The sequence below is a fragment of the Anthonomus grandis genome, chromosome 12 (genome assembly GCF_022605725.1).
Source record: "Anthonomus grandis grandis chromosome 12, icAntGran1.3, whole genome shotgun sequence".
In the NCBI taxonomy this organism is placed as follows: Eukaryota; Metazoa; Arthropoda; class Insecta; order Coleoptera; family Curculionidae; genus Anthonomus; species Anthonomus grandis.
The window spans coordinates 4,625,707-4,734,559 of NC_065557.1; the positions used below are offsets into that span (position 1 = coordinate 4,625,707).

General features: G+C 34.1%; 7 protein-coding genes and 1 long non-coding RNA gene across 11 annotated transcripts in view; 4 read left to right on the forward strand and 4 right to left on the reverse strand.

The window, feature by feature from the left end:
* The window catches only part of LOC126743139 (ejaculatory bulb-specific protein 3-like), a 4,416-nt gene extending 2,241 nt beyond the window's left edge, over positions 1-2,175 (forward strand). The window contains exon 2 of the mRNA XM_050450112.1: positions 1,901-2,175. Coding sequence (XP_050306069.1) covers positions 1,901-2,100 — 200 coding nt within the window. The 3' untranslated portion in view covers positions 2,101-2,175. The remainder of the gene's footprint in view (positions 1-1,900) is intronic.
* A 312-nt stretch (positions 2,176-2,487) lies between these two features.
* On the reverse strand, positions 2,488-8,441 carry LOC126743215 (integrin alpha-4-like). The gene is made up of 20 exons (XM_050450202.1): positions 8,190-8,441; positions 7,900-8,131; positions 7,699-7,849; positions 7,552-7,643; positions 7,455-7,497; positions 6,364-6,465; positions 6,227-6,312; positions 5,979-6,170; positions 5,823-5,925; positions 5,585-5,770; positions 5,237-5,529; positions 4,524-4,699; positions 4,262-4,460; positions 4,049-4,206; positions 3,423-3,600; positions 3,143-3,368; positions 3,001-3,088; positions 2,819-2,945; positions 2,709-2,768; positions 2,488-2,641 (listed from the first exon to the last, which is right to left on the reverse strand). The coding sequence occupies exons 1-20, from the start codon at positions 8,345-8,347 to the stop codon at positions 2,555-2,557; spliced, it is 2,937 nt and encodes a 978-aa protein (XP_050306159.1). The 5' UTR covers positions 8,348-8,441; the 3' UTR covers positions 2,488-2,554.
* A 4,505-nt stretch (positions 8,442-12,946) lies between these two features.
* On the reverse strand, positions 12,947-25,361 carry LOC126742937 (ABC transporter F family member 4-like). 4 transcript variants are annotated; one of them, XM_050449821.1, is made up of 3 exons: positions 25,200-25,361; positions 15,613-15,724; positions 12,947-13,516 (listed from the first exon to the last, which is right to left on the reverse strand). In XM_050449821.1, exons 2-3 carry the CDS (start codon positions 15,691-15,693, stop codon positions 13,289-13,291), a joined length of 309 nt encoding a protein of 102 aa, XP_050305778.1. In that variant the 5' UTR covers positions 15,694-15,724; positions 25,200-25,361; the 3' UTR covers positions 12,947-13,288. The 4 variants fall into 4 exon arrangements, with proteins under 4 accessions (XP_050305778.1, XP_050305776.1, XP_050305780.1 ...); XM_050449819.1 differs by having other exon boundaries at positions 12,947-13,519; positions 25,200-25,360; XM_050449823.1 differs by lacking the exon at positions 25,200-25,361 and adding an exon at positions 24,438-24,456.
* A 1,908-nt stretch (positions 25,362-27,269) lies between these two features.
* On the forward strand, positions 27,270-39,463 carry LOC126742936 (uncharacterized). The gene is made up of 11 exons (XM_050449818.1): positions 27,270-27,477; positions 27,531-27,660; positions 27,712-27,853; positions 27,904-28,070; positions 28,126-28,576; positions 28,629-28,875; positions 35,140-35,272; positions 35,599-35,784; positions 35,846-36,069; positions 38,924-39,144; positions 39,197-39,463. Exons 1-11 carry the CDS (start codon positions 27,401-27,403, stop codon positions 39,427-39,429), a joined length of 2,211 nt encoding a protein of 736 aa, XP_050305775.1. The 5' UTR covers positions 27,270-27,400; the 3' UTR covers positions 39,430-39,463.
* Positions 39,464-44,757: 5,294 nt separating this feature from the next.
* On the reverse strand, positions 44,758-47,517 carry LOC126743239 (RNA polymerase II-associated protein 3). Its single transcript, XM_050450235.1, has 6 exons — positions 47,263-47,517; positions 47,003-47,212; positions 46,821-46,948; positions 45,802-46,009; positions 44,944-45,751; positions 44,758-44,890 (listed from the first exon to the last, which is right to left on the reverse strand). The coding sequence occupies exons 1-6, from the start codon at positions 47,398-47,400 to the stop codon at positions 44,802-44,804; spliced, it is 1,581 nt and encodes a 526-aa protein (XP_050306192.1). The 5' UTR covers positions 47,401-47,517; the 3' UTR covers positions 44,758-44,801.
* A 254-nt stretch (positions 47,518-47,771) lies between these two features.
* Positions 47,772-48,789, reverse strand: LOC126742720 (dolichol-phosphate mannosyltransferase subunit 1). The gene is made up of 4 exons (XM_050449505.1): positions 48,635-48,789; positions 48,343-48,553; positions 48,131-48,293; positions 47,772-48,074 (listed from the first exon to the last, which is right to left on the reverse strand). Exons 1-4 carry the CDS (start codon positions 48,730-48,732, stop codon positions 47,827-47,829), a joined length of 720 nt encoding a protein of 239 aa, XP_050305462.1. The 5' UTR covers positions 48,733-48,789; the 3' UTR covers positions 47,772-47,826.
* A 275-nt stretch (positions 48,790-49,064) lies between these two features.
* Positions 49,065-85,799, forward strand: LOC126742719 (5'-3' exoribonuclease 2 homolog). The gene is made up of 12 exons (XM_050449504.1): positions 49,065-49,280; positions 49,335-50,070; positions 58,881-59,188; positions 59,249-59,461; positions 59,520-59,655; positions 59,704-59,878; positions 59,943-60,111; positions 60,307-60,396; positions 60,453-60,784; positions 60,837-61,058; positions 61,895-62,028; positions 85,431-85,799. Exons 1-12 carry the CDS (start codon positions 49,206-49,208, stop codon positions 85,679-85,681), a joined length of 2,841 nt encoding a protein of 946 aa, XP_050305461.1. The 5' UTR covers positions 49,065-49,205; the 3' UTR covers positions 85,682-85,799.
* LOC126742721 (uncharacterized) lies at positions 81,428-84,312 on the forward strand. Its single transcript, XR_007662705.1, has 2 exons — positions 81,428-82,080; positions 82,213-84,312. It is a non-coding gene; the product is annotated as an uncharacterized LOC126742721 (long non-coding RNA).
* Positions 85,800-108,853: the final 23,054 nt, after the last annotated feature.

Sequence of the window (108,853 nt, forward strand, 5' to 3'; positions counted from 1 at the left end):
GAGAAACAAAATTAATTATTATAATATTTCATGCACAGTTGCTCATATGCGAAAAATTAAACAAAACAAAAAGTGCGCCACTGTATTCTCTTCAAAAAAAATATTCATATTTTACGCTAAAACTTACTTTAACGGCGATATTCGAGTAAGCACCATTCAATGAACAATTGTGTATTCTTATTTTGTCAAATATCTTCAAAAAGAAGCATTTTATGGAAAAAATTGTAGAGGTAAAAAAGATAGATTTTTTAATTCTCTATAAAAAAGCTTTTAATAACTTTTTACCTAAAACTAATAGCAAACGAGATATTTAAGAAACAAAAATAATTATTATAATATTTCATGAACAGTTGCTCATGTGCGAAAAATGAAATAAAACAAAAAGTGCGTCATTTTATTCTTTTTGAAAGAAAATATTTATATTTTACGCTAAAACTTATTTTAACGGCGATATTCGAGTAAGTACCATTCAATGAACAGTTGTGTATTTCTTTTCTGTCAAATATCTTAAAAAAGAAGCATTTTATGGAAAAAATTGTAGAGGTAAGAAGGATAGATTTTTTAATTCTCTATAAAAAAGCTTTTTATAAGTTTTTACCTAAAACTAATAGCAAACGAGATATTTAAGAAACAAAAATAATTATTATAATATTTCATGAACACTTGCTCATGTGCGAAAAGTTGAATGAAACAAATAGTGCGTCATTTTATTCTCTTTGAAAAAAAATATTCATATCTTACTCTAAAACTTACTTTAACGGCGATATTCGAGTAGGCACCATTCAATGAACAGTTGTGTATTCCTTTTTTGTCAGATATCTTAAAAACGAAGCATTTTATGGAAAAAATTGTAGAGGTAAAAAAGATAGATTTTTTAATTTTCTATAAAAAAGCTTTTAATAATTTTTTACCTAAAACGAATAGCAAACGAGATATTTAAGAAACAAAAATAATTATTATAATATTTCATGAACAGTTGCTCATGTGCGAAAAATGAAATGAAACAAAAAGTGCGCCACATTATTCTCTTCAAAAAAAAATATTCATATTTTACGCTAAAACATACTTTAACCGCGATATTCGAGTAAGCACCATTCAATGAACAATTGTGTATTCCTATTTTGTCAAATATCTTAAAAAAGAAGCATTTTATGGAAAAAATTGTAGAGGTAAAAAAGATAGATTTTTTAATTCTCTATAAAAAAGCCTTTAATAACTTTTTACCTAAAACTAATAGCAAATGAGATATTTGAGAAACAAAATTACCTAATTTGATATCTCATGAACAGTTGTTTGCATGAGAAAAGTTATATGAAACAAAAAATTTCTTACTTTACTTTCTATAAAAAAATATTCATATTTTCGGCATGAAGCATACCTAGATATTCGAGTAAGTAACATTTAGTGAACAGTTGTGTGTTACTTTTTAGTAAAATATCTCAAAAATGGAGCTTTTTACGAAAAAAATTATAAAGACAACAAAGATAGATTTCTTAATTTCCTATAAAAAAGATACTTACAAGTTTTTTCCTAACATCCATAGCTAACGAGATATTCGAGTAAACAACATTCAATGAACAGTTGTACATTCCTTTTCAGTTTAATATCTCAAAAAGGAGGCTTCTTATGAAAAAAATCATAGAGACAAAAAAGTTATATCTTTTAATTCCCTATAAAAAAGCTTCAAATATTTTTTTTGTAAAACTAATACCAAACGAGATATTTGACCGAACAACATTCACTAAACAGTTACCTAGTCTTCTTTACTAAATATCTCAAAAACTAACCCCTCCACGAAAAAAACCCTAAAGACCAAAAACGTAGACGTTTCAATTCTATACAAAAAAGCCCCCAAAGATTTTCGTCCCAAACCAGCAACAAAACATATATTTCATTTTAGGAGTTTTACCAGAAGCCCTGGAAACCGATTGCAAAAAATGCAGCGAGGCCCAAAAGACCGGCATTGGAAAAGTGGTCAAGTATTTAATCAGAAACAGGAGACCGTGGTGGGACGAACTGGAGGCCAAATATGATCCCAATCAAGTTTACTGGGACAAATACAAGGCCGATTGGGAAGCAGAAGGAATTACTTTACATTAATGCAAACTTCACGATATTGTCTTAAAACTTATATTTGTTGGTTTAAACAAACGATTAAAAAGTATCAAGAAAGCAGTAAGATTTTTATTGAGGTTTTTTTGTAAGAACCTTCACCATAATATCAGGAAAATATTGATATAGTTCACCATATTGTCAAGAGTAAGGATATCCAGGCTTTTGGGAGTAAATTTGTATATATTCCAGGCGTTTCATCTCTCCAGTTCATTTTATATAACTTATCACTTCATTCCATAATATCTATTTCTCTACTTGTTTAGAGATTATTCTGGTTTTTGTAAGAACTTGCACCATAAAATCAAGAAAATACCCTCACAGTTCACCATATTGTCAAAATGTCTAGGAAGGTACTTAATAAAAAGCCTTGCATTTAAAATAACATCATTTATATACTATTTATTTACAGATAAACGTCTTATTAACATAATCATAACATTCACATAACAAAATAAGCATTATTAACCCCGTCCTCAGTCTTTATTTGCCTTAAAACCACTTCGTCGCCAAACTCCTCTTCATTGTTCTAAAATTTCAACGTTTCGAATTATATATACATGATTTCATCATCGTCAGGACAATGCTATACTCACCGGATCTAAAACCTTCTCCTGTTCGAGCATATCCTTGTAGTTCCTATCGAAAAAGTGACACTAAAAAAATGAACCATTAAAAAAGTCATTTAATTTATAAATTAATTTACCCTATAAAGGCCGTAACCCAAAAGGATCAACAGTAAAACCCCCAATAAAACTGCCACCATACAAATCCATAGTGGGACCATTTGGGAGGCGTTTATGTAAATTAATAGACGACTTGAAGAGTGTATGCTAAAAAACATGCTTTGCATTAAAAAACTGCCTTTAAAAAACACATTTTAAGTACCTCAGGTGTGTTTTAGGGTCTTCCTGGTACGCCACAGGAACATAGGCGATTATGTCTTTAGTTTTCAGTACTTCATTAAACAATTTCACTGCAAGGGGGTTGAAATAAGAACAAACTCAGAGCTGAGAACAATTTAACTTACCCAGTAACTTGGGCTTGATCAGCACCTTTACTTTAAAAGTAGCCACTTGTCCAGACTTATACAAATACCCCCCTGTACACGAATACTTCAAACACTCGGTATGTCCATTGCAAGTTACCACCTCTGCCCTATTTATTAACTCTTCTTCGATATCGATTTCCCAGTTTGTTATTAGTGGGGGTTCAATTGTTCGGGAACAGTTTATTTCCATGTTTTCCAGACCTGACTGGGGGGGGACAATAACGTGAAAAATGAACAAAAACAATTTGCAATCTCTTACATCTACTTCGACCACAGTGAAAACCATCTCGCCATCTTGCTCCAGCACAGGCAGCAAGATGTTCAACTGTAAAGGTAGAGGTGACGGACCGTTTTTCCCTATAGAGAACTGATGTGTAGCGAGTTCGCTGGTTTGTAACACGTCCACGTTTAAAGGTAAGTTTTCCGGTAAAGTGGACCTTAAAAGTCGAAATAAGCTTTATTCTCGAAAGATCTTGTTGATAAAGCATATGATACTTATTTACGCTATAACAAGCCTTATAAGTTAAAAACCGCTTTATCTTGTGAGATCTGCATTTATTTTATTAAATTAATAAATTTACTTCCTATCTAGACTTTTTTCCAAATTCTTTGACAAACATACAATTTATTGTAACAAGAGATAAGTAATTTTAGAGTCAGTTATGATTATAAAAACACTGGTATAAATTGACTATTTTGGACATACGTTTTATACAATAAGATGGTCACATTATTAAAATAACGTTCCAAATACTAATTTTTTCAATATTAATTATACTCAAAAAAAAACTATAAAATACGTAAATATTTACGAAGCTGTTTCGACTACGTTAATCTTGATTACTTGAAATTAAATTCAGAAAAAATAAATCAACTAAAACTCACCCTACAATATAAGGAAGACTGTCCAAAACGACTGGAATGTTTATAAAATGATCCAGGGTTGTGCCAGGTAAGTTGTCACCTAAACTGGTGATTTCTGCGCTAATGGTCAAAGATTTTACATCAGGCGATAGGGATACGATGTCAAAAATGTAGTATTTCTATAAAATATAAAGCTTGCAAAAGGTGAATGCTAAAAAGTGAATTCGTGCTTACATTAACTGCCCCCACAAGCCGATTGTGCACTAAACAAGTGTAAAAATTGTCATTTATGACGCATTCTTTGGCACCCCTTAGCTCCAGCCCCTCGGGGATCATTAGTTTTAATTCGCACTTATAGGCGGGGTCTCCATCGTTGTTTACTCGGACTGTTAGGTTTAGTTGTTTGTTCAGGCCCAATGTGATGCCATTAATGCTGAAAGCAAACGAATCTTGCTTTACCATGGATCCTATACAATATAGCAAAATTTGTATTTACCTGGGACTAGTGAGGATTACACTCAAATCAGTATTGCAAACATTATCCTCTCCGCAACCATACACAAATGGTACAGTAACAGAGTGAAACTTTTGACCGTAGGCCACGACATTCTCGGTTTTGCTGTTTACATCCACGTTGATCTCTAACGGTGATATGTCATTAATAACGTTAGGCTAGAAAACAAAATTATTTCCTATTTCATGGTTTCTTGGAAATTGAGGAACTGGCTATAACTTGAAAACCAGCAGACTTACAGGTTTGAAAATATGTAGGCAGGTTCTTCAATTAAATTCATTGGACCCCTATTTCAGGGTTTTCTAAGAAATAAACAGGGTGCAGAGAAAAATGAGTTTTTTGGGAAAGTCAATTTTTTTCTAAGAAATTGAGAAAATGGTCACAACTCAAAAACCAGCAAACCTACAGACTTGAAAAATTGTACACAGATTCTTCAATTAATTTCATTAGACACCTATTTCAGGGTTTTTTAATAAATGTAAAGGGTACAGAATAAAAAAATATTTTTGAAAAAAAATAGCCATAACTCAAAAACCATAGGACCTACAAACTTGAAAATTTATATACAGGTTCTTCGAGTAAATTGATTAGACACCTATTTCAGTATTTTCCAAAAACTATACAGGACGCAATTTCTTATTTAAATAACTTCAACTTAAAGATTAAACAAAAAATATTAAAAGACTCTCTCTTACCCTTATGCCAAACCGATAATGTTTGCACCGAGTTTCCTTCACTGGCACACTAAAAACATCGTTGACATCCCCCATAGTTAGCCGATAATCCATATCCAACTTAACCTGAAAATCCACTGTTTCCACAACATTTTTCCTGCTCCTCCTGCCATACCGTAAACACACCCCGAGACTAAACTCTAAGGTGCTATTGTTCACAGTTTTTTCGGTATCATATGTCACATTAAAGTCCACAATAGTGTCAGTTTTAAATACAAATAAGGTGTCTGACTTGTAAGCCCCAATGGCAACATCTACAATAAAATACATTCAAAAAAAAATTGCTTAACACAGGTGAGAAGGTCCTACCGTTATGCCCATTTCCATCTACATCATTCCCCTTGGACATCCCCAGTCCAAACCCCATTATATGGAAGAAACCTAAGTCACCTGGTGAAAGTCTTTGACTATGGGTTTGTAGGCCTCCCTTGTCCCCCCTAAATATATACACCGCCCCCATGCCAAGGTCTTCATAAGGGGCTGATATGGCCACATCTAAAAACAGTTTAAATCTACCAAACTTCCCAAAACATACTATATATCTTACCATTATAACCATCTAAATCAATATCCCCTAAAGAGACTATAGATGTGCCAAACTTAGCTCCCTCTTTAGCCGAACCAGTTAATGTGATTCTAGGCAAAAAAGACTTTAAAATTTTAAAATAGAAGCACCAATTTCTTTATAAAATTATGTGTTTACCTGCTCGTTAATGCCTTTGTAAAAATACACACAGCCTTCGTTATAAGTTTTGCCCCCAGACGTGGGGGCCCCCACTAAGACATCAATGATTTTATCACCTGTGACGTCCAGGGCCAACACAGAAGCACCAAAGTACGAACCGAATTCGTGGTTTTTTAAAGTGGATTTTGGTTCATTAGAAAATATTTCTACCTAATTTGAGAGGGATTTAAATATCTTAATTAATTAAAAGGTGTTTTGCTTTGTACCTTTCCTTTAAGGTTGTTTCCCCTAGGGGCTCCTGCAACAAACCAGTGTTCTTTGGGGTTAAATTTCGCTGTGGCCACTGAGTAACCTGAAGTAACAAATTCAGGGGTAAAGTTTTTTTTTTCAATAAATTAATTACCAAAATATGTATTTTCTTCATCCTGATTTGAAGTGGGGGCTTGTCTCTTGGGGAGTATAGTAGGAAGGTCCTGTTTGTCCAGAGAGTAGCTGGCAGTGGCTCCTAGTTTATAGGTATGATGTTATAAGTTATATAAGGGTTATTTATTGTTCAAACGATGGTTATTAGTAATTGTATTGGGGTAAGACTGCTTATTTAGATTAGACTAAAGTTTTGTATTTTAGTCCTATAAGGGATAACCTACCATATGTAAACCTAACCTAAAAACACTAAAAAGATTTTGGCAGATCTTTTGTATGTTATTTGTTAAATATGAAGAATAATTGAATATTTATTGTATTGCATGCTTATTGGTGATTACATTTAGGCGATATTGTTTATTTTCATAAATTCAAAATAAAAATAACTTAACCTAAAAGACATTTTAACAATGTCAATTGTCAAAGTTAATGTCAACAAATAGTGCGGCGTTGCCACATGAATTTTTGTTATTTTATTTTAATTATTATTGCCAGAACTAAAAATCTTTATACGAGGCTCTACAAAAATGTAAATATTTTGAAAACGCGTGCACCGATTTTATTGACTTTAGTTTCATATTAAAGTTGATGAATTTCTCAAAAAATCAAAAAAGTGCTTATAGGTTTTCTTGTAAATACAGTTGTCTTGGAGTGGATTCCATGGATCGACAAAAATCTTAATGCGATCAAAGGCTTTACAAAGATCTAAATATTTCAAAAACTCATGCACTGATTTAATTGATTTTTGTTTCATATAAAAGCTAATGAGTTTCTTTACCAAAAAGATTCTTACAAATTTCCTTGCAAATACTAAAAATTGTATTTTAATTATTATTGCCAAATCTTAAATGCCTGTAATAAATATTTGTATTATACATCGACTAGACGCCATTTTTCAATAAGAAAAAACGGCAACAAGAAGTGACAACGTTGTCAAGAATAATTAATGCCCTGACGTACACGCGTATAGTGGGTTGCCTATGCGAATTTCTATATTAAATAGGGCCTATGATCCAAAGCGGTGTTGCACGCTCAACAACTCTTTACCGAAAAACAGGAAATATTACTTACCTTTAAAAGACCTTCTTCCTGGAGCACCCAGGAAAATTTCACCCTAAAAAAAACAGTTGTAAGAAAGAGTTATTTGAGGATAACCCTAAACAGTTACCTGTGAATAATAAGAAAGATCAAATCCGGCCATACCGAAGGCAAAGTCATAGTAAGATTCCCCAGAAAGGTACTTTGAGGAAGGTGGAAATACTGGTAAGAAATTTTAGTTTAAAAAATTAAATCTCCCAATATGTCTTAAGCTTACCAAGATTATCCTGGAAAGGTTTAATTTCCACTGGGGACCTCCCCAATTCCGAAGAGTTTCTAATATATACACAGTGACCTTTTAAAAATGGCGGTTCATAGAACTTCATGACGAGTCTCCCTCGTGTTGTGAGTTCTCTTGGTGCGCATGCCTAGACATATATATTATATAGAAATTAAATAAAAAACAAATAACACATACCACTACGGCTCCATTGACATAATCATCCCCTGCAAGGTTGATCCCTAAAAGGTTCCCATGGGGTGCGTTTTCTTTCGTTTCCCTTTTCAATGGGACATTTTTACCGCTGGTGGAATAACGTGTGCACTTGTCCGTCGAGTTTATTAAACCGTTTTCCCAAGACTGTAGGTCGCATTTGTACAAATCACCCCCGCGGTTTGTCAAGTCGTTTTTTGGGGCACCCACTATAACCCTATACAATTTTATACTTTCAATATGCTTATGAAAGTTTAATTTTAAATAAAACTTACGAGTAACTATCTCTTGATGCTCCTTTCTGCAACAGTAAACTATAAGAGAAAAACCTTTGTCCATCCGAACTTTTTAGCACCAACACGTTTTTTTTATTAAAAATGCCCTTGATAATTGACACACTAAGGAAAATCACCAATAATCTTATGGCGAACATTATTATGGTGAAACGCAACCATGCACGATCGCTTTCCAACTATAAGTACTATCGCATTAAAAACCCATCATAAGCGACTACAAGTGAAAGATGAATCAATGTCTCGTTATAATGTCATATGTAATTATTCTATATAATTATTGTCAATTGTTATGGTGTAAATTTGAACTTGAACGGGTGAATAATATGCAGATAGTGGCGGCGGAAATAAATGATACTCCGCGAATCAGTCATTGGCCCAACCTTAAAAACAAAAATTTATGCATAATTATCTTTGGTTTGTCATATGTGAGGAGAGTTATTGTAATTTATTTATTTCCCTTTCTGCATTATTGTTTGTTCGGAAATGCTTCATTTCCTTCCCGATATTTTACGCAGAATTTAGTTTTTTATTGTCATAACATCTAATAAACAAACAGATAAATTCAATGAGTAATTGCATGGATTTCCTAGACTGCGGGATTTTTTGTGTGATTATAAAAACATGTTCCAAGCACTTGAGAAACGTTTGCTCTAAAACGCATTTAAACATCCGTGTAAACGTTGTTCTTCATTATGATTCTTCACAATTTCTAGCGGGAAATTTAAAATGCTTTTCCACAAGAAAATTATTTTAAATTTCCCGCTAGAATGTCGCGATCCTGGTTGGTCGGATTTGAACGGCTGACCAATAGGATTCTGCTCGAGCAAGTAATTTTTTAATGGATCGGAAAAGTGTTGATACTGTCAAAGGCTTTACAAAAATTTAAAAAGTCCACAGTTCTTCTCTTTCTCCTTCATAACCTAAACGGCTTACAGTTCTTCTCTTTCTTTCTCATGATTCGAACTGCCTGGAATAAATTATTGAATTATTCATCTGTTACTCCTTCATAACCTCAACTGCCTTGAAAAAATTATTGATTTTTCTCTAATTAGCAATTGAGTTATTCATCTCTTTCTCCTTCATAATCTCAACTGCCTGGAAGAAACTATTGATTTGCTTGGTTTACAGACAGTTGCGCTATTCTTCTCTTTCTCCTTCATAACCTAAACGGCTCACAGTTCTTTTCTTTCTTTCTCATAATTCGAACTGCCTGGAATAAATTATTGAATTATTCATCTGTTTCTCCTTCATAACCTCAACTGCCTTGAAGAAATTATTGATTTTTCTTTAATTAGAAATTGAGTTATTCACCTCTTTCTCCTTCATAACCTCAACTGCCTGGAAGAAACTATTGATTTGCTTGATTTACAGACAGTTGCGCTATTCTTCTCTTTCTCTTTCATAACCTAAACAGCCCACAGTTCCTCTCTTTCTTTCTCATGATTCGAACTGCCTGGAATAAATTATTGAAATATTCATCTGTTGCTCCCTCATAACCTTAACTGCCTTGAAGAAATTATTGATTTTTATTTAACTAGCAATTGAGTTATTCACCTTTTTTTCCTTCATAACCTCAACTGCCTGGAAGAAACTATTGATTTGCTTGGCTTACAGACAGTTGCGCTATTCTTCTCTTTCTCTTTCATAACCTAAACAGCCCACAGTTCTTCTCTTTCTTTCTCATGATTCGAACTGCCTGGAATAAATTATTGAATTATTCATCTGTTGCTCCCTCATAACCTTAACTGCCTTGAAGAAATTACTGATTTTTATTTAACTAGCAATTGAGTTATTCACATCTTTCTCCTTCATAACCTCAACTGCCTGGAAGAAACTATTGATTTGCTTGGTTTACAGACAGTTGCGCTATTCTTCTCTCTCTCCTTCATAACCTAAACAGCCCACAGTTCTTCTCTTTCTTTTTCATAATTCGAACTGCCTGGAATAAATTATTGAATTATTCATCTGTTTCTCCTTCATAACCTTAACTGCCTTGAAGAAATTATTGATTTTTCTTTAATTAGCAATTGAGTTATTCACCTCTTTCTCCTTCATAACCTCAACTGCCTGGAAGAAACTATTGATTTGCTTGGTTTACAGACAGTTGCGCTATTCTTCTCTCTCTCCTTCATAACCTAAACAGCCCACAGTTTTTCTCTTTCTTTCTCATGATTCGAACTGCCTGGAATAAATTATTGAATTATTCATCTGTTTCTCCTTCATAACCTCAACTGCCTTGAAGAAATTATTGATTTTTCTTTAATTAGCAATTGAGTTATTCACCTCTTTCTCCTTCAAAACCTCAACTGCCCGGAAGAAACTATTGATTTGCGTGGCTTGCAGACAGTTGCGCTATTCTTCTCTTTCATAACCTAAACAGCTCACAGTTTTTTTCTTTCTTTCTCATGATTCGAACTGCCTGGAATAAATTATTGAATTATTCATCTGTTTCTCCTTCATAACCTCAACTGCCTGGAAGAAACTATTGATTTGCTTGGTTTACAGGCAGTTGCGCTATTCTTCTCTTTCTCTTTCATAACCTAAACAGCCCACAGTTTTTCTCTTTTCTTCTCATGACTCGAACTGCCTGGAAGAAATTATTGATTTTTTAAAGGCAGTTGAGTTATTCATCTGTTTCTACTTCATAACCTCAACTGCCTTGAAGAAATTATTGATTTTGTAAAGGCAGTTGAGTTATTCACCTGTTTCTTCTTCATAACCTCAACTGCCTGGAAGAAACTATTTATTTCCTAGGTTTCCAGACAGTTAAGCTATTCTTCTCTTCCTCTTTCATAACCTGACAAATTTCAGGTATGCCAATTGTAGGGCAATAAAACAATTAAAGTTTTTGGGAGGTTATGTTTAAAAAATAAAATAGAAAGTTACATTTAGTTAAGAATTCAAGACATCTTAGAAATCCTAATACCATGAAAATGATGATGTTCATTTAAATGTTTGCTTGTATGTACTTAACAAATTCAGTTAAAAAGACTTTTTTTTTTTTAATATTTTTATTTTTCTTCTATGTACAGTGGTACAACCATTAATAAGAATCAAAATATAGATGATCTTATGAGGGTTTGAAATTAGCAAGGGTTTATATAAAAATAAACAACTCTATATATTATTCTATCATGAACACAGACAGTCTATTCACAATAATTCGGTTTTGAGAAACAGTGAACCAAATACGTTTAAATAAGGATGGTGATACATTATCCACGTATTAAATAAGGGACACGTAGTAAATACCGATATTGTCATAACATCATATGAAAGGACAACTGTCGTCATAAACGTAGAATAATAAAAAAACTTATTAAGAAATCTATAATAAATATAAAATATTTAATTTCCTTAAAAATGCTTTTTATTAGATAAGTACCTTTACTCTAATCAAGTACGTTAAACAAACCTATACAGTGTTAAATATAATAGACAGTTTTCGCAACCATTAAAAAGTATCACCGGTAACCACTAATTGACGTGTATGACATTTGAAGTGTCATTTATCGTATATCCCTATTTTATCTATCCCTTGTTTAGACTATTGTCAAATAATAATAATTGGTTTATTTAGTCTCCTTTCGTCTAAAGCAGTAAAACTTAATTTGTGTTTTATTTTATTTTGCATAACAATGACCACGACCAACCCAAATCTAAATTCCAGTGTCTTGACAAATTTTAAGAGAAGTAAGGTCAGATTTAATGAGGAGGATGACCAAATACTTCTAATGGACATCCTAGCAAATAATCCTTATTATCCAGCAAAATAGAACATCATATAATTTTTGTCCGATTCTAGAGCCGCAAAATTCTCAATCATATTCTAACTTTAGGTGCTTTCCAATTTTTAAAAATAATGAGATATAATATTGTAGACCAAATGGGGTTAGAAAATTTTGGGAGTAATAATCACAAAGGAAACGAATAAGTTAAAAACGCACTTCCGCGTCATCCTTCACCCAGTCAACACGTGGTCGTTCTCGTCGTTTCCTATCCTACGGATTCCTTTCCTTGACCCCTTGCCGTTAATACAACGTGCATTTCAGAATTAAACTTTGTGAAAGTTCTTATTACACTTCCGCGTTATCCTTCATCCCATCAACACGTGGTTGTTTTTCCGTCTTATCCTTTAAATCCCTCTCCCAGACCCTTCCCTACGCCTTGCCGGTGGTAACTGATCCTATTCACGCCGGTAACCAGGCCGGATGCGACATCGTGCATTGAAAAGTTTCTATTGCGATTGATAATTTAATATAGTGAAAGTGTCGATTCGGGGAACAGAGTACATACCCGACGGTTTTCCCGAACCTCAAATCGTGCTGGCAAATTGCCTCGTAGCAGAGCCATCAATTGAATAAAACAACAAGATAAAAGCGGTTAAGATAACGTTTACATTTTTTGCATCTTCGAAAACTCTAATATTAACGGTAATTGTTTTGTTTATAATTTAAAGCATAATCCAAATATTTTGTGACGACGTCACTGGTAAAGATTACTCGTGTCAAAAACGCGATCGAGCGACGTTGCAATCTTGTCGCCTTTTTCTCATCTACATACTACAAGTTTCCAATTCTAGCTCTGTTGAATAACTTTTTTTTTTTGTTAGTCTATTGTGTTATAATTTATCGTTGCTAGTATTGTCCTATAATTGAGCTCTGGAAGATAAATAAATAAATAAATAGAAACAGGTAACAGAGGAATCAATTTAATAAAAAAAAAACACAAACAACTATTCCAAAATCGATTTATTCAAAGGCCATAAATTATATTTACAAAAATTTTGGAAATCCAAATGGGACAAAAGATCTTTTTTTTCGAACGTTCTTATTCAGGTAGAAATCTCATAGTAAGCCTTAAACACTTAAATGTAAGAGAGAAATCTGAAAGTTTATCAGTACTTAGATAAAAAAAAAACCTAACTTACAACCTAAAATTACACTCCGTCTGTTCCTAAATAATAATAATAATAATAAAAGAAATGAGAAAAATGACTCTCGTGACGAAACGATGTGGTTGTGAACACGGTTTCACATGAACATTTTTAGGAACAAATCGTACTAATCGGTAATAATCTAGTCGTCGTCCTCGTCCTCCTCGTTTTCGCTACTTTTGCCGTTCTCTTCCTCTTCGGCGGAGCTGTCCTCTTTCTTCTCTTCCTTTTTCTTTCTTCCGCGTTTGCCTTTAGCGGCTGTTGTTCCGTTGGTCTTTGCTGTCGCGGCCGGTTTCTTTCCGGTTCCTTTTGGTCTTCCACGACCACGTTTTACCGGAGGTTCATCTTCGATCTCATTTTTAGCAGCTACCTGCTGATTAAAATTATAAATTAATATTTCTTTCGTTCAAATCGAAATCATAGTCACGGAAATATTTATTGTGTACATGGTTAATTATTTATTTATTTACCAAACTTTGTCTAACAGGAAATTCCTAATAAAAATAACGTTTATTAATTCCCAATACAATGAACAATTTAATATTTACATTGCTGTAAAAGAAATAATAATAATATAATTCATCCTAACGATTAAGTAGGGGCTGTTGAAGCCACAAAGTAAACTGTTTATTTATTTTTTTTATAATTATATATACATATTTACAAAATAAAGAGGGAGAAAGAAAAAAAGGCGTAAAGAAGAGATGACACTATAAATGCAGTGTTAAGTCACATATTGTATGATTAAATAGGTTACATATTAAACAAACATTTTTTTCCAAATTGAATTTCTAAATGAGCGGACCGACAACGTTAAATCACAAATTTTATACTTATTTATCAGGTTGGCAGCATTGTGGGAAAAAGATGATTTAAAAATTTCCCTCGATGTCTTGGAATGTCAACAAGATATCTTTGTCTTAGGTTTACGTGATGTGCTAAAGTTAAATTTTATTAAAGAGGTAGTAAGGGGTGCGATTTTTTAAAATTTTATAATAAAAAGAAACTGAATGTAGCTTTCTACATGTTGCCATATCTAACCATTTTACATCTTTAAGTTTATAAGTAATGCTGTTGCATCTTCGTATACCAAAAATGAATCTTAGACAGGAGTTTTGAACAACTTGAATTCGACGTTTTGTTTCATTATCAAGGCATGGGCCATAAATTGAGTCACAAAAGTTAAAGTCAGATAAGACTAAGGATTCGCATAATCTTTTTCTTGTTTGAGTAATGTCTGTGTGGATAAAGCATTTTTTAGGGTTGAATAGGGTATTTTAAGTTTTGTAGTGATGTGTTCTTTAAATCATAATTTATGATCTATTGCATTTGTATTACATTGTATACTACAGTTTCATCAACTGTTATTCATAAATTTTTTTATTGTGCACAATCTAAACCCTTAATCTCTTTTGTAATTTGCCAGATACATCAAGATTTATTTCCTCAATTATTTATTCTACAGGTATACTGACTGCCATGTCTCTGAAATTAATAGAAAGTAGTACTTTCCCTTAGTATAAAAAAAACAAATATACATAATTTGTTTCTCTATCAATTTCGTTGATACCAAAGCATAAAAAGAGAAGATTTTAAGGAAATAAAAACCATAGAATACTTCAAATTGGCAAGAACACATATAGTTTGTAACAAAAAAAGTTAGAGCTCTTATACATACACTACAAGAATTTCTAAATAGAAAACTACTGCTGATAATTTATAAATCACTGGTTGAGTCCTTCGTAACTTATGGTATCTTTATCTGGGCTGGTCAACAATGTGTTGTAGCAACTTAATGTTATCCAGAAAACAATTTAAAAAATTATATTTAGGAAAGACTAATATTCGAAAATAATTTTTTTGCATTCTTTTACTGCAAAAAGCGGTGAATTAAAAATTAATTTAAATAAGAATCCCTCATCACGAAGAACTCACTTATATACCTCAGCAAAAAAATTTACAATCATGTTCCTCTATGTATCAGACAAATTTTGGAAGTTAAGAGATTCAAAAAGGAATTAAAATCACTTTTATTATCCAGGGCATATTATAGCCTTGACGATTTTTTTAATGATACCTTTTAACTTGTGCTCTGACATTTTAGTGTTTTAGTTTTGTTTCCTGTTAAATAATGTAATTTACTTCTTCTAAATTCTGTTTTATTGACAGCTTTACTTATTTTTTAATGAAATTTATCAAAAAGATGCTTTTTTTTCTCAATCTGTTTTGTTATGATTAATTTTGGTAATGTGTGTAAATTTTATGGTAAAGTGTTTTAGAAGTTATGTTTGTTTGAAATTTAACGTGAATTTGGAATTTTTTAGTTTTTAGGATGCTTGTACACAAGATTTTGTTGTCTTACGTAATATAGCACATTTTCTTTCTTTCTTTCTTTCTCTTAACTAAAGATTTAATTTGTCCCAACTTTAATGGTAAAAAAATTGTCTCTCAAAGGGAATTTCTTACCTTCTTAGCAGCGGCCTTTTCTGGGTTCGGTTTACGGCCCCTCTTTGATGGTGCCTTAGTTTGGACTTCCTCGTCAGACATATTTAACTAAAGTGGGACACACACCACACGTCTGAAACGAAAAAATATGACTAAATCAAATCCAATGTGTACAAATATACGAGTACATAAGTGAGTCTTTAGATCAATTAGTCCATTTGTCAATGTATGTATATAAGATTTCAAGAACATATTACTAATAATCAGTAATCTAAACAGTGGGGATAGGGTACTATTCAAAATAGTTTTCCTAGCTAATTAAGAATAACTCATGAAGATTTATTCTATTTAAATAATTGTAATATGTCTCCAATAAATATTAGGTTATGTATTTGTATTAATGGATTTGAATTACAGGCCAATCGTGGACAGAGGTTTGTTTAATTTTTACAATGCTGTCGAATCAATTAACTTTAACTCCATTCTCAATACCAACCAAGATATAAACAGCAGATGTGAAACCTTCACTGGTTTAATAGGATAACACTGCTATGGAGGAAAGTTTCCTTATTAAATCTAAAATCTTTAAATCAGGCCCTAAAGAAAACAAACCTTCATGGTTTAATGAACATCTTAGGAACATGAGGGAAAGGTTACGAGCACTATATGGTATTCATTTGCAGCACTCTACTATGGTTTCTAAGCAAGAGTTAACTCAGTATAAAAAGTCCTATCAGGGAGAGCTGTGCAAAGCCAAAAAAGCTGCAAATGACAACTTTATTAGGAGCTTGGAAAACAAGCAGGCAGCAATGTGGAGTTTAATTAGTTCAAAAAATGCTACATCTATTTCTTCAAAAAATCAAACTGCTCAAACTTTTAATACCTTTTTTGTTAACATTGCAGAAAGTATAGTCTCAGAATTACCTACAACCACAAACAATTTTTCTGAATTTTTAACTCCTGGTAGATTTACCACTGACTCTTTTAAATTTCATAAGGTGACTTTCAATGTGGTTAGAGATAAAATAAACTCACTTAAAAATAAAAAGAGCAAAGACTGTTTTGATTTTAACATTAAACTCATTAAAACGATTAAAAATATTATCATTTATCCATTGACAAATCTCTTAAATGCCTGCATAAAAGAAAACATTTTTCCTAAATCCTATAAGGTGACTAAAGTGATACCAATATACAAAAACAAAGGTTCAGATGATGATGTGTCATACTACCGACCAATATCACTGTTGCCAATTTTCTCAAAGATTCTGGAGTCACTCATAAAGGATCAATTAATGTACCAACATTTTGAAAATAACAATCTCCTTGTGCAGGGTCAGTTTGGTTTCAGGAGTAGCAGGTCAACTGCATTGGCTATTGAGAGTTTGGTGGATTTTTTATCAAGGGGTCTGGAAAAGGGTTTCGACACCTATGCTTCATTCTTTGACCTGACAAAAGCCTTTGACTGTGTATCTTATGAAATTTTATTAAGCAAGCTCTGTTACTACAACTTTCATTCAGAGAGCATTGCCTTTGTCAGGTCATACCTGTGTGGCCGACTCCAATATGTGTCATACAATGCTAGTGTATCTGATAAACAGCCATTACATCATGGAGTACCACAGGGATCCGTTCTAGGCCCACTCTTATTCCTTATTTATGTAAATGACTTGCCTTATTTTACACATGAGCATAAGTTGATTCTGTTTGCTGATGACACTACTCTGCTCCAGCATCATCACCCGGCAAAACAGAAAATCGCCAGTACAGAGGAAATAGAGAGTAAAATGAGGGAATGGTTTGTAGCAAACAAACTAAACCTTAATGCTTCAAAAACACAGCATCTAAATTTTTCACTTCGAAACTCTCAAATAGATCTGCCACAGGATAAATCTGTAAAGTTCTTGACTCTGGTCTCATTTGGGAAAACCACATTATTCAGCTGGCATCTAAGTTATCAAAAATAACCTTTCTAATAAGAAATCTATCCACCTCTATATCAAGGGAAGTTTTGTTGTTGGCTTATCATGGTTGCTTTAGCTCCGTTATGTCATATGCTGTGCTGAACTGGGGTCACTCCACTCATGGGGAAAAGATATTTGGTTTACAGCGCAGGTGCATAAGGGCTATGACTTGTTTGGGGCACCGTGACTGTTGTCGACACTATTATTCTAAACTTGGCATCCTCACTTTTCCATGTGTATTCATCTTGCAATGTTTGACTTTTATAAAAAATAATCTACCATCATATTTAACACACAGTAATATACATCGGTATTCAACTCGAAACAGTCTGAATATTTTGCCAGAATTTCGCAGGCTTGGGAGAACCCGCAGAGGAACTGTTTATCATGGGATTTGTTTCTATAATGTGTTACCATTGCAGGTTAGGGAACTTAATGAACAAGCTTTTATTAAAAAAATTAAAAACTATTTATTAAAAAAGTCTTTTTATTCATTTGAAGAGTACATAAATAACAATTTTAATGACCTAATTTAACTGTTTTATAAATGTTGTGTGTCTATTATAAGTATTTTTAAATTGAGTCTCTGTAGATTTTAATTATATATAAATTTTAGAATGTTACTGTATATGTGCGTATATAATTTTTATTCATTACTTAAGTTTTAAATCATGAAACTGCATTTTATATATTACTGTTTATATTGACTTGTAAAAGCACTATGTGTAATATTACGAATAATGAAATAAATAAATAAATAATGTCTTGGAAGATATTGACATATTTAATATTAAGGCAAAAGGATTTGGTGGTTTGGTGTGCAATGTGTGCATGGTTTAGAATGCAATACAAAAAAAAAGAAAGTTTTATTTTATATAGTGAATATTGTAGTCTCTATTTAAGTTATAAAAAAGCTTTTTACAAAAAAATGTTTTAATTTAATAGGGATCGAACCAGAGACCACTGGATCCGAAGTCTGAAGCATATACCTTGTCGCCAAATCGAGGTAATTTATTTACTTAATAGACGGGATCAACCCCATTACAAAAAAAACAATATTACAAAGTTCAATAGTTACATCTAACCATAACTTAAAATAGCTAAAATACAAATATGTTTTTACAAGCAAACCAACATAAAATCAACAGAAGAGTTTACACAATATCTCTAATTTGATTCCTAAAACTAGACAAGCCAATGCCCACAACTTCAATATCCTCACGGTTGATAATATTTAAGGTTCTTTCGATAGGGGAGTGAGTGGCATAGTTGAGTGTGAAAAGGCAAAGCAAATAGTCGGTTTCGTCTCAAGAGTCTTGAAGGGACACCGAAGCTAATTCTACCGAGAAGGTCGGGGCATACAATCAGACTATTAAGAAGCTTAAATACAAAGGTTAAATCACCACGAATACATCTTTCTCTCAATGTTGTCATAGCCAGCACTTCCTGTGCATCATCATAAACATGATTGTTCGGTATTTCCAAATTTAATTTAAATAGACAAAATCTTAAAAACTTATTCTGAATCCTCTCAAGGGCCAGGCAGCTGTTCATGTAATAGGGGGACCATATCATTGAGCCATACTCCAATAAAGAAACCACCAAAGACATGTACACTCTCTTAAATGCCAAGATCCTTGATTGTATTAGAATACTGAACAGGGCTTCCCTCTATATTGTATGATGCTACAACTTTTTTACTTCTTTTGTGAAAACTAATATAATTACATTTCTTTATGTTTAAGAATAAGATATTGTTGACACACCAATCATTTAGCCTATTCAGGTCATTCTGTAACAAAATTTGGTCTTTGGGAGTCTGGATTACTCTATAAAATTTCAGGTCATCTGCAAACAATAAAAAGACACTATTTTCAAAACATGTAGCTATATCATTAATGAAAATGTTAAAGAGTCATGGTGAGCAGTGTCCACCCTGAGGTATGCCAGAACATACATTGATATTGCTGGATCTAGCATTACCCATCTAACCTGCTGAGTCCGGCCTGACAAGATCTTGTGAACCAGGCAACTATGATTGGAGAAACCAAACACACTAAGTTTCTCCTGCAAGATTCTGTGATTGACTCTATCAAAAGCCTTGGAGAAGTCTGTATAAATCACATCCATCTGACATCCCCTCTCCAAGGCATCCAACAGATCCTGCTGATAGATCAACAAGTTAGTGATCATAGATCTGCCCGAACTAAACCCATGCTGCTGATTGAGCAACAGCTCCTTACAATAGAAATAAATTTGGTCATAGATAAGGCTGTCCAACAATTTGATGTAGTATGCGAATAATTACATTATATGAGACAAGATTAAAATCTTATTGGAGATTATTGAAAATGAGATTAGGTTCGAAATTAAAGATATCATTGACACAATTTAATACTGGGCTTCTCTTAGCTCTTGTAATCTCCAGCTTTTTAAAGAGTTCTAGTTTTTTACCTTTTCCACACTCATGTAATATAGTTACTTCATCTGACACCAAAAAGTTATGACCAGTCGATAAAAGATTATTTGCAAAGGCTGACTTTGTTTCTTTAATATCGATGTCTTTATAATTGTTGAAAAGAAGAAAGTTCTTTCACCCTAGTGGAAATTCTTCTACCAAACTGACCAACATACACAGCGGAACATTCACCACAATTCAAAGAATACACCCCAGATTTTAGTTCTGCTAGTCATATAAATGACTTTTTTATTGGAATTACTGATAAAATCCATAAAGATTTGGGTTTCCCAACAACAGATCCACTTACTTATTTATCAAGCACCAGTATTCAAGGATCATTTTTCTTTATACCTATAGACTTGGTTGAGCTTAAGGAGGTATAAACTTCTATAAAAAACAAAAACTCAGCCAGGGAGGATGGCCTATCTGCCAAAATACTCCTGAACATGCCGGACATCTCTCGAGTGTCCTTGTTGAAGCTATAAATGCATCATGGGTTATAGGCACCTTTCCCGCTTGCCTAAAATCTGCTAAGGTTATCCCAATTCATAAGACGGGCAGCCTCGCTGAACCTTCAAACTTTAGACCAATATCCCTTCTGTCCACACTTTCAAAGATTATTGAAAAATTGGTTAAAAAACGTGTGATGTCTTATTTAAAATCAAAGATTATTCTTAGTGGTTCTCAGTTTGGCTTTCAAGAAAATAAAAACACAAATGACGCAATGTTTAACTTTATGAGTGATGTCTACTGTCAGATTAACGGTGGTGGAGTTTCCGCTGCTGTGTTTTGTGACTTGTCGAAAGCCTTCGACTGCGTCAGTCACGAGGTTCTGCTGCGGAAGCTCTTCCACTATGGTTTTAGGGGCTTGGCGGCGAGTTGGTTTTGTTCATATTTAAAGGGTCGTCGTCAGAGAGTGTGTGTGGGGTCGGAGTATTCTGAATAACAATCTGTTGCCTGGGGAGTACCTCAAGGGTCGGTACTGGGACCAATACTTTTTCTCCTATATATTAATGACCTCGTCCGACTTAATATCCAGGGAAAGTTCACGCTTTTTGCTGACGACACCACCGTTCTCTGGCATGGGTATGATAACGACTCTTTGAGAATAGCCATGTTGGCTGATCTTCAACTTATATATGAGTGGTTCAGGGCAAATTTACTATCATTAAATCCAGAGAAGACCAAACTAATTTGTTTTACAAATAATCGTAGTCTTGATAATATTCTTATTGCTAACTGCCCTGTCCCGCCTTATTCTAACAATAAGTTTTTGGGTCTGGTGATTGACAAGGAACTTAAGTTTGAGGACCATATACGGAGTCTCAGCAATAGGGTTTCTGCGGGTTGTTTTGCTGTTAGGGTGACCTGTCGGGAGCTTGGCATGGGGATTGGGAGAGCCGTGTACTTTTCCCTGATTGAGTCCCATCTCAGGTATGGTGTCTGCTTTTGGGGTAGTGCAAGCAACTATCTTCTACAGATGTTGTTTGTTCTACAGAAACGTGCTGTGCGTTATATATGCGGGATATCACCTAGGGAATCATGCCGACCATATTTTATCAGGGAGGGCATTCTTACAATCTACTGCCTATACATACATTATTTTCTCCCATCAATACAGGTTTGTCCTACAGAATCCACGATATGTCACTCGTCAGCGGAATAATTTGCGGCTTCCCATTCCAACATCTGCCTTGCTAAAGAGATCAATTTTTTATGAAGGTATAAAAATCTTTAACCACCTACCAGAGGACATTAGAGGGGCAAAATCTCTCATCAAATTTAAGTTTCTCTTGAGGAGATTTCTGAGTGGTCGAGCTGATTACTCTGTGGCTGAATATTTCAACGACAATCAGATTTTAATTAATTAAGGGCGACCTAGCTCTTTTCCTAACCTGTTTGTTTCAAATGTTTTTCTTTTTTTAACCCTAGATGTTGAACTGTACTTAGTTAAGAAAAGTTAGATATAGTTGATTTTATTAATTAAAAAAAAAAAAAAATGTAAATTTTAACTGTTTAACTTTGATCCGTCATTGTAACTTGTATTTTTAAATATAATTTTAACCTTGTAACTCTGTCTCTTTAGGATTAGGTGAAGCTTTGTTTACAACAATTTTTTGTTCAAACAATAAAGCATATTTGAATTTGAATTAGATATATGCTTTGGACTTCGGATCCAGTGGTCTCTGGTTTGATCCCTATTCTATTTAAGTTAGTTTTGTTTTATATCCTGTTTACATGTAATTACTCTGATATGTTTGCAAAGTTTTTCTAATAAATAAATGCAAAGAAACATCATATGACATGCCTCGTACATAACATTGACTGACACATAAATTATTATTGGCAAACCATGTTTGGAAATCATCAGTTGTTAAAGCCGCAGCCACTTGAAGTTCTGGAAGTCTTTATCATAGCTAAGAAGGGTGGTATCATCAACATACTGGATGACTTTAAACATTGACATGTGAGTCGGAACTTTATTGATATACAACAGAAACAGATGGAGATTCATTATAGACCCCAGTGACACAACTGTACCAATTGGTAATGCTGATGAGATCCAATATTCAACTATTTTAATTCTGCCCAACAAGGAGTCAGTAAAAAAGGTTCGGTCAGAAAATTGTACTAAAATTTATTTATGTGTAGACAGGGACTTATGCATCAATAATGAATAACTAAGAAATGTATGGTTGCATATGTTTAGGCATAGGACTGGAGTTATGTATTCAGATACTTTAAAGTGGTTGAATGGCATTTCTCTCTCAAGACCAGACAAAGTTAAGGATCTCCATATAACTATTGATTCTAAACTTTCTTTTACACCACATTTCCACAATATGGTCGTCAAAGCTATGCCAGCCATTGGGCCTTGTTCAGCGCCTTACAGTGGGTCTTTCAGTAAATACTATAAACATTTTATATTGCTCTTTGGTTCGTACTATAAACATATATAATTTCTTTATTGCTTTCAAGATCTAATTAAAATAGACAATAGCAACGTCACCATACAAACAAAATTAAAATTTGATAACATCTACACAGTACATACTGCTAATAAAAATAGTAAGAGCAAAAAGATAATGTTGGACATAATAATTGGGTGCATTACCTTACCACTTGTATCTCAAGTATGATACATTATGAAGATAAATAAATTAGTAAATAAACCCTTAATATTTATCATAATACACACATTTAAAATTGTAAATCGAAACTATAGATACACTTGCCCAACAGATACCTTGCAGTGTCTTTCCTAAACATGATGATATTTTTCTCTTGCCTTAGGGCGAGAGGTAATCTATTATATGTTTTAATAGCAGCAAAGGCAGGAGATCTTGTTGAGACACTCAATTCAGCTCTCCCCCTTGTCACAATAGACATACCCTCAGCATAATAATCTTCATTACTTTGAAAAAGATGCAGGTGTTTCTTTGCAAAAACAGCTAACATAAGAATGTACAGAGCTGGAACAGTGAGTAGACAAAGCTTAGTAAAATAAGTCCTACAAGACTGACACGGCGTCAGTTGAAGATCCCCAAAACATCACACTATAAGTGATTAGAAATTGGACCGATGCATAGTAAAGTTGCTTTAGACAATTTAGGGAAAGCTCTTCTCGTAGACGCCTTATTAACGCGCAGAAACTATTTAGTTTTTTGCCAAGAGTGTCTATGTGTGGGATCCATGTAAGACAGGAGTCCATTTGTATACCAAGGAATTTTAAGGAAGTTACCTCTCAAAGAGACTTTTTTTCAAACTTTAGTAGTAGGGAATTTTGAGGTAAAGTTTTGGAGAATGTCAGTAGCCCGGTTTTATCAGCATTTAGCTTCAGAGCATGATTGTCACACCACTCTACCACCTGAGAAGCTCTACATGGTGTGCTCAATTCTCGTATAGATTGTCCTGAGATTCTGGGCAACATAAACTTTAATGTTGAGACCAAGCAAAATCTCTGCTTGGTCTTCGCTTGCATCTTCAATATCCCCTTCCAGTCAACGAATTATGGGCGAGAAAATGAGTCCCTACAAGGTTTTTTGCATAAGGCCGTCTTGTAAGTGTATATTGAAAAATAACTTGTGATGTTTCGCATACTGTGTGATATTCAACCTCTTCTTTTAATCTAGGTATTTTAATATTTTATTTAAAGTTTAAAGGTGTTTGTGATGTTTCAGGATTTTAAATGTACTTGTATGTATATGGATATGTGTATTTATGATTTTAGCCTAGATATAAGCTAAGCTACTTTTGATAACTTTGTATTGTAAATGGATGAACCGTAGATGAATAAATAAAAAAAATTAACCACCCAGTTTATGACCACTACCAAGGGAAACCCATTGAAGTATCTTATCGAACAACCTCTGGGTAATTATTTGAATATTTCAAAATGTTGGTATAAAAAGAGAATTTACCTGCACTGCTGGAATTTACGCACAATTTCCCTTGGTTTAACTAATAAATTCATTTACACATTATCGAAGCGTTTTGGTCAGAATTTCCCAGAAGCCCTTGGCGGCGGCCATTTTGAAAACAACGGAGGCCATCTTGGACGCTTTCCCTCCCTCTCCCACCCACGCTTGGTGGCGTCATATAAACAAATTAACGGTTTTTTTTTAAAATTTTATAACACATTTGTATTATTAAATGTTAATTTTACCGTTATTGACTCGTTAGGGTGAGAGTGGAAGGGAGGTCCGACACACGAATTTAATTTAATAAAAAAAAATAGAGATTTTAATAAAAAAAAAATAACACAGAAATAACTAGAAACCAACGCCCAACTTGAGGTAGAGAGGAACGAAGAAATTAAGCAAAAGCGAAAACTGAATAATAAATCGGCCCAAGCCAAGCTCCTCTCTTTGTTCTCGCGTATGCTGATTTGGCGCCATATATCTAAAGAATGAAGAAAGGAACAATAAAAAGCCGGCAAGGTTATGTTTTTAATTAAATAATTTTTTTTGTTATTTTCCTTTTAGCGATAATTGATCTTGGATGATGCAAAACAAGACGCCGTCGGGGTGTATGCACTAATCAAGGACAGCCATTTTGCACGCACGGGTATAAAAAGGCTCGAGGCCTTCGAGGCGTAATTACACCCTCATTTTTTACGATAAACCATTAAATAAACGATAAAATGAAAAAATTAAATAAAAATTAATATAAAAAATACTTACAATACAGATGAGGGGTTGGATTAAGTTGGACGAAGAGACGCGCACACCACAAGGAACACACGAAGATTGAACGAGGGCAAAATGGCGTTGTTGTCGTTATTGTCGGCTTGGCTTTTTGACGTTTGCTGCAACGCACGTCCTGATTGGTCCAACGATGGGGTCCTTAGGTTCTGGCCAATCGCAGAGCTCCGATTTGCGCGCCAACTTCTAAAGGTTATGGTGGTGGGGGAAGAACGTCGGCCCAGTACGTTTATATGCCGTACCCCAAACGTTTCTAGACGCTAGGTTTTGAGAATTATTAATGTAATTGGAATTTCAGGATTTAAAAGTAAACATTTATTTAGTCAAGGCAGTTGAAGTGATTTTTTTACTTGTTCCAAGTAGTTCTTAGTGCATTTTTGTTTATACGATATACAATAAATGCATGATTGTGATCACTACGTTTACACGAATGCATGATACGCTTATATAATATTGAAATCAGATTCAATACAGGAGGCAAAATGGGGCGGGGCTCACTGTAAAAGAACCATCGACTTTTTAACATATAGATGTTAATGTCATGTTTTCTAGGCATTGGAATAAAGGTTTTAAGTAATTTTTCATTTCATTACACGAATTTGATTTCCACTGATTTCCCATCTTTTTTCTAAATTTCTTACAAAGAGATTTTTTATTTTTCAGGTTTTTCGAGTTAAAAGAGGCGGGGCTTCACGTTATTTAGTAAGAGATGGCGCCGCAAAATTTAGATGTATAAAGTTTGCGGTATTTAAAAAATGGCGCCGATGATATAATGTTCTTTTGGTTTAAGTTTTTTATCTGTTTGTAATTTTGTCATTAAACTCTTCTTTATTTTCGTTTGGTTTAAAACGTTTGAGATATATTTTTTCCACTTGAGTTCGTATTAAGGTATTCGTGTAGACGTACATCTGAATGATTTAAAAGGAAGAAAGAAAAATATTAATTGCATGCTATATATATATACCACTAATTAAACATACTGTGAGTCTTATTATTAAACACAGTATTAAACATACTGTGTGTATCCTTTAGTAAAACTTCTTAACATGTGTATTAAGGAATTAATTTATTCCAGTGTGCTCAAAATTTCCAGAGTTGTACCTGTATACAAGGAAGGGCCTAATTAATTAAGACCATCAATTATTGTGCTAATTTTTTCAAAAAATTCTAGAAAATAGATTTTTTAAATTTAATAATCCTTTTAGTACTAAGCAGTTTGGGTTTAGAAATGATTAAAATCTACTGCACTGGCAATTAATCAATTGATGGATTTAATAAATGATGGCATAAAAAATAGTGAGTTTACTGGGGTCACTTTTTGTGATTTAACTATCTATTTGCCACTGTTCTACAATAAATTGCCACTTCACCTTAACATGTTGCCTTTTAATGAGTTTAGAAGAAAATTAAATCAGTAGATCTTGCGAATTAATGTGTAATATTGATCGTTTAAGGCTAATATTGACTTGCGTAAACTCTCTTATGTAGTATTACCACCAATAAACATCTTATCATAAACACAGGTATATATAGGTACAAAAGGTGTTATTCGCTCTACACCTGATATACCACACATTAATTGTCAGGACTGTCACAGTAACGAAACGAAAACTATTTATTAAATAAATAAATTATGTTTTCGAGATGTCCATATCTCCAATTTGGGAGACTCTGTTTATTCTATAGGCTATATGATAATTTCTAAGTTAGCAACAACTTCTTCTAAGACCTAAATGCAACAAGCCAAACTGTATTTATATTAGCGCCCTACACGTATCAAGCATACGTGTAAACGTGGTAATCAGCTTCACTGTAATTATCCAATCACTCTAGGTTCCCCTGTTTCTTAACGGTGTAAAACATGGCGCCGAGCGTAGTTGGCTTGGGTTCAACAAACCACGCGTTCTGATTGGTCGACCGATAGGGTCACAAAGTTCGGCCCAATCAAGAGAGTTGAAATTTAAGCGGGAAATTTAAAATAAACCACTTTAATTTTTTTTTAATATTTCTTCCGTTGGCATCATTGAAATCCTCCGGTCTGTCATTAAACGTCAATATTTGACATTGTTTATCGTTAATTTGAAAATGTAAAAAAATAAATATTTAACTTGATTACGGTCAAAACTGAACAATTTTTTAATTTAAAGCGAAATCTTTGGCTCTAATTTAGTTGGGGCAAGATGGAGATGCAAGCGAAGCTAAAAGAATGGTCACGGAAGATGGGGTACACCGGCCCTGTTCCTGAAAATCTCGATAGGTATGTTGTCTTTTTGCACCTTCCTGTTTATTTTTCATTTATTCTTCCCCTAGTATTTGCAATGAGTCAACTAAATTCATATGGGAACAAGTGGTGCAAAATGTGCGCCCCAAACAAGAGGTCGAGCATATCAAAAGTACCATAATCAATTATAGGTTAAGAGAAAAGTCTTTGGAGGAGCAGGTATAAGTTTAGAGACTTTTCATTAAAATGCTTATTATAGAACATTTTTAGGGAGATTTCTTGTATAAGTTGAAAGAAGTGGAAGAGTACAAAAAGAAATTAGCTTTAGAAGAGAAACTTGCTGCCTTAAAAGAGAGTGTTAGAAACAAACAATGTAAGGCAGACCGATTGGCTCAGGTTTCCAAAATCAAAGGTAATAACTTATTAATAGTTAAGGAGTAAATTATGATAAAACCCTTGTAGAAATCTCAGTAGATTTGCTTAGGAAAAGAATCAAAGAAAATGAGCAAAAGTGGTATTTGCTTGAAGGCAAAAAGAAACTTTTAGAGACCCAACACTCACAAATACAAGAGACTTTAAGAGAAGTGAAATGTGAAACTGTCAAGAGCTGTAATAAAAAATCTATTAGGGTAATTAATAACAAAACAATTTTTCAAACTTGTTTGTTTGTTTATTAAATTATAGGAGTCGCTGGAACATTTAGTAGAGAAAGTCAGCCAGCAAGTCAAAACCAGCATGCACACAAACACGGAACAAAATGAAATTGTGTATACGACAATAAAAAAGAAGAAACGGGACCCCTTAAACCATTCCGTGGCCAACTACTTATCCTTGCAAGAGCAACGGGACAATGAAGAAATCACCCGTTTGTGTTTGACCCAAGGAAGCAAGCAAAAAGAAACCAGGAGGGCCCTAGAACTCCCTACGATTAATGTGATAACGGAAGGTGATGAGAAGAATGACTCTGATGAACAGTTGGGAGTGAGACCTTTAAGTTCAAATTTAACATCGGAGTTTAGAAGTCCTATTTCCAAGGCTGCAAGTAAACCGAAAAAAAAGGAATCATTGGGACTCCTGCCCAATTCATTCTTCGAAGACGACGATAGGAGCGATGAGGTTTTTTTGTGCAGTCCTAGTAAGTACATCTACTCTTTAACCTTTTATTAGTTTTACCAGTTTTTTTGTAGATCACGACTTACCTCGAAATGATTGCTCTAGTCTAGTAGATAACTCAATATTATTTAACAGTAAAAGCCAAAATGTCACGAAAATATTGAAAAATGATTTATTGCTTGATGAGAAATTGATTGGGGCCACAGTGAGGGAACTGCTGGCCAATAATAATCGGGTTTTAATAAGCGAAGTGTTGCAACAGAGTTTTGGGAATGTTGTGGAGGAGTTTAGTAGAGGGATTTCGGTCAACGAGGGGTCCAGGTGAGTAAAAACTTTTGCATTTTTGTCTTTGTTAGTATCATGAGTCTTGCAAAGCTCACTTTATTAATCAATATAGGCTTTATTGTCATAAGAAATCTTGTTGACAAAGATTTAAAAAAAAACAAAAAATTAACAATCCATAATATAGTAAGAATAGAATAAAACTAGATTTAACACATAATGCAAATAAACAAATTACAATATTAAAAGTCAAACTTACCCTACTTACTTTACTTGACCTTCTATAAATAACTATTAACGTTTTCCTCTTCTTCTGAAATTTTTAATATTTGTGTCTTATAGTTGTTTTACCTGTATTTTAAATGCACTACTCTCAGGTTTATGTAAATTAGTGGTATGGGGGCCCCTAGTAAATATAATTAATTTTAAGTTATACACATATAGGTGCTTGCACCTAGGTGTACTTTATTGTATTAAGCATGTATTTCTTATGTTAAATAAATAAGATAATAAGATAAATTGAATAAATTATGTTGTTGTTGTAAGAAAAAAACTGAAATTTACATATACATCGATAAAACTTTATCATTAAAGAATGTTAAAAAAGGACACAGTACCTTTAAAATCTCTGTGCTAAAAAGTCTCCTATTTCAGAGTAGCCTTTTGTGTTGCAAAAGTAATCCTTTTACATTTTTTCGAAAGAGCTTTTTATTATGAATCTCTTTGATATCTGCAGGAAGGTGATTAGGGTTAATTGCCAGTGATTGACCAGAAGTCAGTGCTTGACCGTTTTTATAATTTACCGCCTAAAATAAGAAAACGCCGTTCTTTTTATCCATTTTGATTGGTCTAATAGAACGGCCAATCATACAACTCTTATTGCCAGCCGCAATTTTCTAGCAGTGACCAGTTTCTAGTGTGTTTATAATTTTACAAAGTAAAGGTGTTTCGCGCGTGTGGATTTTCTGACTTAAATAAGGAGGAAGGTAAGTAGACACTGACCTTAAAATCTCTTCATATCTTCGCCATCACGCTAGGTGTAAAAACATTTTTAGTATTACCACTCTCAGTAAAGATTAGTGATTAGCTCTATATGTGTATAGTTTTATTTTTTATTATTATTATTATTAAATATAGAAAAAAAGACTGGTCAACTACTGGAATTTTACGTAAAATAAGGAAATTCATTGCTTCTGGCGAAGAAAACTTAACAATCAGATACAGAAACAATATGCCTTATATCACAACTAACAGACATGCTCAGCATCATCGAAAAAACTTGAAGTAGCCCCATTACAAGTTTTTTGTTTTAATGTAGGTGGCTTACATACTAAACTTCAGGAATTACATAATAATATTATATGTTCTAACTATGATATCTTAATATTTGTTGAGAGTTGGCTCTCTGATAATTTTTCGGATGCTGAATTGGCTGTGAAATCTTTCAAACTGTTTCGCTGTGATAGATCGTCTCTTACAAGTAATAAACGCAGAGGTGGAGGTGTATTAATTTACATTAGAGACTTTATAAATGCCAAACAACTTAGATTACAGTACAATTCAGTTGAGCAATTGTTTTTAGCTTGTAATGTGGGCGGGAGTAATTTTGTAATTGGAGAGGTGTATATCCCACCTGGGTCTAATACGGATTGTTATGAAGGACATTGTCAGTCAGTTGATATTCTCAGGCAACAATTTTCAAACTCTGACTTTATTATTTTTGGTGATTTTAATGTTCCGGATGCTCTTTGTGAAAATGATGAGTTTGGAACTGTTGTTAGATGCCCACCTAACTCATGTGGATTAATACTTGGGGAGTTTTATTCTTACCTTACCTTTTTTTAAAGGAATTTTGTGCCAAATGATAGAAATACCTTTCTTGATTTCACTTTTACAAATAGGAATGATCTAGTGGTGAGTGTGTGTTTTTGATGAATCTGTCTATCATAAGCCTTATCATTTTGAATTAACTTTTAACAATGGTAAAGAAAAAACTTTAAATTTTGTACAGTTCTTCTATGACTTTAGAAATGCAAATTATTTGGGTGGTAATAGTTATTTGTGTGGAGTTGATTAGGACCATGTTTTGAATGTAATTAATATTGATGATGCGCTGAACCCCAAAAGTTTTTGGTATAAGTTTAATAACAGGAGAGCAACGAATAGGCTTCCTGATTTGATGACCTATAATGATGGGGAGTTTGCAGGTTGTGAACAAATTGCAGAGGGGTTTGCCAGGTTTTTTTCTACTGTCTATAATGGAGATAATAATGTCTTACCTTCTCGGCAGGCTGGTTTAAACATGACTACTCCAAATCCTAAATTATCTATTGGATTAATTTTTGATAAGATCTTTCGATTACCCCTTAAACTTAGTGCTGGTCCTTATGGTATACCCAATTATTTTTTGAGAAAATGTGTATGTGTCCTCTCTTATCCCCTCTTTATTTTATTCAGTAGGTCTTTAGACTTGACAGTTTTTCCATCCCAGTGGAAACTCAGTTTTATTACGCCTATATTTAAATGTGGTGCTGCTAATGAAATGATCAATTACAGGAGTGTGTGTGTACAGTCTGCCATCCCAAAACTTCTAGACAGTCTTATTTATGACCAAATTAATTTTTATTGCAAAGAACTTCTCTTAAGTGAACAGCATGGCTTCAGTCGTGGCAAGTCTGCTATTACAAACTTGTTGCTGTATCAGGGTGCTCTGTTAAATGCTTTGGAGAGGGGTGAACAAGTGGATGTAATATATACAGACTTTTCCAAGGCATTTGACAGTGTCAACCATAGCTTATTACTAGAAAAATTGAGACTTTTTGGTTTTTCAGATTGTTTGGTGGCCTGGTTTGCAAGTTTTCTGTCTGACAGATTTCAACAGGTACAAATTGGGGATGCTAGGTCGCATCTTATCAGTGTGACCTCTGGGGTTCCACAGGGTGGTCATTGTTCTCCCCTGTTGTTCAATATTTTCATTAATGATATTTTGGTTTGCTTTCAAAATAGTAATTTGTTGTTATTTGCCGATGATTTAAAGTTTTATAGGGTGATCACTGAAGTAGTAAAGGACCTTGGTATCTTTTTTGATGAACAATTGAATTTTAATACCCATGTAAATCCTATTATAACTAAAGCATCTAAGGTCCTTGGTTTCTGCGCAATTGTAAGGATCTGTTGGTTGAAACTTGCAAAAGGTTGTACATATCACTTGTTGTCATTTTGGAGTCAGAGGAAAGCTGCTTGATCTGATCAAGGCATTACTGAATGAGAGATTCTATCAGGTTATAGTCAATGGGGAGCTGTCCAGTCCACATCGAGTGAGCAGCGGCGTTATCCAGGGATCGGTAGTTGGCCCAGTGCTTTTTACATCAACAAAAATCCCTTACGAATTAAGCGAGGTGCCTATATCTAGAACGATTAATCAGGTTTGGTTTGACCACTCTCAGAGAGCGAAGACATAGAGGCGATCTCATCGAAACCTACAAGATTACCAGTGGTTATTACCAGTGCAATTTGGCGAACCTTTTCCACTATAGCAAAAACCATCATCTCCGAGGACATACAAGGAAGCTTGAAAAAGAAAGAACGGCAAAACTTCCCAGAAAAAATTTTGTAACAAATCGTGCGGTGCACTTGTGGAACTCGTCAAATTAGGAAACGGTGACGGCCCCAAATACGAATATCTTCAAGAATCGCGTCGATGTTGAGCTGGGACAAAATTCGGAGAGAATGATCCACTACTGCATGTGCGCAGGTCCACCTACTCAAGCCTGAAACATACGGAAGAAACAATAGCTTCATCGGTCTCACCGCCTGCTATTGTCAACATAATAATAATAATAATTTTTACTATATTAGCAGATGGTAACCTTTATCCCCCAATGTTGGTTCTTCCTTATGAAAGGATACCGGCCGAAGTTTGTCGCAACACACCACCGGACTGGATAATTGGACGGTCAAAAAAAGGTTGGATGACTTCCAAGACGTTTCACAATTATGTATGTAACAATTTGTTACCAAAAGTAAAAGAAATGGGGGTTAAATTACCAGTATTCTATCTAGTTGATGGTCACAAATCGCACTTTACTTATAACCTTTCCAAATTCTGTAAAGATAATGGTATTTTGTTATTTGCTTTATACCCTAATGCAACTCCCATTTTACAGCCGGCAGATGTCTCCTTATTTGGGCCTTTAAAAAATAATTGTAAAAATACTGTTATTAGCTGGAAACGAAAAAACTTGTAGTATAACAAACCCAGGTTCGTCCATAAAGAATGGATGTGATAAGTTTTTTTTAATAAATAAGAAAAGATCGAACGAGAAAAAAATAAATAAATAAGAAACCAATACCCTCCCTACGTTGTGTTTTGTAACAGAATCACTCTCTCTTTTACTTACCTCGGATGCGCTTGACAAGATAAAATTAGGGAAATTTGAATTATTAGGATGGTATTAAAAAAATGCAGTCTTGATAATACACCTACTCAGTTTATTTATGTAGAAAAATAATTCCGTACTCGGCCTGGAATTGACGAGGGAAAAAAGCACGGCAGAGGAACCCTCGATCTCAATTCCCTAAAAATCGAATCATGCTGAGTAATAAGTTCTTCCTTCGGTTACAAAAAAAATAAAGATAATTTATTTACTGTTCCTTTCTAATTCCTCATACATACTATTCATTTCAAACTGAAGAGAGTTGGGTTAGTTATCCAGCCATCACTAGAAGGTACTCATACGGGAGGCTACCCAGCTATGAGTTGAATATTCTAGGTATTATCACAGATAGACGGACAAATTCACGAAACATATATGTATTTATCTGTGGTATGATTTACGCCTGAATATTCACCCAGTCACGAAATGTTAGTTAGATTTAGGCTCTAGCTTACTTTTGAAACACACAAACAATAAAAAAAAAAACTAATTTCGAAAATATACTCAAAATTCTTAGTCGATTACTTTAAATATAAATTTTCTCTTCAGCATGAAACAATTTTAGATAAATACATGCATAAGTTATTTTCTCCTATTTACGTAAAATATTAAATTTATAAACATTAATAAAAATATATTTACACATTGTCAATAAAAAACAAACTAATAAGTTTTAAATTTACTAACCTGTAGAAAATCTTCAGAAATCCACTTCAACACAAACTAAATACGATTCAATAATTTTTTTTAAAGTACTTAGTATCCTCGATGGCTGGGTTTTACTTTCCGCCATTTCCTCGCCACGCGACCGAAACATCTCCGAAGGGCAACGCCCAGAAATGCTAACACAAACAACCCTCGGCGCATGAATAGGGCTGTCGTTATGCAATAAAAATAATTAAAAAGATTTTCGACAAAAGACGACGCGACATGCTGAATCCCAAATCTAAACGAATATAATATACTATGCATATAATTTAAAAATAGGTGGTTTTCTTCAAACTATAACAGTCCAGTTACAAAGGCATGTCTTTCCATCTTTGCTGAATGTTGCAGTGGCTGACATCTCCGCAGAAACAATCAAAAATGGGTTTAGAAAATGTGGGCCGTTCCCATTTAATGCTGATGCAATTGATTTTGCAAAATGCATGAACGATGAATCATGAATGGATTCAAATGAAGAACCTGATAAAGCTAGTAAAGCTTCTGAATTCGACGTGCCGCATTTATTATTATTTATTAGCATCAAGTTATCCAATCAGAAAGTGTAAATAACACTCGCTCCTTATATAATATAAATTTACCAATTCCTACATCTTCCTTAACCAAAAAATCAATTTTTTACGAAAGTAAGAAAATGTTTAACCCTCTTCAACGGCCTCTTCTTAAGACACTTTCTTATAAGTTATTTAGGAGACAGGTGTGAAAGATGTTAGTTGTAAAAAGTTACTACACTATAGACTCTTGGATATATATTCTTGGACCATTTTTAAGTTTATTTGACTTTGACTTACTATAGGAGGTTCTGATTTATTTAACGAGCCGAATTATGAATATTTTCTGCAATCCTCTGCAAGGAAATACTGTAATGTAATCTTTAGCGTAACTTTCTCTAAATCCAATTACCGACATGGAATATTTAACTCTTTCTACTTTCCAAGTTGTAACAATGCTTCTGTTAGGGTTATTGAAAATGAATATTGCAAGGATGGAAAATTCAGACTTTGATAAAAAAAACAGTTATATCACTTTTTGAACAAAGAAGAACACCAAAAAAAACTACTACAAGGTGGATTGTTCGTTATAGATTGTTCTACTAAGGCATTTTATAAAATACTTATTTATTCATTGGAAAATTACACTTTAGGAAAAAGTTGAACGCAGTTGACATGTGTAAACTGGAACTGATACACGTACAGACCGAGCTGAATATCATTCAGCAGAGGCGCGTTTTGAAGGAATTAGTGGTGAAAATCGCCAGGAAGAAGCTACAACTGTTGGTAAGTAAATTGACATAATTAACTCATAAAAATGCCTGAAAGGTTTTCACACTTCACTAGGACATGTTTCTTTTCTTGCACACAGTTGAAGTACTGCTTTGTGTCAAGGAGTATTCCTAAGCAATTACCCTTAAAATACATCCTCTATTTAGTCTGAAAGTAACCATCAAATCACGCCTGTCTCTCTTTCTCCCTCAAATGTAAACATATTTCACCTTCTTTGTCTGGTAACTCTCTGTAATTCTCTTTCTCCTTGTTAATGGTATCGAATTCTTTTGATCTTTGAAGCTATTTAGAGTGTTGAAAAATTAAATTATTCTACTTAGAGTTCGGCAAAATCAAGGGAAAACATCTGCGCCATCCAAGATTGGCTCGAAGGCACTTTAAAAGAGGTCACTATAGATGCGACAATTTCCGCCATAAAAAAACAACTGAACCAGTGCAAACTTCAACTGCAAGAAGATGAAGATACTGACACCGTCGTCAACATTTTTAAAGTGAAAAAACGTATTGTACGTCCTCCTCCATTTGGCTCATATACCGGTAAAATGCTAAATATTAAACGGATTTTAGGAGGCCAAATTGCTCGATATCCAACAACTAATTAATCATCTACGAAACACCCATAAAACGATGGAGAAAACCAGACGGGCGGTTCAAAATCAGATTTATCAGGTGCAAATGTTGCAGTACGATGTGACGTGGGCGGATCCGTTGCTACGCGGGGGGATTTTTAGTAAGGAAATTGCCACTTTTGAGGAGTTTCCTATGGAGGCTCAGAGGAGGTGCATTCATACGTACGTATTATAAAGTGACTGTTAAATGGGATTTTTGGAGGAAAAAATGACCTAAATCGAACCAATAGAACTGGAATTATGTGCCTCACTTTACTGCTATTGTATTAAAGTTATTGAATGTTTAATTATTGATAATTATATGTGTAAATTACGCCTTCGTTAATTAATAAAATATTCAAAATGGCGGTCAGGCGCCATCTTGACATTGCCATTCTTGAAAAGAGAATGATGACTTACTGTCACTGCTCTGATCTACAACAAAGTGACGACTTTTTGAAGGTTTACCTATCAATACGACGCCATTTTGTTTTTTCCAAATTTTTGGATCCAAATAGTCCATAATTGTAAGGTACCTTTTAGGTAAGGTATTCTTTTTGCAAGGTTTCATCATATGTATAAATAAAATGGTAGTGCAAACATATGTACATAAAATTTGAGAAAATGTTCATAAGCCAAAAAATTCACTAAATACAATTTTGAGACCTTGTACTCATATTCTTTGAACAATTTGGTTGGACACCTATTTCAGCGTTTTTTAATATATGTACAAAATTTTGAAAAAAAAAAACAAAATTTCCTAAAAGTTTGGCAAAAATGTACATAATTAAAAAAATTGATCAGATACAACTTCAGGTCACAGTCACAAGTTCAAAACAGTGAAACTTGAGGCGAAAATACAACAAACTGAAAAAAAAAACGAAATTACTCTACGTTCCACCAATTTTTAAACGAGAGAATCCTATTGGTCAGCTCTTAGGGCCATTTAAATTCAACCAATCAGAATCGATAAAATTTTAGCGGGAAGTTTAAAATAATTTTTTTTCATAGGAAGTCACGTTAACATAGCGAATCCAACGCGTTGTAAGGGAACAAAGTATTTTTTTTTTAAATGACGTAATATACCATCTGGGTCTTATTTGGTTAAGTTTACACAGCCCTGGAATAACCTCTAGAGGTCATAGAGTCACTTGACCTTGTTGCATTGATATATCTAAACGTGACACGTTATCGTTTATCTGAAGTTTGACCTGGATTGTCAACTGCAAGGTCAGTGTCAAGGTTATCCCTCGTCTAAATAAAAAGTATCGCACGTTTTTGAATGAAAAGTTTTAGGGGTGTTAAGATGTAAATAGTGATGACCTTGATGCTTACCTTAAGGTTACAGCGATCAATCGTTTAGCCTTGAGTTAATTAAATCACCTTGAAAGTCGTCGGTTTACATTAGAAAAATTAAAATTGTCCATGTATTGAAAAAAACCTTGATACTGTCATAGGCTTTACAAAAATCTAAATATTTTGAAAACCCATGCACCGATTTTATTGAATTTAGTTTTATATAAAAGCTGATGAGTTTCTTTACCAAAAAGCTCCTTACAAGTTTCTTTGTTAATGCAACCGTTTAGGAGTTATAGAGCAGTTTTCCATTGTATTGAAAAAACTTTGATATTGTCAAAGGCTTTAGAAAAATCCATATATCTTGAAAACTCCTGTAAGGATTTTATTGATTTTAGTTTCTTATGAAAGCTGATGAGTTTTTTCACCAAAAAGTTCCTTACAAGTTTCTTTGTTAATACAACCGTTTAGGAGTTATGGAGCAGTTTTCCTATGTATTGAAAAAAACCATGATACCGTCAAAGGCTTTACAAAAATCTAAATATCTTAAAAACTCCTGTAAGGATTTTAATGATTGTAGTTTCATATGAAAGCTGATGAGTTTCTTTACCAAAAAGCTCCTCACAAGTTTCCTTGATAATACAACCGTTGAGGAGTTATGGAGCAGTTTTCCAAAGTATTGAAAAAAACTTTGATATTATCCAAGGCTTTAGAAAAATCCATATATCTTGAAAACCGCTTTCAGGATTTTCCTGATTTTAGTTTTATATGAAAGCTGATGAGTTACTTTACCAAAAAGCTCCCTACAAGTTTCTTTGTTAATACAATCGTTTAGGAGTTATGGAGCAGTTTTCCAATGTATTGAAAAAAACTTTGATATTGTCAGAAGCTTTAGAAAAATCCATATATCTTAAAAACTCCTGTAAGGATTGTACTGATTTTAGTTTCATATGAAAGCTGATGAGTTTCTTTACCAAAAAGCTCCTTACAAGTTTCCTTGATAATACAACCGTTTAAGAGTTATAGAGCAGTTTTCCAAAGTATTGAAAAAACCTTGATACCGTCAAAGGCTTTACAAAAATCTAAATATCTTAAAAACTCCTGTAAGGATTTTAATGATTGTAGTTTCATATGAAAGCTGATGAGTTTCTTTACCAAAAAGCTCCTCACAAGTTTCCTTGATAATACAACCGTTGAGGAGTTATGGAGCAGTTTTCCAAAGTATTGAAAAAAACTTTGATATTATCCAAGGCTTTAGAAAAATCCATATATCTTGAAAACCGCTTTCAGGATTTTCCTGATTTTAGTTTTATATGAAAGCTGATGAGTTACTTTACCAAAAAGCTCCCTACAAGTTTCTTTGTTAATACAATCGTTTAGGAGTTATGGAGCAGTTTTCCAATGTATTGAAAAAAACTTTGATATTGTCAGAAGCTTTAGAAAAATCCATATATCTTAAAAACTCCTGTAAGGATTGTACTGATTTTAGTTTCATATGAAAGCTGATGAGTTTCTTTACCAAAAAGCTCCTTACAAGTTTCCTTGATAATACAACCGTTTAAGAGTTATAGAGCAGTTTTCCAAAGTATTGAAAAAACCTTGATACCGTCAAAGGCTTTACAAAAATCTAAATATCTTAAAAACTCCTGTAAGGATTTTAATGATTTTAGTTTCATATGAAAGCAGATGAGTTTCGCGTAAACCATACACTAGTTATTAACCTAAAAACACGTCGTTTTAGGGATCAAAACGTGTATTACAAAGACATTTGCACCGACAACTATCCACAAGACCCCAACCTGGACGACAAAGACCTAAAACTCCTCCAAGACATCCTGGAAAGTCCCTTAGATGCCCCAGAAATGGTCCTATTGAAACTAATCAAAGCCAAAAAGAAGATGAACCTTCTGAAGTCCATCAGACCAACAAACCACCCGTTCATCAAACAATACAGGGCGAAATGTAAGTGTTGAAACCGCAATAATTGCAACAAATGATGGACTGTTTTTTTTAGATTCCTATGAAGGTTTACAGCTTCAAGATAGCTATTTGGAGTCAGCTCTGGAACGCTTGAAGTCGATTTTGTATTCATCTAAAGCTGATAGGACCCTAGCTGCAGCCGAAGCTACTAGACAAGCCATGGAGGTTTACATGGAGAGTCCATTGAAAGATTTCATTTCTGAGGAGAGGCTGGTTGATGGGAAGAATTTTCAGTTTTATCATAATAAACTTAAGAGATTTTTGTAGTGTTTTTTTTTTTTATAATAAAAGTTTTCTTTAATATCGAAGTGTTTCAATGAATTTCAAAAAAGGTGTGACTTGCTCTACGTTCCCCTAATTTTTAAACGGGAGTACCCTATTGGTCAGAGCACGGGGGTCTTTGAAATCCGGCCAATCAGAACGGCGGAAAGTTTGAAATAATTGTTTTTTAACGGGGAGTCCTGGGTATTTATTATTTAAGTGCTTCAATAAAGAAAATCCGTAATGGAAGTTAAAGGAAGGGTTTCAAAGTGTAAATCTGGTCATTGAAAGTGAGGTTATGGTGCTGGGGAGGGTAGATTTTTTATTATATGAAATTTCAATAAATGCTTATAATAAAAAAAAAATTTATTTGAAGTGAAATCTGAAAAAATTGCCCTACGTTCCCCTAATGCTTCAACGGGAGAACGCTATTGGTCAGAGCTTTAGGGTCTTTGAAATCCGTCCAATCAGAACGGGGAAATTCCGGCGGGAAGTTTGAATTATTTTTTTGCCATGGCCAAAGTATACAGGGTGTCCCAAAAGTATGGACACACCCAAAAATCTTGGGAAATATGGGCGCTAGAAAAAATCTTGTAAAGTAAGTTGCGTTGAAGTAATCCCGAGAGGTCAAATAGAGGTCAAATAATGACTTCTTAAAAATCTCGCGAGTTCAATGGTAAAAGAAAACAAATAAAGGTCATACCCTAGGTAAGTCTTAACGAGGAACCGAACGGTGACCTTGGATTTGACGTTCAACCTTATTTTCAAGGTTATTTGAAGGTCGACCTCATTTCTTCAAATGGAAATCCTTATTATTTGACCTCTTGGGATTACTTCAACCTCATACCTCAATACATATTTGGACGTAAAATTTTTCGCTCTTTCAGAATCCGGTGTCAAAAATAAGGATTCCCATTTAAAAAATCGCTTTGTCCTTCAAATAACCTTGAAGGTCAAGTTTAAGGTCACCATCACATGCACCGATTGATTCCCCAAAACTTTTGTATTCAAAGATTTTTTCTAGCGCCCATACTTCCCAAGATTTTTGGGTGTGTCTATACTTTTGGTACACCCCGTATAGATTTCAACTTAGATTGTGCCATGGCTATTTAATATTAAAGAGTTTCAATAAAAATGGAAGTTGCTGAAGGAGTTTCAAGGTGTAACTTACTCTACGTTCCCCTAATTCTTAAATGAAAGTACGCTATTGGTCATCTCTTGTGAGTCTTTGAAAAGCGGCCAATCAGAAAGGAGAGTTTCCGGCGGGAAGTTTGAAATAATTGTTTTTTAATAGGGAGTGTTATGTAGCTGAGTGTAAATTAAGTCATTAGAAGTGAGGTTATGGAGCTGAGGGAAGATTGTTTTTTTTTAATATGAAATTAACAGAATGTCTATAATTAAAAAATATATATATTTAATTCAAGTGATAACTTAAAAATATGCTCTACGTTTCCCTAATGTTCAAACGGGAGAACGGTATTGGTCAGCACTTAGGATCTTTGAAATCCGACCAATCAGGGCGGCGAGATTCCGGCGGGAAGTTTAAATTGTTGTTTTTTTAATGAAAAAATCCTTAGTGGGAGTTAAAGGAGGGATTTCAAGGTGTAAATCTGGTTCTTAGAAGCGAGGTTATGAAACTGGGGAAAGTTGATTTTTTTTTAATGTAAAATATCAGAAAATTGCTTTACGTTCTCCTAATTTTTAAAACAGAGGTACGCTCGTTATTGGTCAGCTCTTGGGGTCTTTGAAATTCGGCCAATCAGAACGTCGAGATTCTGGCGGGAACTTTAAAATAATTGGTTTTTAATCGCGAGAGTATTTAAATAAAAAAGTCTTTAAGGAAGAACACCTGGGTGTCACTTAAACTCATTGATTAATGACTTGTTCATGCTCACGGTTTTGTTTCACAACAGTAATAATAACGTCAAGGTCACTGTTCTTCATGGTCTTTTTTCTCATGACGTCATATAATGAACTGACACTGTGTGAAATCTTAAGTCTTAAATGTTTTTCTTTGACATTAGTGACAGTTGACGTTCACTGATGACGTAAGACAGATGACAAGTATTAAATGCCGGCTCGACGGACCAATAGCAATAAATAAATTGATTATTATTAGAATACTCTAAAATTCAAAGTGATTTTAGTTTCATATGAAAGCTGATGAGTTTCTTCACCAAAAAGATTCTCACAAGTTTCCTGGCAAATTCAACTGTCTTGAAGTTATTGAGGAGTTTTTCCATGGATCGACAGAAATCTTGATACTATCAAAGGCTCTACTAAAATCTCAATATTTTGAAAACTAATGGACCGATTTTATTGATTTTAATTTCATATGAAAGCTGATGAGTTTCTTTACTAAAAAGTTATCTACAAGTTTCCTTGTAAATACAACCGTTTAGAAACTATTGAGTGGTTTCTCAACTAATTTAAAAAAAACTTGATACTGTCAAAGGCTTTACAAAAATCCAAATATTTGAAAAACTCCTGTAAGGATTTTATTGACTTTAGTCTCATATGAAAACCGATAAATTTCATTACTGAAAAGGTTCTTACAAGTTTTCTTGTTAATGCAACCGTTGAGGAATTACGGAGCATTTTTCCAATGTTTTGAAAAAACCTTGATACTGTCAAAAGCTTTACATGAACCTAAATATTTTAATAAGGCAAATGACAAGCATTAAATTCCAATATGAATGAATAAACTGATCATGCTTGGAATCCTTTAACATTGGAAGTGAGGTTATGGAGCTGGGAATCCGTTGTAAATGAATACTGAGTTCTTATGTAAAAATACTCAACAACAAACCGAAATTGCTCTACACTCCCCTAATTTTTGAAATCGACGAACGCTATTGGTCAGCTCTTAATGCTTTTAAATTCGGGCCAATCAGAATAACGAGATTCTGGCGGGAAGCTTAAAATGATTTTTTTAATAAGAAGGCACGTTTACATCTAGAAACTAATACGGTTTAGTTTTTTTTCATTTACATTGAGATGGGTGTAAAAGATTTAATAAATAATATTTATTCATAATAAAGAGAACGCTATTGGTCGGCTTTTTTTAAATCTGGCCAATCAAAATGCCGAAATTTTGGCGGGAAGTTTGAAAAGATTTTTTTTTACAGGGAACCACGTTTACATGGAAGTTTCAATGCTTTTTAGGATTTTTTTTAAAAATTTACATTGAAATGTCTGTAATAGATTTAAATAAATAATATTCACACTTTTATCGCGAAAAAAGTTTACGAAAAAAAAAGTTACTCCACAGTCCACTATTTATTTAAATCTTTGAAGAAAGAGAACGCTATTGGTCGGCTTTGGGGGTCTTTTGAAATCCGGCCAATCAGAACATCGGCATTTCGGCGGGAAATTTAAAATGATTTTTTTACAGGGAACCACGTTTACGATGCATATTTAGGATTTTTTTTTAATTTACATTGAAATGCCTGTAATAGATTTAAATAAATAGTTTTCACACTTTATCGCAAACAAAATTTGCTTATAAATTATTGGCAAAAAATTACGTTTACTATTCGCTAATTATTTAAATCTTTGAAGAAATGAACGCTATTAGTCGGCTTTGAGGGTCTTTTGAAATCCGGCCAATCAGAATGCCGAAATTTCGGCGGGAAGTTTGAAAATATTTTTATAATTGAGAGGTTTACATGGAACAAAAATCAATACAATAAAAACAAGTTTCTAGGTGTATCCTAGTAATCCAAATGCCTGGAATAGTTTTTTATAATTAATATTTCAATTTTATAGATAATCTATGCAATAACGCATTAATGACAAGAGATTATGCGAATTTAAAGTCTAAATTAATGTACTTTTAATGAAAAAAAATTAAAATTTTAATTTAATAAAAAAAAAAAAAATTAAATTAATGTACTTTGCTCTCCACTAAAAGATGCTTCTTATAGGTCAGCTCTTTTGCGACCAATTAAAATCAGACCAATCAGAGTGGCAAGATTCGCGCGGGAAGATTAAAATATACATTTCTTTTTACATTAAATCAAATTCCAGAGAGTTTTACTTATAAAAAAACACCCAAAAATGCCCGAATACTTTATTAAAACAATAAAACAACAACAATAAATTACAGCTCATAATCCACAACCAGTTGATCAATTTCTTCCTTGGAGACTTTACTAGACTCCCTCAAATAACCCACTAACTTCCATAAACCTAAAAACAAACAACTTAAGTAAAAAATTGAATTCCTAACCTTAGAACCTCACAATTCTTATCTTTGGACTCCATAAACATGGTCAAGGCAGAGAACCTCTTGACCCTCGTAAGTTGCTTCAGAAACTCGAAAGTTTCATCAAAGTTTTCCGTGCAACTCATTGAAAGAACTTCCAAGATGTCGCTGAAAACTTTACTCTCCATCGCTTCCCTGAAGATGTTCGGCAGCTCTTTGGGGTCGATAGTTTTCAGGAATTTGCACTTTTCCTCTGGGAGTTTCAAGGTTCTCCATACGCTATAAAATTGCACCGAAGTCTTGGGAAGGATAAACTCTTTGCTGTTCTTTATTAAAATTTCTATCTTTTTTAATCAGATTTATCTCTTTTTTTATTAGATTTTCTATCTCGTTGTTTTTGGTCTCTTTTTGTTTACATTAGAGGCTACCGATCAATTAAAACTTGTCAAAGCCTGCAAAACGGCTGAAAACAGCGCGATCCGGCGCGTATATCGCGTACAAACGAATCCGAACTATAACGTACAAAATAGCGGCAAAATTCGTGTTCGGACTACTAAAGCATCCGGAGTAACGCATGTCCGGATTATCAAGACTCTACTGTACTATTTAAATAAATAGTATTTACACTTTAATCGCGAAACAAAATCTGCAATAATAAATTATTGACAAAAAATTACTCTACCCTTCACTATTTATTTAAATCTTTGAAGAAATGAACGCTATTGCTCAGAGTTTTTTAAATGCAACCAATCAGAATCGCGAAATTCTGGCAGGAAATTTAAAACCATTTTCATAATTTCAAACATGGAACAGAAATCAATAGAAGAATAACAAGTTTCTAGGTGTTTCCTAGTAATGCAAATGCCTGGAATAGTTTTTTATAATTAATATTTCAATTTTATAAAAAATCTATGCAATAACGCATTAATGACAAGAGACTATGCGAATTTAAAGTCTAAATTACTTTGCTCTCCACTAAAAGATGCTTCTTATAGGTCAGCTCTTTTGCGACCAATTAAAATCAGACCAATCAGAGTGGCAAGATTCGCGCGGGAAGATTAAAATATAAATTTCTTTTTACATTAAATCAAATTCCAGAGAGTTTTACTTATAAAAAAACACCTAAAAATGCCCGAATACTTTATTAAAACAATAAAACAACAACAACAAATTACAGCTCATAATCCAAGACCAGTTGATCAATTTCTTCCTTGGGGACTTTACTAGACTCCCTCAAATGGCCCACCAACTTCCATAAACCTAAAAACAAACAACTTAAGTAAAAAATTGAATTCCTAACCTTAGAACCTCACAATTCTTATCTTTGGACTCCATAAACATGGTCAAGGCAGAGAACCTCTTGACCCTCGTAAGTTGCTTGAGAAACTCGAAAGTTTCATCAAAGTTTTCCGTGCAACTCATTGAAAGAACTTCCAAGATATCGCTGAAAACTTTACTCTCCATCGCTTCCCTGAAGATGTTCGGCAGCTCTTTGGGGTCGATAGTTTTCAGGAATTTGCACTTTTCCTCTGGGAGTTTCAAGGTTCTCCATACGCTATAAAATTGCACCGACGTCTTGGGAGGGATAAACTCTTTGCTGTTCTTTATTATCTCGTTATTCTCGTTGTTTTTGGTCTCTTTTTGTTTAATATTTTCCACTATTTTTAGATCATCACTGGTCATACTGATCATTGCAGAATCCACTTTAGGCCAAGCGTTCTGGTTTGGCTCCACTTTACTCTCAGAGTTATTCACTTTCTCTCTGTCTTTTTTAAAAGCGGAAGTTGTTTTTTTGAAAGCCGGATCTCCTGCCCCAAACTCCACATGTTCTTCCTGGAAAGTTACTTGCTTATGCTCCACCACTCTCTTATTAAAAGGTTCCGGTTCCTCCGGTTTATTTAGCAGATCAGTCTCAGTAATTTCAATTCTCAGTAGAGGCGTTTTGGACCTAAGGTGTGCCGGTTTCTTAACGGCTTTCACTGGGGTTATTTCGCATCCAGGATCGGGCCAAGTGGAGACTATCGGAGGGTCAACTTTGGGAATTTTAGGAGCCGTTTGGGTGGTTTTTCTCGTCTCGGTGAACTTCGATACTGGCCGCTGTACATTTTCACTCGCGGATGGCTAAAATATTTATTTAAAAAACCTAATATAAAGTGTGTTTCCTCCCTTACCTTTTCCCCCAATTTCTTCCGGACCCTGTCCAGTGCCAACTTTGACTCTTTATTCTTTGGTTCAAACTCCAGGACTTTTTCCAAGTCGGCTGATGCCTCGTCGAGTTTCCCCAGAGCCTCCTTGGCGGCGGCTCGCCTTTGTAAGGCTTTCACGTAAGTCCCGTCAAGCCTTAGGGCTAAAGTGGAGTCTTCGGATGCTGCAATATAACTGAACCAAAGTCAAAATGATATTATCAAAGGCTTTTACCAAAATCACAATTAATTGCAACCTCATGCACCGGCTTTATTGATTTTAGCATCATATGAAAGCTCATAAGTTTCTTCACCAAAAAGGTCCTTACAAGTTTATTGGTAAATTCAACTGTCTTGGAGTTATTAAGAATTTTTCCATGGATCAACAAAAATCTTGATACAATCAAAGGCATTACAGAAATCTAAATATTTCGAAAACTTATCCACCGATTTCATTGATTCTGGTTTCATATGAAAGCTCATAAGTTTCTTTACCAAAAAGGTCCTTACAAGTTTCCTTGTAAATACAACTGTCTTGGAGTTATTAAGAATTTTTTCCATGGATCAACAAAAATCTTGATACAATCAAAGGCTTTACAGAAATCTAAATATTTTGAAAACTTATGCACCAATTTCATTGATTCTAGTTTCATATGAAAGCTCATAAGTTTCTTTACCAAAAAGGTCTTTACAAGTTTCCTTGTAAATTCAAATGTCTTGGAGTTATTAAGAAGTTTTTCCATGGATCAACAGAAATCTTGATACAATCATAGGCATTACTAAAATCTAAATATTTCGAAAACTTATGCACCAATTTCATTGATTCTAGTTTTACATGAAAGCTGATGAGTTTCTTCACCAAAAATGTACTTACAAGTTTCCTGGTAAATTCAACTGTCTTGGAGTTATTAAGAAGTTTTTCCATGGATCAACAAAAATCTTGATACAATCAAAGGTTTTACAAAAGTCTAAATATTTCACCAACATACTTTTATTTATATATTTACCTATTTTTCTTCAGGTAGCATAAAGCCCTGTTGGCATAAAACACTGGGTCATATGCATAGCAATTGATTGCTTTAGTGTAAGATTCTATTGCTTTGTCCCACTGTTGGGACTTTACAAATGTGTTTCCCTAAAAGGATTATTCGTTATCGCTTCTTTAAGAGTAAGTAAAAGAAGGAAGTACCTTTTCTTTGTGTACCAAGGCCTCATCCCTTGCACTCTCCTCAAATTCGTCTGTTAGTTCTGAATCGTCTTTAATATCATCCTCTAACCTTTCGCACTCCAAGTCTGCATCGAATTTCTCCCATTTGGCATAATCAGTGGACCCGATTTTCTCAAGTTTCGACTTGGGTTTTGCTTCACTTTTAGAAGCTGATTTGATGATTTTCGGCTTCTAAAAATTGCTAATAATTAAAAACGTCCTGTAAAGTTAACGAGACAAACTTTTATCGGTTCTTCCTTAGTTTTAAGGGAGTCTTCCTTGCGTTTCATTTCTGCCCCCCAACTCTTCAGGTCTTGGCAGAAATCTTGCAAATCCTTGGAGTTGTCTCTCAACTGCTTTTGCAGGAAAACCGGATTCATTTTATGGATATTTATCGCGTTTTTTTCCTTTGTGATCACTTTTAAAAATCACTTTTTTGAAAAATTGTTTTATTTTTGTTTGTTCGATAGCTGTCACGGTGACAGTCGACTTGTCAAAATGACATAAATGTCAGATGCTTCTAGGTATTTTTCCTATGATACAGTTGGTTACCCTGACGAAAAAATTTGGGCGCTAAATTTAAATCCTCGATTGCAATAAAATAAAATGACTGTCAAAGGACACTGACGTAGCTGTCAGATATGTCAAAACCAATTTGACATACCTGACACTTCGCGGTTTAGTTGGCAACACTGACAAAGAAAACTGGGCGCCAAACTCAAATTCTCGATTGCAACAAAATAAAAACTCGTTATAATAAACAAATGCAAACTTTATTCATTGACAACCTAAATACGGAATTTTAATTAAGTGGTAGCGAACAAGTACAATAGGGCCTGGGCAAACTGCACAATTTCTGACCCACCCAGTTTGGATTCCCCATAAACTCTATCGACAAATGTTATCGGAACCTCACCTATGGTGAACCCTTTTTGTCTGGCCCTCACAATCATTTCCATTTGAAAGACATAGCCCTTGGAAACGCAACTTTTAATCAGGGTTTCTAGGACGTCCTTTTTGTACAGCCTAAAAGAACCAGTGAGGTCAGAAACCCCTAAAAATCAATCAAATTTCTTAAATTTTTAGGTGACTATTAATTGTAGAACTTACCAGGTCTTAACAGGATCTGAGTTAACAAATTCGCACCTCTGGATATTAGTTTCCTCTTAAAATCCCAACCATGAACCCCTCCTGAGCCCACATACCGGGTTCCTGTGACAACATCATAGTCATGTGCCTTTTGCTTCTCTATGAACTCTTTAATGAATTTAGGCTAAAATAAGCATCTAAAGATATATCCAATAAACCAAAGACTGTCTTACATGATGACTTAAATCTGCATCCATAATAATAATAAAATCTCCAGTAGCATTCTTAATTCCATGAATATAAGCAGTTCCGAGTCCCAGTTTTTTCTCTCTTGGTCTCAACACAATTTTATCTTCCCCATAGATTTTTTGTAACTGTTGTGCGGCCTCCAAAGTTCCATCCGGACTCCCATCGTCGATTATAATAATTTCATAAGGGTGTCCACTAAAACAACCAAAAACATGTGTAAATGTGTAAATAAAGCCCTTGGGACTGGTTTTATTTACACATTATATTTCATGTTACCTGGCGTTCATGTGCTTTACAAGCAGCCAAATTATTATGGGAAGATTGTCCACTTCATTGTACGTGGGCAACAGGATTGAATATTTACTTTGTGGCATTTTTTTTAGGGCTTCTTAGACGAAATGGGGCCACGTCAAAGTAAATACAAACATAACCTTAAAATGTTTTTTTTGTTAGTTTGTTATGACAGGAGTAGTTGACAGTGTCAAACAGGATTGCCAAGCTAAACTAATTTTTTTGGTAAATTATGATTCGTTATTATTATTAATTATTCTGCGAATGTTAAATATTATAATTCATTTCCATTGATAATATAACAATAATCAAAGTTTATTTAAAGTGTTTTGTTAGAATTTATTAAGAAAATGAACAAACAAATAAAGATTTTTTTGGTTGGCTCCATTGGTTGGCACGTGGCAGATGTAAAAACTCTCATCTGTCACTGGTCCACCATGTTGTTATGATAAAAATAAACATTTTAAAAGACTTTTCTAAAAAATTAAAAAAAAACACTTAATTTGGACTCTTTGGACCAGACTTTTAGTAATCAGGTTTCCAAAAGGTACCCGCAATGGGTGTACCGGCGTTCTTTCGATGGCTGAGCCGCAAATACCCCTCTGTAATAGTGCATTGTGTGGAACAAAAGGTATAACCATTTGTTTCCCCATTAATTGTTTAATTCATTAAACCTTTACTTCAGGCAGTGGATATTAATGGAACCAGAATACCGACCGACTCGTCAGAACCGAACCCCAACGGGATAGAGTTTGATAATTTATATTTAGATATGAACGGAATCATTCACCCTTGTACCCATCCGGAGGACCGTCCTGCCCCCAAAAACGAGGACGAAATGATGATCGCGATCTTCGACTGCATCGACCGACTATTCAACATAGTCAGACCGAGAAAGCTGCTTTATATGGCCATCGATGGGGTGGCACCCAGGGCCAAAATGAACCAACAACGGTCCAGACGTTTTAGGGCCTCCAAGGAAACCTACGAGAAAATCAACGAAATTAAACGGATCAGAGCCGATTTGTTGCTTAAAGGATGCGTTTTGCCACCAGAGAAGCCCAAAGAGGAACATTTTGATTCGAATTGCATTACCCCCGGGACCCCATTTATGGCTCGCCTTTCTGAGTGCCTTGACTACTATATTCATGACAGATTGAATAACGATCCAGGCTGGAAGGGTATTAAGGTTATTTTGTCAGATGCAAATGTGCCTGGAGAGGGTGAGCATAAAATTATGGATTATATTAGGAAACAAAGAGCTCAGCCTGATCACGATCCCAATACTCAGCATGTACTTTGCGGGGCCGATGCTGATTTAATTATGTTGGGACTGGCGACGCACGAACCTAATTTCACCATTATTCGGGAGGAGTTTAAGCCTAATAAGCCGAGACCCTGTGAGATTTGTGGACAGTTAGGTGAGTTTTTTAATCCATATATGCATGTCACACACTCAAAATTTTAAATTAAGGGAATTTCTTTTTAACTTAGTTACCAAAACTTAACCCCGTGCAACATAAAATATACACAAATCACTGGTTCACAGTACTGGTTTTTGGCATACTTTTCTGTTGTATCAATTTATTGATGCAGGTTTTTTACTTCCTTTAAGTAGTAAGTGCTTCTTGTTTAATGTGCTTAATTCATTCACATTTTTCATAAACAAAAAAACACAAAAAGGTGACCTCGGCTTCATTTGAGACATTCACTTCCCTCATAGAGAACACCATTTGTTTCGTCTTTGCTGTATTAAGGAGCAACTTGTTGTAAGAAAACCACTGTTGGGCATTTCTACAAAATTGTAAGAGATTTAATAGTGACTCAACTACAGTGGATAGAATAGTGTTATCAGCAAAGACAGACAAAACTGATTTACATGCAAAAATTCTAATAATGAATACAGTGTACAAACAATGTATCTTATCATAAAATCTACATTCAAGAGCTCTTTTGAGGATTTAAAATCCGAAATTACTGCAATGAAAACATCGCTAACTAGCCAACAGTCAAATCCATCTTCAGATAACTCTAACATGGATACCTTTTTAACTGAAGTCAATGATAGAACTGTTCGGGCTAACAATATTATTATCTATAAGTAGGGGGAAATTTCTTGAGATGGTTTCGCAGCTACCTATCAGATAGGTCCCAAATTGTAAGGGTCAATGGCTTCATGTCCTATGAGCTAAGCGTTCCCTCAGGTGTTCCTCAAGGATCACATTTGGGGCCGCTTCTTTTTAATGTTTTTATGAACGACATCCACTCATGTTTTAAATATTCCAGATTCTTATGTTTTGCAGACGACCTGAAATGTTTTCTAGCTATCTCCTCTCTTAATGACTGTGTCAATCTACAGTCAGATCTTTCCAGACTGGAAGAGTGGTGTGTTCAGAACTGCATGGATTTGAATCCAGCCAAGTGCTATAGTAATTGCTTCTCCAAGCGTAGAAATACCACAACATTCGCATATTCCTTGTGCAATAGACCCTTGTCGAATGTGACAACAATTAGGGACCTTGGAGTCATATTCGACTCATCTCTTACATTTAGCTTTCATATATCTGAGATAGTAACAAAAGCCCTTAAAATAATAGGTTTTGTCAAGAGATGCACAAGAGATTTTACAAATACCCCTGCTATCCGCATGCTCTACTGTACATTGATCAGACCTTTGTTGGAGTATGCCTCCTCAGTCTGGAGTCCTCATTATGCCTGCTATATTCACAGGTTGGAACAGGTGCAACGGAGAATGCTGAAATACCTGGCATTTAAATCCAAAATTGATCCTGTTGACAACTACCATTATGATTACAGGGTTCTGTATGAGCTGTTATGTCTTCCTCCTCTTGTTGTTCGTCGGGAACAACGGGATTTAAAAAATTTGTATAACCTTCTGACTGTTTCTGTAGATTCACCAGACCTGCTATATTCAATACCTACGAGAAATACAAGGTCAAACAGCCTTTTCTACCAACCTTTCTGTAGAACAAACATCAAGTACAATAGCTTTATTGCTAGATCAGCCAGGCTTGCAAATAATAGTACATCTCTGAACATAGATTTCAATATAAGTCCAAGGCGCTTTGCTAAGTTTGTTGAGGATTTTCATGTGTGACTTTGTATATTGTTGTGGGGTTTTTGCTATTCTGTTTATTTGTGTGTACATACTATTCATACTTCATACTATTGTGTGCTGGTTTAAACCAATTTTGGAGGTGATAATTAGGTTCAAGGGAGTGAAAACTGAATTTAATTAATTTTATTGTGTTCTTTTGTTGTATATTTTTTAAGTTCTCCTGTTGCCATTATTTATTAATCCTGTTTTATTCTATGACTGTGATAGTGATGGGTTGTGAATATCAAATGATAATTATATAAAATAATACTAAGTATAAATTGTTTGAGGTTATAAATTATTGTTATTGTAAATTATGCTATTTCTGTAAAAATGGGTAATGCCCGTAAATAAATAAATAAAATAAATAAATAACTTGCCAGAATCAAGCTCCGATAGAATTCAAGATAGGATACAGGAGGACCAGCAGAAAATAACTGAACTGCTGGGGGTAATTAATAAAGAACCAGCAGTCGAGAAAGTTCTCAAGGTGATTAGATTGGGTGAGAAAAGAGGAAACAAGTCGAGACCACTTAAAGTGGTATTCTCTGACTGTAAGATTGCACGGGACATACTAATAATGGGAAATAAGAAGTCAAATTTACATGCATACAAATTAAAGAATGACTTAACAGTGATGCAAAGAGAATGCATCAGGAAGGTGGTTGCAGAGCTAAACAGAAGAAAAGAAGAAGGAGAGGAGAATTTAATAATTAAATATAGAAATAATGTGCCATACATAGTAAATTCTACCTCAAACAATGTTAGAAACAATAGAAAAAACGTAAATTAGCCCCATTGCAAGTATTTTGCTATAATGTTGGTGGCCTAAGAACTAAAATTAATGAATTAATTAAAGTTGTTTTATGCTCGCACTATGATATTTTGATATTTGTTGAGAGTTGGCTCTCTGATGACTACTCCGATGCTGAACTGTCTGTAAAGTCATTTAGTCTGTTCAGATGTGATCGTTCACCTTCTTCTAGCAGCAAAAGTCGCGGAGGAGGAATTTTGATATATATCAGGGATGTTATTGATTCAAGGAAGCTTACGTTGGTGTATGATTATGTAGAATTGGTAGTATTAGCTTTATAATTGGGGGAGTTTATATTCCCCCAAATTCTGCAATTAACTTATATGAAAGTCACTGCCATACTGTTGACATTCTCAGGCAAGAATATTCAAGCTGTGATTTTTATATTTTTGGTGATTTTAATGTACCTGATTCAAGTTGGGGGAATGACGACAATGGTGTGGTGGTGACTTGTCCTTTAAACTCGGCGGGTCTAGTTTTAGGTCAGCATTATGCTTGTTTGAGTTTTTATCAGAATATTACAATTCCAAATAATAATAATAATAATAATAATAATAATAATAAGACGTTTATTAGCCACCAATACAAAAAAAAAGCATAATTACAGAAGGTAATATGATTATATACATGGAATTGAATATTAAAATATTAAACAAAGAGAGCATATTAAAAACAATAGGTTATATAAAGAATTTAGTTAACACAAGTAAGGCAACTAAAAAGCCATGCATTCAGACTTCCAGAAAAGAAGGAAACCACTTCCTGGATTCTGTTAACGCTTATAATAGAAAAAGTGAGAGAAAAAAAAAACAATTCCTATAGACAAACTAAAAACAAACAAATAGGTAGGCATATACTTATGAGGGGAAAAAGCAGTAGGGGGAAAAATGGATGAAACGGAATGAAAAAATTCTTCATTTTTCTTCTTTTTTTTTTTAAACAGTTAATTTTTGAATAATAAATGTTAATAGAATATTTTACATTGCATTCAGTTAGTTAGCATGTGCGTAGTATTTTAATAAAGAAAGGCATTCAAGAAAAATGAAGTTTGATTTAAAAGAAGAAGCTTGGTTTTTAATTTAAAAGTTTTTTCAGTGACAGTCAAATTAATTATTTTGAACTTATTAATCAAATTTGGTACGACATAAGAAAAGGATCGCTTAAAGAGTTCTTTGCTATGGCTAGGAATTGTTAAAGATTTTTACGTCTTATATTAAGATTATGCACATCAGTACGATAGGTAAGCTTTTCAAGTAAATAAGGCGGAGTTTTTGATTTAAGAATTTTGTAAAAAAAAACATAAAATATGTAATATTCGTCTATTGTGCATATTTAGCCAACCTGCTTCTTTTAATTTATAAGAAATATGTTGCCGTCTTCTTATACCAAATATAAGTCTTAAGCAACAGTTTTGAAGTTTTTGAATTCTACCTGAGTCGGAGTTATCGAGACATGGTCCATAAATTGTGTCGCAAAAATTTAACGGTGATAGTACTGAAACATCACAGAGCAGTTTTTTGATACTTGAGCTTAAAAAATGTCTTTCAGAAAAGGCAGAATATCCATTTTTTAGTTTAAATGTTCTTTGAATCTAAGTTTATAGTCCATTACTAGTCCAAGATTTTTTGCAGAGTTTTTAAAACTTATTATATTGTTATTAAGGTGTACATTTAAATTATTTAAAATATTAGTTCGATGATTGTCACTACAAAAGAGAATAGCTGCTGATTTAGTGGGGTTAATCTTTAGAAGTAATTTTTGAGTTTCTATATTTAAGGTATTTAAATCCTCATTTATATATTGATTAGCTTGGACAACATTAGTGTGATGAAATGAATAAAATAGCTGGGTATGCAGATGACACCCATGGTGCAATACAGTGTACCGCAATGGTGCTTACAGTGTAAAACCCATATATTCTAATATAGCCAGTAATATTCTGTGATTTACCATGTCAAAGGCTTTAGAAAAATCTAAGAGAATCAACACCGTAGCTTTATTTTTATCAAGTTCCTTAAAAATATCATCAGTCACTTTAGATAAATCGGTTGCACAACTATACCCCTTACGAAACCCAGACTGGTATTTAGGAATTAAATTATTTACATTTAAATATTGAACTATTTGATACTCCATAACTTTTTCTAATATTTTTGATAGTATAGGAAGTACAGATATTGAGCGAACATCATTAAATTCAACAGGATTTTTTATTTTGGGCAAAGGAATAACATTGGCTTCTTTCCATTGATCGGGAAAGCAGTTTTGTTCTAAACATACGTTTATAATATGAGTGAGTGGTTTAATTATGGCAGGACAACAAAGCAAAATCAGGGTAATGTTTAATTGATCAACGCCAAATGCTTTAGATTTAATAGATTTTAAATAATTTATTATTATATCTTGTGTCACCAAATTAAATTTAAATTCAGCCAAATAATTTAACCTATGTTTTTTAAAATACCCAACAAATTCTTCGTCAGGGTTATTATTGTTTTTGTTAATATTAGAAAAAAAAAATTAAGTTTATGTACATCTTGCATAAGAGGAGGAAGTTGTATATTTGATTTATTAGAAGTTCTTGCCATGTTTCTTTGTTATTACATACTCTAAATCTGTGAGCCAGGTATGCCTTTTTTTCCGCCCTAATTGAACTAGTTGCAAGATTCCTGTACTGCTTATAATTTTCCCAATCCTCACGACTTTTGGTGTTTCTAAATTTACGTAAAGCCGAGTTGCGAAGTCTTTGTATAAATCTAATATTAGGAGTAATCCAGGGGCAATATGGTCTAGTTTTACCCTTTACGTTTTTTATAGGAGCACGTAAGTTAATTAATTCTAATAAAGATTGAGTAAAAAAAAAACTTTATTATTTAAATCGGCCATATTGTACATATTATGCCAGGGAATCGATTCAATATCAGACTGAAATAAACAAGTGTTGATATTTTGTAAATTTCTATAAGTGAAATTATAAATTTGAGGCTTAGGTATATCAAAGTTTATGTTGCAGTAAATTAGCATATGATCCGATATTTCAATATCCCTTATTCCACAATTCTCCACCGATTCTAAATTTGAGAAAAGTAAATCAATTAAAGACATAGTGGTGTTGGATATTCTGGTAGGGTCAGTTATAAGCTGTTGCAAACCATATAATTCAGTAATTTCGCTTAATGATACCTTAAAATTCAAATCTAAAAAATTTATATTAAAGTCACCCAAAAGTAAAATAGACTCATAGTTAACATAAAAGTCGGTCATAATATTTTCAAGACGGGAATAGAATAGATGTATGTCGCTCTTGGGAGGACGTTATATATTACCAATTAAAACTTTTTGATTATTTACTTTTAATTCGATCCAGACATGCTCAAGATAATCGCATGTTTCCTTAAGAACTTCACGATAGTCGATACATGATTTTACATAAACAGCTATACCACCTCACCTGCTTAATCGATCTTGCCGTATGAGACTATAATTTTGCAATTCTATGACTTCGTTGGTAACCCCTGTATGTAACCATGTCTCTGAAACCCCAATCAAATCATATTGATAACTATCTACATGTACTTGAAAAATATTAAAATTATTTAAGATGGACCTTGCGTTAATGTGTGCACATGAAAACATTATTTTAAAGCAAAATAGAAAATTTTTTGTTAAACAATTAAGGTAAGTAAGTACAGGAAAGGGAGAAAAAAAAGGGAAAAAGGGTTAGAATAGGGAGTATATGCTTACAAAAAAAAAGAGAAAAAAAAAACAAAATTAAACCTAACAACTATCTATAATTATATAATTAATAATGATAGGCTTGTTTATTTAGATCCAATTTTTTCAAGCAAGCAAACTCTTGCTGTAATGAAAGCATTTGATTGTCTTTTTGAGGGGTCATTAAATCACAAAGGGCATAATTTTGAAATTGATTTTAGTTGTGAAACTCAGTCGAATTTAAACTATGTAGAGTTTTATTATGATTTTAAAATGGGTGATTATATTGGTATTAATAATTACTTATGTGGAATTAATTGGGACTTGGTTTTGAGCTCAGCAGACATTAATATAGCAGTCTCACATTTTTATCATATACTGGATATGGCTATAGCACTTTTTGTTCCCCTAAAGAGATACAAAACTTCAAAGTTTCCTAGTTGGTTTTCAGCTGAATTAAGATATTTAGTTAGGCAAAAGAAAATTGCACACAAATGCTACAGGGTCAGTCATAATGTGGCAGATTATATTACTTTTTCAAACATTAGGGCTAGATGTAAAACTTTGACTGATATTTGTTATGATAATTATATTTCAAACTTAGACCAACTACTCTACACTAACCCTAAAAGTTTTTGGTATAACATAAACAATAAAAGATCAATTAATAAACTTCCTAATTTAATGTATTATAATGATAATGAGTTCGTTGGCTGTGAACAGATAGCTGAAGGTTTTGCCCAGTTTTTTTCAACAGTCTATAGTCCTGTTAATAATATAAACAATAATGGTGCTTTTATCAATCATCAAGCAAAGTTAAATATGACCATTCCTAATCCCACCCTTTCCGTTGGGTTGTTTTTTGATAAAATTTCCAAGTTGCCACCCAAAGTTAGTTCAGGACCCAACATTCCGAATTATTTTCTAATAAAGTGTGTATGTACTATTTCATACCCTCTTTTTATAATTTTTCAAAGATCTTTAGATTCTGCAATTTTTCCAACCTTGTGGAAACATAGTTTTGTAATGCCAATTTTTAAATCTGGCGACAATAGCAAAATCGAGAATTACAGAAGTGTTTGTATACAATCAGCCATTCCGAAGCTCCTGGACAGTCTTATCTATGATCAATTATATTTTTATTGTAAAGAGTTGTTACTTAGCGAACAACATGGATTTATTTCTGGAAAGTCTGCTGTGACTAATTTGTTAGTGTTTCAGCAGAATCTGTTGAATGCCTTGGAGAGGGGATGTCAGATGGATGTAATCTACACCGACTTCTCTAAGGCGTTCGACAGAGTTGACCATAGTATTTTGGCAAAGAAATTGGATATTTTTGGATTTTCTAATCTTATGGTGAATTGGTTTGTAAATTCCCTGTCAGGCACGAATAGGTAATGCAAGATCAAGCTATATTAATGTCACTTCAGGTGTTCCACAAGAGGGGGGCACTGTTCACCTTTGCTCTTTAATATTTTTGTGAATGATATCGGTGCCTGTTTTGAGAACAGTGACTTTATTTGCTGATGATTTGAAGTTTTTTAGAGAGATTTTATTAATACTTGATCAGATTTTGTTGCAAAGTGATTTGGATAGATTAAATGAGTGGTGTGTTAACAACAATTTGTTTTTGAATGTAAGCAAATGCAATTATATAAGTTTTCTCAAGCGAACTAAATAGGTTGTCACTTCATATAACATTCAAGGAAGTACACTTCAATATTGCAGCATAGTTAAAGATCTTGGTATCTCGTTTGATGTTCATTTAAACTTTAATGCACACATAAACAATATTGTTCTCAAATCCTCTAAGAATCTGGGTTTTGTACTAAGAAACTGTAAAGAATTTTCTATAGAGACCTGTAAGAGGTTGTACATGTCATTGGTTGTTTCATTGCTGGAATATGGCTCAGTGATATGGTCGCCCTTTTACATGAATAATTGCTTGTCCTTGGAAAGAGTTCAGAACAAATTTATTAGGTTTTGTCTCTATAAACTTCGAATAAGAACTCCGGATGATCATGTTTATGATATTGTTTTAGAAAGGCTTGATATGAAGACATTGAGACAAAGACGGATATATGCAGATTTAATTTTTTTGTATAAATTATTGAATGGTCAGATAATTTGTCCAGAACTTCTGATGACAATACAATTTAATATTCCATCTAGGAATTTAAGGCAGTATCGTGTCCTTTCATTACCATTTCATAGCGCCAATTATGCATTACATGCTCCTATTGAAAGAATTGTCAATACTAGGGAGGTTGAAATTTTGGGTATTTCCTTATCTAGATTTAAGAGTCAAATAAGAGAAATTGTTTAATTTTTTTTTTTTTAGTGCAATACTGAATATTATACTTTAGTAGGGTATGTTTTTAGTATTTTTAGAATTCTGTTATATTGATTTAAGTTATAAAACTATTTTCGGTATTTTACATTTATAAGTAGGCTTTATTACTGCTTAATAGTTAGTATTTTACTGTTAAGTATGGTTAGGTTCAATTGATTTTGTATTTAATTTACTGTTGTAATGGGGTTGATCCCGTAAAATAAATAAAAATAAAAAATAAAGATTTACTTAGGTCATGAAATGAAGGATTGCGTTGGCGGAGTGAGAAGTGAACACGGCCAAGACCCCGAGGTACCGATAACCGGTGAAACCGACTTCATTTTCGTACGCCTAAACGTCCTCAGGGAATATTTGGAAAAAGAACTCGCGATGCCCAATTTACCCTTCAAATACGAGTTCGATCGAGTGCTAGACGATTGGGTTTTCATGTGTTTCTTTGTGGGAAACGATTTTCTACCTCACCTGCCCAGCTTGGAGATCCGAGAGAACGCTATCGACCGTCTAATCAGACTTTATAAGGACTGCGTGTACAAAACGGGGGTAAGCGAGCACAGTGGTTCGTCCACTTTAGCAGGTTATAATCGATGATGTTTTTAAAAGGGATATTTGACTGATAGCGGTGACGTGAACCTGGAACGGGTCCAAATGATCATGGTGGAACTGGGCAAGGCGGAAGACGAGATTTTCAAAAACAGACAACAGAGGGAGTTGCAATTCAAGGCGAGGGAAAAGGCGAAGAAAAGGAGGTCCGATGGTTTCAATGAGTACAGACCGAACTTGGCGTTACTTAATAATACACAGTTTGCCCCCAAGGTGGGTCTTTTGGGGTTTAGGGGTTAATTATTTTAATTATTATTATAATGGATATTAGGCTTTGGGGCAGCACAGTGCGGTACAGAACGCCCGCCAGGAGGCTTTTAATATAAGAAAAGCGGGGATGCACAGTCAGGCCGGGGCCAGGACCGCTCTGGAGTCCATGTTTAGGAAAGAAGGGGATAGTGGGAACGGTAAGGGGATCGGGTTTATTTGTATGGTGCTAAAGTGGTTTTAAACAGATAACCGACGTGGAGAAAAAAGGAAACATGAAGAAGAAGAAGAGACGGCGACGGTGGAAGATGAAGAGAGTGATGACGACCAGGCCCATGATGAGGTGCGCTTATGGGAGGACGGTTTTAAAGATCGATACTACGAGTCCAAGTTCGACGTGGGACCGGATCATTTAGAATTCAGGTAGACAATTATATTATTCAACTCAAAATCCTATAGACTAATTTTTCTTTAAAAAAAAAAAAAGATACTCAGTGGCCCTCCACTACGTCAGAGGCCTCTGTTGGGTCCTGAAGTACTACTACCAAGGTTGCGCCTCCTGGAAATGGTACTATCCGTACCATTACGCCCCGTTTGCCTCGGATTTTTGCAATATCGCCGGCCTTAGTACCGAATTCGAGCAAGACACGAAACCGGTAGGTTTAAACGCTTATAAGCCTCCTCTATATTTTGTCCAGAGAATATGTGTACAAATTTTCGAAATTCTATCTGATCAATTTTTTGAATTATAGACATTTTCTTAAATGTTAAGAAAAAATCGAAAAATGCTGCTTTCGACGTGTTTCTATATACAGAGCGGTATGATAAACTATTAATATCTTCTCATATAGTTTAACCCGTTGGAGCAGTTGATGGGTGTTTTTCCGGCGGCGAGCAGTAAACACGTGCCGGAACCGTGGGCCCCATTGATGTCCGACCCTGTATGTATTCAAGCACAACTCTTCTTCTCTTATTCAAAAAGCTCTTCTTGCGTTAGGACTCGCCCATAATAGATTTCTACCCGGAGGACTTTAAAATCGACCTGAACGGCAAGAAATTCGCGTGGCAAGGGGTGGCCCTGTTGCCCTTCGTGGAGGAAAAGCGACTATTCAAAGCCCTAGAGCCGTATTATGGGAAACTGTCGGAGGCTGAACGGAAACGGAACGTCAGAGGCGACGACCGGCTTTACGTGTCCACCCGTAACGAAGGCTACGACTTGCTCAGTAATTTGTACACGCAAAGTGTGGAAAAGGAGTCGGAATGCGCGGTGGTTATACAGGGAATGAAAGGGACCGTGCTCGTGTCGGAGGAATGTCTTTCCAGAGAATGGTAAGAAGGGACAAAATGGATGTGAAGCAAATAATATTGTTAACTATTACAGCGACACGTTGCGTTCTCCGGTAAAAGGTTTACCGGCGATCGTGGGTAATATAGTGGTCTGCGTGAGATTCCGCGACCCGAAGTACACCAAGGGTTTCAAATTTCCCGCCAAAAGGCTGAAGGGGGCGAAAGAGCCGCCTCGGGTGTTAAAACCGCAAGACTTGGACCCGCAAGCGAACCGTCATTGGAGGTCGCAGGTCGGAATGGTACCGGCCACTCAACGGTAATCAGTTGGACCGTTATTAGTTATATGAAAATGTTTAAGGGAATTTTCTGCCCTGTAGATTGATCATTTTAAGCGGACTGTATTTAAAAGTTTAACGGGCACCGATTAATAATTTATGTAAGTAATTATTATTATTGTACGTGACTATGTCAAAATGGTACTCACCCGGGATACTACATGTCTGGATCTTTAGAGGGTCAGCTTAGCAACTTTTAATTATCACACGCGTCTTCGCAATAATTGATTAACAGTAAAAAATAATGGGTCTAATTTAGGAGGAAAAAAGGATAATTCTTTTAGTAGTGGGTACGCAAGGTGCGTAGTGTCACTAAAGTCAAAGTAAAAAAGTAGCTTTAATAATAAACAGTTTTTATTTACCAGCATACAATAAAACACATATATATCATAATAATTCTAAAACAATATCTGGTAAATAAAGGAGTATTGGTAGGCAACTAAGTGCCAATTCTTCCCCAATATCCTATTAAACTAGAAAAAAAAATCGAGACAAAATAGAGTAACTATTATAAGTATATATATATATAATATAAAATAAGTATATATAATATAAAATATCTGATTGTGTTACCACCAGTGCAGAGGGCGCCAAAGATACCAAAAATGATCATTTTTCTGTATGAATTATTAATAATTCTGCCTTTCAAGTTTTTTACTGACGTTAATATGTACGGATTTAAGTGTCTTTTGTTAAACCTGATCGACAATCAAAATATGAATGGTGTATTTTTTGCCAAAATTGGGCTTTTTTTTTAAATCTAGATTGACTGTACTATTTAGTGTTTTTTGATTTTAATTTTTTGGTGGTTTTTTAGGGCGAATTTGGGTGGAGCGGGTCATAGGATGTTGGGTCATTACGTGAGGCATGATCAAAAGAGGGACTACGCGAGCATACCACCTCCGAGCAGTTTGGATCATAGAAATAGGAATTATGGAGGCGGTGGCACAGGTATGTACTGTTTAAACTGTTTATGGACTAAGAGGGTCAAAACTCATTCTGTATTTACAGCACAAGATTGTCTCTTTATCCCTAACATTATAGTCTTACAATAATAATAATAAGTCATTTATTTTTCACTGTACATTCAGATACTCAAAATTGTTTATTAATATAGACAATGTTGCACTACATTTCAATAAAACAATGAATCTCCAAGCTAGACATAACTTGCCTGGATTCTACTTAAATACTATAATTTTTATTTATAAAAAATAAAGTGCTAAATACAAATTTGAACAGAATTATTATACTATCAATTAAATTTGATTAAACCAAAGATGAACTAAATTAACTTAAAAGTAAAAGATAATAATTTATAACTAATATCCAACATCAATAATAATTATAAATTATATTCGTAAAAAAAACGGGTTTGATAATGTTAACATATTTGTAAAAGAAATTCCCACTGAGGAACATAGACTTAAAAACTTTTTAGTAATTGCACCCTTAGAAAAAAAAGACCTTATGTACGAAAGTTCCTTCTTAGACGTGAATAGGTTTGACTTTAAAAAACATAAGGACTTCTTAGATAATATAAATATAGAACTAGGTCAACTAAATATAAATATCTAGATAGGGGTATTCAAGGCCAATATGGGTTAAATGGATCAAATTGCAATGACATCCAATCAAGGCCCAGCATTGATGGTGTCAAAGATGGTTTCTAGAATGTTCGGGGTCTCCGGGGAAAAATTAATTATTTATATTCCCAATTAACTGTGGCTGAATTTGATGTCATTATTGGCTTAGTTGAAACTTGGTTGTCTGACGACATCAATGATTATTATGAAATTATACCTGTCTGTTATAATGTGTTCAGATGTGATAGATGAGTTAGGCCTAACTAGAGGTGGAGGCGCATTATTGGCCATACGTTCACACCTGAGAACCGTAATTATTAATGTTAGTAACCTGCTTTAATTGATTTAGTAGGTTGTAAATGTTATATCAACGATCATCTTATAGTCCACATTTTTGTGACTCATATTCCACCTCAACTTTCCAGTTTAGCCTTTGAACAATTTCTGGATCTGTTTTCGCACATGGTAAATGACTGCAAAAATGTCCTGGTAATGGGAGATTTTAATGTACCATTCTATGAACCTGAACGACCAGACAGTAAAGCTCATAACCTAAAATATTTTGCAGACCTCACAGGTCTTACGCAGCTCAATTCAATATTAAACATAAATAACCGTAAGTTGGATCTCATATTCACAAACATATCCGGGATTGTATCGCATGACACTGCACCTTTGTCGGTTGAGGATAATTATCATCCCGCACTTTCCATATCTTTTGATTGGCAAGTAGCTAAACTATCCAATTTTACAACAAATAATTTATGTAAGTCATATAACTTTAAGAGAGCTGATTTTCCAGGTCTTTATACATCTTTGTATAATGTAGACTGGTCGTTTCTAACTAATTTAAATAACATTAATTTGGCCTGTCAACTATTTTATGATAGGCTTTACCAACTGCTTGATTTGCATGTTCCTTTATTTAAAATTAATAAAAAGAAGAGGTGGTTTCCATCCTGGTATTCTACTGAACTTAAACACAATATAAAACTTAAAGCAAAATATCACAACTACCACTTTACTGAATTTAAAAGATTTAGAACTGTTGTTAAGTTAATCACGGATAAATACTTGTTATGCATCTTATATAAATGAAATTCAAAATAGTATATCTACTAATCCTGCTTTATTCTGGTCATACATACAGACAAAGAAGGGTTGTTCAAGAATACCAGGTAGAATGCATGACCATAACGGAGTGTATGAGGAACCGAATCACATAGTAAATGCATTTGCGCCCTATTTCCAAAGTGTTTATATAATACCTCTACAAACCATGATGAAACTGACCATCTGTTATTCAATCCAAATGATAACCATATATGTGAGATGAGTTAGAAATTGAGCAAACTTTGAAAAATATGAAGAGTAAGTCTAGTTCGGGCCATGATCTTATTCCCTGTTTTCTACTAAAAGATTGTAGTGCTGTTTTTGCTGAGCCTCTTAAATACCTTTTTAATTTGGCCTTAAAGACATACACATTTCCGTCATGCTGGAAACTGGCTAGGGTATGTCCGATATTGAAAAAGGGGGATGCTTCTGATATTGCCAATTACAGACCAGTTGCGATTCTCAGTAGTTTTGGAAAGGTCTTTGAGAAAGTCATATACAACCGTATGTTTCCAGCAGTTCATAGACTCATCGCCACTCAGCAACATGGATTTATGCCCCAACGTTCTACAATGTCTAATCTGCTTCAATTTACTCAATTTTTAAGTGATGCTATTGATGACGTCGGCCAGACTGATGTAGTTTACACAGACTTCCCAAAGGCCTTTGACTGCATTGATCATTTTACTGTACTTAAAAAACTATGCTCTTTTGGATTTAGTCCATCACTTGTCTCTTTTTTAGATCATATCTTACTTCAAGGCAACAATTTGTTTTTTATAACGGCTTCAAGTCTGAGTTGTATTTGGCTTCATCCGGGGTGCCTCAAGGATCGAATTTGGGGCCTTTACTGTTCTTACTTTTCATCAATGACCTTTCCCGCGCCTTAACTTGTGAAAACTTACTGTTTGCCGACGATTTGAAAATATATAGCAGAATCAATAGTATTGACGACTGTGTATTTCTCCAAAATCAACTTAATATTTTACACACCTGATGTATAAAGAATAAACTTAAAGTAAATATATCTAAATGTAAAGTGGTGACATTCACTTGGAAACGTAAACCATTAAATTACCTGTACAGTATCAGTTCTGAAGAATTAGAGCATTGTGAAAATATACATGATTTGGGGGTTACATTTGATACCCAACTGACATTTATTCCCCACACTCAGTCAGTCCTTTCATCCGCAAATAGAGTTTTAGGTTTCATAATGAGAAACTGTAAACAATTCACTAATATTACATCTCTTAAAACACTGTTTTACTCACTAGTTCGATCAAGACTTGAATATTGCTGCTTAGTGTGGTATCCAATATATCAGATTCATGTTATGGCTCTAGAGAATGTTCAAAGAAAATTCCTCAAATTTTTGCATTTGAAGGAAACTGGTGTCTATCCTCAAAGAGGATTTGATAATGCTCTTTTACTGTCTCAGTTTAATATCGAATCTCTTAATTTTAGAAGGATGCTCGTTTCTAATAACTTTGTATATAAGCTTACTCACAATCTTATTGATTCGCCCCATCTTTTATCAATGTTAAACTTTAAGAGTACCAAGATGTAACTCACGGCTTACCGAAACATTTTATTGTCCTCATTCGAGAACTAACATTGGTAAGAAGTCGCCAATTTTTGTTATGACCACAAATTTTAACAGCATCTCTGCTTTGTGCGATATACATAACTGTTCTCTTAGACAAGTAGGTATTTTCACTAGGGAAATTTTCTCCCCTCTTATTTAAGTTAGATGTGTAGGTCTTATAGCTTAAGCACATATTGTATTTTTCAGTTTTTTTTTTAATATTTTATATCTGTTACTTGGTGTGCTAGCTTTGTTCTATAAATGGTTTTGTACTGTTGAACAATAAATAAACCAATTCACAAATTTCAACCGATCTTGTAGCAACTGTATGTAAAGTTCATTGTTTATATTTTCCTCTTTTTTTATATATAATTGTCTTATTGTTAAAAGGTTTGTTCATTTATAATGTAAGTCTGATAGAAATCTTATTAGGTTTTTTTGGTAACAATTTTTAAAATATATTTTTGTCAAAATTGACGGGATTACTGAACAGTATAAATATCTAGAAATATTAAGTGATACTATGGCATTTAGTTCACAAAAAAATTCGCCGTAAACATCGCAAAAAAAATAATAATAGAGCCGAGTTGTTAGCCAAGGAGACCTTCAGGAATTATATGCAACTTTTTAGTTTTATGCATTGCTATAAAAGTAAAATTATCTTTTTTATGTTTTATTGTCATTATCCACTTTGGTATAGTGTCAAAGGATTTTTTTTAAATATTTGTAACAAAGTAAAAAAGTTCTTAAAAATGGAAAGTCTCTTTACTTTTGCTCGGCACTGTAGCTCAAAATCGCTTAAATTGTTTCTTTAATAAATTGCATTAAATAGTTGTGATTCAATCAAAAGCTTTGCTATAGTCTAACAGTACTCGTCTAGTTAACATTTGTAGTTTTTCAAAAGCTCTACATCTATAGGGTTATTATAAATTGATGTTTGAATAAAATAATTATTTATTTTGTTGGGAATATTTAAATACGCAGGTATTTGGTTGGCTTTTGAAGCAAAAATGTTTGTTGGTTTTAAAACCAAAACACTGCTTTTCAACATTTGTTTGATTTTTAAATCTGTTCGTAAGAATTCCAGTTTGCATCAGTTTTTGTTCTTTGGTATTTTTTAAATGCCTTATAATTTTTCTAATAGTAAAACCATGATGGTTTCTATTTTTAAAATTTAAATTGGACCACAGGCGCCACCACATCAAATATACTAATTGAAAAATTGTTAGGAGGCGTAAGATTTAATAACTCGATCAATGTTCTTAAGATTTCTAGACAGGGTCTTTATTTTTTTATTTTTAATATTGCAATACATCAGAAAATGGCCAGAAATGCCAACATCTTTAAAACAAACAACGACTCTCCATTCAGGATCAATATTATGTCTAAAAGAGCCATTATAACCTTCTGCAAATTTAAAGACTCAACTCTGAATGATTTCTGGATCTCAGATGGCCATTTATCCCATTTTATGGAAGTCAATTCGTTCACTTTTTAACACACTAGAGATAGTCGGGATCTTGTAAGAATACTAAGAAAAATTGCTGCCTTATTACAATTTAAACTATCAAGGAATGCACTGAATAATTCAGACTGCTTTAATGTTGTCAGTTGTACAGAAAAGTGGCTTCGAAAAGATTCTTAAATCGATCAAACACAACTAAACACCCTCTATATATTATACACCCCAATAAACCCAACTTGGCCAAATTCAATTTCCCAATTTCAAAGAGACTGACCATCGAGAGACCTGTGAATGACAGGAGGGTGCGGGGCAGAGGGATAGAGAAACTGGCCCGGTTAATCGAACGTTTGTGGGGGCCGAACAATTGACTGAATTCCCTTAAGCAACCATAAAATAACGGCGACAATTAATTCCTCTAAAAGCCCCAAAAAAAAAAAAGTCTCTCTCGCTTTGTGATCGTGTGTGCGGTCATGTCTTAAGAGAGCTTAAGGCCGCACGTCAATCTGACACCGGCAAACCACTCTAAGGTAAATTGGATCCCGCGGGATGCCCCGGAGTGTCCGTTGTCCGGTTTGAAGAGTTTCTGCCCGGGAATTTCGGGACGTTTTAATCAAATTTAAAGTATCTGTGACCTATTGATTGGTGGGCGGTCAGGTTTATAGGATGTGTCCCGTGTGCATATTCGTAGATTGATGCAAATCGTTATGTTATCCTGATAGTGTCAAGTCGAAATGCAACTCGTATGTAATAGATGTATTAGAATAAAAATTGCTTACACGTCTGCTAGATACGCAACGTTTTTAATATTATTGTCGTTTAACAATAATAATAATAAAAGTCTTTTATTATTTAAATTCATTACAAACTTCATACAAAAAGAAATAAACAAAGTACCTGAACCTGGCGCAGTCAAGCTTTATATAGCTACTCCGCTGAACCAGATCAGGGTGTATTCGAAGTATATAAACCAACATTATAACAACATGTTATATGTAAAGAAAGATTCCCAATTATAATGTAACACAAAAAAAGTTTTTTTCTATAAAAAACAGCAAATTTGATACATATTAAACAGTAAGAGAATTGTTTCGAATATTCATAAGAACAATTTTATATTTCCTCCTCACGAAGGTCAACAAATTCCGCAGGTATTTTTTATTGTAACACTGAACAGCATTGTAAGAAAACGATCGCTGAAACATAGCACTCCTATGGACCGGCATGGTTAACTTATTTCTAGCTCTAATATTTACACCGTGTACATTTGCTCTAAACAACAATCTATTCCTTATAGTCGCAGGTGCCTTTGTGCTGCTAATGATTTTTATCAAAAAAGTGGAAAGGTTAGGGATTCTACGATCGTCCATTTTAAGCCAGTTAATTGTTTTAAAATGTACTTACGTAAGCCATAAACCAATCTGATACAGGCATTCTGAATTTTTTGTATGCACATTTTACAATCATTATCTAAGCAAGAACCGTAAACATAATCACATTAGTTAAAATCAGAGAGCACCATGGCCTCACATAGGGTGCGTTTAAGAGATTAAGAATATCTCTATTACTATATAAGAGTTTTTAGGCTGCAAACGATTTTTGAACAGTTTTTTTAACATGCTTCCTGAATCTCAACTACACTGTCCATCACAATGCCCAAATTTTTGGCCACATGACCATTTATTACACTTTTAATATTTGTAGTTTTATTTGTATTTCCAAAAACCATTAAACAAGACTTTGCGGAATTTAATGTTAAATTATGTTTTTTAGATAATTAATTTATTATATTTAAGTCATTGTTTATACCAATCTCCGCTTTTTTAAGATTATCAGGTCTGAAAGTTGTATATATCTGCGTATCATCAGCAAACGCTTGCACCTTACAAACTTTTAAGTACTTAAGAATGTCTGCTGTATATACAAGGAAAAGCAGAGGTCCCAGGACAGAACCCTGCAGCACTCCAGACAAAATGTGAGCCTGATTAAAATAAGAATTATTTGTAAATATTGTCTGAAATCTATTATTCAAATAAGACTCAATTAACTGGATAGACTCCATTGAAAAGTCATAATATTTAAGCTTAGCTAGTAAACGAGCATGATTTATTGTATTGAACGCCTTAGAGAAATCTAAAAGTGCCAGAACACCAATCTGTTGCTTATCAATAATAATACATTGTATGCAAAACAAAAACAAAATTCCATGGAATAAAAGGCAATTTCAGCTTCCATTCTTTACACGAAGAAAGGACTGTTAAAGCCTTGAATTGACAAGATTCTATAAATAACGGTATATACATTGGCACTGCTGATCAAACGTTGGGACAAGAAAAGGCTATAGAATATTTAAGAATACTTTACGGAAATTAGCACTATAAAATTTTAAACACTAGATACTATTAATATAAATTAATACATAATAAGGACTAAAAAAAAAATTATAAAGAAAATAATAATCATAAATCTAAACTACTTCTCAGGGACCAGAGAGAAGGTTTTGTTTCATATAGTTTTTAAAACACCCTGCAGATCCAGTAAAATCATGTATTTTAAATTTGTTTATGGTTGGCACTGTTAAAATGTATTGTCGTCGAATATTTAGATTATGAACATCCGTCCGAAATCTAATCTCATTATACAAGTAGGGCCGGACTTTTGAATTTTATTATTTTATAAAATAAACACAAAGAGTGCAGAAGGCGTCTTTTAACCATGCTCGGTCACCCCAATTCTTTTAGCTTATAAGAGACAGGTTGGTTGTCTTCGTCGTATTCCATATATAAGATGTAAGCAAGATTTTTGCATTTTTTCAATACGGTTTATATCAACGGCATCCAAAAAAGGACCATAGACCAAATCCGCAAAATTAAAATTTGATAGTATTAGAGATTCACATAATAAGGCTTTTTAGTCTTAGAAGTCAGTGAATGACGGTGTGCATAAATTAATTTTAGTTTTGAAAATGCTTTTTTTAAGCAGAGACTCACATGTTCCTTAAATTTAAGTCGGTTATCTAAGATGAGCCCTAGGTTCCTCGCAGAATCCTTAAAAGATATACAGTGAAAGCTCCCATAAGCGGACACTCACGGTTCCGTAACTTTTGTCCGCTTATGGGAGGTGTCCGTTTAAAAGAGAGTATGTGAGTATAGAGCATAAATAACGGGGTATATAATCATGAGGAAAATGAAACAGAAACTCGCCACATTTTTAAAGTATGTATTTATGCTATATATCTATATGTATGTATACGCACACAAAAACATGAATGCTTCAATACATATTATATTCTTTAGCTTTTTGAAAAAAGTTTAAAATGTTTGTCTGTCGAAAGTTCACCACCTTTTGCTGAAGGAGACAATTTTTGTAATAACTTTCTAAATTTCTTAAGTGTTGAAATGCAGTGAAATCATCATTAGCAAATTTATTCAATATAGAAATATGATTTAGAGCTTCCCCATATGAATTTATAGTTTTTGAACCTCTTAGTGAGTCCACCAATTCCACTTCTTTTTCTGAGTCGTTTGGACTACCATATTCAAGCTGGCCCGGGCCTTTCTACATCCAAATTCGAAAAGTTGTCAATGGCATTTTCTTCTGTTGTTATGTTATTGTCTAAGGCCAGGAAATCATCTACTTTCTGCATGGGGGTCTGCTACTCCTAAATGTTTGGCATGTCGCAATAACTGAGCAAGTGTCGCTAAGGGCAGATCGTCTTCAGCATCGCAATAACTTTGCTCAGCAAATTCTGAGCTACATCCACTTTTTCTGAATCCAGCTTTGCCAAAACAGTTCTTAATTGTAGAGGAATTTACTTTATCCCATGCTGTTTTTATAGAATACAAAGCTTCTAACACATTAATAGACTTTGTAAGTTCAGATAAGCGTTAGACATCGTCAATTTTTGTTAAAATATGTTTTAAAATCAAATGCCGATAATAAAATTTAAGGTTCTGTATAATACCTTGATTAACTGACAAACTGAAGTTGTGTTTGGCGGTAAAAATATAATTTTCACATAGAGCATGCATTGTCTAAAAATAAAAAAACTTGCCTTTTTTGGATTCCCTTTTTCCGGTCGAATTCCAGTAACCACTCAGACATGATTTCTTGGGTCATCCATGCCTTTTTGTTGGATTTCCAAGTCGCTGGTAGATTCTTAATAGCAACGTTTTTTAAAGCACGGGGACGAGCCGCTTTCCCGATCACAATCAAATCGCATTTTTCACCGGCCATATTTGCACAGAATAAAATGGTTAGTCTATCTTTACACAACTTTCCACCCACACATGTTTCTCCTTTAAGGGGGACAGAGTTTTGTCGGGCAATGCGCGAAAAAAAAGTCCACTTTCATCTGCGTTGTACACGTCTTCTGGTTTGTAGCCAAGCAACATGGACGGAAGTTTCTCCAAAAATTGTATGACATATCAACTTGATTTACTGCAGCAACTTCGCCAGATATGAATTTGAAACTCTCTTGCGCCACTTTTGCAGCCACCCGTCGGACGCACTGAAATTATTTATGAAAATTATTTCTTTAGCTTTCATTTTGACTAACGGCCCTGAGATTGGAATGTTCTGACTTCTAGCTTTCACAAACCACTCAAAACATGTTTTGTCTATAGCAAAACCTTCCTTTTTAAAAAAATCCTTTTGATTTATATTAGTTCCTGATTGCCATTTACTCCTGATATCTTCCTTATTTTTGGCAATTTCAGCTGCTTGCGTTTTCTCAATATTAAACCTCTTTTCCAAATGACGAACTGAAACACTTTCTCTGTCTAATACGTTAACAACTTCCATCTTTTCCCTTAACGAGAGCATCCTTTTTTTGGTGCCATTTTACAGTTACAATAATAAAATATCTCAGTCAACCACGCCTGAACTGAAGATAAACCACAAGATTACATAATGGCTAGCCAACGAAATGCGTAAATGGGGAATCACCTAATATAAATCGGGGAATTATACCGAATTTTATGTATGTAGATATGTGCATTGCAATAAGCGGAACTAAAAATCGTCCGGGTATTAGAGTTTCGCGTCCGCTTATGGGAGATTTTTTGATCACATACAGAAAATCTAATGTCCGCGTCCGTTTATAAGAGCGTCCGCTTATCGGAATGCATTTAACATTGAAAATGATATGCTGAAATTCGGTTGCAGAAATTTTTTCCGGTTAAAAGAGATGTCCACTGATAGGAGCTGTCCGCAAGGAGAGCTTTCACTGTATAATCATCCCCTAATTTAAAGCTCAGTCTATCCATGAGAATCGTGCGATAATTTGCAGGACAAAATAATATAGGCACGCTTTTGCTGGGATTTATTTTAAGTTAATAATTTGTTTAAATCATAATTGATATCAGCATTTGCATTAATAGAGTTACTTATGGGAAAAGACTTGTATATTTGCGTGTCATCAGCGTATAGATGATAATACTGACAGTATTGCAGGGATTTTACGATATTTGAGCTTAGAGATGAGCGATATTTCACTATTGGTGATTTTGTCACCGTGATTTGTAAATCGCCAATAACGGCGGTTACTGAAATATTCATATCACGGCGACCGGTGATTTCGAGATACCTGTTACCGTTCCAATAGTGTATATTGTCATGGAACGACTTCAAGCTAAATGCGTATGACGTATGAGTGATGACTTATATTTTTACAGCTTTTAACCACAGCCCGGCCAGTTGACCCGCCACCAGGCGACTCCTTAAATGTAAATATTAATAATACAGTGATCACGGTCACCGTTTAAAAGAACGGTGATTGCCGAATCACGGTCGCTAATCAGGCCGTTCCTAATAAATCACCGGATCGCTCATCTCTATTTGAGCTAAAGATACTATAAAACAAAGGCCCCAATATTGAACCATGAGGAACGCCTACCGTTACCCGCTCTAAATCAGAAAATATATCCTCTACAACTACCTTTTGAAACCTATCAGCCAAATATGAAGGAACAAGATTATAAGCGGTTTCCTCAAAACCAACATTTTAAAATCGCGAGTAGCAACAAGTTGTGATTTATCATATCGAACGCTTTAGTATAATCTAATAGAACCAAAGCAGTTGCTTGGTTTTGACCATGAGCACTGACTATATCATCTATTATGTCACAAAGAGCAGTGTTGCAGCTAAATCCCAATCTAAAACCAGATTGTTTCTCGGGAAGAATTCTATTTCTGTTTAAAAATAAATTGATTCGATATTCCATTATTTTTTCTAAGAGCACAGGCAAAATTGAAATGGATCGAATAGGGCTAAATTCAGTCGGATTAGCTACCTTGGGTGAAGGAAGCACATTTGCAAGCCTCTAAGTATTGGGAAAATATGATTTGCTCAAACAGCAGTTCATGATATGGGTCAAGAATGGAATAATAAAAGGACAGCACAGTAAAATTAATGTATATCATCCAGTACGTTTAGTAGAGCTACAGAGGTACCAAAGTTCTCCCTAAAAAATTATCAAAAAAATAACGAACCATCTGATGGTAAAGGACCTTTTCAAATATTTTTGAAAGTACTGGAAGTATACTTATAATGCGCGAGTCGTTATAATTTTCTGGGCTAGCAACTTTTGATAACGGTTTACCAATCGAAATTTTCCATTGACCGAGGAAATAGTGAGCTTCTATACAACCATTTATTATGTGGCATAATATGTACTTATCAATAAAGGGGCTTCAATACCTTAACATTTTTGGTGAAATCTAATCCGCTCCAGTCGCATTAGACTTAATAGGTATTATTTGAAATTCTACTTACATCTTCAACAGTTGCAAGTTTTAAGTGTGAAATGCAGATTATTATCAAATACACCATTATTATCATGCTGAATTTGTTCATCACAATTCGAAGAATTTTGAAGAAATTGAGAAAAAAAGATGTTGATTTGGTTTGGATCAGACAAGTGTTCCGGAATATTGGTATTATTCTTATCTCTACAAATGTTAAACTTTTTTAATGACGATCAAAGCTGACGTCTATTTTTTTCGTTACACAGCAGATTTAGGTGCTTCTTTTTTCGCTTCTAATTGTAGCCAGAGTATGATTTCTCAGAAATTTATAATTCTTTCAATCTTGTATATCCCTTGTTGCCTTGAATTTCCTTAATGCCTTATTGCGTTGTTTTCGAATAAGAAGTACCTCAGATGTTAGCCAAGGAGCTTTAGGTTTAGTAACTCTTGCTTTTTTAAAAGGAGCATGTTTATTAAAAAGTGTTTGAATTAAATTATTAAAAATTACTATTTTACTATCGATATTATTTTGATGAAAAAAGTTATCCCGTGGTAGTAAATATAAATCCTGCAAAAAAAGTTGGTTATTAAAATTTTTAAAGCACCTGTACTCAATTAGAGTAGGAACTATGGGTATCCTGTTTAAATTTAGCTCAAGGAAAACCAAGTTGTGATCTGAGATGTTGTTTGCGCATATGAACCCTTTAATATGTATCAGAGACACATTAGACACAGTGCTGCAAGTAACCTTCAATTATTTGAGTGAGATTATAATTTTCAAATAATGATGTAAGGGGGTTACTTAAATTTAAAAGATAAAAGGAATATTAAAATCTCTCAAACAGAAAACTTCGTCACACACGCACGGGCATATAAAAGAAAATATATTATCAAAATCAGAACTTAGGCTATTAAAATTAAGAGTAGTTTACTGTTTACTAAGCAAAACAGTATCTTCTTGTTGTGTGTCTATAAACACATCCATTATTTTCACGTTTAATACCTAAATAAATAAAAAGTTATGATTGGAAAGTGATTAACAAAGACACTTTGTAAAGCACGCTCGTTAGATCTGATCTGGAGTTTGCTAGTGTTGTTTGGTTTGAAGTTCACGGTATTTTAAATTTATTGAAATGATACACAGAATCCGAAATCAAATTATCGTTTTCATAGAGAGCTTTTGTCTTTGGGCTACGATGATAATTTACGCCATTAAAAGACGATTAAACTTTCTTCCATATTTCTCTACCGATTTAAGCAAATTAATATCCCTTCAAAAAAGTAAGGATAGGAAGTAACAGCTGTCTCATAGTGAAAGGGATTATTATGAATTTAGTATATTAAGGGCTCGATGTAAAGGTTTCAGTCACGAAGGTTATCAAATATTTTCTTGTTAATTCGTTAATGATTAATCCAAGAAGAATTTGGAAATCCATTAATGAGGAGAGAACATCGAATGAAATTCCAAAAAGTATGACTCTGGATATCTCCTAAGTAAATAAGTGTTGACTTCTCTGCTAGTCACTTCTCCATAGTTTATTCGAAAGTTAAAGCGAGAGCGATGCCTCCTGTGTAATCGTTGAGTCAAATTAATATTGTGTGTCCTCGTGAGACAGTGTAACCACTTTATCTTAGCCATTGTGTAGATTTTTCAACTTATTTCTATCTAATGGGAAGCTTCCAGATATATGGAAGGAGAGTTATATCTCGTTATTTAAATCCGGATCGATTATATTAAATTAAATTATTATACCTTAACAATCAAGAAACAATAAACAGTAGAACCCAGGGTGAACCTTACGATTTCCACATTCATATTTAAGGTTGACCGTTATGCAGCTGTCAAGTGCGAAATTAATTTCTGCCACGTCTAATAAGGGCAATAAAAGTGACTTGTCAAGATCAGAACTTCACCCCCGATCCGCCCTCAATAAACAACCGAATTTAAAACCGATTTAATTGGAACGGGGGAGCGGATTGACCGACGCGTGGCCCCATTCATACCCGTCACGTGTCACTTTCTCCTTTATTAAAACAAACAATCGTGATGGAAGTTATCGGTGATTGTTATTATTATTGGTACCAGTTAGGGCTTAAGGGCGCTTTAATTGCAACCCTCGGAACTTTCTTTACCTCCCTTTTTATGTGTTGGAAGAAGTTGGGCGTAACTGAGGCACCTGATTTTTCTCGCTGAAGACATTCACGATTTAATGTAATATTCAGAATTCCGACATCAAAAAATGCTATCGCGTACCATCTAAAAACCTTAACGATAGACCACCGGCGATCTTAGTTCAGTTCACAAATGACGCTGCGCGTGTGTCCATTTTCAAATCGCGTAATTACACTCTTAAAAATAGGTGAATAAAAATTCAACAATTGTATAGATTTTACAAACAATTTGATTCTGGAAATGGTACAGAATCAATTTGTGTAGAATTTCTCTATGCTATTGTGTTTAAACAACTGTGGTTCTATAATCAACAAATTGTGTATCAATTTGATTTATTTTATTGTATGTATAGTACACTATTTGTGTACTTAAATTCGACAATATTTTATATTTATTTAATATAATTGTTCAGTAAAAAAGCAAACTTTTAGTGTTTTTTTAACATGGTATGTACAGGAAAAAAACACAATTTGTGCATTTTAAATACACACGTTAGTGTAGTTTGTTTTAACAATATATTTTATTTTCTTTTATTTCAACTATTAAATTTTATTACAAATTGTGTATAATAATACTATATATTGTTTTATAAATTTCAATATAGTGTAGGTTACTTATTTTAGGTTTGTATATCAAATTAACATAAGAACTGGAGTTTTTTATTACAATGTTTTGTATTTATATTCATAAAAATTTAAAAATAATCAATATATTTGTATAAAAAAAATAAACAAATTGTTTAAAAATTTAAAATACATTTTAGAGAATTTCGTCATAAATCTGTGTAATAATAAATTCTAGTGCGCCTGGGAAAACAGGATTAAAAAAAGCTGTTTTTTTATTTTAACAATTTATTTAATTGTATGAAATATTTTCGAAAATTCCACCATTAATACATTAAAGCAATGTATTAAATTTTTTCTTCAATCGTTTCAAACCTAAGTTTTTTCCATAGATATTTTACACTGTCTCCTTTATAGCTCCACGTAAGTTTAGGGGATCTTGGTGGACACGATATATCTACAGGAGCCTTCCTTCCTATCCAATAAAAAAAATCTTAATTATTTGTTTTAATAGTAATAGCCTAGGTAATTTTTAAGAAATTTTTAAAATTTAATTTTAAAAGGTTTTTAGTTTGTTGATAATAGTTTAGTTACCATAGAGAGTGAGAGCTAGTGGCTGCCCACAGTGAGTAGGTATATGTAGGTATAGGTGTTCAAATTTCTTTACAATACTACTACAGGACTTGAAAAGGACGGTACAGGACTGTCAGACAGTGCTATGATTAAGTAGATACCATTTTGTAATACAAATTGAAATACAAATACAATAAAGGTTACAAATTTAACCGACCTCTACATTAAAATTGAATAGGTACAAAGATAAAAAAGATGTAAAAAAAGTAAGTATACCTACTTATCTATTCTATAAGTAAAGTCATCAGTTATCACTGAACAGTTAAACTAAATAGGTACCCGCTACCTGTCTAAACATCAAAATATCCAGTAAATTCCAAAGTATACAATAAATGCAAAAAAAATATGGTGCTTACCTAATTACCTACCTACAAACTGCTCCTGGAGTTGGGCCAATAAACCCCACTCCTTAAGTTTATCTTCAACGAATATATCCATTTTTTTCTTATGCAATTTAACACTTAACAAAACGAAAAAACCTTAAAACAAATTAATGCGGGCCGATTGATTGAAAGACTGAAAAATGAACAGTTGAACACCTGTGGCACTGGGAATTATAGCAATGCTGCCATCAAATGTATCTTAAAGATTACACCGCCAATTAAAAAAGTTACGTTTCCTTTTTCCTTACGCGTGTTATTATCACGATATTATTAAAATAAATAAAATTAGAACTTATGCTGATTGGGCTTATTTTTAAATATCCTATTAAATTATTTTCAATTAACAATGTTAAATCGACTGCAAATTTTGATGCATATCTTTACAACTGTTAATATTGAATCTGGCAACATTGACGCTAACAACGAAGTTCTAGCAGCAAAGGCAAGGGCGTCGGGCGCGTCCTCCTTTATACACAATTGTGTATTATAACTACACAATACATAGTTTAAAATTCTATAATTGTGAAGGGCTATTAGCAAGAATTTTTTTTATTCTACACAATTGTAAATAAAATCAAAACAAGCCAGAATAAAAAAATAATTAAAAATTGTAGTAAAATATACTTGGTTATTAGATTTTTTACCAAACTGCATTGGATTTAAAAAAAAAAAGTGGAATATTTATACACATTATCTTAATAATTAATATCCACTTATGGTGTATTAATTTAATATGCAATAATTGTTTGAAATATACACATTAAAACATATACAAAATGCCTGAGAATTTGTATATAGGACTGTGCGATATTATCTAACAATTGTGTATTAAAATTAAACATTTTTTTTTACACAACAAAATGTGAAATAATCCATCGGGATTTTTCTGTGTGTATTTACATAAAAGTGGTATCCAAATTAAGGAAGACCTTACAAGGCTCCGTTTAGCCTTGTTAAATAATGCAGTAAATCAATTCGGGAAAACAAATGTATGGACCCTTAATGGGAACATATATGTGAAGTGTGGTGGTTCTGTGCACAGAATTGGCAACGAAATAGAATTATCCGGATTAAAAAATAGTGAATAAAGCGATTGTGTTTAACACCGAATTGTAAGTACTTTTTGATATGTTTTCTTTTATTGTCATTTGCACACTATATTTCTGAAGAAAAAAAGAAATGAATGAATAAACAAGAACATAATTTTTGTAATTAGGATTAGGTAAGGGTAGGAAAAGATTTTTTCTGCTCTTTTTCAATATGTTAAATACATATTTAAAATATTCTGTGGGGTTGTTTGGTGTTGTTATAATTTCGTTTTTAATATTTGGGTTGGTTTACTAGGATAATTTTCTTTCTTTTAAACTGTTCTTAAAAGGTATTGCCATTTCAAGGGGTATGAATTTATATATCTGGAGTGGTTGTATATATGCGTACCGGTGCTTTGCTGTGTTATTGTTTTGAAGATGCAGGGTTTTATTTTAATTGGTTATGGCAGGATTGGTGCTGCAGTTGTGGTCGGGGGAGCTTGGGGAGGGGTACGGGGGGCTAAAACTAAAATTAATTGTATAGATTATGGCTAATGATCTCAGTAGTGTGCGTGTATCGGATAATCAAAATATCATGCAGGATTTGGTAGGTAATTTTATGGGAAACCTATCGGTGGGTCACTTAAATATCAGGTCAATGAATACAGGATTTGACGAATTTTCTTGGTATATGTCGCAGTATCCTTTTGATTTTTTTGCCCTTACGGAAACCTGGCTAGATAAAAACTGTGAAACCCAATGTTTCAATTTGCCAGGATATAAGTTAATAAGACAAGACAGAGAGGGCCGTGGTGGAGGAATTGCACTATATATAAAAAATTCTGTAACATTTAACAACTTAAATTTGGCTTTTAATAATTTGGAAGTATTGGGCATATCATTCTCAATTAAAAAACGATCTTTCGCCCTTATTACGATATATCGTGCACCTGCCAATAGCATACCAGCTTTTTTAGATAACTTTAAGTTTCGATTACGTAATTATAACAGGCGACTTCAATATTGATTTTTTTAAACAAAATACATATTCAAATAGATTAAAATTTATTTTAGAATATTTCAATGTTTCACAGCGTATTACAGAACCAACAAGAATTAACATGAACACTGGTGATGGTACCCTTATTGATTATATAATTTGCAGTAATGATTTGGTGTAATTAAACTCAGAGTCGCTTGCCATAGCAGAAACAATCACGGATCATAATCTGATTTATTCAATATTTCAATATGATAACATAAAGGTTAAAAAAAAATCCATGACTTTCAGAGTTAACAACATAAATATGGAAAATTTTATAAACGATGGTTTGCTTATAAATTGGGATCAGATGTACCGCCTTATAGATATTAATGACAAAGTGAAGTTTTTTAATGAACATATTTTACAGCTTTTAAATACACATGCTCCGACTAAAAATAAAATTATTAAAGAGAAAATATACTGTCCATGGATAACCGAAAAAATAAAAACTCTTATCAAATCACGTGATCGTGCTCATAAAAAATATCTGAAAAGTAAATCTCAGCCTCATTTTGAATATTATAAACAGCTAAGAAACTACACAAAACATGCTATAATACGAGAAAAAATAACATTTTTTAATCAATTATCAAACAAAAAAGGACAAGAATTTTGGAGAATAGCAGATAAACTATTCTTAACCAAAGGAAAAAGATATCAAAACGAGCTACCTACTAACATATCAAATCCAACAGATATTGGCAATTTTTTTAATACTGTTTCCACCCTACCTGATACTACAAGTAAAGAATGTATTGAATTTTATCAAAATAATACCATAAATAATATAAAACTTAATTTCCAGCTTTTGGACCAAGACAATATGATTAAAATAATCTCGACTATTAAATCAAATCCAACGGGAATCGATGGTATTTCTATAAAAGATATAAAATTGTGTTTGCCTTTTTGCTTAAGTCCTTTATTGCATATTATTAACGAATGTATTCTTCAACAAAAGTCTCCAAATGTGTGGAAATGGGCAATTATTAAACCCATTCCAAAAAATTCAAATCCAAAAGAGCATAAAGATCTCAGACCAATTAGTATTCTACCAGCATCATCTAAAATTCTGGAAAAACATATTTTTAATCAAATTTCAAATTTTGTTGATAAACATAAAATTATCCCCGATTGTCAATCCGGTTTCAGAAAAAACTTTAGCACGTCTACAAGTTTGGTGGGTATTTTAAATGATATTAGGGTAAATGAGGAGAATGGTCAGCCAACATGTATGGCCTTATTGGACTTTAGTAAGGCTTTTGACACGATTAACCATGATATGTTATTATAAAATTAAAATATATTGGTATTTCAGAGAGCGGTGTAAATTTTTTCAAGGATTATTTGCGTAATAGAGACAGTTGTGTTATGGTGGTTCGGCAGTCTGAAAAGCATTACTCAGAATTTACACCTTTTAACCAGGGAGTGCCTCAAGGCTCTATAGTATCGCCGTTACTTTTCTCTATTTACGTGGCTGATATGTACAAAGTAATAAAACACGCCACTTTGCAACAATATGCCGATGATTCCCAAGTTTATATTCCAATTCACCTTAATAATATAAATCTATTCTATAAAAATTTTAATAGTGATTTAATTAGTCTACATAAATACGCAGAAAATCATAATCTTAAGCTTAATGCCACAAAATCTAAAATTCTTATTATGTGCTCCAACTTTAATATAAGGCAAAGGCTCGAACACAACTTATCCTTAAATCCTATATCTATTGATAATACTTCAATTCCTGTTGTTTCCGAGGCAAAAAATTTAGGCGTTATATTTGACAGCTCTCTCTATTTTGAATTACACATAAAAAATAAAACGAAAACTGCTTATTTACGTTTAAGAAAACTTTTTAAGTTTAAGCGAAATTTATCGGCAAAACAAAAGTACTTATTGTGCGATAGTCTTATTTTGTCATTGTTTGATTATGGTGACGTAGTCTATGGAAATTCTTTATCTTCACAAAATAAAAAAATTATACAAAAAGTCCAAAATTCCTGTATGAGATTCTCTTATAGTATCCCCTATAGAAACCATATATCGCCTTATCTCAATAATAATAACATATTAAATATGAACAATAGAAGAAAGCTACATATGTATAATTTTGTATATCGCATAGTAAATAATAATCAACCATTTAATTTAAGAAGTCAGTTTCAAGAATTCGAACATGCGCATGCCACACGAAATAACGTTTTTATCGTACCATTGCATAGAAGCGCAGCATTTCAACGTTCTTTTAACCCTGGAATGCTATTGTACGTAATATTTACGTGCGGACAGCACTATTTAGCGTGTCACTACAATTTTATTACCTTCTCCCACCTTAGCGCTCAATAGTGCTTTGAGCGGTCTATCAGGAGTATGACACGCCTGAACTAGTTTGATCTGTGTATTTACAGTATTGGTTGAAGCCGAATTTCTAAAAGCCGACACGTATTTTTTACGTAGCAATAGTATTAATCGTATTTTATTTAGGACGTAATTTTGACGTGGTAATAGTGATAAGCAGTATTAGATTACCAAAAAATATCTCAAAAAAGTTTAACAGATGTAAGTGGTTAGGTAGTGACTCTGACGATAGCGTAGCCGATCCTAATTTGGCTCCTGGTAAGAACGACATTGAGGAAACGTTTGAGAATAACTTGAAAAACACCTTTTGTTAGCCAGGTACTATTCAAATTTCTAAAAGACGTAAAAACTCTTATATTGTTCAAGCTAGGTTGTCTACCCTAAGTACTTCGGTAAATTTGTTTTTTGCTTTTTAATATATATACACATATATTGTAATGCTTATTTTAGGATAACCTAGTAACGTCTGATGAAGTTACTCACTCTAGACTGCATAGTTGTTCCACAGGTTAAAAATTTACTAGGCAAAAATGGTTGTATGTGGAAAACTTAACCTAAAAAGAGAGGAAAAATACCATCCATAAATATTGATCATGTGAGACCAGATCCAACACAAGAGGCTAAGGAATTGCTACAACCAGTTACACACTTTCAGTGATTTTTCCTTGATACACTTTTAAACAAAGTCTTATTTTACACAAATCAGGAAATTATAAGACAAAATAAAAATTATAAAGTGGCATCACAAACTGTATCTGAATCAAATCTGGAGAAACTTAAATCGCTTTTGGGTCCATACATACTTTCTGTTGCTTTAAAAGACAACCACTTATCAACAAAAGTTTGCTTTAATAAAGCTTTTTCAAGCAAGAGACGCTTTGAATTTCTGACTGTGTAAAAGAAGTTACAAACCAGGCACGTACAATTAGTAGGGTTTAGAGGAAAATGTCCTTTCAGGATGTACATTTCAAATAAACTGTCAAAGTATGGTCTAAAAATTGTAATGCTTTGTGATGAGGCGACGAAATATTTAATCAACGCCTCACCATATCTGGGTAAATCCACAAATACATACGGTAAACCATTAGTTGATTTTTTTTATGGAGCAGCTTACGAAGCCTATTCATTGAACTACAGAAACGTACCATGGATAATTCGTTTACGTCTGTGCCATTAGTAGATCGGTTTGTAGCAAAACCATTTAGTCTTACGGTAGTGGGCACTATTCGGAAGAATAAAGCCCATCTGCCACTACAAATAATAAAAGAAATAAAAATAAACGACAAGTTGGAACTACAAATTTTGTATATAGTCACAAAAGTACTTTAGTTTCATATAAAGCAAAGCAAAATAAAACAGTAAATCTTATTTCCAGAATGCACACCACTATTGGAAAAATTAAACCTGATTTAAAAAAGCCATATATTATAAAAACTTACAACTCAACTCAAAGGGTCAGTTGATACCTTTGATTAAATGTGCCAAAATATGTTATACTAATCGTAAAACTAGACGGTGACCTTTGAGTTTTTGTTTTTATAACATGATTAACATGGCATGTATTAACTCGTATGTAATATATTTTCAGAATATTATTTGGCAAGGGGGAAAAACCATTATGTAGAGAAACTTATATATGACTGAACAAGAAAAATATATAGAACCTATTGCAGAAGATAACCAAAGAGAAAAAATGGATGAAAAAAAATTTGATGTTCAATATATATTTATAAAAACAGTATTTTTTCAAGTCTTTTATTTTCTGCTAGGTAATACTTTTAAGAGTTTAATGTTTCAAGTATTTTAATATATACGTAAATTTTATGTAGCAATAGTATTAGCAGCCCATGAATTAGCGATAGTATTCCAGGGTTAAGTATGTAGCTGTTCAAATGTGGAATGGCTTAAACAATGACATAAAGCAAATGCCCTTGGGAGCTTTCTCTGGTCAAATAAAATCTAAACTACTTATGGAACAAATAATTGGCAATTAATTCAAGTAGGGTGATATATAAAATGTGATAATGCGTATAATAACATAATACAAGAAATAGTAACATGTAACAGAAGATATACATGTGTATATATATAATATGCTAATTTTCAGTGGAATGTTCGGAGATTATATTTTAAAATCCCGCTTTTAGTTTTATTCTTTCTTTTTCCGTAACATACATACGTATATTTTTCAATAGCCTAGGCCGATGCACGCATCTTGGGGTTATTTTTTGGGGTCTTTTTTCGCCTCGTCTGTCCTCTCTCCTTGCGCTCGTCCGTTGTCGCACTGCCGCTGCCTGTCTTAAAATCTTAGGTTAATTAATTCTATATCTTACTTTGCATTCCTATATAAAAACGTTATTTTTATTTTTGTAAAATTGTTTCTGTAAATTGTAAATGGCTTTTTCATCCCTTCTTTGCTTGTGCTAACTAGGGAAAACGGTTTTATAATCGAGAGAATAGTCCTATTTGTCAATGTAATTTTTTTTTCTTTGTAATTTTTATTGACCTATAAAACTGTACATTTTGACAAATAAACCATTTTTGATTTGATTTGATTTGATTTAATTTACCTTAGGTTCCTCTATGTTTCCTTGCTAATGTTTCTTTTTTTTACCGGAGGAAAAGGGGACGATATAAAAAAACCCTCCCAAAAATAAAAAAATAGGCACTCAATCAAAATCACACACATATTTAACATTTCACGGGATATCATTGTGTCATCTGCACCGCCCCCCGCTCCGGGCCATTGTGTATTAATAATTTCTGTTTTGACAAACTAATCGGTTCCGGAATGGGGGGGGGCGATTGTTTGCGGGCGTCGCGACGACAATGCGACGCCGCCCGCGAGCGTCGACGCGCGTAATTGACGCTTTTGTGTCGCTTGTCACTCGCACTAGCACACGCCTAATTTCAGATCTCTTTCATCCTACCCCCACCGATCTTTTTTTTTTTTTTTCGGTCGTCGTTTTGGGGATGGTTTTAACGATAACGAATTAAAAAATCAACAATCTATGGTATGTATACAGTACAGGGTGTCTGCGAAAGGTTGGGAAATCTCTCGAAACTGCTGATACTACATCCTAAAATAAATGTGAAATGACCCAAACATATTTTACTCAAGAAGTTGATAGTTGGCGAGTTGCAGGGTGTGAAAGGTACAATTTTATTGGCATAAAACTCGGTATGGTATAAGCAACTCTGTTACTTTGGATGGCCAAACTTCTAGAGGGTGCCACTTACCGCACTGTTTCGTTAAATAACTTCATAACTCTTTTGTGCTACTCTGTATACAACAACTGATCGAAAAATATAGATATTTCCGCAACAAAAAAGGTCCATTTGTTAGAAGCGTCTACGGTTAATAGTTTTCGAGATATTTGTTTTTAAAAGTTGCAATGAGTTATTTGTATCATGATGTTAAACTACAGCTACTACTCTCGAGCTCTAGCAATGTCTTCTAGATTCTAGCAACGTTTCAGTAAAACCACCACTGGATTTAAATTAATTTTTTTTAGAATCCTCGGCTTGCAATCAAAATATTTACGAACTGAGAACAAACATGTCCCATTTCCCTCCACTTTCCCCCAAGCAACTAATCCAACACATTAATAAAGAAACAATTACTAGGGGAACATGGGGTAAACAGTAAAAAATTCATATTTAACCAGGTTACAACCGGTCATCTTACCCGCACCAACAAGACAACTATCACCACCGCGAGGGCGGTAGAGGCCGGGGCGGGTACTATAACAACCAAAGGGGCGGCTACGGGGGCGGCAACTACGGCAACCAGTACCAACAACAGCACTACAACAACCGCAACCACAACAACGGGAGGGACGAGGAGAGACGACCTGGACCCTATAGGGACAGATACGTGTCCGATAATAATACTAATAGATACAGTTATAGGAGATAAACAAGGATAATGACGTTTTTTTTTTACAGAATTGCACTTACAACAATTTTAGGTTTAAACAAAAATTATTTACTGTGAGTGTACAAGGTTTAAGGAAAATATATTAACTGTGAAGAATTATTGTTGTTTCTTTTCCCTATTGTGTGAGTGGAAGTAGGAGGAAGAATCTCTGGTGTAATCCTCTGAAAGGACTCTCCTTTCTTAAGATTCGGTAATAATTGGTAGTTTACATAATACTAGCATGAACAATCGTTTTGATAGACACAGCCCTGGAGAACACTAACCTTAAAAACTTCATTCAATGTTTAAGAAACAAATTTGATGAAATTTTACTTTTTGTGAATACTGTTGGTTCACCCGCTTAACTCTGAGTAAACATGCTTCTCTGATGCAAAATTAACTCAACGTCTGAATAAACCAAAAGCCTCCTCTTACGGTCTTTGTTCACGAACTTATTATTAGTTTCATACGAATTTGTCATAATTCCTAATTTTTCTTGTTTAACTTTGTTCTCGGTTCTTTTTCTTTAGTTTATTCATTTAATTTTTCTGCTTAATTATTTCAATCTTTTATCAGCAAAACTTGTAGAAAGAGACCGTTATAAGACCCAAAAATATAATACTGTTAAGCAAACCTCCTTTCACTTCAAACTCTGTGTTGATCACATCAATTTCAAGATTCGTCTCATACATCACCAATAAACGGACAAACCATAAAAATAACTATAGCAAAGTTTACAGAATATAATATAGTATATTCTATAAACTTTGACTATAGTAACAGATCATCGTGTTTGATCTCCTCACGCTTCCAAATAAGCACAAATTATTCTCGAAAAAAAAATTGAAAATTTATATTTTGTTCATTCAAAGCGACTCAATTGTCTTCACTAACCAGTAGTGTGCAAACAAATCAACAATATTCTATCTGGAGAATTTAACTTGCAATATAATGGAGTTTATTCCATTGAGATCGCTTCAGTAGTTTTTGAATGACAGTGATTTCGGTAAAAAGGCAAGTGACGTCAATGTTTAAGTCTGGATAACTGGAAAAGTACTGGTCTAAGACTGTTGGACACTAGGGAATAATTTTCAAGGAATTCAATTCTCAATTAATTGCAGTTAGTTTCACTCAAATTGCTATAGTAGTTTTTTATCTACTTTGAATGATGAAAATGAACGGTAAAAAAAAAGTGACGTCCTGAGTCACCGTCTGGATTAAGTCTAGATAACTGGAACAGTATTAGTCAAAGACTTTTGAACCCTAAACATCACTTTTAGGAAATTTAATTTGAAATTCAATGCATTTGGTTCCATTGAGATCGTTCCAGTAGTTTTTGAGAAACTCTTCTCTCAATGGCAGTGATTTCGGTAAAAAGACAAGTGACGTCACGGGTCACGATCCGGTTTAAGTCTGGATAACTCGAAAAGTATTAGTCTGAGACTATTGGACCCTAAGTATTATTTTTAGGGAATTTAATTCCAAATTCAATGCAATTGGTTCCATTGAGATCGCTTTATTAGTTTTTAAGAAAATCCACTTTGAATGACATTGACTGCGGTAAAAAGACAAGTGACGTGAAGAGTCACCATCTAGTTCAAGTTTCGATAATTGGAAAATCATTGATCTAAAACTGTTGGAATCTAAACATAATTTAAAATTTTTTTTTTTCGAATTCGAACTAACTGTACCAGCGGATTGTTCTCATCAAGTAGATCACGAAAATACCGGGTTATAACAGGATTCGATCAGAAATAAGGGAATGAGAGCACTTTGAAAATTCGGAAATTGTCACTTTTTGACCTCGTTTTTGAGGCCAAAAATGGGCCTCAAAAATGCCATATCTCGGCTATCGTAAAGGCTACGACCTTGCGGAGGGTCTCGTTGGATTCAGAACGACGAAACTAAGACAAAACCATTGGAATTTTCCCGATAGCTCCCATAGAAGCCGAGATATCGGCCTTCAAAGTTTGGGTTTTTTCATTTTTCGGGTATACCCCCCCGTTTGGATTTTTTTCAGAAAAATTTTTTTTTTCGAATTCGAACTAACTATACCAGTGGATTGTTCTCATCAAGTAGATCACGAAAATATCGGGTTATAACAGGATTCGATCAGAAATAAGGGAATGAGAGCACTTTGAAAATTCGGAGATTGTCACTTTTTGACCTCGTTTTTGAGGCCAAAAATGGGCATCAAAAATGCCATATCTCGGCTATCGTAAAAGCTACGACCTTGCGGATGGTCTCGATGGATTCAGAACGACGAAACTAAGACAAAACCATTGGAATTTTCCCGATAGCTCCCATAGAAGCCGAGATATCGGCCTTCAAAGTTTGGGTTTTTTCATTTTTCGGGTATACCCCCCCGTTTGGATTTTTTTCAGGAAAATTTTTTTTTTTCGAATTCGAACTAACTATACCCACGGATTTTTCTCATCAAGTAGATCACGAAAATACCGGGTTATAAGGGAATCCGATCAGAAATAAGAAATCGAGTATTTTTTCGACCTCGTTTTTGAGGCCAAAAATAGGCATCAAAAATGCCATATCTCGGCTATCGTAAAAGCTACGACCTTGCGGGTGGTCTCGTTGGATTTAGAACGACGAAACTAAGACAAAACCGTTGGAATTTTCCCGATAGCTCCCATAGAAGCCGAGATATCGGCCTTCAAAGTTTGGGTTTTTTCATTTTTCGGGTATACCCCCCGTTTGGATTTTTTTCAGAATTTTTTTTTTTTCGAATTCGAACTAACTATACCAGCGGATTGTTCTCATCAAGTAGATCACGAAAATACCGGGTTATAAGGGAATCCGAGCAGAAATAAGGGAATGAGAGCACTTTGAAAATTTGGAAATTGTCACTTTTTGACCTCGTTTTTGAGGCCAAAAATGGGCATCAAAAATGCCATATCTCGGCTATCGTAAAAGCTACGACCTTGCGGAGGGTCTCGTTGGATTTAGAACGACGAAACTAAGACAAAACCGTTGGAATTTTCCCGATAGCTCCCATAGAAGCCGAGATATCGGCCTTCAAAGTTTGGGTTTTTTCATTTTTCGGGTATACCCCCCCGTTTGGATTTTTTTCAGAAAATTTTTTTTTTTTCGAATTCGAACTAACTATACCAGCCGATTGTTCTCATCAAGTAGCTCACGAAAATACCGGGTTATAAGGGAATCCGAGCAGAAATAAGGGAATGAGAGCACTTTGAAAATTCTAAAATTGTCACTTTTTGACCTCGTTTTTGAGGCCAAAAATGGGCATCAAAAATGCCATATCTCGGCTATCGTAAAAGCTACGACCTTGCGGATGGTCTCGTTGGATTTAGAACGACGAAACTAAGACAAAATCGTTGGAATTTTCCCGATAGCTCCCATAGAAGCCGAGATATCGGCCTTCAAAGTTTGGGTTTTTTCATTTTTCGGGTATACCCCCCCGTTTGGATTTTTTTCAGGAAAATTTTTTTTTTTCGAATTCGAACTAACTATACCAGCGGATTGTTCTCATCAAGTAGATCACGAAAATACCGGGTTATAAGGGAATCCGATCAGAAATAAGGGAATGAGAGCACTTTGAAAATTCTAAAATTGTCACTTTTTGACCTCGTTTTTGAGGCCAAAAATGGGCATCAAAAATGCCATATCTCGGCTATCGTAAAGGCTACGACCTTGCGGAGGGTCTCGTTGGATTTAGAACGACGAAACTAAGACAAAACCGTTGGAATTTTCCCGATAGCTCCCATAGAAGCCGAGATATCGGCCTTCAAAGTTTGGGTTTTTTCATTTTTCGGGTATAACCCCCCGTTTGGATTTTTTTCAGGAAAATTTTTTTTTTTTCGAATTCGAACTAACTATACCAGCAGATTGTTCTCATCAAGTAGCTCACGAAAATACCGGGTTATAAGGGAATCCGAGCAGAAATAAGGGAATGAGAGCACTTTGAAAATTCTAAAATTGTCACTTTTTGACCTCGTTTTTGAGGCCAAAAATGGGCATCAAAAATGCCATATCTCGGCTATCGTAAAAGCTACGACCTTGCGGATGGTCTCGTTGGATTTAGAACGACGAAACTAAGACAAAATCGTTGGAATTTTCCCGATAGCTCCCATAGAAGCCGAGATATCGGCCTTCAAAGTTTGGGTTTTTTCATTTTTCGGGTATACCCCCCCGTTTGGATTTTTTTCAGGAAAATTTTTTTTTTTCGAATTCGAACTAACTATACCAGCGGATTGTTCTCATCAAGTAGATCACGAAAATACCGGGTTATAAGGGAATCCGATCAGAAATAAGGGAATGAGAGCACTTTGAAAATTCAAAAATTGTCACTTTTTGACCTCGTTTTTGAGGCCAAAAATGGGCATCAAAAATGCCATATCTCGGCTATCGTAAAGGCTACGACCTTGCGGAGGGTCTCGTTGGATTTAGAACGACGAAACTAAGACAAAACCGTTGGAATTTTCCCGATAGCTCCCATAGAAGCCGAGATATCGGCCTTCAAAGTTTGGGTTTTTTCATTTTTCGGGTATACCCCCCCGTTTGGATTTTTTTCAGAAAATTTTTTTTTTTTCGAATTCGAACTAACTATACCAGCCGATTGTTCTCATCAAGTAGATCACGAAAATACCGGGTTATAAGGGAATCCGATCAGAAATAAGAAATCGAGTATTTTTTGGACCTCGTTTTTGAGGCCAAAAATAGGCATCAAAAATGCCATATCTCGGCTATCGTAAAAGCTACGACCTTGCGGGTGGTCTCGTTGGATTTAGAACGACGAAACTAAGACAAAACCGTTGGAATTTTCCCGATAGCTCCCATAGAAGCCGAGATATCGGCCTTCAAAGTTTGGGTTTTTTCATTTTTCGGGTATACCCCCCCGTTTGGATTTTTTTCAGGAAAATTTTTTTTTTTCGAATTCGAACTAACTATACCAGCGTATTGTTCTCATCAAGTAGATCACGAAAATACCGGGTTATAAGGGAATCCGATCAGAAATAAGGGAATGAGAGCACTTTGAAAATTCAAAAATTGTCACTTTTTGACCTCGTTTTTGAGGCCAAAAATGGGCATCAAAAATGCCATATCTCGGCTATCGTAAAAGCTACGACCTTGCGGATGGTCTCGTTGGATTTAGAACGACGAAACTAAGACAAAACCGTTGGAATTTTCCCGATAGCTCCCATAGAAGCCGAGATATCGGCCTTCAAAGTTTGGGTTTTTTCATTTTTCGGGTATACCCCCCCGTTTGGATTTTTTTCAGAAAAATTTTTTTTTTTCGAATTCGAACTAACTATACCAGCCGATTGTTCTCATCAAGTAGATCACGAAAATACCGGGTTATAAGGGAATCCGATCAGAAATAAGAAATCGAGTATTTTTTGGACCTCGTTTTTGAGGCCAAAAATAGGCATCAAAAATGCCATATCTCGGCTATCGTAAAGGCTACGACCTTGCGGAGGGTCTCGTTGGATTTAGAACGACGAAACTAAGACAAAACCGTTGGAATTTTCCCGATAGCTCCCATAGAAGCCGAGATATCGGCCTTCAAAGTTTGGGTTTTTTCATTTTTCGGGTATACCCCCCCGTTTGGATTTTTTTCAGAAAATTTTTTTTTTCCGAATTCGAACTAACTATACCAGCCGATTGTTCTCATCAAGTAGATCACGAAAATACCGGGTTATAAGGGAATCCGATCAGAAATAAGAAATCGAGTATTTTTTGGACCTCGTTTTTGAGGCCAAAAATAGGCATCAAAAATGCCATATCTCGGCTATCGTAAAAGCTACGACCTTGCGGGTGGTCTCGTTGGATTTAGAACGACGAAACTAAGACAAAACCGTTGGAATTTTCCCGATAGCTCCCATAGAAGCCAAGATATCGGCCTTCAAAGTTTGGGTTTTTTCATTTTTCGGGTATACCCCCCCGTTTGGAATTTTTTCAGAAAATTTTTTTTTTTCGAATTCGAACTAACTATACCAGCGGATTGTTCTCATCAAGTAGATCACGAAAATACCGGGTTATAAGGGAATCCGAGCAGAAATAAGGGAATGAGAGCACTTTGAAAATTTGGAAATTGTCACTTTTTGACCTCGTTTTTGAGGCCAAAAATGGGCATCAAAAATGCCATATCTCGGCTATCGTAAAGGCTACGACCTTGCGGAGGGTCTCGTTGGATTTAGAACGACGAAACTAAGACAAAACCGTTGGAATTTTCCCGATAGCTCCCATAGAAGCCGAGATATCGGCCTTCAAAGTTTGGGTTTTTTCATTTTTCGGGTATACCCCCCCGTTTGGATTTTTTTCAGAAAATTTTTTTTTTTTCGAATTCGAACTAACTATACCAGCCGATTGTTCTCATCAAGTAGATCACGAAAATACCGGGTTATAAGGGAATCCGATCAGAAATAAGAAATCGAGTATTTTTTGGACCTCGTTTTTGAGGCCAAAAATAGGCATCAAAAATGCCATATCTCGGCTATCGTAAAAGCTACGACCTTGCGGGTGGTCTCGTTGGATTTAGAACGACGAAACTAAGACAAAACCGTTGGAATTTTCCCGATAGCTCCCATAGAAGCCAAGATATCGGCCTTCAAAGTTTGGGTTTTTTCATTTTTCGGGTATACCCCCCCGTTTGGATTTTTTTCAGGAAAATTTTTTTTTTTTCGAATTCGAACTAACTATACCAGCAGATTGTTCTCATCAAGTAGCTCACGAAAATACCGGGTTATAAGGGAATCCGAGCAGAAATAAGGGAATGAGAGCACTTTGAAAATTCTAAAATTGTCACTTTTTGACCTCGTTTTTGAGGCCAAAAATGGGCATCAAAAATGCCATATCTCGGCTATCGTAAAAGCTACGACCTTGCGGATGGTCTCGTTGGATTTAGAACGACGAAACTAAGACAAAATCGTTGGAATTTTCCCGATAGCTCCCATAGAAGCCGAGATATCGGCCTTCAAAGTTTGGGTTTTTTCATTTTTCGGGTATACCCCCCCGTTTGGATTTTTTTCAGGAAAATTTTTTTTTTTCGAATTCGAACTAACTATACCAGCAGATTGTTCTCATCAAGTAGATCACGAAAATACCGGGTTATAAGGGAATCCGATCAGAAATAAGAAATCGAGTATTTTTTCGACCTCGTTTTTGAGGCCAAAAATAGGCATCAAAAATGCCATATCTCGGCTATCGTAAAAGCTACGACCTTCCCGGGGGTCTCGTTGGATTCAGAACGACGAAACTAAGACAAAACCGTTGGAATTTTCCCGATAGCTCCCATAGAAGCCGAGATATCGGCCCTCAAAGTTTGGGTTTTTTCATTTTTCGGGTATACCCCCCCGTTTGGATTTTTTTCAGGAAATTTTTTTTTTTTCGAATTCGAACTAACTATACCAGCAGATTGTTATCATCAAGTAGATCACGAAAATACCGGGTTATAAGGGAATCCGAGCAGAAATAAGGGAATGAGAGCACTTTGAAAATTTGGAAATTGTCACTTTTTGACCTCGTTTTTGAGGCCAAAAATGGGCATCAAAAATGCCATATCTCGGCTATCGTAAAAGCTACGACCTTGCGGATGGTCTCGTTGGATTCAGAAGGACGAAACTAAGACAAAACCGTTGGAATTTTCCCGATAGCTCCCATAGAAGCCGAGATATCGGCCTTCAAAGTTTGGGTTTTTTCATTTTTCGGGTATACCCCCCCGTTTGGATTTTTTTCAGAAATTTTTTTTTTTCGAATTCGAACTAACTATACCAGCGGATTGTTCTCATCAAGTAGATCACGAAAATACCGGGTTATAAGGGAATCCGATCAGAAATAAGGAAATGGGAGCACTTTGAAAATTCGGAAATTGTCACTTTTTGACCTCGTTTTTGAGGCCAAAAATGGGCATCAAAAATGCCATATCTCGGCTATCGTAAATGCTACGACCTTGCGGGTGGTCTCGTTGGATTTAGAACGACGAAACTAAGACAAAACCGTTGGAATTTTCCCGATAGCTCCCATAGAAGCCAAGATATCGGCCTTCAAAGTTTGGGTTTTTTCATTTTTCGGGTATACCCCCCCGTTTGGAATTTTTTCAGAAAATTTTTTTTTTTCGAAATCGAACTAACTATACCAGCGGATTGTTCTCATCAAGTAGATCACGAAAATACCGGGTTATAAGGGAATCCGATCAGAAATAAGGGAATGAGAGCACTTTGAAAATTCAAAAATTGTCACTTTTTGACCTCGTTTTTGAGGCCAAAAATGGGCATCAAAAATGCCATATCTCGGCTATCGTAAAAGCTACGACCTTGCGGATGGTCTCGTTGGATTTAGAACGACGAAACTAAGACAAAATCGTTGGAATTTTCCCGATAGCTCCCATAGAAGCCGAGATATCGGCCTTCAAAGTTTGGGTTTTTTCATTTTTCGGGTATACCCCCCCGTTTGGATTTTTTTCAGGAAAATTTTTTTTTTTTCGAATTCGAACTAACTATACCAGCAGATTGTTCTCATCAAGTAGCTCACGAAAATACCGGGTTATAAGGGAATCCGAGCAGAAATAAGGGAATGAGAGCACTTTGAAAATTCTAAAATTGTCACTTTTTGACCTCGTTTTTGAGGCCAAAAATGGGCATCAAAAATGCCATATCTCGGCTATCGTAAAAGCTACGACCTTGCGGATGGTCTCGTTGGATTCAGAAGGACGAAACTAAGACAAAACCGTTGGAATTTTCCCGATAGCTCCCATAGAAGCCGAGATATCGGCCTTCAAAGTTTGGGTTTTTTCATTTTTCGGGTATACCCCCCCGTTTGGATTTTTTTCAGGAAAATTTTTTTTTTTCGAATTCGAACTAACTATACCAGCAGATTGTTCTCATCAAGTAGATCACGAAAATACCGGGTTATAAGGGAATCCGATCAGAAATAAGAAATCGAGTATTTTTTCGACCTCGTTTTTGAGGCCAAAAATAGGCATCAAAAATGCCATATCTCGGCTATCGTAAAAGCTACGACCTTCCCGGGGGTCTCGTTGGATTCAGAACGACGAAACTAAGACAAAACCGTTGGAATTTTCCCGATAGCTCCCATAGAAGCCGAGATATCGGCCCTCAAAGTTTGGGTTTTTTCATTTTTCTGGTATATTTTTTCAGAAAATTTTTTTTTTCGAATTCGAACTAAGCGGACTGTTCTCATCATTTAACTCAATCTCATCAATTTTAAATTCATTACAGTTAGTTCTATTGATGATATCGTTCCAGTCATTTTTAAAAAAATACACTTGAATGATATTAACTTCGGTAGAAAGACAAGTGACGTTAAGGTTCATTATTTAGTTTAAGGTTGGATATTTAAAAAAGTATTTGTTTGAGATTGTTGGACAGTAAGTATCATTTTTAAGGAATTTAATTCCAAATTCATTGCAATTGGTTCCATTGAGATCTCTTTAGTGGTTTTCGAGAAAATCCACTTTGAAGGACGTGACTTCAGTTAAAAGTGACGTCATCGATCACGATCTGCTTTAAGTCTGATTAATTGGAAAAGTATTAGTCTGAGACTTTTGCACCCTAAACATAATTTTTAGAAAATTTAATTCTAAGTTAATTGCAATTAATTTTATTGAGATCGCTTTAGTACTTTTTGAGAGAAACCACTTTAAATGACAGAGAGTGTGGTAAAAAGACAAGTGACGTCATGGGTGACCATCTGGTTTAAGCCTGGATAACTGGAAAAGTCTTGGTCTGGGACTGTTGGACCCTAAGTATCATTTTTAGGGAATTTAATTCCAAGTTCAATGCAACTGGTTCCATTGAGATCGCTTTCGTAGTTTTTGAGAACATCCAGTTTGAATGACAGTGACCTCGGTTAAAAGACAAGTGACGTGACGGGTCACCATCATCATTTAACTGTTATATCAGTTTTTTTTATGTTTGCATATTCGATTATTTCTTGAAAGATAATAAAATTCGAATTGTTATTTACTACACAAAAAACGAAATCGAAACGTCATTAAGATCGTATCCGTGCTGGTGATAACATCGATTGTCGCACTCGAAAAAACGATAACAGAGAACGACCGACCATTTTTAAAAATCCCCCGACCCAAATCCAGGTGAAGTCGGGGGCCAACGAAACACACACACAATCGACAAACCCCGCGTGCGACGACCAACCAGGCACCCCGTTTGGCCCCCGACGACAATATAATAATGCACATTAGGCCCCTTTATCATGATAATAAGTAGAGCAAAAAAAAAAAAAAAAAGAAGAGAAAAAAAAGAATTTCTAGTGAGGCCCCTCTGGTACAATAGGGAATTTTTTGAGAGGGCCCCCGGCACAATACCCACTTGAAAACTACATGTACGAGGCGCGCAAAAGGGGGGCACTTGAACTCGCAGCGGACTAAGAACTCGGAATTTTGTGTGTGTGTGCGGCTTTGTCAGCTCCCGATGGTTGATTTTTTCTTTCTTTTGTCTTCGTGCCTCCCTCCCCCCCTCCTTATCCTCCCCATTCTTAAGGGTTTAAGGTAGCAGGGTGCGAGCGTGTTGGCGCGTAAAGAATCTAAAACCTCGTTGAAATTTATTAATTTTAAATCGCCGCACCGGGCGGGGAGCTCCCTTTTCTACCCCTTAAGTATAGGTTTAAATGTTGGAAAATCACGTTTTGTAGCTAAAGCGTAAATTATACGGAAAAAGTGAAGGTAATTAAATTTTGTACAATATACCTTCGGGGGGCGCAGCTGTACAACCTACAGGGATAAAGGTAGAGATCAACTAAGTTAACATAAACATAACCTCACTAATGGTCTTGAAGCTGTAATTGTTGATTGAAAAATAGGTTTTTCTTCACTTAACGCTGTAATTATAAGGCATGTGCGATTTTTAAAGCAATGCAGTAAGTATACCCTAGTTTCTATACGAATTTAATTCATTTTATAGGTTTTAATATATTTTTAAGATCTAAGCATTAAAAGTAAGGTTATAATTGGCATTGGTTGCCATTGATGGAGTAATAATTAATAATTACATAATTATTATGTTTTATATGTTTGTATTCTTATATAAATATCTAAAAATTATAATTAAAATTAGTGTGGGGTCATAATTATTAATAAAATTGAATAAAATCTTGCATATCATTCTATTGAACCGGCTGGTGGGTGTATAAAATCTTAAGAAGAATACCGACTTTCCTAAAAACATTTCATCATTGTTTTATGGTTTTATGCACTCTAAACTAGTTGGACTACAGAAAATAACCCTTCGTCGCACGAAAACTAATATTCTTAGCATATTTTACTTACATCTATATTTTCAAAATATAAACCTAACAGACACTAACCTAACCTAAAAAGACAGTTCTGAAATAATCAAATGTCAACTGTCATTGTCATGTTACAGCATATATTACAACGTTGCCACAGCTGTCGGGTAAGGTTTGTACCTTTTATTAACTATTTGAAATTAAATAATAATAAATATTCATTTTTAAAGATTAATTGAAGTGTCAAGAACGTCATTAATTACCAATATTACAAAATTATTGCCTGTCATCTATCTCTTGTAAATTTAAAGTGCAGCGTGGTCACATGAATCATTCAAAAATTTCTTTTATCAAAAATTCATCGCCGCCATATTGATTTTGCAAATAATAGAGTAATTTAATGTTATCTTTATATATAGGGCTAACGCAGTTCCATCACGGCACTCTCTGATTTACATTAAATAATTACAGTTCCATGTGTCAAAATGTCATTATTTTATTAGTTAATATTTGACAGCTATCACTGTGCGGAATCAAAATAGCTGCCACTGCTGAAAATGTAGAATAATGACGTAATGCTTTATAACCATAAAGTATTCAATGCTTTCTTTAAAATCATGCATCAATTTATTACGCAATCAATAATAAGTTAAGGATCTTTTGACAGCTGTCACCGTTCAGAATCAAAATGGCTGCCATGGCCAATAGTGCTGTGATCCACCAATTAATGCTTGATCATGGTTGACATGAACCCACCCGTTGCCATGGTGAGAATGTACGTAATGACGTAATGCTCTATAACCGTAAAGTAATAAATAATGCTTCCTTTAAAATTATAAAAACAATTTTGAATTTTTCAAAATAGCGTCTTCAAAGTTCCAACTGTCATTTTTTTAAGCTATGACACTTCTACATCTGTATCTAGTGAAAACACGGCGTATAGGAATATGTTTATGTAATTTTTCCCTAATTCGTCATGTAAAGTTACGTTGTGCAATACTAAGTCGACCCTCCGCGATGCCCTTTCACACGCCGCATTACTTCCGAGCAACTTCTTCCCCGTCAAAAAGTCAAAGAAACTGCAGAGAACTCCGCGCTAACGAGACCATAGCTCAAGGGGGCCCCCACAGAACCGGGAGGGCCCGGATGAGCAAGGAAAAAGGGCTCCCGCGTGGTGCCCCCCCCGGACCACTAAGGGTGGGCCCCCGGCTCCCACACGACGCACCCAGAAGGAAATTATTCTATCGGAATGGTAAAACGCGACATTCCCATACCATTTGGACACTTGACGACGGCCCGTTCATTGTTCGTGGTCAGTGATTTTTCAGGTTGATTTGTACAATGCCACCCCGGTGAACGCGCTTATTATTTGCTATAGGTACTTGAAAAATTATTTAATTTTTTCTTTTTCCTAAAGTCTAACGTGCAATAATGTGAGAGAGCTGAAGAGTTAACGGTTTTTAGTTTGTAATTTGAATCTCCCGCCAAAATTGAAGGATGATGAGACATCCGAGGTTTCTATAATGCAACACTTTATAGATGACAACATTGAACGCGACGGCGGCCATTTTGTTTCCGAACAGTGATAGCTGTCAAATATTACTTATTACCGGGTAAAAAGCTATTTTTGACCTAAAAATGACAATTGGAACCTTCAAAATTTGGAAAATCACTAAATACTTACCTTGATCAAGTATTAATATTAATTAATGACATCCCTTAAGGAGATCTGTCAAACTTTAAAATGTTTTAGGTTATTCGATTTTACTATGTGACAGCTGTCATTATGGTAGAATCAAAGCCGACCTATAGACGTTTTTAGGTTATGTGATTGATGATGATGAGGTTATAAACTATCTGGGCCACCCTATACATACGAAATATTACCTGATGTTTCGTGGGTCAATATTTACATAACGGCATTAAATTACCCGCAATTAAACACGGCGTAAAAAAGAAAAATCCGACAAATCATCGTCGTCGTTCCATCCGAGGCGTGAATAAAATTAATTTATTTCTCTCGCGTGTGTGTGGGGCATCTCCGAATAAAAAGTATTTTTATTCAGACGTTGGCTGTCACGACATTCCACACTAAACAAATAATAATAATAAAAAACTCATATAATGGACTTAACGATGCCCCAATGTGTGTGTATCGAGGCAATTTTTGATGAGGTTTTTGTTCGATGACGGCCCGAATGAGAGAATAGATATGTATTTTGAATAAGTCTGGGAAAATTTAAAATAGATTAACGCATAAACGTCAAAGATTAATAATGAAATCAGGGCTACCCTGATGATTCAGTGGTGGATGGCAGCACTGTTTTGCGACGGCGGCCATTTTGATTCATTACAGCTGTCAAATGTCAAGTAGCCGTCATTTTTGTAAACGTCAACATGTTTGTTGACTAATAAACACTCAGAAAAACCATTTCAGCCCCATTTCACCCGGTAATCCGAAAATCTCCGATAACAATAAAGAAGAATCGCTCGATAAGCGTTATCCGGTAACCATATTAGATTTTCAATATGCCAAGTGAGCATATAACAGGGAAAACGGTAACCGGGGGGGGAGTAATGCCATTATTCCGGTAAATATCGGCTAAACTGGCTTATTCTATATTAAACCATCCCCCGGAGGTTTACGCGTTTCCACCCTCGATAATCCTCCCCCGTGCCACGGATTTCAGGTGTACAATTTGTCGATCGAGCGGCAAGTCGGGTATTATTTCTAATAAGTCAGATTTAATTACTTTTTTTTATAGGACTCAATATAATGTAATTAAGTAAGTAAGAATTTTAAATTATATAATTTTTATATACATTAATTAATTAATTAGTCCAGGCATTTGAAGTATAATTTTAATTAAAGGGCCTGAAATTGTAAGAAACCTACAGTTCGAGTGCCTGGAATTATGAAATAATTTTAACTTAAACGTTAACTATAAAAAAAAATTAATTAATTAGTTCAGGCATTTGACGCATAATTTTAATTAAAGTCCCTCCAATGTTAAGAAATCTACGGAACTGTCGAGAATTGTTGGAAATATGGATTTGTCGAGTGCCTGGAATTTCAAAATAATTTTAACTAGCAATTGATTAGTCCAATTTTAATTTTATTTAAATTGCCTGAAATCTACAGTTCGACTGCTTGGAATTGTGAAATAATTTCAGTCTAAACATTAAATATTAATTAATTAATTAGTTCAGGTGATTAAGTCATAATTTTAATTAAAGGGCCTGAAACAATAGAACTTTTACAGCTCGACTGCCTGGAATTGTAAAATAATTTTAATCGAAACGTTTAGTAAAAATTAATTAAATAATTAGTCCAGGCTTTTGAGGCAATATTTTAATTAAAGTGCCTGGAATGGCAAGAAATCTACAGCTCGACTGCCTCATTGAAAAATAATTTTAACTGAAATATTAACTATAAGTTAATTAATTAATTATTCCAGGCGTTTGAGGCGCAATTTTTTTTATAAATAAATACTATTTATTTATAAAAAAAAACATTAATATAAATAAATAGTATTATTCCAAACAGTATGATTTATTTTTTACCATTGTTTCGTATTCGTATTTGACCATCTTCAGAGATTAAAAAGTCAAGCACTTTTGGTCACGATAAATTAATTAGCCATCCAAGATTTAATTAATTAATAAAGCAATGAATTATTCCAGGCAATTAGGATATCATTTTAATTAGTGCCTTAAATTGTAAGAAATCGATAGCTCGACTAAATGGAATTGTAAAATAAATTAAACATAAACGTTAACTATTAATTAATTAGTTAAATATTTCAGTCCCACTTTTTTCTTGTATAGCACATACTAAATCCCCCCTTAATTAACGTTGCCGAACGTCTAATAAAATGGTATAATTTCGAAATTAAATCGTCACAAAGATCTTCTACTAAAACGATGTCGTGCAACCCACACGGCGCGTCAATTTTTCGTTAAAATAATCGTCCCATTCATAAAAGCCAAATTAAACCGTCAAGCGAACAAAAGGGACAGTCATAATGCCCCATCAGATTTGACAGTTATATGACGTAATGGGACCTTATCGACCTGTCAGTGGTTCGCTCGCGCGAATTCTCCCAACCACCATCACCTCACTCGGTTGGTAAATAATTAAATGGTGCGCCACCCAGTTGGTAGGTATGCGTCCTCCGTCTACCACCCACCGTGACGATCGACGGTATTATGACTTGCTGAAATTCGAAACTATACGGACTTTTCGAGTGCCTTTTTACTTAAACAAATAATAGGCACAATGGGATTATCTTATGGGGCGGATTGGACCTAGATTTGCTTCAATGTTCCCACTTTACGGGCACATTAAAATACAATGTAAGTCAAAGAAGAAATGTCAAAGTTGTGAGACTAATCTAACAAACCAAGTGTATCCATTGTGACAGAAATCTACCGAAAAAACACGTCCGGAATACTCAAGACAACAACAAATAAGATCTTGATGAAGTTCCCCATACCTTAAAAGGGATTTAACAGAGAAGTAAGGATATGTTACAGCTATTCGGAATTAATAACCCAAGCTCAACCATTAGAGGTCCATATCTGATGTGTCCATGGAGGATGGATCTGAAGAAAGAACGGAGATTGCAGAATTAATATACAAATTGAAAAGAATTACAGGTTTTAGGTATTGTTGCGACTCAGCAGAACCGGTAAATATGTACCATAAAACGTGTTGCTACTCAGGACAACCAGTGAATGTGTACCTTTGACGGATTGTTGACTTTTAATCGCGTGAATGTGAAAAGCACGGCGTCAAGTTTGACATAAATGACGTATAAGTGGTGAACCCCCAAAAAAAGGGAGGAAGACGTGTGTGCTCTCTAGTAGCTCTCTTTGTCTCTGTAAGTCTATATTTGTGTTCTGTGCTATAAGCTCTCTCTCTTAAAACCCTGGTTTTCATGTATATTTTATATATAATAAGATTCCGTTAAAACAAGTGTTTTTGTTGTAAACTCCATTAAGTGTTATAAAATAAAGTATTTAAAACACCCAGCACTATCTATTATTTTCCAAAGGATATAGGGTGAACCAAGCAAATGTGATACAGTCAAATCCTTTATGAAAATCAAGAGGGTCCTTATAAGAGCATAGTAAGGCGCTGGGTATGATGGAACAAGCAAGCTCCACTAGGTATAAAAATATAAAACAAATTGTAGACATATAGATGATACATGTAGAATATTACATACATAATTATTATATAAAATAATTCTCTAATAGTAATTTGTTTAAAACCCATAAATAACAGTAGTCAATATCTATATCCCACCAGAAATAGGAATCAAGGAACAAGATATAACCATGTTACTACAAAGGCTTCTAAAAGCACTAATATCATTGGGAGATTTCAATAGGTGAGGTACTATATATGGGGGGACATCTCACAACAAGCTGCAAACAATACTATTAAAAAGGGACGAAATAAGGTAAAGAAAGATGCAGACAGTTCTTCATGAACAATTACATAAGTGTAAGACAGATATCGGCCAACGCCAAAGATATCGATCAAAAGATATCTCGATATATGTATATACTAAATGTTTACAGGAGAAGCAGTGGAAGAAACTCCTATATTATCCAATACTTAAATCCACCAAAAAATCCAGATTTACCTGTTAATTATAAACGCATATTGCTTAGCTCATGTGTTGAAAAGACCCCCGGAATAATTACCAAAACCTTCAAATATACCAAGGTTTAGTGAGGTCCCACCTGGATTATGACAAGGAAAAGAAAAACAGGATAAATTCAATTCAATTTCAAGCACTGAGAATTGTAATATGGTGCATGACATCCACACCAACTAACTTACTACTAGCAGAAAGTGGAGCAATCAATCTGGATTATAGAAGGAACTGCTTAACAAAGAAATAGCGGATAAACACCTAAAAATAGAAAACGCTGAATTAACAACTGAATGCAGTTGAACATAAATACAGGATATTTTAACACAAAAGGACCAGCTAATTTTCTAATAGCCTATGAAGAAACTATAGGTTATATTCGAAATGCATACAGATATACCCAGTTCAAACCATGTTTTAAATATAATAGAATATACTAAATGATTATAGATGGATCCTTGGACAAGATGAAAAGACAAGCACCTTCCTTGGCCACAAGAAGACCACAGATCCAGATTACCAGATAACACTAAAATATGTACTATAGAGATTATTGCAATTGATAAATCAACAATAGATTCAGCAAGTGCAATTAAGAAAATAAGTTCGACAAAGATCAAAACTGAAATATATTCGAGACAAATATGAATGAATTTGACATAGGGTCGGTTTGGATACCGGGACATAAGAAAATAGAAGGAAATACAATAGCAAATATAGGAAGGATATTAAATATAACATATCCAACAATTGTAGACCTATAGGATATAATACCTACCTTAAAGGAGAGATAGAAAGATAGAGAAACCATGGTTCTATATTAGAGGAGATATGTGGAGGGTGGAATAATTACCCCACCATTTAAAGCATATAATAATAGAATGAAGAAAGGTGATGAAATGTGCAAAGTGTAGTCCAAACAGCGATTGCATAAATGGCAATCCTCCATGTAGCGACAGTAGAAATTATTAAAACGATTAATAAATATTTTGAAAAAACGAAAATTAAATTATATAATGGGTTTGCTGAGAAAAATACAGTTTTTCAATACTCAAACAATCAATGTATATGATGTCTTACCGAACTAACAGGATAAAACTAGGAAAGACAGTATAGTAAACTTAATAGAAATTCGACAGAACCTGTGAGGAGTGGGGTATTATCATGACTAATGCCAACTTACATATTTATAATTTACCCGTGAAGTTAACTGATAATAATGTTTAAAATTTGGAATAATTATTGAAAAATTAAATCAATGGATTTTGCACTCTTTCAGAATTGCGCACGCCAAACCTTTTACGAAGCATTAATTATCGAAAAGACCACTTGTAATACGCCATCCATTGTGTGCTTATGGTAATGCGCTCTGTAAAGGCAAAAAATCGTGTTCCGTAAGCACTTTTAAGGGTTTTACATTTTGCTTATTTTCGCTTAATGGACGAACGTTACATCCCTAAAAAGGGGCTCTACAGGGTGAAGTCTTTATCTTAAATAAAAGTTTTTTGTTACGCCGAAAGTGGAGATTTAATTTGGCCACGTCGGATTGCTTAATATATGTCCCAATAATTATTTATTTACTTATTTTACACAAACACATTTTACAAAGCGTATAAGTATAATTACATGATTGAAGGGTGGCACTTATAAATCTACCTCTAAAAAATAACAGAAGTAGCAAAAACAAAAGCAATTATCTATCCCACGCATTAAGCAATTGAGGCAGAATCAAGCAAAAAGCAAGACCTAATACCCCGAAAGTCAAAGCCAACATACATAGATTGCATTGACCAAAAATAACACATCCAGTAATTTATTAAATAATTTAATAACATACCTTGAACTGATATTAACAACAAGGACCTTAAGATAATCAATCAATGAAATACCTTTGTATTTGATGCTTTGTATTTCGTGTAAATGTACTAATTTCAAAACCAAATAATACTAAAACTAAGATTGTGCTCGTATGCGCATAGATAAAGTGACAACTCTTACTTCTTTTCGTTTTCTTGTATTTCTCAGATAATATGAAGAAAACACTCCTGTTTGTAACTTGTGCGCACATTAAATCTTTAATGTCAAAAATAACTTTAGAGGATTATTATCAGGGGATTCGGGTGGCCATACAACAGGACCACCATAAATGACCGATCTATTGTGAATAATTGTAGTTCACGAAATTCTAGACAATTCAAGCAATTCTTAAATAATATGCTGGTGCCCCACCCACAAGTGCACAGAACACTTTCAATCAAAATTGAGCTACAATTCCTGAAATCAACTTAACAATGCATTTAAATTCAGTTCAAAACAAATAGAAAATATACAATTTTAGAATGATACCGAGGATAATAATGGGGGTGAGACAGGAATATGTCCGAAAAAGTCGAGATTTTGGTTCTCCTAAGACATATATCCTGGACGCAGTTTAAAAATAAGTGAAGGATTATATATAAAACAAATATAATTTATTAAATATTTTATTTGTTTTATGTATAAAATTTTAAGTATTTTATAAATAAAACAAATAAAAGAGGTATAACCCTGAGGAACACCAGAGGTGGCCAAATCCATGGACAGAACTCCAACAGTCTTCTAATCCTTTGACTTATTCTTGTGAGATACGAGATTTAAAATTTTAAAGTATTAGTTGAAAGGCAAAATTTACACAATTTTTCAATCAACCTTACCAAACGCTTTTGCACAGTCTGTGAAAATTAGTTTTTTAGTATTAATGGCTTCAGCAACAGTTTGAGAGAATGCATATAAATTTGTATCTGTAGACCTATCCGGTAGGAAACATGCTTATGGGAAAAAAATAAATTATGATTCAGAAATTTTGGCCCTAGTATTTTATATATACTTTAATAGGCCTATAATTTCATGTGTCCTTAATATTACTAGATTTAAAAATGGGTACAGGAACGCTCTCTTTTAGTGTTTTTGTCAAGCGTTTGTTTCTCATTTGGCCATAGAATTAAATTTAAAACGATCAAAAAAAGTCGGTATGGTATGAAACATGATAAAAACGAAATAAGGGAGGCGCGGTGCATGCCTTATCGTCGGGCCTAAACCGGAGGGGACCTGAAGGGCCGCACTTCAGATGGGGGCCCATACGTGACCTAACAAAGCCCATCTCGGGAACGCGGCTGATTTAATGATGTCTTGTTTTAATTGCTGACAAATTGGCAATTGATGTTGTCACTACTACTACTACGTCAGCGAGCAGGGGAGTCAGCCCTATAGGCATTTAATTTTTTTTGAAACGAATATAAATTGAAATAAAGTTTATTTTTATATAGAGGGCCTTTTTGGTTCCGTCACGGCACTCTCTATCTTACCTAAAAAATGACAGCTCCGTGTGTCAAAATGTCATTATTTTATTAGTTAATAGTTGACAGCTGTCACTGCGCAGAATTAAAATGGCCGCCATCGTAAACAGTGTTTTAATACACTAGTTAATATGACGCTTTAGTCATTTTTACGTCAATTCCTTGAGGTCTTAGTGAATACCTATTACATGTTTAGTAATCATGGTAGCTATCAAACTAAGCAATATTTCAAATGTAGGTACTTGTTCGTAAATCAGATTTCTTGAAATATCAAGCACTTTTAAATGCTTGGAATAATTAATGAATTTATTAATGACGTTTAAATTTAAATTATCTTACAATTCCAGGCAGTCGAGTTGTACATCTCTTACCAGGCATTTGAATTTAAATTAAAGTTAGGACTCAAATGCCTTGACTAATTAATTAATTTATAGTTAATGTTTAATTTAAAATTATGCTACAACTGCCTGGAATAATTAATTAAAACTTGGATGGCTAATTAATTTCTCGTGACCAAAGCTGCATGCCTTTTGAATCTCTGAAGATGGTCAAATATTATTAGGAAACAATGGCGAAAAAAATCATACGGTGTGTAATAATTTTATTTGTTTTTAATTTGTTTATATTCAGATTAAAATTATTTTGTAATTCCAGGCAGTCGAGCTGTACATCTCTTACCAGGCATTTGAATTTAAATTAAAATTAGGACTCAAATGCCTTGACTAGTTAATTAATTTATAGTTAATGTTTAATTTAAAATGATGCCACAACTGCCTGGAATAATTAATTAAAACTTGGATGGCTAATTAATTTCTCGTGACCTGCATGCCTTTTGAATCTCTGAAGATGATCAAATATTATAAGGAAACAATGGCGAAAAAAATCATACGGTGTGTAATAATTTTATTTGTTTTTAATTTGTTTATATTCAGATTAAAATTATTTTGTAATTCCAGGCAGTCGAGTTGTACATCTCTTACCAGGCATTTGAATTTTAATTAAAATTAGGACTCAAATGCCTTGACTAGTTAATTAATTTATAGTTAATGTTTAATTTAAAATTATGCCACAACTGCCTGGAATAATTAATTAAAACTTGGATGGCTAATTAATTTCTCGTGACCAAAGCTGCGTGCCTTTTGAATCTCTGAAGATGATCAAATATTATAAGAAAACAATGGCGAAAAAAATCATAGGGTGTGTAATAATTTTATTTGTTTTTAATTTATTTATACTATTGTTTTTTCCGATATTTCAGGTAGTTGTCAGATCAGTTTTCTCGATATTCCAGAAACCTTCAAATGCTTGAAATAATTATTGAATTGATTAATGACGCTTTAATTTGAAATTATTTACAATTCCAGGCAGTCGAGCTGGAGATTTCTTACCATTCCAGGCACTTTAATTAACATTATATCAAATACCTAGAATAATTAATTAATAACGTTTAACTGTAGATCTATTATTTCATATATTATTCTATTATTTCAAACATTTTAATTAAACTTATGCCTCAAATGCCTTGACTAATTAATTAACTTATTTACAATTCATATTCAGATTTAAATTATTTTGTAATTCCAGGCAGTTGAACTGTAGTTTTTTTTTAATTTTAGGCATTTTAATTAAAATTGAAATAACTCATTGAAAATTTACTCCTGGAAAACACCTTCATGTCCTCTTGTACGCACAACTCGTGTATAATGTTTAGTAGTCCCTTATTTGTTAATTAAGTTTAATAAATAATTCTATTGAATTGCCGAGTTTAATGTACAAAAAATAATTAATTAATTTTTCCTGGCCAAAATTGCTTGCCTTTTCCATCTCTGAAGATGGTCAAATACAGACACGAAACGATGGCAACAAATAAATCGTACTCTATAAAATAATTTTATTCATTTATATTGTATCTTTTTTTAAAAGTTCAAGCGCGTTCATGTGTTTACATTAATTAATGAATTTATTAGTGACGTTTAAATTTAAATTATTTTGCAATTCTAGGCAGTAGAGCTGTAGGTTTCTTACTATTTCAGGCATTTTAATTAAAATTATGTCTGAAATGCCTGGAATAATTAATTAATTTAAAGTCAACGTTAAATTTAAATTATTTTACAATTCCGGGCGATCAAACTGTAGATTTTTTACATAATACCCAACAAAGTTCAATTCACTTCTATGTCGAATAGTCTTGGCTCTGTAATCTGTAAAATTTAAAAAGGAGTGGACTTTTAACTGTTTATATCTCACGTAGAATTCAAAAATGCAGAAATATACAGTGGTGCTTTTGGTTTAGGCTAAATCCATTAATTTAAACATATTCCTTTATTTTTCTTTACATTTTTAGATTCCTCATGAAATTCTAAGAAGTTTGAGGGGTGATATGCCATACTTTGGTGAAGTAGTTTTAGAGATAGATAGAAGCAATTAAATATTATCACTTTTTTTGACTTTTAGAGGTTATAATAATAGTAGATCTAAGCTATTACAACAAAAAATAAAATGGTTTTCGCTTGCTCATTTTAACTTTTCAAGGATCATCATATTATGTTTTTTTGCGAATTTTAAGAGTGAAAATTGTTGACATTTGATAAGTAACAATTTTGTTACAAAATTAAAAGTACGTAAATTTTGATAAAATAATACATAAAAGTGAAAAACGGTTTCCCTCTATGTCATGCTGTTTTCGTTTTAGGGCCGTCCAAAGTCAAAAAGAGGTGATTTTCAAATGCCTATATTCCAGAAATTAATTCACCAAAGTATGGCATGTTGCCGGTCAAATTTCATTTTCATTTCTGGAAGGTCGTTTCTTAACAAAAAAAACCTATTTTACACAGCTTTATACAGGGTGCTCCACATAAATAAAACATCCTGTAATCGAAAATGAACGCTTATATCCTGTTTCTATATGCTTTCACACCCCCCTGTCCGGC

Excerpts from the sequence above, each read along its gene's own strand:
- LOC126743215 (XM_050450202.1), bottom strand. The coding sequence starts at position 8,347 with ATGTTCGCCATAAGATTATTGGTGATTTTCCTTAGTGTGTCAATTATC. Across the intron at positions 6,466-7,454 it reads AGGAAGAAGGTCTTTTAAAG|GAGCCACTGCCAGCTACTCT; the intron begins GTAAGTAATATT and ends CCTATAAACTAG. Across the intron at positions 3,089-3,142 it reads GATCAAGCCCAAGTTACTGG|TGAAATTGTTTAATGAAGTA; the intron begins GTAAGTTAAATT and ends ACCCCCTTGCAG.
- LOC126742937 (XM_050449819.1), bottom strand. The coding sequence starts at position 15,693 with ATGTCTGACGAGGAAGTCCAAACTAAGGCACCATCAAAGAGGGGCCGT. Across the intron at positions 13,520-15,612 it reads AAAAGGCCGCTGCTAAGAAG|CAGGTAGCTGCTAAAAATGA; the intron begins GTAAGAAATTCC and ends AATTTTAATCAG.
- LOC126742936 (XM_050449818.1), top strand. The coding sequence starts at position 27,401 with ATGGAGATGCAAGCGAAGCTAAAAGAATGGTCACGGAAGATGGGGTAC. Across the intron at positions 28,071-28,125 it reads GTAATAAAAAATCTATTAGG|GAGTCGCTGGAACATTTAGT; the intron begins GTAATTAATAAC and ends ATTAAATTATAG. Across the intron at positions 35,273-35,598 it reads GGAAGAAGCTACAACTGTTG|AGTTCGGCAAAATCAAGGGA; the intron begins GTAAGTAAATTG and ends TATTCTACTTAG.
- LOC126743239 (XM_050450235.1), bottom strand. The coding sequence starts at position 47,400 with ATGAATCCGGTTTTCCTGCAAAAGCAGTTGAGAGACAACTCCAAGGAT. Across the intron at positions 47,213-47,262 it reads CTAAGGAAGAACCGATAAAA|AAGCCGAAAATCATCAAATC; the intron begins GTTTGTCTCGTT and ends AGCAATTTTTAG. Across the intron at positions 45,752-45,801 it reads GGAAGAAATTGGGGGAAAAG|CCATCCGCGAGTGAAAATGT; the intron begins GTAAGGGAGGAA and ends TAAATATTTTAG.
- LOC126742720 (XM_050449505.1), bottom strand. The coding sequence starts at position 48,732 with ATGCCACAAAGTAAATATTCAATCCTGTTGCCCACGTACAATGAAGTG. Across the intron at positions 48,554-48,634 it reads GTAAAGCACATGAACGCCAG|TGGACACCCTTATGAAATTA; the intron begins GTAACATGAAAT and ends TGGTTGTTTTAG. Across the intron at positions 48,075-48,130 it reads TCAGATCCTGTTAAGACCTG|GGGTTTCTGACCTCACTGGT; the intron begins GTAAGTTCTACA and ends ATTGATTTTTAG.
- LOC126742719 (XM_050449504.1), top strand. The coding sequence starts at position 49,206 with ATGGGTGTACCGGCGTTCTTTCGATGGCTGAGCCGCAAATACCCCTCT. Across the intron at positions 60,785-60,836 it reads GAATGTCTTTCCAGAGAATG|CGACACGTTGCGTTCTCCGG; the intron begins GTAAGAAGGGAC and ends TAACTATTACAG. Across the intron at positions 62,029-85,430 it reads TTATGGAGGCGGTGGCACAG|GTTACAACCGGTCATCTTAC; the intron begins GTATGTACTGTT and ends ATATTTAACCAG.